Source organism: Microcaecilia unicolor, chromosome 10 (genome assembly GCF_901765095.1).
Source record: "Microcaecilia unicolor chromosome 10, aMicUni1.1, whole genome shotgun sequence".
NCBI lineage: Eukaryota > Metazoa > Chordata > Amphibia > Gymnophiona > Siphonopidae > Microcaecilia > Microcaecilia unicolor.
In genome coordinates, this window is record NC_044040.1 from 4658625 (window position 1) to 4802803 (window position 144179).

The window sequence follows — 144179 nt, forward strand, 5'->3', positions numbered from 1 at the left end:
TAGTGACGTTCTGGGCGGGGCCGATGACGAGGGAGGTGGGGCCGGTGACGGAGGAGGCGGGGCCGATGACGGCAGAGGCGGGGTGATGACGCGGGGTGGGGGTGTCAGGGGCGGGGTTTGAGTTTGGGCGGGTTTTGGGCTGGATTTAGGCTGGTTTGGGTGGGAAAAAAATTTTCCACCTGGCAACCCTGTCCAGAGTTGCCAGGTGGGCGGTTTTACCGCCCAATTGGGCGGTTTTCCGCGACCTGCTGCGGGAAATTTTTGCCCGCGGCGGGTTGCGGTTTTTTGGGCTTCTTTTTTTTTCTTTTGGGTGGTTTTCAGGCGGTTTTTTCGGCCGCGGGGGGTGGGGTTAGTGACGTTTTGGGCAGGGTTAGTGACGTTCTGGGCGGGGCTGATAACGAGGGAGGCGGGGCCAGTGACTGCAGAGGCGGGGTGATGACGCAGGGTGGGGGTGTCAGGGGCGGGGTTTGAGTTTGGGCTGGTTTGGGTGGGAAAAAAATTTTCCACCTGGCAACCCTGTGACCCGCTCTTTTCTTCTTGCTGCTCTTGTGCAGGTTGACGCTCAGTGGTCTTCGCTGCCTGCCCCCTGCTCTTCTTTCTTTTTGCTCCTCCAGGCCCCCTTAGCGGTAATGCACCAGAATGGCTTTGGAAACCCCAGAGTAAATGATGTTACAGTGGTCATTGTGGGACCTAAGGAAGGACTGTGTGTAAGAGAGTGAAACTGGCTCTGAGAGCTGAAAGTCCGGGGTGAAATGGGAGATACTTACTTACCATTACCTGTAACGGTCCCTCAGCGCGCGGACACAAGATGTATAACGCTATTAGTAGTAGTAGTAGCTGGTCGCGCGCCGCGGGGCGGGAAAAGGTTTGTTGACACTAACAGGTAAGTAGTAGTTGCTCCGGCGTCCCGCCCTTCTCTGACGTAACTTCCCGTTTCCGTCGAGGCGGGACGGTCTGAGGAGAGGAGAGGAGAGAGAGAGTCTGTTGCTGCTGAACGCCAGGCTCTGACTGAGCGAGAGACACAGAGAGGAGTTGTGTGTCAGAGGGGACGGGGCACCGGAGAAAGAGAAAAGCTGCGGCGGGAGTGTTGGTGGGGGAACCTCAGGTATGAGTTTGGCCAGCGGTGGGGAGAGGGGAACAGGGTCCTCGGGATGCGCGTGAGGAGAGAGCGAGAGTCCCGGGGATGCGCGTGAGGAGAGCGCGCGAGCGAGAGGTCTGGGTTATCTCTTGTCATAGAAGTGCTGCTACCTGGCGCATCCCGACCACTCCATGCAAAGGATTAAGGCGGTGGCTTTGCTCGGTCTGTTCGCCTTTTAAACCCCAGCCATCGCATCTGGCAAGAAATTCCACAGCTTGCTAAGTTCCTTTCACCATATAAAGGGATAAGGAAAGCCACAGACGAGGGGCCCTGGAGCCCAGTACCCCTAGGTTCCCACAACATTTCTTATTTCCCACATGATTAGACGCAATCATAGCCAAGCCCTTGTATCTAACTTTTGCAAATATATTCTTTATTCAAGAACTCACTAGCAAACCTCACTTTAACATAAGGCTGGGCAATGAATTACACATGATTTGGCTATTCAGTCACAAGATATATAACATCTAATGCAAAGTCTCCAAAACTGTTGGTGTAATCTTGTGTTTTGGTATTAGATGTTGTTAAATCATGGGCTTTCTCATTTCCAGGGATAAACAGTCCACCTGGCTAATAGCTTTTTTTTTTTTTTTTTTTTATGGACTTTTCTCCTTCACTTGCAACATTGGACTAACCCTGCATTTCTTGACATTTGCTCCACTCCTACCCTGGCAGAGATCATAATTAACAATCCATCTGACCTCATGTGCAACTTTCTTTAAATTAGTCACCCTATTGTCTAACTCCTCTTACTCTCTTACCTATCTATATGTTCCATATTTGCTTTACCCTTCACTATCAATTAAAATGACCTGTTATGTATTGTGTTGACATTGTAAGTAGTATACTATGCCATACTTTGTATTGTTATTTGAATATTTGTACTGCTGTAATTGCCTATTGCTCATGTTTGATCTATTCTTACTGTACACTGCCAGTTATTAACCTTTCTCCATCTTCTGCCCCCCCCCCCCCCCCGCACTTCCCTGTGCACCCCTCCTCCTCTGCCCATGGGGTTAGACTTTCACCCTTCACTCTTCTTGTATTCTTTGCAGGGCTCAGGAGATGCCTCTAAATTCCCTACTGCTTGTCCTATTGTTCTGTGAGACCAGACTTCAGTACACTGTGCCTACTGGGTGGGGTTCAGGAGTCCCCTCCCTACTCTCTGCATACCTAATGCCTTGCTGGATTTGGGAGACCTTTCCTTTTAACTCTGTATTTTCCATGTTCCCTGCATTCTCTCCCATCTTACCCCCATGGGAAGGAATAAAACCAGCAACCCCCTCGCCCTAATCCCCCCCATGTGGACTAGCATTTTTCCCTCTCTCTCCCCTTCACCCCAGATATTTTTAGTGCTGAAAACATGAGTAGCCTTGTTCAGATGTTAACAATGCAGTCATATGCTGAAGGCCAATTTTCTGATGGTGAACAGTACAGTAGCTGCGTAGATCATTAGAATGGTGAGACTGGCCACTGTTTAGCCGTTTGCAGCAGTACTGTTGTTTGCTTTATTTTTATCTTCATATACATCATCATAAATAAAAGAATGAACAGAATAATTTATACCAACTATCAGGCCTTTCTTGGAAAGAGAATTTCAAACCCTGTCTGAATAAAGCCAGGCTAGTTCACCTCCTTAATTCAGCAGGACGTCTGTTCCACCACTGTAATACGAAACGCCTTTTCCTTCCATTTCTATTGCTGTGAAGATCTTACTAGTTTACGAGATGCATACCTTTCTTGTTTTTAGCACAGTTAGATTTGGACTGCCAGAGCAGTGGGCTCCAGAGGCCAATCTCTTTCCTTTATAGGTTACAACAGTGCTTCTCAACCCAGTCCTTGGGGCACACCCAGCCAGTCGGGTTTCATGGTAACCCCAGTTAATTGGCATGATAGAGATTTACATGCACTTCTTCCTTGCATGCAAATCTATTTCATTCATATTCATTGTAGATATCCTGAAAACCTGATTGGCTAGGTGTGCTCTGGTTGCAAGATCTTGAAACTAAAAGGAAAAAAGTATGGTATAGATTTGAGACCTGTACAGAAATGGGGATCTTGGGAATCCTGTAGGGATGGAAGAAGTTGCTATGGGATTCCCTGGAGGAGTGTAGTCAAAATCTCTGGCAATTGCAGAAAGAGGTTTGGCAATAGGAGCACTAGAATGAGAGTTGGAATGCACTGAGTGGCAGACGGAATACTAGACTGAGGCATGGAACACTCACTGGTTGAATAGTGAATACTGCCTGAAGAACCATGGGAAGCTGTGTGGGGTCAGGAAGAAATGGAGAGCTGCAGTTAAATAAAAGTGTTGGTTCCTGTGGATACGGGTGGGGATGGAATGGATCTTAGCAAGTGCGGATTAGATTCCGGAGGGGATGGCCAGGGATGGGTAAAATTTCTGTTCCTGTGCTACTGTCTGGTATAGACCAGGGGTTCTCAACTCAGTCGTTGAGACACCCCCAGCTAGTCAGGCTTTCAGGATATCCACAATTAATATGCATGAGATAAATGTACTTGCATGTAGTACCTCCGTTGTATGCAAATCCGTCATGCATATTCATTATAGATATCCTGAAACCCTGATTGGCTAGGTGTGTCCCAAGGACTGGGTTGAAAACTCCTGGTATAGACTTTAAACCGCATTCATTCCCTCCTCCTGCTGGATCTGTGGCAGCAATTAAACACTTTTGCACATGCCCAGGAGCCTTCCCTCTGCTCTGCTGCCTCCCGCTCTTCTGTTTCCAGCAGAGGGGTGGAATGCTCTGGGGCATACAGGGCAAGATTTTCTTGAATTGCTTTTGTGGCTGTTTGAACAGTGGTGGTGGGCCCTGGCCTCTTCAGATTTTAATCCCCAAGTGGTACTGGGCTGCAGTTATCCATGGTGGGTGGGGGGAACAAAGTGGGCTGGAGAAAATGTGTCCTTGGGCTGTTTTTGGCCTGTAGGCCATATTCGGGGACTTCTGTTCTACACAAATATAAAAGGAAAAGAGAAATAAAGTACAACACCATATATAAACTCTTCAAATCTGCGATGTGAGAAAACATTCTAAATTGTCATCTGTGTCTCAACTTTTAAATAATGCCAAATGGAAAGAAAAAAACCTCAGAGCCCAGTCACAACCACATACAACCCTCTGTAGTGTCAAACTTAAGGGCAATTACCTCATAAAAAATCCTTCCAGTTGGTATTCAGATACACACAAAACATTATCAATTATTGGAATTATTTTGAAAAAAACTTATCCGATAACTGCTTAGTTCTCTCTCTCTCTTTTTTTTTTTAATCCCACTGATGATGGCCAGTGTTTTGCCTTTCACTGCGAAGTTAGCCAGTGATGCTTTATCTGTTGGTCCATATCACCCTGATGCAGCGAAAGGCGAAATGCTGGCCATTGTGGGATGAAAAAAGAGGACTAAGCAGTATTTTTTAAATCACAATAATTTATAGTGTTCTGTGTATATTTGAATACCAGCTGGAATGTTTTTTTTTTTTTTTTTTAATTCCTGTGAGGTAATTGCCCTTAGGTTTGACTTTGCAGGGTTGTATGTGGTTGTGACTGAGCTCTGAGGTTTTTTTCCATTCCATTCTGCATTATTTAAAGTTGAGAGACAGTTGTCAATTTAGAATGTTTTCCAATATCACAGAGTAAGTTTGAAGACTTCTGCTCTACACCCTACCTGGCCAGGTTTTGGAAATACTCTGCCCTCTCTCTCTCTACTCTTCTTGTGACAGTAACATGAAGTTTCATGTTCTGTGTGTAGGGTGGAGGGGAGGTATGAGGTACTTGACAGTATGGGGCTTTGTATGTAGGGTGGAGGGGACTGGGTGGGGGAGGGGTTGATGTCAGGGAGAATGCAGGTTGTAATTAGCTGAGGCCAGCAGTTTCTGGGAGGCAGCAAATTGTAGCTGCAGTGAACACAAAATGCTAAATCCCGACCACACAGACTCATCAGTGTGTCATTTTTACCTGCAGGAAGGGTAAGTGGCTCTTGGAAGTTGCCCTCATTAGCTATATATGTGTGATGTGGAACAGTTTTATTTTTAGATGTATGGTGTACAATTGTGTTTTTACAGGATATTCTGGGAACATTTGCCTTGAAGAGGTTATTAATGGTTTTTGTTCTTAATTGTTAAAATCTCAGGGAGGGGGGGTCTGAAAATTAGTGGGGATGGGGTGGTGATTATGATACAGTACAGAAGGTTCTCCTAGGATGTTTATTCCCCATGCACTGGTCCTGGATGAGCCACTTGGCTGCTATGTGCACAGGCCTGTGCACGTGTTGAAATACTGTGGGCTTGGTTAAGCACACACAGTCTGGAACACGTGTTATCTGAGTGTGATTGCCCATGCTGTTTGGTTTTTGAATGTTGGAATTGGGCTGTGGCAGTGGAGGGAGGATGGGCCCCTAAGATTCTTCATGTTTAATGAAATTAGTGAACCTTGTGTTTCCTCGTTACTTATCTCTGTGACTTTGCTTCCTTCTCTTGGTTAATATGGGTGTTTTTTTTTCTGATTCAGTGGTTTGGAGGCCTGTGCTATGATCATACTGAGCCCTGTTTGTTGGGAGAGGGGAGGAGGGTTCAGTGTTACGGAGGCAGGTCTTGTAGTCCTCTTTCTGAATTGGATAAACTTGTGTAAAGGGTGTGTTATATGTGTCTGTCTGATATCTGTCTGTGTGTTTAATGTTCTGCAGCTGGCTAGTGCCTAGTGTGTGGTTTGCCCTAAGACCAAAGAAGGGTGCTGGGTGCAGAGGAAGTAATCTGTGGTCTCCAGGGTCCCTCCCTTGAGAGCCCTGAGCTCTTCACTAGGCCTGTTTAAATTTTTAAAAAGGATTCTAGGGGTGATCCAGGAAATTACAGAGTGGTAAGCCTAACTTCAGTGCCGGGCAAAATAGTGGAAACTATTATAAAGAATAAAACTACAGAACACATAGACAAATATGGTTTAATGGGACAGAATCAGCATGGGTTCAGCCAAGGCAAGTCTTGTCTCACTACTACCTATTTCTATAGCGCTACTAGACGTACGCAGCGCTGTGTATTTGAACATGAAGAGACAGTCCCTGCTCAACAGAACTTACAAATCTAATCAGGACAGACAAACAGGACAAATAAGGGATAAGGGAATCACTAAGGTAGGACTGATAAAACATGGGTACTAAATGAGTGAATAGGGGTTAGGAGTTAAAAGCAGCATCGAAAAGGTGGGCTTTTAGTCTAGATTTGAAGATGGCCGTAGATGGAGCTTTATGAACTGGTTCAGGAGGTCTATTCCAGTCATATGGTGCAGCAAGATAAAAGGAACAGAGTCTGGAGTTGGCAGTGGAGGAGAAGGGCGCAGATAAGAGAGATTTACCCAGTGAATGGTGTTCCCGGGGAGGAATGTAGGGAGAGATGAGAGTGGAGAAGTACTGAGGAGCTGCAGAGTGAATGCACTTGCAAGTCAATTAGAGGAGTTTGAACTGTATGTGGAAATGGATAGGGAGCCAATGAAGTGACATGAGAAGAGGGCTAATATGAGCATAGTGACACTGGCAGAATATAAGTCTTGCAGCAGAATTTTGAACAGACTGAAGGGAAGAGAGATGGTTTAGTGGGAGACCTGTGAGAAGCAAGCTGCAATAGTCTAAGCAAGATTTCTCACCAATTTGCTTCATTTCTTTGAAGGCATAAATACCATATGTGACTTATATTCTGCTATATCTCCATAGGATTCAATGTAGATTACAAGAAAAGAAACATCTCAGAGAGGTGGAAGTACAGAAATATATCAAAACATTTCAGTCAAATGGAATTACAGAAGCATATCAGAACAAATTGGACCTATATTAAATCTATTTCAGAAAACCATAAAGCCTTCAGTTGTTTTCTAAACAAAAGATAAGACCACATAGGTCAGATATTTAGAAAAACAGACAGAATTTTGACCAGCCAAAGTTTTAAATACCATACAAGGTATTTTAAACTTATTTTGAGAATTAGACCAGAAGTCAGTGCAATTTAACAAAGAGAGGAGTCACCCTTCCAAATCTATTAGTTCTCATAATCAGTCTTGGTAGCCGTAATCTTCGCAACAATTTTGATGTTAAACCCCCAATAATCAATGTATGGCAATAGAACTGACTGTGCTATAGTGCAAAAACTCTCCATACTTACACTAGACCTTATTGCTCTCAACTGACACAGTTGAAAATTATTTTTTTTTTTACTATATTTATTTTTGTTACATTTGTACCCCGCGGTTTCCCACTCATGGCAGGCTCAATGCGGCTTACATATACAGGTACTTATTTGTACCTGGGGCAATGGAGGGTTAAGTGACTTGCCCAGAGTCACAAGGAGCTGCCTGTGCCTGAAGTGGGAATCGAACCCAGTTCCCCAGGACCAAAGTCCACCACCCTAACCACTAGGCCACTCCTCCACTATAGTATATGAGTATCAAAAGATAAATTCAAATTTAATATTACATCCAAAACTTTGTTAATATGCAAAGCTTCACCTGTAATCAAATTAAAATTGTTTTGAGGTAAATCATAATTCCCAAACCGAACAACATTTTTTTTGTCTATTTAACTTTTAAGAAATTTGTGCTAGCCCCACGAATCAATCAATGTGGGCACCCAGTCATAATAGCCCTGACAAAACAGCCTTGTAACAAAATAACCCTTTTTTTTGTTACATTTGTACCCCGCGCTTACATATTATATACAGGTACTTATTTGTACCTGGGCAATGGAGGGTTAGGTGACTTGCCCAGAGTCACAAGGAGCTGCCTGTGCCTGCAGTAAGAATCGAACCCAGTTCCCCAGGACCAAAGTCCATCACGCTAACAACTAGGCCACTCCTCCACTCCTTGACATTTCACACCCTAACAAAATGGCCCCTTACAAAACAGCCCCCTCAGAAAAAATATCACAAAAAATATAATAAACTACAACTGAAATCTTCACTCATAAAGACTCCTACCAGCATTCAGTTGCATAAAGCGTATATAAATAAAATTCTATTGCTACAAACTGGTATTCATGATCTGTTCTGCTATTTAAAGAAACTATTCTTCCATCAACATACTATTTAAAAAACAAAACAATATTGTCATCATTTTCATAGTCTTACCAACCTTATCCTGTTTGGCAAGGTAAGATTATTAGGAAAAAAATGCAGTCCCATGTTCTGGGCAGCGTGATCAGGTCCTTTTGTCGTGTGGCTACCCTGTCAAGGGTTATACTGTGGGCAGGCCATTTTGACAGTGGCTGTTATGTCGGGGGCTATTTTGACCAGGTACCATCAATGTGATATTTTCTGCTAACATTGATAGAGTATGTTCAAAAGTATCCATAGCAGGGCATAGTAAAAAGAAATATCTGCATAGGTCCACATTTATAAACTTAAATAAACCTGTGGATAAAGGTGAGCTGGTTGATGTAGTGTATATGGATTTTTAGAAGGCTTTTGACTAAGAGACTCCTGAGAAAATTAAAAAGTAATGGGATAGGAGGCAGTGTCCTTCTGTGGACTACGAATTGGCTATTGGATAGAAAACAGAGGATAAGGTTTAAGTGGCTATTTTTCTTAATGAAGGAGGGTGACTAGTGGAGTACTGCAGGGACCAGTGCTATTTAACATATTTATAAATGATCTGGAAAATGGAACAAGTGAGGTGATTAAATTTGCAGATGACACAAAACTATTCAAAGTTGTCAAAAGCATGCAGATTATGAAAAATTGCAGAAAGACCTTAGGAAGCTGGAAGACTGGGCATCCAAATGGCAGATGAAATTTAACGTGGAGAAATGCAAAATGATTCACATTGGGAAGAATAATCTGAATCATAGTTACCTGATGCTAGGGTCCTCCTTAGGAGTCAGCACTCAAGGAAAGATCTAGGTGTCATTGTAGAGAACACGCTGAAATCTTCTGCTCAGTGTGTGGCGGTGGCCAAAAAAGCAACCAGGATACTAGGAATTAGGAAAATAAAACCAAAATTTTATAATGCCTCTGTATCGCTCCATAGTGTGACCTCATCTTGAGTACTGCATTCAATTCTGGTTGCCGTATCTCAAAAAAGATGTAGTGGAATCGGGAAAAGGCTCAAAGAAGAGCGACCAAAATGATAAAGGGGATGGAACTGCTAAAGAGGTTAGGGCTCTTCAGCTTGGAAAAGAAATGGGGGGGGGGGGGGGAGGTTATGATTGAGGTTTACAAAATCCTGAGTGGTGTGGAACGGGTGGAGGTGAATTGATTTTTCACTCTTTCAAAAAGAGACCAGGGGGACACTCAATGAAATTACATGCAAATACTTTCAAAACAAATAGGAGGAAATATTTTTTCACTCAAAGAATAGTTAAGCGCTGTAACGCGCTACTGGAGGATGTGGTAACAACGGTTAGCGTTTCTGGGTTTAAAAAAGGTGTGGACAAGTTCTTGGATGAAATGTCCATTGTCTATTATTGAGATGGATATGGGGGAAGCCACTGCTTTTCCCGGGATTGGTATCATGGAATGTTGCTACTAATTGGGTTTCTGCCAGGTACTTGTGATACTGGGTTAGATGGATCATTAGTCTGAACCAGTATGGTTATTCTTATGCCCTTAAATTTGCAAGTGAAATTCAGGTTCTCTTGCTGATTGTTCCATCCCTGGGTTTGGTATTGCTCTACCCCCTTAACCTGTCTAGATGAAGCAGAGAGTTCCAGTCTCCTCTTTTCTGTCCTGATCCTGGAACACAGGATACTTCTCGATACCCTGTCCTCACTTGGATTCCAGGGCTCTGTCCTTTCCTGGTTCTCTTCCTACCTCTCCCTCCGCACCTTTAGTGTTCACTCTGGTGGATCCTCTTCTACTTCTATCCCTCTGCCTGTCGGCGTACCTCAGGGTTCTGTTCTTGGTCCCCTCCTCTTTTCTATCTACACTTCTTCCCTTGGTTCATTAATCTCATCCCATGGCTTTTCCTACCATCTCTATGCTGATGACTCCCAAATCTACCTTTCTACCCCTGATATCTCACCTTGCATCCAAACCAAAGTTTCAGCGTGCTTGTCTGACATTGCTGTCTGGATGTCTCAACGCCACCTGAAATTAAATATGACCAAAACCGAGCTTCTCATTTTCCCCCCCAAACCCACCTCCCCGCTCCCCCCGTTTTCTATTTCTGTTGATGGCTCCCTCATTCTCCCTGTCTCCTCAACTCGAAACCTTGGGGTCATCTTTGACTCTTCTCTCTCCTTCTCTGCTCATATCCAGCAGATTGCCAAGACCTGTCGTTTCTTTCTTTACAACATCCGTAAAATCCGCCCCTTTCTTTCCGAGCACTCTACCAAAACCCTCATCCACACCCTTGTCACCTCTCGTTTAGACTACTGCAATCTGCTTCTTGCTGGCCTCCCACTTATTCACCTCTCCCCTCTCCAGTCGGTTCAAAATTCTGCTGCCCGTCTCGTCTTCCGCCAGGGTCGCTTTACTCATACTACCCCTCTCCTCAAGACCCTTCACTGGCTCCCTATCCGTTTTCGCATCCTGTTCAAACTTCTTCTACTAACCTATAAATGTATTCACTCTGCTGCTCCCCAGTATCTCTCCACACTCGTCCTTCCCTACACCCCTTCCCGTGCACTCCGCTCCATGGATAAATCCTTCTTATCTGTTCCCTTCTCCACTACTGCCAACTCCAGACTTCGCGCCTTCTGTCTCGCTGCACCCTATGCCTGGAATAAACTTCCTGAGCCCCTACGTCTTGCCCCATCCTTGGCCACCTTTAAATCTAGACTGAAAGCCCACCTCTTTAACATTGCTTTTGACTCGTAACCACTTGTAACCACTCGCCTCCACCTACCCTCCTCTCCTCCTTCCTGTACACATTAATTGATTTGATTTGCTTACTTTATTTTTTGTCTATTAGATTGTAAGCTCTTTGAGCAGGGACTGTCTTTCTTCTATGTTTGTGCAGCGCTGCGTATGCCTTGTAGCGCTATAGAAATGCTAAAAACACAGCAGAATGCAAGGCTCGTTCACATCGAGAGCCTGGTACGAACAGCACTCGCATGCTCACTCTTTGCTTTTGTCCTTTTGGTTATCCTTGTTCATTGGTCATACGTCTGTATCTTTGGTTATAGTACATCTCCAGGAAATATAGAGTCAAGTGGAACTGATACTGTTTAAAATTACCTTAAGATAATAGTCAGCCACTGATTTAGAATTTTGGCTTAAGACAGGAAACTTGGAACAAGCTTTGTAGTTGGTTTGTACAAGTATGTTGTTGTCTCTTATATAATGGATGTTGTAGGGCATCAGTGGTAAGAGGAAGTGGGGGATCGAGGAGGTGGAGTTTCTGCTACCTGAGAACCTAAGATGTGCCCTGCTGGGTCAGACCAAAGGTCACTTATGTCCAGCATCCTTTCTGTGATCACTAGGAAATATCTGGCACATCCCAAAGAGTTACCTCTGTGCAGGGAAACTCACTCTCGGGTATGAGGGGTAGGAATCCGAGGTTTACTTCACTAATAACCTTAAACACACCCTCTCCAAAAGACATTATACGATGTGATACCCGCAAGCAAGACTTCTCTGGAGTAGCCCCCATACTCTGAAATGCACTCCCCGAAAGGCTCCACGTAACACAAGACTATCTGTACTTCACACACACACACACACACCCCTACCCTACTTTCTTACTCTCTTACCTATCTATATGTTACATCTTTGCTTTACCCTTCACTATCAATTAAAATGAATCCAGGTCACAAATACCTGGCAAGATCCCCCAAAAGTACAAAACATTTTATACTGCTTATCCCAGAAATAGTGGATTTTCCCCAAGTCCATTACATATTGTGTTGACATTGTAAATAGTATACTATGCCATACTTTGTACTATTTGTATATTTTTACTTCTGTAGTTGCCTACTGCTCATGTTTGATCTATTCTTACTGTACACTGCCTTGAGTGAATTCCTTCAAAAAGGCGGTAAATAAAATAACTGTGGAGGAGTAACCTAGTGGTTAGTGCAGTAGGCTTTGATCCTGGTGAACTGGGTTTGATTCCCACTGCAGCTGCTTGTGAGTGGGCAAGTCACTTGACCCTCCCTTGCCCCAGGTACAAAATATATAATATGTAAACTGCTTTGATTGGAACCATAGAAAGGTGATATATCAAGTCCCATCCCCTTTTGTTTTCTAAACTTGTCGAATGCCCCTTAAGCCCAGCTATATCTTGACCACATCCTAGGACAACTTCCACAGCATGACTGAGTGAAATTAGTTTTAATTTGCTACTTGTTAGTTTCATTGAGGGAGTAAACAGCTGTTCCCTATGTATGTGTTTCACCCTGCTCTTGATTTCTTAATCCTCTTATTATATCTCCAGGACCTAAGCTGTCTAACCCTCTCTTCATAAGGGAGGTGCTCTGTCTCTTTTATCATTGACGATAAAAGCATTGGCAATCTCAGTGGTGGGAAGCATTCTTTTATCATTCGGTGCCCTTGTGCCTTTTCAAGTTCCACTATATCCTTTTTCAGATGGGGTTACTAGAACTACACACAGTACTCTGATGTGGTCACACCATGGATCGATACAGAGCCATAGTGATATTTATTTCAATATTTATAAACTGTTCTTCATTCCTTCCAGAATAATTTCTGGTGCTACCCTCTTTATAACACACTAGTGGAGATTGACAATTAATATCAGTTGCATCCTTCCATCCTCTTCTACCTCCCCCCCCCCCCCCCCCCCCCCAAAGTATGTTTTGTGTTTGGGTGGAGCAGTCAGGAAGTGATAAGCTATCTATACAGGATGTGCAGGAACCATGGGCTGTCACACCTCTGACAGGCACAAATGAGCTTTGAAATTCTTGTGCTGCGGTTCTTTGTCTTCCGCTTCAGTTTTGCTGTACATTCCTGTATGTTTATTTATTTATATATTTTGGAGGACCGAAGATAGTTTGATATCTGTGATACAAAGTTCACCTTGCGATGCTTTTATTGATAAGCAATTGGCAGAAGACATTGGGGCTCACTGACTCACTCTGGAACACCTTGGTGTGAACTGGGACTGATTTTTTTGAGAGTTATTTTGTGTTGATCAGAGGGGGGCCCTGTGGGAGCTGATCACACTGCAGTGATTGTTTTACTGTTCTCATGTAATCATAAGAGCAAACTTGTGATCTCCAGTAAGGCATTGAATAACACATGGAAATTTGTGACTAGCCATCACCTACTGACCTCACGTGGTTGCTGTCAGAGGAGAGATGGGCTGCAGCACAGGATCACTAATATTCACACGCAAAATGTCACAATTCACCAAACAGAAAGACACTATGTTTTCTTCATTTGGTTTTGCATAAGTACATGTCTTTATTGAAATCTGTTCTCAGGTGAGAACAGAGTCTGTATCTAAAATCAGGTGTTACAGGTTTGTTGCAATGGAGAGAAGAATGCGTCCATCCCACTTCTTGTGTGGGCTGCGGTGCCAGGCTTCCTCAAGACCCAATCAAGCACAGTTCTCTTGCTAGAGTCCTGGCTCTCAGCACCCTGTGGAATGCTATTGATTGACTTGTTTTTGTGTCTTTCTCGAATCTTTGCTCCACTGTCTGCATTTCCAGGGCCTTCCTGCCAAGATCATGTCAATTTCTTCTTTCCATATGTCTTAACTTTTCCTCCTCTTTTTTGTGATCTTGGCCATCTTCAGCTTTTTCCTAACATCAATCCTGACTGTGTCTTTGGGTTTCCCCAGTCATCCAGCATTGTATCCTCTCACACTTTTTGCTTGCTCTCCCATTCCTGCACTTTAGTACTCCATTCCTTAAATTAGTTCTAGTCTTTTATGCTGTTCCTTTTAACCAGGTTTCGTATGCTTTGGTAGAGTGGTGAGCTATCTGCTTCAGTGGTACAATTTTTGCCAATGGGGTCATAACGCTTTGAGTGGTTGGAGGTACTTGGGTTTAAACTGTTTGCTTGCATTGCTTCTGAGATACACCGATATGTTACGGCTTTCTGCATAATTATAAACCTGACCTCCAGGACATGGTAGATTTTCATGGGGAAGTCAAGCAGGCAGGTCTGTGGAAAATGATGGCGCATGAGAAAGCTGGGCAGCTCTGTGCTTTATACTGAGAATCACCCATGGATACCTGCTGTCAAAGATAAACACTTAAGTTTTTTCATGTTGCTAGTTAACAGGTGAGTCTGTATAATACAAAGACTAGCAGGCATTTGAGAATGGGGAAGTATGAAAGTGATTGTGAGTGCCTGGAGATTGCCAAGTTTAGTCTTTGTCTTTACTGCTAAATTTACAGCAGGCAGTCGGAGGTCTGAAGTGCTTTTTCCTCTGGTTCATGCTCTTCTTTGCAGAGTTCCTGTTCAGTAAATTCTGCCCAGGACTCTGGTTCATGCTCTTCTTTGCAGAGTTCCTGTTCAGTAAATTCTGCCCAGGACTCTCTGGTTCCTGCTCTTCTTTGCAGAGTTACTGTTCAGTAAATTCTGCCCAAGTCTCTCTGAGATCCTGGTCCAGGAGCAACTGTACTGAATAGACTGTGAAATGAACAAACAAACAAAGTTCATTATGTTCTTTTTATCTGATATTACATACTATACTTAGGACCATACCAAGCTATGGTCGCACCCTGTGCAACTTGCTCTCATCCTATCTGCTTCGCCTCTGTGAATGAAAAGAGACCTATTGTGCAGCTCGTGATGCAGTGAAGAATTGAAGGTGGTCAGAAGGAAGAGCAGCCTGGAGATGGGTCAGGTTCGTAAGAAAGAAGTCATTGGTGACAACTCAGTTGGGTTTGGGAACAAGTGCCTGCGTCGGAGATTCTCTGGTTCTCAAAGGAATAAGTAGGTCAGCAAGTGCTCAGCACTGAATATTCTCTCCTCAGAGTGACACCTCACAGTTTGCTAATCTCCATGGTGGGAAGCCTTCAAGTCTAGAATAAACAGTTGTTGATCTAAAGAAGTGATTGTCAGAAGGAAGAGTAGTCACCAATCTTCACTTCCCTGGTGTGCTACATATACTGTGGCGGTTTCTTCCTGTTTCTGCCTGACAGTGCTGGCCATACCAGATACATTCACCATGGCAAGGGTTGCAGCTCTCTAGGAGATTTTGGATTTAGCTTGCACCTTTTTTCAGTAGTAGCTCAGTTACAATTGGAATCTTCCTGTCCCCAGAGAGTTTACAATCTCTTAAATTTGCATCTGAGGTAATGGAGGATTAAGTTAGTTGTCCAAGATCACAAGGGGCATCACTGGGATTTGAACCCTGGTTCTCAGCCCACTACTCCTACTTCTAAATAGAGCAGGAAGGCTGATTGTTAGGAGATTAAAGGAATGATTGTGGTTTTGTGAGACATGCCAAAAAGTTTAAAGTTCTTGCTTTAACATTTAAATGGCTGGATTTAGGGAATCCCAGTTAATCTGGCTAAGTTTGGTCGTGCTGTGTGACCATGTTAGGGCTTTTTATTGTCTCTAACTTCTGTGAAAGTAAATCCTTGGATCCTGTCATCTAATGCTGTTCTATAAACGGTGCCGTTTATAGAATAGCACTTAGCATGAAATTTTATCGGCACCATTTATATTGAACTGAGTCCTATTTGTCCAGAATTAAACATAGGAAAAGGGGGCCAGATGTGGGGTGTTCAGCAGGTGGGGTAGGAGTACCAGTTTAACATAATCTAACTGTGGAAACAGCAGTATTTGGCCATTACACTTTGAAATGATACGTTTAGCCGTGCCACGTGAAGCGTAGGTATACATGGCATATCTACTTTGGACTTCCCCTTATACCCCTACATTCATTAGTGCTTCCTTGGGCGAATCTCTTCATAAAGACAAGTAATAAATCCAAATAAATAAATGTCTATACAGAATTTGAAGCGTCTACATTGGGTGTTACATCCATTCTGCTGAATATTGGATTCAGTTTTATGAAATGAGAAATGCATGAGGTTGGCGTATGTCTAAAGTGATTTATTTTTGTTAACTCTAAACACACAGGGGCTGATGCAGCAGACTTTTCTGCTTTAGCATGGTGATTTGCTTGAGCTTTTCCAGTGCTAGTCTTACCAGCTGATGCCCAGAGACTTCTAGTGCAGACAAATCTCAAGAAAAAACACTGCTGAAGGATAAGCAGTGGACATGCAAACACTGAAACTTGGTACAGCCTGAGATTCTGGAGTTTGAGCTCTCGTGGTCTGCTTGGAGCTTCTGGGAAGCTCTGACAGTGTAATACAGGCAGAATTACAGCTCAGGTCCCTCTTGCATCCCGGCTGAGGTTTAATGCCCTACGATAACCTCTTCTAATGAATCTCTGCTGCTGTGTTTCCTGTGGATTAGAAAGGAGCAAATATCCATTGTTTTTCTTTTTTTTTGCTTGGAATTGGAGACCAGTAGTTTCCAGCTTTCTAGTATCTGATTACGTCTTAGAAAAGCCCCCATGTCCCTGTATCCTCCTCCATCCTCCCCTCCCCTCGCTACCTTACTGCCTGCTTCTAGAAAGTAGCCAGGGGAAGCTTAGTTGTCTTTTTATCACAGTTTCCTCAATGCAGAACTTGGCCCGTTCCCAAGACACACTTTATCTCATGGCCAAGTCACAACAGCATGTAACTGGAAGCCTCCTTTCCTGAAGGAAAATGCAGGACTGGTGGGTAGAGTGTTGGTTTGTTGAAAGGACAAGAAAGTAGCAGGTGGCTCCTTAGTGGAATTAATCTGAGAATCCAGCTAGACAAGGAATTTCTGTCTGTCTCGCATGCACACGGCACAAGAGAAATTCTCTCACTCAGGTAGACTGCTGTTGTCCCGGGTAGAAACTTAGATTGTGAGCCCACTAGGGACAGAGAAAGTACCAGCATATAATGTGTACAGCGCTACGTATGTCTAGTAGCACTACAGAAATGATTAGTAGCAATCAAATAGATTCAAGGAGCTGCTTTTGGACTAATCAAAGCTCAGTAACTTGAGACCTTCCTTGTGCCATGTTCAGTTGATGTCGCAGTCTAGCGTCTCTGACAATAATTTCCAAACTAATGTCCTGCCCAGCTGCAGAAGCCAGCTTATTTCAACACTGCTTGTCATCCATGAAGGGAAGTGTATAGGAATGTGTGTGTCATGGTAAATCTACGCTTAACCAGAATCATATAAAGACATTTTAATTTTTCTTTCTTTTTTTTTAATACTATTTTTCTCATTTGCATCCTGACCTTAAATTTATTTGTGAGAAGGTATCTCTGTTTAGAGGTTTGGAAAGCTGATTTGATTTGGTCATGCTCAGTGTTGAATGGAAATGGACTGTGGTGCCCGAGTCCTTGCGCAGTGGCAACACCTGAAGGCTTGATTAAGGGCCCCTGATTCCAGGGTACTGGGAGGGACTGGGGTCTGACTCCTGGCTGGGGACTTTCGCTGCAATGACTGGACGAGGGTAAGTTGGGAAAGGATATAAAACAGGGAAGAGTTGCAGATAGTTAATAAAGGCCTAGAGTGCTGAATCGCCTGTCCTGGTTCTGATAAAGCTGAAGACCCAAAGACACAGGAGAAAACTGCCTGGCCAATACATAACGATAAGGGGAATATGCTGTACAATTCTTATTTCAGAGGGGCACAAAAAAGGATACACGTTTAGGGATCTAAATAAAATGACATTGTTAATTGTCTAAGCATGTGCACATGGTCCTTGGGTAATACACACGATCAGTCGCTTGAACCCAGACAAAGGAAGAATGTTTAGAAAGATAAGACAGAAGGAAACTAAACCACCAATGCCAAAATAATTGTAAAGGAAATCCTCACTCCTTCCCTTGTATCTGGATGGGAGTGCTGCACCGATTCCCAACCAGCAACCTCTCCGTGCCAGGTCTCAGAAAAGTGAGCAAGCGTGAGGGGCTCTTGAGTTTGGCACATCCAGACCTAAGTCCTGGCATTAAGATTTAGAGAAGGTAGCCAGTGCAGACTGAAAACTGAGCCTCTTACCACAGAGCCTGGCTGTCCTAGAAGTATTCCTTGTACACAAGCTGTGGGCCTGGTATTCAGTGGGGCTTGTTCAAGTGTGACTCAGTGCTGAATATCTGGTTTTAAAAAGACACTGACTGCTATAGGCTAAATATTGGCCCAGGGTTCTTGTGGATTGTGTTTTATTGATGGCCTGGAAATAACAGCTGATTCAATTGTATTAAATAGGTAATGACATCTGAGTGATAAAGGGGGAAAGGGAAATGGGACTTGATATACCACCTTTGGTTTTTACAGCTACATTTAAAGTGGTTTACATAGTATATACAGGTACTTATTTGTACCTATGGTAATGGAGGGTTAAGTGACTTGCCCTGGGTCACAAGCAGCTGCAGTGGGAATCGAACCCCAGGATCCCCTGTTGCACTAACCACTTGGCTACTCATCCACTAGCAACATTCCATGTAGAATCTCAAATATAGAAAAGGAAATGGGACTTGATCTACTGCCTTTCTGTGGTTTTTGCAACTACATTCAAAGAGGTTTACTTAGTATATACAGGCATTTATTTGTACCTGGGGCAATGGAGGGTTAAGTGACTTGCCCAGAGTCACAAGGAGCTACAGTGGGAATCGAACCAAGTTCCCCAGGATCAAGGGCCACTGCACTAACCACTAGTCTCCTCCAGGGAAGCTTAAAAGTCACTTTGTGGCCCATAGATATAAGATCTGACCCACAGTATTTAGCGTGCATTAATGGCCATTAGTGCACACTAAACTTTAGTAAAAGGGCCTCAAAGTGACTTCTAAGCTTCCCTGTCTGCTCTCTGCCTTCAGCCATTCAGAAGAGAATAGCGCAGTTTTGACAAAGGCATTGAATAGCAGAGGGCCTATTTTACTGAACACTGGGATAAGAAGGAAAGGGGCTGTCTTATGTATTTATTAGGATCTATTTACCGCCTTTTTGAAGGAATTCACTCAAGGCTGTGTACAGTAAGAATAGATCAAACATGAGCAATAGGCAATTACAGTGGTAAAAATATTCAAATAATACAAAGTATGGCATAGTATACTACTTACAATGTCAACACAATACATAATAGAATATTTTAATTGATGGTGAAGGGTAAAGCAAAGATGGAACATATAGATAGGTAAGAAGAGTTAGAAAGTAAGGTAACTGATTTATATTTCACCAGACAGATATTTTTGGCAGAGGAAGTTGGAGTTGCCCTAGGGTTGATGGTCTGGTGAGAGCAGAGGCTGTCCCACCGTGTTAATGTGAGAGATGGTGAGCTGTAACCTGCAGAGGCCCATAACATGTTAGGTCAGGTTTTCTATTCCATATATAAATAAAAAGCAGAAGGGTCCCCCAAAGGCACCATAGAAGACAAAACAAAACCCCACAAAAAACATTGGTGTACCCCCATTTTTTAAATCAGGTTTTCTATTCCGCCACAGTTCAGGGCGGATTATAGAGAGAAAACCGAACCAAAACGTTCAGGAATTACATTATGTTAAGAACATAGCGCTCCGTTAGAGTGAAGTCACTTTTTGAGCTCTTGTCAGTATTTTGGCATTTTGTCCTTTTTTACTAAGTTGTTAGTACAAAGTGCCAGCCTCAGGTCTCTCCAACTTTTCATGGCACTTCCTTGTGGTTTTTTTTTTTCACATTAAATTGAATTACATGTTCATATGGTTTTTGGTACAGCCTCATTTAGAATTAACACTGAGACTACTCTCTCTAGCTTCCTGGAATTGTGGATTTTTCCCAAGTCCATTTAGTAGTGGTTTATGGACTTGTCCTTTAGGAAACCGTCTAACCCCCTTTTAAACTCTGCTAAGCTAACTGCCTTCACCACGTTCTCTGGCAACAAATTCCACCCAAGGCATAATTAAACTCTGGAATTCGTTGCCAGAGAATATGGTGAAGGCGGTTAGCTTAGCAGAGTTTAAAAAGGGGTTAGACTGTTTCCTAAAAGACAAGTCCATAAACCACTACTAAATGGACTTGGGAAAAATGCACAATTCCAGGAATAACATGTATAGAATGTTTGTACGTTTGGGAAGCTCACCAGGTGCCCTTGGCCTGGATTGGCTGCTGTCGTGGACAGGATGCTGGGCTCGATGGACCCTTGGTCTTTTCCCAGTGTGGCATTACTTATGTACTTATGTCCTCTACTTGGCTCACTTTTATTACATAGAGCAGTGATTTAACCTATTGTGATGTCATAGTGGCTCATTCCACCAATAAGAGCCAACCTCATTAGTGATGTCACAATGGCTTGATTGTATAGAATGTTTGTACGTTTGGGAAGCTTGCCAGGTGCCCTTGGCCTGGATTGGCCGCTGTCGTGGACAGGATGCTGGGCTCGATGGACCTTTGGACTTTTCCCAGTGTGGCATTACTTACGTAGCTTGGGATATTTTAGGCAAAATCCTCTTGTATACTTTCCTGCTACCATCCTTGAGTTGCTGGCCCCCTTCATCTCCATTTCTCTTAGGGCTGCTGTTTTGGCTTTTCCTGTTTTTCTTGCTTGTGAGCATTTGAATAATCACATGAGCTTTTGAAGATAACCATGTTGTTTTGCTCCTTCCCCACCCCTGTTGTATGACTTGCTGTTTCTTTTTTCTGTATGTGTCTTTGGTCACTTTAAAGAGATTAAAGATAGCAAATTATCTCCATCTACACAGGTTATAGATAAATGCACTTTGAACTATTAGAAATCTAAAACGATTTCCCTGTATTTGTAGATTAATTTTGCAGTCTAAACAATATCAGTTTTTTGACCCAAAACAATTGGAAGACTTCCTTAAAAGCAGAGAAGAGGTCAATGTACAAGTCTAGTCACTTATGCAACGCTGTATAGCAGGCTTTGAGTAACTCACCTGGGAACGTAACTACCTATTTGATTTAAACTTTGTGAAATGTTTATTTAAGCAAAAGGTATTTTCTAAATCTTTCTTGGATCATTTCTATGATTATTGTGGTCGTTATTAAGGAATATCTATATAATGAATATTGTTTCTCTGCATTTGTATGCTTTATTTCTTTTTTTTGTGTATTATCACTCATAAATAATACGTTTGGTAAAAGCTTAAATAAAGAATTAAAGAAATCTAAAACATAAACTGGGAGAATTACTTTTATAGCACTAAATGAAGAGGTAGATATGTAGACATTTAAGACTAGGTGGAAGAAGGATAACAAATGGGATACTGTGATACCAGGGTACAAATTATATCACAACTCGGAGGGTGGCGCCATATGTTAAAAAGAAACTCAGCTAGAAACAGTTTGCAAAATGGAATTTTTATGGAGAAAAATTCTGTGTGAATGACAGATGAAATTAGGGAAGCTATCAAATTTGGCAACACTATAGTAATGAGGGATTTTAGTAAACCTCCGTATTGATTGGATAAATGTCACATTGGGAAATACTGGGGAGGTAAAGTTTTTCTAGATGAAATAAATGCTTCATGGAGCAGCTGGTTCAGGAACCAACAGGGGTAGGGTAGGGGGCAATTCTGTATCTAATCCTTAATGGAATGCAGGATTTAGTGCAAGAGGTAACAGTGTTGGGGCAACTTGGCAATAGTGATCATAACGATCAAATTTGAGTTAATAATTGGAATGAAGACACTAAGGGGCCCTTTTACAAATCCGCGGCAGGTACTATGGCAATGGCACGTGGCAAATCAGCGGAGCCGGTGGTGGGAGGCGGGGCTAGTGCTGGGCAGACTTATATGGTCTGTGCCCTGAAAATGACAGATACAAATCAAGGTAAGGTATACACAAAAAGTAGCACATATGAGTTTATCTTGTTGGGCAGACTGGATGGACCGTGCAGGTCTTTTTCTGCCGTCATCTACTATGTTACCACAGGAGCCCGAAAGTTGTGCTGGTGTGTACCGGGCTCCATTTCCAGCGCTCACAAAATATTTATTTTTTAGTGCTGAGGGCTTACCCAGCAGTAATCAGGTGGTAAGGGCTCCCCTAGGAAATGCCTACACGGTAAGTGCTTAACTTATCACTCGGCCATTTTCATTAAAAAAAAAAAAAAGTCCTTTTACCTGCTGTGGTAAAAAGAGGCCTCAGTACGTGGCAAACCTGTGCACCAATTCCAATGCAGGGGTCCTTTCACCACAGCTTTCCTATTACAATAATCCTTTTTTTCCCCCCCCATTTTGCTCACACCTTTTTCAGTAGTAGCTCAAGGTGAATTACATTCAGGTACTCTGGATATTTCTCTGTCCCAGGAGGGCTCACAATCTTGTTTGTACCTGAGGCAATGGAGGGTTAAGTGACTTGCCCAAGATCAGAAGGAGCAGCAGTGGGATTTGAACCGGCCACCTCTGGATTGCAAGACTGGTGCTCTAGCCACGAGGCCACTCCACCCATACTGCGGGATAGTGGTAATAGGAGAGAAACAGACATTTGGCTGGGCAGTACTACTTGTGTTCTTAAACATAACACTCAATGCCTCAAATAATTGATGTATTGGATTTACATTAACTACAGGTGATTTGGTGACTGTAGATTAGACTGAGGTCCTTTTGGGAGTCACTCCCAGTAGATAGCAGGCTTGTGCTTGCATTCTAATGACCTCTTCTCTCTGGGAGCATCTGCTGAGATTTTGTCAGTCAAGGTTGGAGGAATTCACATGGAGCTTTCTCAGTGCTAGGATTGAAACTGAAGCAAGCTCTAACTTTCTAGAGATTGTTGATGTGATTCCTGGGGGTTTAATTAGAAGACATTTGCTAATTAGAACTGTAGCACTGTTTTGTTGGATTTCAAAACATGGGATCTTGTTTTATATAAACACATCATTTTTTTTTTTTTTAAAGGCCAGTGCTGGTTCAGGTAAGGTAAATGTAATCCGGATTGACTTGGCTGGTTCTGTGTGTTGCTAGTCACAGGAACGAGGAAGTTCAGGTTATGAATTTCTCAGTACCATGCATTCACATTAGGATGTCAGCAAGTTGACTGTCATCTTGAGGCTGCAGATTACCCTGCTCCTCTTTCGGAAGATTTTGTGTGGGTTGGGCTGCACAAATACACTCCTCTGTTCTCTATGGGATCCCTGGATAAGAGGTGCTGTCTAAATCCAACCCCTTACTGTTCAGGATTAATGTTCAAATGCTGCTATCGATTAGTGTACCATGAATACGAGTAGGCTGCATTAATGTCGTCCTGTGGGAACACTTTTCTTTAAAGCTTTTTTTCTTCTGTTTTAACCTTGGCTGCCTTTCTAATGCTATGTCATAATTTTTAAAAATACAAAACTGTAGATTTGTCCCTCTAAACATTTACCCCCTAATTCTGTAAAATAGGGTGCCCTACTTTACGCTTAGTGCGCAAAGTTGTGCATGCAATTTATACATAAGATCAGTTGTGTGTGCAACTTAATAATTGGCTGTTAATTGGAGTTAGCAGCTAATTATGTGTTGCTGCTAATTGGCACCAGTTAGCAGTTGCATGTGCAACTGCCCTTATTCGCTATTCTTGAAGTTGTGTGCGTAGTTTCTGTTTTGTACAACTTCTAGGCAGTGTCGATAAAGGAGGGTCAGGGGTGTGCCTAGTGGTTAGGCATCAGCATTTAAACCATAGCTGCTTGCGTCTAAAGTGTGGCATAGAACTGTGGACTTGCACTCGTATTCCACGTGGAACTGACTTAATTTTTTAAATCTATTTATGTTCCGCTTACACCCAAGCATAAAATTAACAGAGAAATACATCTAACAAACAAGTGCAAAAGTACATAGAAAAGGCGCACTACTGCATACCCAGAATCAGGACTGCTCATTTTGTTTAATCAGGAGAAAAAGCAAGAAGGAATAAATGTGCCTAAAGTTTGGTGCTCTTTCTTAAATCTGCTGTTAAGCAATATTACTAAGTTAATAATTCAAATTCCTTTTCTCTTAAATGTTTTACTGGAGCTTGAATGGCCATCAGCCAGCATGCGACTAATGGAAAATGTGAACTGGTGGCGGCTGAATATTGCCATTGCTCAGATTTTTGCCATCAACGCACTCAAAAAGAAGTTGGAAAAGAGGAGAGAGGTTCAGTTTTTGCACTTCAAAACAAAACTAGAAGAAATTAACCAACTTGTTGACAGGGGATACTTTTTTTTTTTTACTAGCTGGCTGTGGATTTTACTAGCTGTTGGATTATTTATATGCAAAAAAAGAGGAGTGAGGCACCAAAAACACAGATTTGAATGATACGAAATGCAAAAACATTTATTAAGTCTCAATTCCATGTGTTGAGAGGATTTGACACGACCATGTTTCAGCAGTTTTGCCTGCATCAGGAGTCCCAACCTTTATAGTTAAAATATTCTAGTGTATATTGGACAGAGGGAGCTGAACATTTTTATCATTCGAATCCGTATTTTGGTGCCTCAGTCCTCTCTTTTTGCTGTTTGCATACTCGTGAGGCCTGTATCTCTTCTCTTGTTCCATATGAAAATATCCAGGGCTTCCTCCAGGAGAAGATGGAAGGGTAATATTAAACTGGCAGCAGTCAGTGCTTTTTAAACACTTTCTATACCTGAATATTGATCATATTTGGCAGCTGCTGGAAGGTACCCAGATGCCACTCATTTTTCAGAGCTGCTAACCCAGTAGCTACCTGGGCAAGTTAGGACAGCTGCTTCTCTGACCTAACTAGCTTAGTTATCCAAGTACCAATGCTGAATATTTGCGGTGCATTTGCTTTAGCGCTGTCCCAGCAGTACCCGGACAATGCCAGGACGATCAGTCATGATATTCAGCACTATAAACTGGATAATGGCTGGGTCCAGTGAGCATTAGTTTTCCGGCATAACAGGTGCTGCTTCCTGTTTATCTAGCTTTAAATACCAACCCCAGAATCTGTCTTTAGGGAATCAGCTTAAATCTCATTTCTGTGGGGTTGAAACTAGAGACTTTCACAGGAACAGGGTTTGTGGGAATCCCGCGGAATCTGCAGGAATCCCCTCTGGGGCTGCAGGGACAGAAGCAATTCTGCGGGGTTCCCATGTGGACAGAAGCAGCTCTGTGGGGTTCCCACAGGCACGGAAGCAGTTCCTGCAGGGTTCCCATGGAAGTGTAAGCTACACCTGCACCAGCCTCTCATCTACCAAGTCCTTGAGGGCCGTCTTCTCGCTTTAACAAGGCAGATGCAGAAAGTCTTCCATTAATCCTCTCTGCTCCCAGGATGATGCACTGGCCTCAGCTCTGACACGGGCATGAGCATCAGAGGTCACATGACCTACTGGCACGTGCTTATGGCAACCTCTCAGCACACAGTGCCAGCAAATCAGAAACAAGTCTTCCATGTGCGCACTGTAGTGTTCCAAGTTCAAACTTCTGTTCCTTCCTTGCCTGCAGTGCTGCAGCTCAAACCCAAAGAGAGACAGCTGACTGGAATTTTTTTTTCAGGTACCATTAAATTCTTGTGGGGACAGGTGAATTTCTTACGGGCATGGGTGGGAAGGGTTAGATTCCAGCGGGAACGGGTGGGGATGGGTTGGCTTTCTGTCCCCTTGCAACTCTTTAGTTGAAACAGTTCCATTGTTTTGCCGAGTGATAAACCAATGTGCTTTTGGCTTGTTCAGTTTCTTAATTGTACAAACATTAGGGCACTTTTATTCATATTGAGAACAGAGCAGATAACCTGGGTTTTTCTTCTGTGTAAGTTAATGGGGGGTGGGGGAGAGGTAGTTTTTATAAAGAATTCTTCATGCATAAACCCCATTTTTTGTGCATAAAATGCTTCTTATGAAATTACCAGATGTGATGCGTTTGTTTACACTTTCAAACAACAACAAAACCAGGGGACACAAGATGAAGCTAGAATATGGTAGATTTAAAACAAATAGGAGAAAGTTTTTCTTTACTCAGCGTGTAGTTAGACTCTGGAACTCGTTGCCGGAGAATGTAGTGACAGCAGTTGGCCTTATTGAATTTAAAGGGAGTTTGGACAGATTCCTGAGAGAAAAGTCCATTGAACATTATTAATTTTTTTTTTTTTTTTGGGGGGGGGGGGGGGGGGGGGGGGGTTGCCGGGTTCTTGAAGCCTGGATTGGCCGCTGTCTGAGACAGGACGCTGGGCTTGATGGACCCTTGGTCTTTTCCCAGTATGGCGGTGCTTATGTACTCTGTGCGTACTCCGTGCTATGTGTATGAAAATGTGCATGTGGTGACAAGAGGTGCGCGCTTTGAGGACAGTTTTGGGCAGAGTCATGCAGATTTTGATAGGCTATTTCTTAGACTAATGATTCCCAAATCTGTCCTGGGGGAACCCAAGCAAGCCAGGTTTTTAGGATATCCATAATGAATATGCATGAGACTCGCATACATTGCCTCCTTGCTATGCAGATCTATCCATGAATATTCATTGTGGATGTCTTGAAAACAGGACAGGTTTGGGAATCGCTGACTACTGGTGTGCCATAAATTACCTTGCTGATACTGAGCTGTGGTTACCCTGGTTGGGTTTTCCAAATTGCTGGATAATGTAACTTGGCCACTGTGCTTATGTAAATTCCTAGAAGAAATTACAATTTGCTGACAGCCATGAAGAAAAGAGACCTGGGGATCTTATGTTTACTTGTAGTGAAGAATTTGCAGCAGAGTGTGAAAATGGAGTCCTCTTAGCGTTGCCAGAACCTTTGAGCTTTTCTAAATATTGAGAACTTTGCTGGAAAGCCGTTGGATATGTTACGATGAATATTCAGCAACCTCCAGTCGTGTGGCTCCACATTGTTGCCCTTTTAAAACATCTATTTATTTATTAGGATTTATTTACTGCCTTTTTTGAATAAATTTACCCAAGGCAGTAAGTATACGGCAAGAATAACCTGGACAGAAGCGATAACCAACTACAGCAGTAAAAATATTCACATAACAGTACGTATTCTGGCATAATATACTGCTTTCAGCATCAACGCAATACACATGAAAACATAACAGCATAGGGTGTAAGTGGAAGGTAAACATACAGACAGATAAGATAGAGTAACAGGAATTTAGATAAATGATAAGGGTGACTAACTGAAAGATAAATTGTGCATGAAAAGGATCTTGGCTAGAGTATGAGCTACAGTAGCTGCAGCCGATTAGTCCTTGTCTTTGTGACCAGCTGGTTAGCTGTCTTCCTTCTTGTGCAGTATGCTTCAAGAACTCAGCTTAGTCATCAATAGCAAATGAAGAGAGAGGATGCTGGCATCCCAGCTGAGACAGCGGCTGCACATCTGGCATGGATCAGCTAGCTCTGAGCATCCAGTGAGCTCTGATTTCTTAGTGAAAAAAGAGTTTGCTTGAGGTTTTCTTTTGATAAAGAAAAGGCTGAATGCTGAGCTGTGGATTGGGGTATCTGCTGATAGGGTTTAATGCACAGATGAGGTGCAGCCTGGCCCATCTCTATTTCAATCTTCCAGCTGTTCTGGGCTGCTGCTACTTATCCTTTACACATTAAGGGCTTGTCTTGAGGAATTTTCTGTTCTAAAAATCAGCTAAAGGCATCAGATTCCCCTGTGTCTAGATGTTGGATCCTTTGCTGGCTGAGCTGCCATGTTCCAGCATTCTGCTCTTTGCACTTTTACAATTGTTTCTTGTGATTAAAATGTGACCTACAGGACAGGCAGAAACATGTTCCTGTAACTAATAGATAGCATACTTGTGTTGAGGTTATTTTTATTTTTATATTTTAAAGAAAGGAAGGTGTGTGTTTGTGTGTGGGGAGGGGAGGGGGTTGTTTGTGTTTTGCTCTAGGATTTTGAAAGAATCAGTATGGGGTATGTTTGACCTGGTCACTTTTTCCAGCTATTTTTCCTCTGCCAGTTCAATTAGAAGCAGGGCTGGGAATCCGGCACCTTGCATCTTCAGTTGGAACTGTCCAGTGCTGCTTCCCCCTGCATCTCCCACTCCTAATTATATATCCCTACCTTTTCAGCCCACTCATCACAGCAGTCCTCCTCAGCTGGAGGTCATAAACCATGTCTCACAATCTGACTAGGGTGGACTTAAGTCCACTTATTGTCATTTTAGTGATGGCCAGCTCTCCCTCCACAGTGGGGTTGCATTGCCTCGCAGCATCCCCAGGTCTGGCTGGTGAATCCAACCTAGAACTTTTGTTATTGCAGTTCACAGCCTTGCATCTCGAGCCACCAGGCCGGCTCCATCCAAACAGTTTTAGAGAGCTGAGAAGTGAAACAGGCAGCCCCGGGCTAGAGCCGGTGTCAGACTGTGCGCTTTTCACACTGTTGCACACTGCCAAGAACAGACTTCTTCAGCTTTTGGCAACATGAACCTGCTGCTTCCCTTTGTTCTAAATCTAAATATGGAATAAATTAACTCCGAAAAAGGGTTTTGTCATCTTTAGTTCTAGTGCTGACCAGAAAAAATGGAAAACATTTACACAGATTTTTCATATGGTTGTGACTCATATATGTGTTTGGGAAATGAGCCCTGATAAATTACTGGAAAATTGAACATATTGTCCAAGAATGAAAAGTCTTTCCTATAAAGTGTTAAGTTGTGCCTCGTGAGGGAGGGGAAAGAGATGAGCTGGGAGGGGGGAACAGGGCGTGAGGCAATAGAAAGGCTGCCCAGAACCGTGCAGGTTTAGGGCTAAGCCAAAATTTTTGCCTGACCAGAACGCCTATATTACAATAATTGTGTTATTTTATTTTAAAAGTGACTAAAATTAGGAACATAAGATTCTCCGAGGACAAGCAGGCTGCTTGCTCTCACATGTGGGTCGGTGTCCCGGTGGCCCCAGGAACGGAGATTTTCCAGCAAAATCTTCAAAGTCTTTGCGACAGTCCGTAGGACACGGGGCGGACGCACTGCACATGCGCGGTCATCTTCCCACCCGTGCGGGTCCGTTCCCGCCTCAGTTTTTTCTTTTCCGCAGTAGAGAGAGGCTGCGTGTCGGTCGCTCTCTTGCAGGTCCAGGAAAACTTGGGCACCCTTTCGCAGCGTGTATCGCTTTCTTTTTTGTTTTAGGTCGCCCTTTTTCTTCTTTTTTTCCAGTTATCTAAAAAAAAAAACCAGACAAACTGTTTTTCTCTTAGTTTTTTGCCCTGGTAAGTTTACTTTCACTTTTCGTAGTGGCCCTATTGGCCACCCGTCCGCGGTTCCCTTTTTTGTGCCTTTTGTTGGCATGATCGAGCTGTTTGATTTCGCCGCCTTAGGTCACTAGAGGCACACATACATGCCTGGCATCCTCTTCTCCCCATACAGCCAGGAGTGAATATAGAGAAATCTGTTGGCACTTCAGAGCAAAAAAACCCCTTTAAGTTTATTAGCCTTAAGAGTTTCATCGGCTTTAGGTGCCTGGATTTAGCATGGCAAGGACAGGGTACAGGGATATGTGTGGGTTTGGTCTGAAGGCATCTGTAATGTGCCCACCTTGGCAATAATTTATCCCAGTTCAGCTGTGTGCATGGTGGAATTACAGCTGCCATGTGGCTCTGTATGATACATGAACAGCCTGTATTGACGGATTTTGGGTGCATGGAGTTATAGGTATTTTTCCATAGGAGCAGCTTTGATATGTGTTGTGGGATCTGTCTTCTGCAGGCGAGTCCATGTACGTTCCTCTGAATCTTTTTGCTAAAAAGGACATTTTTTTAAGGTCAAAAGATTAACATTTTTCCTGATCTTTCTAGGACTACATAACTTAGGAGGAAGCAGCTTTTCAATTTAAAAATTGTGTTTTAGCTCTATGTGAGACTTCTTTCTCTGTGTTTTTCATACCAAAGAGCCATGTTTTTCTAGATCCTTCTCAAGAGGGAAGCCTTTCTTCTTAATAAATAGTGGCCCTACCTGTTTCTAGGATTTTCTCAGTTTCCTATTTTTTTCCCTCCCTTTTAAGGCAAGATAAAGTTCTTATATTTTCTTTTTGTTTTTGAGCTAGTCCTCCACAATGTTGTCTATACTGATTTGTTTTCCTTGTACTACATATTTCTGCTGTATTGGGTCTTTCGTTAAATGTATGTTTCCCCCTGTTTTTCTTGAAATACTTAATAAAATCACAATTTCTGTCCAATCAGAGAAGAGGAATGGGCTGGTACTGCCTTTGCCAAAAAACAGCTCTGACCTTGATCAACTTTATTGTATTTATTTTTATTAATGCCTTTACGAAGAGACTGACTCTGTCTCTGCCAAGTGGAAATTACTGTAGTTCGGAGGCCAAAACAGAGCCAGTGGAGTCCTTGAAGTGGAAGAGTAGCCTGGTGGTTAGGACTGACAAAGAAGCCTGGTTCAAATCCCACTGCTGTTCCTTGTGATCTTGGGCAGGTCAGTTAACCCTCATTGCCTCATATACAAACTTAGATTGTAAACCCTCCGGTGACAGAAATATCTAGTGTACCTGAATGTGATTCACCATGAGCTAAATCTGATCAGTGAATACATCTTAGTACTGAAGCCATCATTCTGTTTCCTCCAAGTGAAGTTGGAAGAGGCCGGCACTTCACCTATTTTGTAGTGCTGAAGAAGGAAGGCACCTTTCAGCCCATTCTGGATTTGGTATGTCCTGCTCATCTGAAGGTGACCAACACACAGATGCCTTATTTTCAAATGAAGACCTTGTGCTTGGTAGTTGTTGCAGTAAAAAAAGGGGGCACTTTTGTTCTCCATGGATTATCTGAGGTGTATCTCCACATCCTGATAATTAAAGATCATTAGAAGTTCCCATGCTATCCCTCTTGGAACTCACCATACAAGAAATATTCAAATTGTGATTAAATCCACATGAGCAGCGCACACTTTTTCTACTGCCAGACACTTTATTTAAAGCAGATAAGGTTTTGTTTGTATGGAGACTCTATAGGATGCAGAGACCACTAGTTCTGAATATTTTTATTTTGGATGATAAGTCTTTGCCCCAGAGCCGGCTTTCAAACAGGCTAAACACTTTGCAAAATAGCACAGAACCCTACAAAAAGACAAGCCTATACAGGAAAAACTTACCAAACCATAACAGCCCTGACCCACCTATAAATAGTAGACTAGGCCCTAGAGACCAGTATACCTGATACTGAGAAAGTGGAACAAGCTGGATTGTTACACATTCTTACAGACTGTACATGCGAGCAGAATCCTTCACCTCAGTCGCATATCCAGAATATAGACGGACCCTCAACTAAAACAAAAAACATGCAGACAAAAGCTGAAATGGAGAACCTCAAGAAAGCCAGATGTAATAAGCAATGAAAATACTGGTAAAAGGAATAGATTTACATTTTTTCATGTTCTATGATAAATACAAAAATAGAAAAGATGTACATTTCCCAAAGCAGAAAGTACTAGATCCAGTTTCCGGTATCTTGGAAGCCATGGACGTCAACGCTTAAGGCAGTGTGACTTGCCGATAGTTACTTGGCCCCCTGAGGAAGCTAATCACAATAGTGAAACGGTGAGCCCCGTTGGGCGAAGTTGTTAAAGCTAAGTAACATTATTACTCAAGCAATTGCCTAAGATTACCTCAATGGGATACATATAACTCCCATTTAGAGCCTTGACCTGCACGCAAGTGGAGTTTTCAGACCAATGATAAGAACGGAATCAAGTTAATGCTGGCATTGAATATAAGTATTGTATTGTTGCCATGCTTTGATTACTGAGGTTGCTTTCTCCACTTTAAATAAGAGAAAAAAAAGTGCAGTTTATTTTCTTGATATCGCATTTGAATAAGACTGCGATAGTTAAGTATTTTTTCAGCTTATTACTAGCATTTCCCAAAGCAGACACATACCAATCCTTAAACAGTACTAAATAAAATTCATTTATTTCTTTTCCACTGTGGTTGTCTAGGTACTTTTCTAATTGAGTTGATCCCAATCTGATCCACCTTTGTGTCAGCCTTCTAAATTCTTTTCCAGGTTTGCCATTCCGTTTCTTTTCTCTTCTTGTCCTCCTTCCCTTCCTTTTCTATAAATGCCTGGTACTGATCTTTTTTAAATGTTTATTTTTTCACTTTTCTCTTCTATGCTGCTATATCCACCCATATATGATTTTTACCCCTCATTCTCCCTTTCTTTCACCCTCTAGTACTTAGTTGCCTTCTTACCGGTTATCTACCAACTTTCCTCATCTTCCTTTCATTCTATCTTCAGCAATTCCATTGCCCCCCTCTATCTTTCTCCTTCTCCAGTCTTCTAATCCCCCTCTATCGTTCACCTACTCTGTAGTCTCCCGTTTCCATCCTCTGTACTCATCCTCTCAGCCCTCATCTACCCTCTGCTGCTTCTCGTTCCCTCATCAGCCCCAGCTTCATCCCTGTCTCTCCTTCCTTCACTTGTCTCCAGGCCATTCTGTCTCTCACCTTCTACCCCATCTCCTATTCCCTCGCTTTGACATTAACTCCATTTCTACCCTCACTCAACTCCTTGGGACCTATCTCCTTCCTCTCACCCCATTCTGGCCTCGGTCACACATGCAGAACATAGAGAGCCCCTGTTCAAATACAGGATAAGCAACCACAAACTAAGAGTACTAATGTAAACAAAAATTAAACTGAAACCAACACCAGAGAAATAGAAAGAAATGCATTTCCTCCTGTACAATGCAAAATAAAGCTGGCAGATGTAAATTGTCAAAACTGACATAATTCAGTCACTAACTGAAAATAAAATCATTTTTCCTACCTTTGTTGTTTGATTTTATTTTTCTAATCATCTTGTTCAATATATTTGTGAGTGACATTGTGAGTGACATTGCCGAAGGGTTAGAAGGTAAAGTTTGCCTATTTGCGGATGATACTAAGATCTGTAACAGAGTGGACACCCCAGAGGGAGTGGAAAACATGAAAAAGGACCTACGGAAGCTAGAAGAATGGTCTAAGGTTTGGCAATTAAAATTCAGTGCGAAGAAATGCAAAGTGATGCACTTAGGAAGTAGAAATCCACGGGAGACGTATGTGTTAGGCGGGGAGAGTCTGATAGGTACGGGCGGAGAGAGGGATCTTGGGGTGATAGTGTCTGAGGATTTGAAGGCGACGAAACAGTGTGACAAGGCGGTGGCCGTAGCTAGAAGGTTGTTAGGCTGTATAGAGAGAGGTGTGACCAGCAGAAGAAAGGGGGTGTTGATGCTCCTGTATAAGTCGTTGGTGAGGCCCCACCTGGAGTATTGTGTTCAGTTTTGAAGGCCGTATCTTGTTAAGGATGTAAAAAGAATTGAAGCGGTGCAAAGAAAAGCTACGAGAATGGTATGGGATTTGCGTTACAAGACGTATGAGGAGAGACTTGCTGAACTAAACATGTATACTCTGGAGGAAAGGAGAAACAGGGGTGATATGATACAGACGTTCAAATATTTGAAAGGTATTAATCCGCAAACGAACCTTTTCCGGAGATGAGAAGGTGGTAGAACGAGAGGACATGAAATGAGATTGAAGGGGGGCAGACTCAAGAAAAATGTCAGGAAGTATTTTTTCACGGAGAGAGTAGTGGATGCTTGGAATGCCCTCCTGCGGGAGGTGGTGGAAATGAAAACGGTAACGGAATTCAAACATGCGTGGGATAAGCATAAAGGAATCCTGTGCCGAAGGAATGGATCCTCAGGAGCTTAGTCAAGATCGGGAGGCGGGGCTGGTGGTTGGGAGGTGGGGATAGGGCTGGGCAGACTTATACGGTCTGTGCCGGGACTGGTGGTTGGGAGGCGGGGATAGTGCTGGACAGACTTGTACGGTCTGTGCCAGAGCCGGTGGTGGGGAGGTGAGGATAGTGCTGGGCAGACTTATACGGTCTGTGCCTGTGCCAGAGCCGGTGGTTGGGAGGTGGTTGGGATGCGGGGATAGTGCGGGGCAGACTTATACGGTCTGTGCCCTGAAGAGCACAGGTACAAATCAAAGTAGGGTATACACAAAAAGCAGCAAATATGAGTTATCTTGTTGGGCAGACTGGATGGACCGTGCAGGTCTTTTTCTGCCATCATCTACTATGTTAATATGTTCCCAGTCTCTGGTTCTGTTTCCCTACCTCTATGCTCTTAAATATTTTCAAACACCTCCTGGCCATGTGCTATTTCCTTTCTCACCTCCTGCCCTACATCCATCTTTAACACTGATCTTTTAGCTTTCTTCCATTTTTCTGCCTCCTTCCAAATCTTGTTTTCTACCTCTTCACCTCTCTTCATTCCATGTGCAGTATTTCCATCCTCTCGCTGTCCATGGATGGAAGGGAAGAGAAGGATGTCCCTCTTTCCTCTCCCTCCCCTTCTACGTGCTGCATTTTCCCCTCTCCTTTCCCGTCTATTCATGTGCAACATGTCCCCCCTTTCCTCTCCCTTCCCTTTTGTTCATGTGCAGCATGTTCCCCTCTCCACTCCCATCTCTGTGCAGCTTCACTCCTCTCTTTCCTCTTCCCTTCCATCCACGGGCATCCTCTCTCCTTTTCCCTCTGTGGGTCCAGCATCACCTCCTTACTTCCCTGTCTGTCCTCCCTCTCTGAGGGCCCTACAAACTTAGTCTGCCGGTATTGATTACAACAGATTCTCTCCAATGGCTCCAAGGATTTCCCTCCACTACGTCCTTCTCGCGCAGCAACAGGTTACGACAGAAGGAAGGACCCCAGGGCTCACCGGAGAGAGCCTGTTGTAATCGCTGCTGGCAGTGTTGGCAAATTCTGTAAGTTTGTAGGGCCTACAGGGAGGGAGGACAGACATGGAGAAAAGGAGATTATGCCAGATTCGTAGGAGGTGTGCAGATTTTGGGGTTGTAAGGCGCTTTATTTGGGGTAGCAAGTGATGCCTATACATGTCTCTCTCCTGGCATGTAGCAGGTGCTGCTAAATGTCAATTCCAGCTGCAGACCCTGTCATGTTAAAAATAAATTAACAATGGCAAGGTCAGCGTAAACGTTTGCTTATGGTTTATTTTGATGTATTGCCTTTCTGTAATGAAATCTTGAAAAATTAACTTTTGAAACTACACATGAATGAAGATATTGGAAATTAGGATTATTGGACACAGTAGATTACACCCTTTTTTTTTTTTTTTTTTTTTTAAAGTAAATACGTATGTGATGAGTCTTATAGAATTCTGCATCCATGATGATCCATGAACAAACCAGTCAGTTTTTCTGGCTGTTATAATGGTGTTTACACCAGACAGCCTTGAGTACATGGATGGGAGAGAGAAAAGTGACAGGCCCTGAGGACTGTAGCAATGGGTGAGGCAACCAGCAACCCTAATGATTTCCTTTTATGTGACACTATGCAGCGCTTTACATCTGTGAGCTCTGTGTATTTTTAAATATCTCACCTCAGTGTTGGCCGCGATGTGTTCCCAGTCCTCATAATATAAAGCATGTAAATTCCTGTCTTTACCAAAAAGGTGCAAAAGTAATTTTCTTCTATTCCACAAGTGTTTGGATATCTAAAAGGGAGTTGTTTGGAGACGGCAGAGATGAAAGTCCCTGAGTAGAGAAATGACGCTTATCCAGTAGTCACCTTGCACCCTAGCTGCCAAATCATTTTTGTTGCACTCTCTTAAGCTGTATGCAGCCAAGCTTACATGCTGAAATCAAAAGTTACTTACTGAAAATCAAACTACAAGTGTCAGGGAGGAAGAGAAAATGGCTGAGCAGCTTATCTGATACTGGCATTCAAGTTACTGGAAGAGCTTTCATTGCTGGTTCTGCAGACAACCCATGTGTTATGGCCACTGTCCAAGTTCAGGCCACATGTAACAGCCGTTGCCTATGTTCAAGCTCCTTGACTGGAGGCGTAGCCTAATGGTTAGCGCAGTGGTTTGAAAACTAGGGGAATTGGGTTCAGTTTCCACTGCAGGTCCTTGTGACACTGGGAAGTCACTTAACCTTCCATTGCCCCAGGTACAAAATAAGTATGTAAACCATTTTGATTGTAACCACAGAAAGCGATATGTCAAGTCCCATCCCTTTTCCCTTCAATACTTGCCTGTTTATCGCTAGAATTCCCCAGCCGTGGATTCTGCCAGATACTTATGACCTGGATTGGCCACTGTTGGGAACAGGACACTGGGCTAGATAGACTTTGTAAGTCTAAGTGCTTTGAAAATGAGCCCCATAGGCAAAGACCTGCATGGTCCATCCAGTCTGCCCAACAAGGTGGTCAGAGTTGAATCTGGTATTTTGCTCAGGTTCCACATCTTCATGATTAAACACTTACTTAATCTGTATTTTTCCTACCAGTTTTGGTACATAGACCATAGAGGTCTACCCAGCATTGGTCCTTTTTCCCAACTTCTTGATTTTTAAAAAGAGTACCAGGGTGATCTGGGAAATTATAGACTGGTAAGCCTGACTTCAGTGCCAGGCAAAATAGTGGAAGCTATTATGAAGAATAAAATTACAGAACACATAGACAAACATGGTTTAATTGGCCAGAGTCAGCATGGGTTCAGCCAAGGGAAGTCTTGCCTCAACAATTTGCTTCATTTCTTTGAAGGTGTGAATAAATATGACAACAAAGGTTGATGTAGTGTATCTAGATTTTCAGAAAGCTTTTGAAAAAGTTCCTCACGAGAGACTTCTGAGAAAACTAAACTAAAAAGTCATGTTCTATTGTGGATTAGGAATTGGTTATTGGACAGAAAACAGGGTTGGGTTAAATGGCCATTTTTCTCAGTGGAGGAGGGTGAATAATGCAGTGTCACAGGGACCTGTACTGAGATCGATGCTATTTAGCATAATTTTAAATGATCTAGAAATCGGAGCAAGTGAGGTGATTGAGTTTGCAGATGACTCGAAACTATTCAAAGTTGTTAAAACACATGTGGACTGTGAAAAATTGCAGGAAGACCTTAGGAAATTGGAAGACTGGACACCCAAATATCAGATGAAATTTAATGTGGACAAATGCAAAAGTGATGCACTTTGGGAAGAATAATCCAAATCATAGTTACCTGATGCTAGGGTTCACCTTAGGAGTCAGCACCCAAGAAAAAGCTCTAGGTGTCACTATAGATAATATGCTCAAATCTGCTCATTGTGCGGAGGCAGCTAAGAAAGCAAACAGGATGCTAGGAATTATTAGGAAAGGGTAGTAAATAAGAAAGAATACTATAATGCCTCTGTATCACTCTATGGTGCGACCTCACCTTGAGTATTGCGTTCAGTTTTGGCCACGGTATCTCAAATAAGATATAGAGGAGTTAGAAATGGTACAAAGAAGAGCAACCAAAATGATAAACGGGATGGAACTCCTTTCATATGAGGAAAGGCTAAAGAGGTTAGGGCTCTTCAGCTTGGAAAAGAGACGGCTGAGGGGAGATATGATTGAGGTCTACAAAATCCTGAGTGGCGTAGAACAGTTAAAAGTTAATCTTTTTTTTTTTTTATAACCCTTTCAAAAAGTACAAAGACCAGGGGACACTGAATGTTAAGTTACATGGAAATACTTTTAAAACAAATAGGAGGAAATATTTTTTCACGCAACGAATAGTTAAGCTCTGGAACTTGTTGCCATTGGATATGGTAACAGCGGTTAGCATATCTGGGTTTAAAAAAAGATGATTTTTTTGGAGGCAAAGTTCATAGTCTGCTATTGAAATAGACATGGGAAAGCCACTGCTTGCCCTGCAATTGCTAGTATGTTATGTTGCTACTATTTGGTCTGACCCAGTATGACTATTCTTATGTTTTTATGTAACTTCTGGAGTTGCTGTTGAAGCCCACTCCAGCTTTGATCCTGATCTATTTTTGCCACTTACAGGACAAGACCGTAGAAGTCTGTCCAACATTGGTCTGTCTTCCCAACCTTTGAAGCTACTCCAGTTATGATGTTATTTAAGTTTTACTTAATTGAATTGCATCCTTTTTCTGTATAGTTTTCCTCTGTGTTTAATCCCATGCATTCTTGAATTCTGTCACTCTTTTTGTCTTCACAATCACCTGCAGGAGGGCATTCAGAGCATCCATCACCTTTTCTGTGAAAAAGTATTTCCTGACATTGCTCTTAAGTCTTTTACCCTGCAACCTCAACTCATGATCTTATTATTATTATTAGCATTTGTATAGCGCTACCAGATGCATGCAGCGCTGAACACCTCATACAAAGAGACAGTCCCTGCTCAAAAGAGCTTACAATCTAAATAATACAGACAGACAAGACAGTTACAGGTGAGGGAATTAATGGGAGCTAAAAAGCAGCAATGAAAAGGTGGGTTTTCAGCATAGATTTGAAAATAGGTAGAGCTGGAGCTAAACGTATAGGTCTAGGAAGTCTATTCCAGGCATAAGGTGCCGCGAGAGAAAAAGAGCGAAGCCTGGAGTTAGCAGTGGAGGAGAAGGGGAACGACAAGAGAGATTTGTCCAGCCAGCGGAGTTCACGGGGAGGAATGTAGGGAGAGATGAGTGGAGGGGTAATGGGGGGCTGCAGAGTGGATGCATTTAAAGGTCAGTACGAGAAGTTTAAACTGAATGCGGAAACGGACAGGGAGCCAGTGAAGTGACTTGAGGAGCGGGCTAGTGTGGGTATAATGATTCTGGCGGAAAATAAGTCATGCCGCAGAATTTTGGACATTGGCGAGGAGAGAGATGGCTGAGCGGAAGACCAGTGAGAAGTAAATCGCAATAGTCCAAGCGAGAGGTGACACGAGTGTGGATAAGGGTTCTAGCAGCATATTCAGAAAGGAAGGGGCGAATTTTGCTAATATTGTCGACAGGTTTTGGCAATCTGTTTAATATGTGCAAAGAAGGAGAGAGAGGAATCAAAGATGACTCCAAGGTTACGAGCCGAGGAGACAGGGAGGATGTGAGAGCCATTAACAGAGATAGAGAAAGGAGGAAGAGGGGAGGTGGGTTTAGGGGGAAAAACGAGAAGTTCAGTTTTGGACATGTTGAGCTTTAGATGGTGTTGAGACATCCAAGCAGCAATGTTGGACAAGCAGACTGAGATTTTGTCCTGGATCGAGGTTGAGATGTAGATCTGAGAGTCATCAGCGTAAAGATGGTATTGAAAGCCATGGAATGAAATCAGGGTACCAAGGGAAGAGGTATAGATGGAGAAAAGGAGGGGTCCAAGTACAGAACCCTGAGGCACACCAACAGAAAGTGGGATGGAAGTTGAAGAGGATCCACCACCAGAGTGAACACTGAAAGAACGAAGTGAGAGGTAAGAGGAGAACCAGGGAAGAACAGGGCCCTGGAATCCAAGCGAGGACAGCGTATCCAGAAGTATAGTGTGGTCAACAGTGTCGAAAGCAGCAGATAGGTCAAGAAGGATAAGGATAGAATAGAGACCTCTGGATTTAGCCAGCAGCAAGTCATTTGAGGGGGTAAGCAAACATGTGGACAATGGGGAGCCGGTTGATATTGTATATCTGGATTTTCAGAAGGCGTTTGACAAAGTGCCGCACGAAAGACTCCTGAAGAAATTGCAGAGTCATGGAATCGGAGGTAGGGTATTATTATGGATTAAGAACTGGTTGAAAGATAGGAAGCAGAGAGTAGGATTGCGTGGCCAGTATTCTCAGTGGAGGAGGGTAGTTAGTGGGGTCCCGCAGGGGTCTGTGCTGGGTCCGTTGCTTTTTAATGTATTTATAAATGACCTAGAGATGGGAATAACTAGTGAGGTAATTAAATTCGCCGATGACACAAAATTATTCAGGGTCGTCAAGTCGCAGGAGGAATGTGAACGATTACAGGAGGACCTTGCGAGACTGGGAGAATGGGCGTGCAAGTGGCAGATGAAGTTCAATGTTGACAAGTGCAAAGTGATGCATGTGGGTAAGAGGAACCCGAATTATAGCTACGTCTTGCAAGGTTCCGCGTTAGGAGTTACGGATCAAGAAAGGGATCTGGGTGTCGTCGTCGATGATACGCTGAAACCTTCTGCTCAGTGTGCTGCTGCGGCTAGGAAAGCGAATAGAATGTTGGGTGTTATTAAGAAGGGTATGGAGTCCAGGTGTGCGGATGTTATAATGCCGTTGTATCGCTCCATGGTGCGACCGCACCTGGAGTATTGTGTTCAGTACTGGTCTCCGTATCTCAAAAAAGATATAGTAGAATTGGAAAAGGTACAGCGAAGGGCGACGAAAATGATAGTGGGGATGGGACGACTTTCCTATGAAGAGAGGCTGAGAAGGCTAGGGCTTTTCAGCTTGGAGAAGAGACGGCTGAGGGGAGATATGATAGAAGTGTATAAAATAATGAGTGGAATGGATCGGGTGGATGTGAAGCGACTGTTCACGCTATCCAAAAATACTAGGACTAGAGGGCATGAGTTGAAGCTACAGTGTGGTAAATTTAAAACGAATCGGAGAAAATTTTTCTTCACCCAACGTGTAATTAGACTCTGGAATTCATTGCCGGAGAACGTGGTACGGGCGGTTAGCTTGACGGAGTTTAAAAAGGGGTTAGATAGATTCCTAAAGGACAAGTCCATAGACCGCTATTAAATGGACTGGAAAAATTCCTCATTTTTAGGTATAACTTGTCTGGAATGTTTTTACGTTTGGGGAGCGTGCCAGGTGCCCTTGACCTGGATTGGCCACTGTCGGTGACAGGATGCTGGGCTAGATGGACCTTTGGTCTTTCCCAGTATGGCACTACTTATGTACTTATGTACTTATGTAGTAGAGTGAAGAGGGCGAAAACCAGATTAGAGTGGGTGAAGAATAGGTTGTGTAGAAAGAAAGTCAAGACAACGGTGGTGAACGACACTTTCAAGTAATTTGGAGAGAGAAGTGAGATGGGGGCGATAGTTGGAGGGACAGGTAGGGTCAAGTGAGGGTTTTTTAAGGAGTGGAGTGACAACAGCATGTTTGAAAGCCATAGGAACAGTTGCAGTGGAGACTGAAAGATTAAGGATGTGACAGATGACTGGGATGATAGTAGGAGAGATAGTGTTAAGTAGATAAGTGGGGATGGGATCAGAGGAACAGGTAGTACATTTAGAGGAGGAAAGAAGAAGGGCAGTTTCCGCAGTAGAAACTTCTGAGGAGGAGGAAAAGGAAGGAGAGTAGGGGGTGAGGACTAAGGGAGAGAGAAGTGGGGAGGGTTTGGATGAAAATTCAAGGTTAATCTTACGGATTTTATCGTGGAAGTGCTCAGCTAGGGTCTGAGGAGAAAGAGATGGGGGAATTGGGGATGGAGGCACCTTGGGAAGAGAGTTCAGTGTGACGAAGAGTTGTCAAGGGTTGGAGCCAAGGGAATTTGTCAATTGGGTGAAGTAATCCTGTTTGGCAAGTGAAAGGGCAGACTGGAAGGAGTTAAGCATGAATTTGAAATGAATGAAGTTGGCAAGGGTGCGGGATTTAAGCCAAGAACGTTCAGCAGAGTGGGCACAGGAACGAAAGTAGCGGATTTTAGAGGTCAGCCAAGGTTTGGGTTTGGTACACCTAGTAGGACGGGGCATGGGAGAGGCAAGAGTGTCCAGTGCAGAGGAGGAAACAGCTTCATTGACAGACTTAGATACTGAGTGGTGGTAGAGAAAAGGTTAGAGACATAAGAGGATAGAATAAGGGGGTCAATAGCCTGAAGATTTCTAGATGTGGGGATTGAGATTGGGTGGGATCGGGGAGGAGGGTGCTTAAGTGTGAAGGTTAATAGGTGATGGTCAGAAAGGGGGAGATCTGAGGAACAGAAGCTGGAGGGAAAGCAGTTAGAGGAGAGGATAAGGTCGAGACAGTGACCATTTTGGTGAGTGGGTGCAGAGGAACACAACTGAAGATTGAATGAGGATGTTAAGGCAAGGAATTGGGAAGCATAAGAATCAGAGGAATCATCAGCGTGGATATTGAAGTCACCAAGAATGAGGGACGGAGATGAAGGTTCAAGAAAAATGGAGAGCCAGGTATCGAAGTCAGTGAGGAAAGAAGAAAGGGACTTATCGGGGGGTCGGTAAATGACTGCAACTCGGAGTGGCAGCGGGTTGAATGATCTCTAGTTCTATCACTTCCCTGCCTCTGAAAAAGATTAGTTTGCATAATACATACATACATAGTAACATAGTAGATGACGGCAGAAAAAGACCTGCACGGTCCCTTTTAAGAATTTAAATGGCTGTGTCATATCCTCCTCTATCCCTCCTTTCCTCTAGGTATACATATTGAGGTCTTCAAGTCTCTTCCCATAGGTCTTCTGGTACAAACCACATATCATTTTTGTCTCCTCCCATATTTTGATGTCTTTAGTGAGATACTGCCTCTACATTACTCCAAATGGGGCCTCACCAAGGATTTGTACAGGGGCATTAACACCTTTCTTCTACTGGATATACCTCTCATGTAGCCTAGCGTCCTTCTGGCTGTGTTACCTTGTCACATTGTTTTGTTGCCTTAAGGTCCCTTTCCCAGTCTGTACTTTATCAGCCTCTCACCCCCTAGCAAATACAACTCTTTTGGGTTTCTACACCCCATGTGCATCACTCTACACTTCTTCGCATTAAATTTTAACGGTGAAACATTAAACCACTCTTCTAATCTTACTACTCACCTTTCTTTCCTCCAGATGAATTCCAGTCTTTACCATCCTTTGATGTCTGTCAGTCAACCAGTTCTAATTCAGTTCACCACTTTGGGTCTGTTCAATTTGTGCACAAGCCTCCTATAACTGTGTCGAAGACTTTGCTGAAGCTCAAATGGACCTCATCTACTGTACGCCCTCGGTCCAGTTCTCTGGTCACCCAGTCAAAGAAATCAATTGGATTCATTTGACATGACTTTCCTTTCTCAAAAAACCATGTTGCCTCTGATCTTATACATTCAAATTATAGCTGTACCAAATAGCACATTTTACTATTTGGCCGAATATGAATAATGGGCACCGAGCGGAGGAGTAGCCTAGTGGTTAGTGCAGTGGACTTTGATCCTGGGGAACTGAGTTTGATTTCCACTGCAGCTCCTTGTGACTCTGGGCAAGTCACTTAACCCTCCATTGCCCCTGGTACAAAATAACTACCTGAATATATGTAAACCGCTTTGAATGTAGCTGCAAAATACCACAGAAAGGCGGTATATCAGGTCCCATTTCCCTTTCCCTAACTTAAATTATAAAAGGAGCAAGTGAAATCAGAGATCACTTGTTTATTTCAGTGGGGTTTAGCAGAATTTTGATATCTGAAGGCACCATCTTAACAAGTAACTAATGAAGTATCCATGTGAATGTAGATTGGATTTAGGAAGGTATTGAACATTTGGCAAGTTTCCTTTCAAAAAACTAAATGTTCCAAATTCTCATGGATCAAACAAGTATTTTATGTGTTAAGCATTTGTTGCCTGGAGAGAGGGAGAGAATTTTGATTGTCATGCCTTTTCAGCAGTAGCTCAAGGTGCATTTCATTTAGGTACAGTAGTGCTTTAACTCCTGTTAGAATGGAAAAGTAGTAGCATTTTAAAAACAATAGCACCATTCAGAATTGAAACCAAACATTCACATGCTCACTTTCCCAAACAGATGCAGTTCCCCTGTTCCCTGACCTCCACCTTTAGTTCCTTCCTCTCACCTGCTCAACCAGTCACGCTGCACAGTTTGTTTTTACATTAAAACTGCTGCACTGGCGCTTACTGTCGGCTCTCTGTCAACTCAGAATTTAAAGTTGCTCCAGGCAGCCCACCCACCTGATTTCAGATTGCAGGGGGCAGGGCTTATCCAGCTGTATTTCGCCTGTGCCCAATCAGACATTAGGACTGCTGGTGACATCACCGTGGAGGCTGGCTTTCAACTATGCCCAATCAGACACAGGGACTTCTGCAGACATCACTGTGGAGGTTGGTTTTCAACTCCTGTGCCCAATCGGACAGAAAGACTGCTGCCAACATCACTTTAGAGGCTGGCTTTTAACTCCTGTGCCCAATCAGACAGTGGGACTGCTGTGACGTCGCTGCAGGGGCTGGCTCTGCTTCCTGCAATGCTTCCAGTCCCTGGGGCTGGGCTTCCCCAGACTGTCACTGATTCTGCTGGACTTTTTTCAACAAAGAGGCTGGGCTGAACAGGCAATCCCCGCTGGCTGTGGTTGAGCAGGTGAGTGGGGAGGAACTAAAAGGGGTTTTGTGGGAGGGAGAGTGTGCACAGTAGAGCCCTGAATTATTTGCATTCGAATTTAAATCACTGTTCAGCCAAATACAAATAATGTATTCAGGGCACTGTTTGGGGCCAATTCAGTACGGCTCTAATTCAGATACGGTGAGGTTTTTTTTGGAGGGAAAAGAAGGCGGCTGGCTTTGAGTATGCACAGATGCTCAAGTCCCCATTCCAGTCAGCCACTCAGTACCGCTTATGCAGCTAATAGTGACCACCCTGGGGGAGCGAAGAAAGGGAATAAACACCTCACTACGAGAGAGACCAGGAATAAAAAGACCTGTGGTGGGTCCCCCCATTCTGATGCTTATGGCCTATTCTTAACACTGACCAAGCTTGGGATCCACCAGGTTTTCTCCGTTGTCGTGATGAACACACAGCCACTGCTTTCCTGGGCAACCTTTTGCTTTCTCTTTAAACAGCCACCAGTACAGCTGGAAACATTTCACCATAGTACCATGCTGAAACATTGGCACCAGATGCTTCAGATTACAAACAGAATTAGTGCCGAAATTGGTATTTCAGTGTTTTGGGCTGCACCTAGATTTCAAGTTTGTGCTGCACCACTATATGTAGAACTTGCTATTAAACAAATGAATAAGGGGTTAAGATTTAAAAGCAACCTCAAAAAGGTGGGCTTTTAGCCTGGATTTGAATAGGACCAGAGATGGAGCATGTCTATTAGTGGAGAAGGGTACAGATAGGTGTGACTTTATCTGATGAACAGAGTTCCTGGGGCAAGGCATAGGGAGAGATGAGGAGCTGCAGAATGAATGCACTTATAAGTCAGCAAGAAGAGTTTGAACTGTATTCAGAAATGGATAGGGAGCCAATGAAGACTTGAAAAGAGGGGGTTATATGAGTGTAGTGACACTGGTGGAAGATAAGTCACGCAGCAGAATTTTGAACAGATTGAAAGGGAAGATAGGTGGTTCAGTGGGAGATATGTAAAGAGCAGCTTGCAGTATCTAAGCGGGAGGTGATGAGAGGATAAGGGTTTTTTAGTGTGTTCAGAATGAAAGGGATATCTTAGAGAAAGAAATGGCAGGTTTTAGCAGTTTGGATATGCGCAGAGAGAGGAGTCAAAAGATAGCCACAGTTAATGAGCTGAGGAGAAGGAGGATGAAAACGTTATTCGCAGAAATAAAAAAATGAGCAAAAAGGAGATGTGGGTTTAGGGGGAAGGATAAAGAAAACTCAGTCTTAGCCATGTATGAGTTTATCTTGTTTGGCGGACTGGATGGACTGTGCAGGTGTTTTTCTGCCATCATCTCTACTATGTTACTATATTCAGTTTCAAATGGTGGCGGGACATACAGGCAGCAATGTTAGACATGCGGGTTAACGCACCTGGATTCTTGGTAGGAGTTGTTTTTGTAAAGATGATACTGAAAACTGTCAACATTTTCAAAAGCAGGAGATAAATGTTCTGATTTTCATTTTGTGGATACTCATGCACACGCTTTCTCAGTTGCTGTGGTAAGTATGTGGAAAAACCTCCCAGGACACTTGAGATTTGTCCAAACAAACAGCAGTTCAAGAAGCACTTAAAGACTCATTGCTTTTTGATGGTGTTTCTGCTGGAATGACCTCTGATCTGCCTTTGATAATTTTGTTTTTGGAAAGTAAGGGGGTCCTTTACTAAGCCCTGGTAGATATCAGCTGGCCCATAGGAATATAATTGGCATCTCAGTGTTTACTGCCAGCTGATTTGAACAGCATTCTAAAAACGCTATCGCGGCTGGCCCCCTTAGATAAAAAACTGGAAATGTTATGTGATTGTTTTAATGTTGATTTAATGTATGTATTATTGTGCCCTACTTTGGAGTTAAAGCGGGCTATACGTTTTTGAAAATAAATAAATTGAGAAGGATAAAGGTTGAGTAAAAGCCCTTGGATCTGTCCAGGAACAGGTCACTGGAGCTTTTGGCAAGGGCTGCATCTGTGGAATGTAGAGTGTAAAAATCATATTACCATTACATTACTACTACTACTACTTATCATTTCTATAGCGCTACTAGATGGCTACTAGATGTACGCAGCGCTGTACACTTGAACATGAAGAAACAGTCTCTGCTCGACAGAGCTTACAATCTAATTAGGACAAACAGGACAAACGAGATAAGGGAATATTAAGGTGAGGATGATAAAATAAGGGTTCTGAACAAGTGAATAAGGGATAGGAGTTAAAAGCAGCTTCAAAAAGGTGGGCTTTTAGCTTAGATTTGAAGACTGCCAGAGATGGAGCTTGGCATACCGGCTCAGGAAGTCTATTATAGGCATATGGTGCAGCAGGATAAAAGGAACAGAGTTTGGAGTTAGCGGTGGAGGAAAAGGGTGCAGATAAGAGAGATTTATCCAGTGAACGGAGTTCCCGGCAGGAATGTAGGGAGAGACGAGAGTGGAGAAGTACTGAGGAGCTGTAGAGTGAATGCACTTATAGGTCAATAAGAGGAGTTTGAACTGTATGCGGAAACGGATAGGAAGCCAGTGAAGTGACTTGAGGAGAGGGCTAATATGAGCATAACGTCCCTGGCGGAATATTAGTCGTGCAGCAGAATTTTGAACAGATTGAAGAGGAGAGAGATGGCTAAGTGGGAGACCTGTGAGAAGCAAGTTGCAGTAGTCTAAGCGAGAGGTGATAAGAGTGTGGATGAGAGTTCTGGTAGTGTGCTCAGAAAGGAAAGGGTGAATTTTGCTGATATTATAGAGAAAGAAACAACAGGTTTTAGCAATCTGCTGAATATGTGCAGAGAAGGAGAGGGAGGAGTCGAAGATGACCCCAAGGTTAAGAGCTGATGAGACAGGAAGGATGAGAGTGTTATCCACAGAAATAGAGAATGGGGGAGGAGGAATAGAGAAGGGGGGGGGGGGATCAAGAACTTCTCCAGATGAAAGAAAGTGAAGACAGAAGTGGTGAACAGGATGTTCAAGTAGCTTGGATGAGAAAGGGATCAGAAGAACTGGCATTTGTCAGCATTACACACTATTGTCCAGGGCCTGAAAGCTATTGAAGCTGTGTACATTCATGTTGGCTTGGTCTGACCCCTGTTGATATCAGTATAGGTTTCCAAAGCATTTACCTTGTGATTTACATGTTACAGGACTGGATCCAAACGTTTTGCTGGAAAGAAAACTGTAATTGCTTCGGGTATAAAGATAGACTCAGAAGGACAAAAACATGCTGACACTTAGATATTTACACACACAACTCCTCAGCTACACACAGAACAAAAGCATCAGACCCATACTTGGACACGCATAGATTTGTAACAAGCTTATGTCTAGATAAACATTTTCCCTGTGTATTATTTTGCTACCCCCTCCCCCACCACCATTGCCTCTTTAGAGTTGAACCTGGGACTAGAAAAGAAGATAATGTCAGAAGATTAGAGCAGTGAGTTTAGAGGAAGAGAGATGATGTGATTTTAGAAAGGGAGGAAAAGGTGGCAGGGTTTGAAGGAAGTTTGAGAATGAAAGGTGGGGAGGGGGTGACCTGGCAGAGACCTGCACCGTATGCCTAGACTACGTTTCCTGAGCTGGTACATCAAGCTCCATCTCTGGCCATCTTCAAATCTAGGCCAAAAGCCCACCTTTTTTGATGCTGCTTTTAACTCTTAACCCTTACCCATGTTTTATCATTCCCATCTTAGTAATTAGATTGTAAGCTCTGTGTATGTCTAGTAGCACTATAGAAATAAGTAGTAGTGGTAGAGAAATGAAAATTAACCTTGTGGTTTTCTTTATATAAACTTCGTCTCCTTTATGTGGACTTTAAGATTAATATGTGTCTTTCTTTTTGCATTTTATTTTTGCCTTGTAATAAGTAAAATCTTTAAAAAAAAAAAAACAACAACCCAAAACTAACCTTGTGAACCTGGTCAAGGATGTACTCAACCATAGTCTATGCAGAAAGTGGAAGGGTTGGAGCTGGAGACACTTAACGTGGCAAAGAGATGATGAGGGTCAGCAAGAGTTTGTCAAGTGGACATTGTTTTCTTGTCTGACATTGGCAGAGCAGACTGGAAGGAGGGTCAGCAGGGGATTTAAAATGTTTGAAGTAATCATAGCTGAAGAATTGTAGCCAAAGGTGCTCTGCAGAGTGGGCACTGGAATATAGGTAGCGGATTCTGGAAGTCAGCCAGCATTGGGGTTACTCTTACATAACAGGGAATGGGAAAAGCAAGAGTGTCCAGAACAGAGGAGAGTGTAGTTCTAGGAAGAGACTGCTTCATTGACAGCCTTTGATAACATAGTGGATGAGAGGAGAGATGAGTTCTTGATGAAGAAAGAACAAGGGTCAGTAGCCTGAAGGTTCCTACATGTGTTGGTGGTGATTGGATGAGACTGTGGAAGAGAGAAATTAAGTACAAGCACTCTACACACCACTATATGAAAAAAATGCAAGAATGCTGCCTCTGCAATATATGCCACTCCTCAACAGCTCGAGAACAGAAACGGAGCTTGGAAATTGAACCCAGGTTGAAATTGAAACTGAACATGTCCAAGACCGAGCTTATCGTCTTTCCACCAAAACCCACTTCTCCTCTTCCTCCACTTTCTATCTCAGTTGATAACACCCTCATCCTCCCCGTCTCATCTGCCCGCAACCTCGGAGTCATCTTTGACTCCTCTCTCTCCTTCTCTGCGCATATCCAGCAGATAGCCAAGACCTGTCGCTTCTTCCTCTTTAACATCAGCAAAATTCGCCCTTTCCTGTCTGAACACACCACCCGAACTCTCGTCCACGCTCTCATTACCTCTCGCCTGGACTACTGCAACTTACTCCTCACCGGCCTCCCACTTAGCCATCTATTCCCCCTTCAATCTGTTCAGAACTCTGCTGCACGTCTCATATTCCGCCAGAACCGATATACTCATATCACCCCTCTCCTCAAGTCAGTTCACTGGCTTCCGATCAGATACCGCATTCAATTCAAGCTTCTCCTTCTTACCTACAAATGCACTCAGTCTGCTGCCCCTCACTATCTTTCTACCCTCATCTCCCCTTACGTTCCCGCTCGTAACCTCCGTTCACAGGATAAATCCCTCCTCTCAGTACCCTTCTCCACCACCGCCAACTCCAGGCTCCGCTCATTCTGCCTCGCCTCACTCTATGCTTGGAACAACCTTCCTGAACCCTTACGCCAAGCCCCCTCCATGCCCGTCTTCAAGTCTTTGCTTAAAGCCCACCTCTTCAATGCTGCGTTCGGCACCTAACCCTTACCGTTCAGTGAATCCAGACTGCCCCAATTTGACTGCCCCTATCGGACCGACCGTTCACTTGTCTATTAGATTGTAAGCTCTTTGAGCAGGGACTGTCTCTCTTTGTTAAATTGTACAGCGCTGCGTAACCCTAGTAGCACTCTAGAAATGTTAAGTAGTAGTAGTAGGTTGTCTGCATTGCAATGTGCAGTACTGGCATTGAGCCACCAGCCTGACCACATACAAGAAATTTTAAAATTCCTTCTGTTTTAGATTAACTGTTGTAATTCAGAGGATACACTTAGGAAGAAAGGCATATAGGAATCTTACGCCCACACCTTCCTCTGCCGTCTGGGTGATGGCAGCTCCTAGAGTAGGGGTGAGGGGGGGGGGGGAGTTTGGTTTGAGGTCACTGAGGGCTTTTCAAGTACAGGGATCAGAAGATTTAAACTAGATGTGCAGGATTTTGATAATCTACTTCTGAGTGAGTGGATTTTCATTGGTTCAAGGCACAGTCCAATAGGACTGAGATAAAGTGGTGTCTTCAGTCCCAGTTGGGGGTCTAGAGCAGAAAGAGGCCAAAGTGTCTAGCAAGAGGGCTGGAGGGGAGGAGAGAGAGAATTTCCCTGGGCATGGGCTGGAGTGGATGGAGAGGGCAGGAAGAAGGCTGCATGGGGAGAGTGTGGAGGGCTGTATGGTGGGGTGCAGGAAAGAGAAGCACCTGAGGAGACCATGGGAAGTATGCACAAAAGTCATTACTAGATTCTTTGCAATTTTAAATACTATATTTCGCAAATATTTTCAGCATATCCACACTAGCGGTTTTCCCGTCATTTTTAGTTAAATTTTTATCACAAAAAGTCTGTGGGGGTTCTGTATGTTTCTGGTTCCAGTATTATGAATCATTGCAGCGTACTAGGAATACTACTAACGTTCATGTGGTCCTCAGTGTGTAAAGATTGCGGCCCCCCCCCAGTGGTCATAAAGGAATTTTCAAATCCTTTTCAATAAGAATTTTTTTATAATTGCATTTTAAATTGATAGTTTCACAAAAATCCCTCTAGTATTTTGCCATTGATAGACTCAGAATTTTCTGTACATTAAATATTGACGTCTGTCCCTCCTTTGTTGCCTCTGCACCCAGCCTCTCCTTGTATTTTTGTTTCTCAGTTTGAGGGTGGGGCTGAGTAAGTGCCATCCGGGGACCCTCTGGGCACAGAAAGAAACGCTTGGGTATTTTTGTCAGTTGAACCACAAGTGACATTAGAAGTTTTCGTTATATTGTCCAACCACAGGATTTGAGGTAAGAGAGTTCATCATGTGGAAAAAGGACTGTTAGGTAAGTGCACGAACAGACTGGAAGGAAATCAGCAAGAATTTTGAAGTGTATGAAGGGGCCTGGCACGTGAGATGTGAAGACCCTTTCCTCTTTTTGATTAGACGTTTGCTTGTCCTCCTCTGTTATAAGGCATTCAGGGTGCACACGAGGAGAGCTTTGTTAGCGCAACCGTTGCTAAATAATCAGATTTTTCTATTTTCTTGTCAGGAAAATCTAGTTACTTATTTGCAGACCTAACCCCCTCACTGCTGGTAACTCTTTGGCCAGTATGTGGAACATGCGATGGGAAGAGCCTGAATATTGCAGTGGGTCAGTGAGAATGAGTAGCCTAGTGGTTAGTGCAGTGGCCTGAGAACCAGGTTTAATTCTTACTGCATTCCCTTGCAACACTGGGCAAGCCACTTAACCCTCCATTGCCCCAGGTACAAAATAAATACCTGTATATAATATGTAAACTGCTTTGTTTGTAACCACAGAAAGGCAATGTATCAAATCTCATCCTCTTTCCCTAATATAACTGCAGCACACATTGGCCATGCTCAAAATCTTCTTCTTAAATCGACTTCAGCAGTTCTGTGCATCTGTCACTAATGCTCAATGCAGAGGATTTGCCTAATACAGTCTTTCCCCTTTTGTGTTACTTGACTTGTGCCTTGTATTCAGCTGGTTAATTGGCACAGCAGATGCAATTCAGGTTCAGCTTTGAGAGTATCAGTGGAGCCTCCAGGTATTTGGCACAGCTCTTGCCCATGGTTGAGATCAATGTAGAAAAATTCCTGTGCCTCTTATCTCTGTGCAGGCAGTGACTCGGAGTGAGTTATGGATGGCAGCTGACCACTGTCTTTGCAGGAGTTCACTTCTAGGTGACCCTTGAGTGGCTTCACTCTCTGCAGGATTATGAGCAACCTTTGTTTCTTTGACTGTTTCAACACTTAGAGCAGGATATAATTAGTGTTGTTTTTAAATGTTTCACTATTTACTACTACTACTACTTATCATTTCTAAATCGCTACTAGACGTACGCAGCGCTGTACACTTGAATGTAGGGAGAGACGAGAGTGGAGAAGTACTGAGGAGCTGTAGAGTGAATGCACTTATAGGTCAATAAGAGGAGTTTGAACTGTATGCGGAAACGGATAGGAAGCCAGTGAAGTGACAGAGCTTACAATCTATTTAACATTCTTGTGCCTATTCCTCAGTCATGTGGTAACATAGCAAATCCCCCCCCCCCCTGTACAGTTCCCACCTAGGACTATTTTCCACCCTGCAGAGTTTTTTCTTACCGGGATGTAGTGTTTGGTGGTCTTTTATCTGCGTTGGCCGTTTTCTTTTTATGCATTGGAATTTGCATAAACGGCGCTGTTGCGTGGAGATGAAGCTGCGTGTCATTGACAATTATCCAGGTTTGTGGGAAAAATGCAGTTTTCATAGCAGAGTCAGGTGAAATTGTCCAGTTTTTGACTTCTGAAGGTTTGTAGGAATGGTAATTGGGTTTGAGAAAGTTGGTGAATGTGTTTGGAATCGGGTTGTAATGATTTTTTAAAAGTATTTTTGTGTGTGTGTGTTGCGGGTTGTAGTTTGTGCTCTTTTTTTGTGTGGTGTATGCAGAAAGTTATGTTTGGGAGGGGAAGTGATACGGGTGTTTGGGGTGCATTGCCCCCCCCCCCCCCAAAAAAAAAGCTGCATGTCTGGAAGGGGAAAGGGAAGGAAGGAAATAGATGCCACATCTTGTTCCATTATGATTGTAAAAGATTGGAATTTTCCTCCCTGGAGCAGTGGGAATTGGTTGGGTGGGAACTGACTTAGGTGTTAATTTTCCAGATGGGAATTGGTGGGTGGGAATTGTCCAGGTAAGATCTGACCTAGAACCAAATAGCTGCTTCAAAAAGGATCTTTTATCCCTAAATGGCTTGGGGAGGGCAGTCATTAGAGGGTGGCTACTGATCTGTGCAGGGATCTAATTGCTTTTGACTGTGGAGACCTTGGGGGAAGTGAGACCTGCTGCTTCCAGTGCATCTCAGAGACAGCCCCACAGGCAGAACAGCACTTCACTGCTCTCTGGTATGCCACCATTAGTCAAACTCCTGTCACAAAATTATTATCAGGTCAGTATTCAGCTGGTGTGGTGAGTAGCTTTTTGAAATACCAGTGGTGTCATTAAAAAAATATTCAGTACTACTTGTAATCAGAGCTAGGTGAAATGCCCCAGTGCTATCCAGGTAATGTGTGGTCTAAAACTTTTCTGTATAGTGGAGCTGAAAATTCATGAATGGGACACATGTCTGTATAATGGAATCCACAATATAGATATGTACTTTTGAATATTAGCTCTGTATACATACTTTGCCCTCCTTCAGAGAAGTGGTTCACTTTATCTAACTCGTTTCTATTCTACTTTGTTGTTGGGGTTTCCATCTGTTAGGAAAATTCGTTATAAAAGAATCCATGATGATTCTTTTTCTTTTCAGCCTAGTAAGTTGTGGAATTTCATACCTGAACAGGTTTGTGTGATTTCTAGTTATTTACAATTCTGCAAAGGGTCTAAAAACTTATCTTTTTGATAAATATTTGAATGACTGATTTTTGTGAGCTTTCCTAACTTTCCAATTTGTTTTATATTCATGTAACTCGCTTAGACTCTTTACTGATTTTAGTGGGATATAAATACCCTGAATAGAATAGAATCATAATATAATAAAATGAAAATGTTATAAAATGTCAGCTAACAGTTTAATATACTTGAAAGACCACCCTTCAGAGACCGACCAGAGTGGTTTACAATACAAGTCAAATTTAAAAGAAAAGAGCTCCATTCTTGATAGGAAAGGACATTCAAAAAGAGCAAACACCATAAACCTCCAACAACAGACACCTCTACAGGCTTTCTACAAATAAACCCCTGACACACACACATGCTTTAACCCCAGTCCTGTCACTTTTAGAGGCAGAGGCTAATGGAAGGTTCTGCTATCAGTTCTACCCCAAACAAATTACCATATTTTCACGCATATAACTCTCATGTAATATGTGTTTTTATAAACCATCGATATATTTTTACTAAGACACACTAATTGCAAAATTAGCGCATTTGTTTTTAAGGCTTTTTCTTTTTAGGTTTTTGCAGGTTTGTGCAGTAGTAATGCCTACAAGAACCTAAAAAGAAAATCCCTTAAAACAAATGCATTCGTTGGCAATTGGCGCAGCTTTGAAAAATGGTATAGCACTCATTCTCCGAGGACAAGCAGGCTGCTTGTTCTCACTGATGGGTGACGTCCACGGCAGCCCCTCCAATCGGAAACTTCACTAGCAAAGTCCTTTGCTAGCCCTCGTGCGCCCGCGCGCACCGCGCATGCGCGGCCGTCTTCCCGCCCGAAACCGGCTCGAGCCGGCCAGTCTTCTTTTGTCCGCACTCGGTACGGTCGTGTTTTCGCCGTGTCGAGCCCCGGAAAGTCGACCTCGCGCGTCCAATTTGTTTTGAACGTGTTTTTTTCCTTCGGGAAAGCTTTGTCCTAGTCGGGAAGTGCTCCGGAAACCCCCCGCCGGGTTTCGTGTAAATCCTCCCCGTACTTCCAGCTTTTTTGCCCCGGTAAGTTTTCTTTCGTCGTCGGGGTAGGCCTCTTTTCGGCCTCGGTCGAGATTTTTTCTCCCTCTAAATTTGGTGCTTCAAATTTCGCCATTTCGGCTTTTGATTTCGCCGGCGTGATTTTTCCGCCCATGACATCGAAGCCTTCCAGCGGCTTCAAGAAGTGCACCCAGTGCGCCCGGGTTATCTCGCTCACTGATCGACACTCGTCGTGTCTTCAGTGTCTGGGGGCCGAGCACCGCCCTCAGAACTGCAGTCTGTGTTCCCTGCTTCAAAGGCGGACTCAGGTAGCGAGACTAGCCCAGTGGAACGTGTTGTTCTCGGGCTCTTCGTCGGCATCGGCACCGGGATCTTCGAGTGCATCGACGTCGTCAGCGTCCAGACCATCTTCCTCGGCCGCCCCTGCATCGAGTGCATCGAGGCATCGGGCCTCTGCATCGGCGCCGAGACATCGGATAGCTGCATCGACGTCGGTGGTACCAGGACCTCGTCTGCTGATGTCGTCGGACGGTGGTGCATCGGGTGGAGTGCAGGTGAGGGCTGTCCATTCCCCTGCTGGTGGCGGTGAGCCCTCGGGTGGGTCTCCGCCTACCCTGAGGGCTCCTGCGGTACAGCCCCCCCGAGATCGACCTTCTTCAGTCTCGGCCCCGAGGAAGCGACGGATGGATTCGACGTCCTCCTCGTCGGTGCCGGGGAGCTCCGGTGACATGCTTCGGAAGAAATCGAAGAAGCATCGACACCGGTCTCCTCCCCGTGTCGGCACCGAGAGCTCTGGGTCGCCGAGGGATTCGGCACCCAGCAGGCATCGGCACCGAGAGGACCGCTCACCCTCTGTTCAGGAGGTGTCGATGCGCTCCGCTCTGGACAGCCCGGAACAGCCTCCACGCCCGGAACAGGTACTGACGTCGACGCCTGCATCGACCTCTCAGCCTTTCTCTGCAGCCGCTCTAAACGAGAGCCTCCGGGCCGTTCTCCCAGAGATTCTGGGAGAGCTGTTGCGCCCTACCCCTCCGGTACCGGCGGTGCTTGCGCCACCGGTACCGTCGAGCGTGGCGCCGGCTGGCCCATCGCCCAGGTTGAGGTCCCCGACGTCGGTACCGACCGCGGCCACCTCCCAGGAAGGCTCCCCGACTACGTCGGCGGAGGGAGCTTCGCCGATGCGGGCGAGGGAGTCTACCTCTCGACGCCCCCATCGTGGACGGGGTTCCACGGAGTCGAGCAGGGCGAGGTTGCAGACACAGGTCCGTGAACTTGTGTCTGACACCGAGGGTGAGGCCTCGTGGGAGGAAGAGGAAGATCCCAGATATTTCTCTGACGAGGAGTCTGAGGGTCTTCCGTCTGATCCCACTCCCTCTCCTGAGAGACAGCTTTCTCCTCCCGAGAGTCTGTCTTTTGCCTCCTTTGTCCGGGAGATGTCTACGGCCATCCCCTTCCCGGTGGTTGTGGAGGACGAGCCCAGGGCTGAAATGTTTGAGCTCCTGGACTATCCTTCTCCACCTAAGGAAGCGTCCACTGTTCCCTTGCACCATGTCCTGAAGAAGACATTGCTTGCGAACTGGACCAAGCCATTAACTAATCCCCACATTCCCAAGAAGATCGAGTCCCAGTACCGGATCCATGGGGACCCAGAGCTGATGCGCACTCAGTTGCCTCATGACTCTGGAGTTGTGGATTTGGCCCTAAAGAAGGCTAAGAGTTCTAGGGAACATGCTTCGGCGCCCCCGGGCAAGGACGCTAGAACCTTAGACTCCTTTGGGAGGAAGGCCTACCATTCCTCTATGCTCGTGTCCAAGATCCAGTCTTACCAGCTCTACACGAGCATACACATGCGGAATAATGTGCGGCAGTTGGCGGGCTTGGTTGATGCTCTTCCCCCTGAGCAAGCCAAGCCTTTTCAGGAGGTGGTCAGGCAGCTGAAGGCGTGCAGAAAATTCCTGGCCAGAGGAGTTTATGACACTTTTGATGTTGCGTCCAGGGCCGCTGCTCAAGGTGTGGTGATGCGCAGGCTCTCATGGCTGCGTGCCGCCGACCTGGAGAATAGAATCCAGCAGCGGATTGCGGACTCGCCTTGCCGTGCGGATAACATTTTTGGCGAAAAAGTCGAGCAGGTGGTAGAGTCTCTCCACCAGCGGGACACCGCATTCGACAAGTTCGCCCGCCGGCAGCCTTCAGCTTCTACCTCTACAGGTAGACGATTTTTCGGGGGAAGGAAGACTGTTCCCTATACTTCTGGCAAGCGTAGGTACAATCCTCCTTCCCGACAGCCTGCGGCCCAGGCTAAGCCCCAGCGCGCTCGCTCTCGTCAGCAGCGTGCGAATCAGCAAGGCCCCGCGGCTCCCCAGCAAAAGCAAGGGGCGAGCTTTTGACTGGCTCCAGCAGAGCATAGCCGACATCCAAGTGTCAGTGCCGGGCGACCTGCCTGTCGGAGGGAGGTTGAAAGCTTTTCACCAAAGGTGGCCTCTCATAACCTCCGATCAGTGGGTTCTCCAAATAGTCCGGCAAGGATACACCCTCAATTTGGCCTCACAACCTCCAAATTGTCCACCGGGAGCTCAGTCCTACAGCTTCCAGCACAAGCAGGTACTTGCAGAGGAACTCTCCGCCCTTCTCAGCGCCAATGCGGTCGAGCCCGTGCCATCCGGGCAAGAAGGGCTGGGGTTCTATTCCAGGTACTTCCTTGTGGAAAAGAAAACAGGGGGGATGCGTCCCATCCTAGACCTAAGGGCCCTGAACAAATATCTCGTAAAAGAAAAGTTCAGGATGCTTTCCCTGGGCACCCTTCTCCCCATGATTCAGCAAAACGATTGGCTATGCTCTCTGGACTTGAAGGATGCCTACACACACATCCCGATACTGCCAGCTCACAGACAGTATCTGCGATTTCAGCTGGGCGCACGCCACTTCCAGTACTGTGTGCTACCCTTTGGGCTCGCCTCTGCGCCCAGGGTGTTCACAAAGTGCCTAGCTGTGGTAGCAGCGGCGCTTCGCAGGCTGGGGGTGCACGTGTTCCCATATCTCGACGATTGGCTGGTGAAGAACACATCCGAGGCAGGAGCCCTGCAGTCCATGCAGATGACTATTCGCCTCCTGGAGCTACTGGGGTTTGTGATAAATTACCCAAAGTCCCATCTTCTCCCAGTGCAGAAACTCGAATTCATCGGAGCCCTGCTGGATTCTCGGACGGCTCGCGCCTATCTCCCAGAGGCGAGGGCCAACAACTTGTTGTCCCTCGTCTCGCGGGTGCGAGCGTCCCAGCAGATCACAGCTCGGCAGATGTTGAGATTGCTGGGCCACATGGCTTCCACAGTTCATGTGACTCCCATGGCCCGCCTTCACATGAGATCTGCTCAATGGACCCTAGTCTCCCAGTGGTATCAGGCCGCCGGGGGTCTAGAGGACGTGATCCACCTGTCCACGAGTTTTCTCGAATCCCTGTATTGGTGGACGATTTGCTCCAATTTGACTCTGGGACGTCCCTTCCAAATTCCTCAGCCTCAAAAAGTGCTGACCACGGATGCGTCTCTCCTGGGATGGGGAGCTCATGTCGATGGGCTTCACACCCAAGGAAGGTGGTCCCTCCAAGAAAGCGATCTACAGATCAATCTTCTGGAGTTGCGAGCGATCTGGAACGCTCTGAAGGCTTTCAGAGATCGGCTGTCCCACCAAATTATCCAAATTCAGACAGACAATCAGGTTGCCATGTACTATGTCAACAAGCAGGGGGGCACCGGATCTCGCCCCCTGTGTCAGGAAGCCGTCAGCATGTGGCTCTGGGCTCGCCGTCAAGGCATGGTGCTCCAAGCCACATATCTGGCAGGCGTAAACAACAGTCTGGCCGACAGGTTGAGCAGGATTATGCAACCTCACGAGTGGTCGCTCAATTCCCGTGTGGTGCGACAGATCTTCCAGGCGTGGGGCACCCCCCTGGTGGATCTCTTCGCATCTCAAGTGAACCACAAGGTCCCTCAGTTCTGTTCCAGGCTTCAGGCCCACGGCAGACTGGCGTCGGATGCCTTCCTCCTGGATTGGGGGGAAGGTCTGCTGTATGCTTATCCTCCCATTCCTCTGGTGGGGAAGACTTTGTTGAAACTCAAGCAAGACCGAGGCACCATGATTCTGATTGCTCCCTTTTGGCCGCGTCAGATCTGGTTCCCTCTTCTTCTGGAGTTATCCTCCGAAGAACCGTGGAGATTGGAGTGTTTTCCGACCCTCATCACGCAGGACGAAGGGGCTCTTCTGCATCCCAACCTCCAGTCCCTGGCTCTCACGGCCTGGATGTTGAGGGCGTAGACTTTGCCTCTTTGGGTCTGCCAGAGGGTGTCTCCCGCATCTTGCTTGCTTCCAGGAAAGACTCCACTAAGAGAAGTTACTTCTTTCATTGGAGGAGGTTTGCCGTCTGGTGTGACAGCAAGGCCCTAGATCCTCGCTCTTGTCCTACACAGACCCTGCTTGAATACCTTCTCCACTTGTCTGAGTCTGGTCTGAAGACCAACTCCGTAAGGGTTCACCTTAGTGCAATCAGTGCATACCATTACCAAGTGGAAGGTAAGCCGATCTCAGGACAGCCTTTAGTTGTTCGCTTCATGAGAGGTTTGCTTTTGTCAAAGCCCCCTGTCAAGCCTCCTACAGTGTCATGGGATCTCAATGTCGTTCTCACCCAGCTGATGAAACCTCCTTTCGAGCCACTGAATTCCTGCCATCCGAAGTACTTGACCTGGAAGGTCATTTTCTTGGTGGCAGTTACCTCGGCTCGTAGAGTCAGTGAGCTTCAGGCCCTGGTAGCCCAGGCCCCTTACACCAAATTTCATCACAACAGAGTAGTCCTCCGCACTCACCCTAAGTTTCTGCCAAAGGTTGTGTCGGAGTTCCATCTGAACCAGTCAATTGTCTTGCCAACATTCTTTCCCCGTCCTCATTCCTGCCCTGCTGAACGTCAGCTGCACACATTGGACTGCAAGAGAGCATTGGCCTTCTATCTGGAGCGGACACAGCCCCACAGACAGTCCGCCCAATTGTTTGTTTCTTTTGATCCCAACAAGAGGGGAGTGGCTGTAGGGAAACGCACCATATCCAATTGGCTAGCAGATTGCATTTCCTTCACTTACGCCCAGGCTGGGCTGGCTCTTGAGGGTCATGTCACGGCTCATAATGTTAGAGCCATGGCAGCGTCGGTAGCCCACTTGAAGTCAGCCACCATGGAGGAAATTTGCAAAGCTGCGACGTGGTCATCTGTCCACACATTCACATCTCATTACTGCCTGCAGCAGGATACCCGACGTGACAGTCGGTTCGGGCAGTCAGTTCTTCAGAACCTGTTTGGGCTTTAGGATCCAACTCCACCCCCCGAGGGCCCTGTTTGTTCTGTTCCAGGCTACACTCTCAGTTAGTTGGTAAATTTTTTAGGTCAATCTCAGTTATGTCCTCGCCGTTGCGAGGCCCAATTGACCAATGTTGTTGTTTTGAGTGAGCCTGGGGGCTAGGGATACCCCATCAGTGAGAACAAGCAGCCTGCTTGTCCTCGGAGAAAGCGAATGCTACATACCTGTAGAAGGTATTCTCCGAGGACAGCAGGCTGATTGTTCTCACAAACCCGCCCGCCTCCCCTTTGGAGTTGTGTCTTCCCTTGAAGTGTATTGTCTTGCTACATACTGGACTGGCCGGCTCGAGCCGGTTTCGGGCGGGAAGACGGCCGCGCATGCGCGGTGCGCGCGGGCGCGCGAGGGCTAGCAAAGGACTTTGCTAGTGAAGTTTCCGATTGGAGGGGCTGCCGTGGACGTCACCCATCAGTGAGAACAATCAGCCTGCTGTCCTCGGAGAATACCTTCTACAGGTATGTAGCATTCGCTTTATATACATGGGCACGTTATACCAGTTTATTTTTACATAGACTTACAATTTTTACATGGTATATATGTAAAGGTACAGTAATAGAAATGTTCCCAGTCACTCCCAAAAGAATTCCAAAGGGGTCTGCCCCCTTTGGTGGTACCCCGCTAGTTGTACCCTGTAACTTGTAATGGGCCATAGCTTATCCAGTTTCTTAATAACATCAAAAGGAAAGAGTAGAGCTGCAGGTAAACACCGGAAGCAGGACTGCAGCAGCTTGGATAGTCCTGGAGTAGGAAAGTTTTACATCCTCCAGTAGCAGAAAGGGGCCTGGGATTGATGCCATTCTCCAGCTCAGATAGGTCTTGCTGTCTCCTGAGATTCCTTTGCACTTGGATTCTGGAAGGGGGAAGTGTATGCAAATGATCAAATATGCACATGACAAAGGAAAGAGAAGGAAGCAAGAATACAAAAGATCCCATGGAGGTTCAGCAAGCAGGGCTTCCCGTGTTCAAAGTTCATGTCCTTTGTGGCTGCGGTGTTTGTGTCTGTGCACTATCCATCCCTCTGCAGAGAACTGATAAATTTATAACCTGTCATAGCATTGGAAGGGAGTGGTGGCCAGGATCTTGCTTTATAAATGTTGATATGGTTTGGGCTGATAAGTTTCCCTTTTGCTCCTATTTTGAGTTCCCAGCTCATTTGGAGTCTGCCTTTGTTAGGGTACAGTGCTGCAAGCTTTTATTTCCATATCCCATCCACCCCTTCCCTTCCCGGTATCCAGACATGACAGTGACCAGGGCCGTTAAACCACAGCACCTCCTAAGACCCAGCCAATGTGGATCCTAACTCTGACCAGTAGGTATCACAGTTGAATAATAGCTGAGGTTCCCTTTCTCTCCTTATACCATGCCTCCCCCCAGACATACATGTAGGCAGATGTTGTGAGTGCCGCCCCTGTCTTTTGTAGCATGCTTTTAGTATGAACTTTCCAAGGGAAGGGAGTTAGCAATTTGGGCTAACATTAAGGCATGTTTTACCACTAGCTCTGTTACAGGTCCCATTTTATGCAGTGAGAACTAGTTATTAATTTTTGGGGTTAACAGTAAAATAATAGCATCTTAAAAGTAGCCCACGTTGATAACCTCCCCCCTTAGTCTCTCTTTGACAGTCTGAGATTTGCTGATGGTGTAGATAACATGAACAGGAATCTAGTGAAGCTTGAAGCCTGGTCTAGAATTTGGCAGCTAAGATTTATTGCTAATAAAATGCAGAGTGATATGGTATAGGAGATGAAGTACTTCTATGCGCAGAAGTGGCCTGAGGGTGATCCTATCTGATGTTCTCAAAGTGGCTAAATAGGTTAAAAAAAAAAAAGGTGACGGCACAAGCCGGAAGATGCTTGGGTGCATAGGGAGAGGAATGGCCAGCACGAAAAGGAGACAAAAGTGTCTCTGTATAAGACTGGTGAGTCCTCATTTACAGTACTGTGTACAGTTCTGGAGACTTCACCTTCTAAAAGATATAAACAGGACGGAGTCGGTCTAGAGGGAGGCTACTAAAATGATCAGTGGTCTTTGTCAAAAAGTGTATGAAGACAGACTTAAAGATCTCAATATGTATACTTTGGAAGAAAGACAGGAGAGGGAAGATATGGTAGAGACATTTAAATACATCTGTGGCATAAATGCACAGGATGTCCAAAGGAGAAACAGGAAGCAGCCTCTACGGGGATAGAAGGAAAAACGAAGAGAGTAGATGATGACACGACGACTTCCAAACCAGGAGTAGAGCTGAAAGATTCTTAATTGAAGCACCAGAATAAGACTCAACACGGGGCCGTGTTTTGGCAGGGATGGCCGCCTACCTCAGGGTCACGTCAAAATCGCCACCTCAGTTGGGAAAAAAGAAGCGGTGGTGATTTTGGTGTTTGTTTTAGTTCTACGCACTACGTATTAGTGAGCAGTGCCCTGTTGATCTTTTGTGAAAAATTCAGCATTTGCACCAGATACCACACACAGTGCTTTAGTGTCTAGAGTGTGTGCTGTGATCCCTGAGGCAGGCAGCTGTCCCCGCTGAAACACTGCCCTGTGTTGAGTCTTATAAATGCACAGGAAGCAAGTCTATTTCAATTGAAAGGAAGTTCTGTAATGAGGAAACATAGAGTGAAGGTGAAAGGGGACAGGCTCTGGAGTAACCTAAGGAAATATTTCTTTATGGAAAGGGTGGTGGATGTGTGGTGCGACCTCCTGCTGGAGATGAACGTAGTATCTGCATTCAAGAAAGTCTGGACAAATTCCTAGGACCTCTAAGGGAGACTGGGCAGACTGGATAGGCCGTATGGTCTTTGATCTGCCATCGTTTTCTGTTTCTATGTTTGTCTTTCCTTCTGGACCCTGGTAAATATGTACACAGAGTGCGTTGTGTGATGGATGTCTCGCCTTTCTCCTGGGTGCTGTGAGTGCTGCCTCCACAGCATCTTGGAACCAGTTGGGCCCAGGAATTGAACAAACCCAGACTGTGGTGCAAACTGAGAGAATTTACGGGACCCTATACAGACAGATACGTAAAAGACTTCCTCCTCTGTATAACCTTAAAGACCCCACGTTATTTATTAACTTTACAAAGGGCCATGTAGTGAAAAGTGTTCAGTTGTAACCTGCTTTGAATTTCAGAAATAACTGACTGGACAATTTTTAAATAAATAGTGTGTAAGGAATATATATATATATATATAATTTTTTTTTGCAAGGATTTCTTGGACGTGAAAGAAAAGGACACCCAAAGATAAGACAGCTCGAACAGGTTATCATCAGCGTCAAACAGCATGACAGACAAGCTGTTAAATATATTTTCCTACAGAGTCAAGATAGCAGGCGTCCCTGAGGACCACGTGTATCTCATAAACTAACATTTGAGTCTCACACAGATGGATGGGAGGTGTGGAATTATTTGACCTGCTGGGGTTATAGTTTCATACATTATCATCTCTGTAATGGAAAGAAAAGAATTACTGCATTGGTAAAATGGAAACACATTTCAGAGTTGTTTGTTTTTAAGTGAAAAGATGTGATTTCTTTGCTCTGCTGTCTGCTGGATAAAGTAAACACATTCCTTTGGTTGGAGAAAACAGAATTTACTTCAACAGATTAAGAATAATTTCCCCTGTAATATGTCATTCCAATGGTAACCACCTTGTAAAGAGGTAATTTTAATTTTGTGGACTTGAAAAAAGGAAAAACAGTTTCACAACATGTTGGATGGAGTTCCCTTCAAATAGCCTGTTTTGAGCACCAGTCGAGGTCGTGGAAAGTGAACTATGAAGACATTGGAGCTTGGACCCTACAGAGGATGGCCATAACTCTTCTGATTAAACGGAAGCGCTCCTCTTCGGTGCCGATTCCAAGCTGCTGGTTTGTCCAGTGCTAACTCTACTACCACTGGCTGTCCGAGATAACAAGCAGAAGAAGAGGAAAGTTGGCTGCACTTTGGGTTGTGTCCTGCTCCTCTGCGGCTTTGGCACGGAATGCAACATTTGAAACCTGTGGTTCATTTTGCATTCTACACCAGGTGGCAGAAGAGGAGGATGTGGTCTGATGCACACCTGCGCTTTCTTTTTTTTTTTCCCTGCTTGCGATCAGCGCAGGATGGAGGACTGGAGAGGGTGAATGCATACAGCGTATCAGAGGGAGCCAGAATGGGGAAGAGGGGTGGAAGAATAGAACCTGTTGCTGATGCTAAATACTTTCTGAGGCACCAGCGGAGCTGCCCCGTGTTCATTTTTTAAGTTGCCATGGTGACTTCGCACCTGGGGTTGTCGAACCCTGACATAAGGATATGTGGAGTATTTTTTTTAATCCATTATATTTTTCTGAAAATCTGTGATTGGATTTACTTGTTTAAGTAATCAACTCACAGCTAAATCTGTAATTTAAGTCAACAAATGCAGAAGCATCCGCGGAAGATCCCAAATGAACAGTGGTCTGTAGTTCATAAACTTCAGAAAACTATATGCAGGGATAAATCTCCCCATTGCAGAGCCAAATAGCTCTGAGTCATGTTTTCTGCAGTGTGAGGAAAAAAATGGCACAGCCCAAGAATTTTGCAGAATAAAAGCCAAAGTTATTAATGTCAGAAACTAGTCTTTTGAAGAGTCGCTGCAGAAAGGCCTGGATGTGGTACATCTTCATTGCTGCAGGGAAATCTTGCATTCTTAGGTCAGTGGTTGCAACATTCAAACCAGCTTCACAAAAAAAAAAAAGTGTTTGCAGTTGAAGATCACTGCTGTCTGGTGACTTAGAGTAAGCGCTGAGGTCTTCATCTGATATCAGCAAAGGTGGGTTTATCAAGCCATTCAGAAGAAGCCAGTCCAGTTCCACAGGACTGCAGGGTTTTCAGGAGTTATTTCCTTTCTTGAATAATTTGTTAGAAAGTGGAAGGCAAAACACACTGTTGTACAACCTGTTATCAACATACCCCTTGGGAAATTGTGTGACCCCTGATGCAGGCTTTCATGCTGAAACCCAGCTGAGTTGGGTCATCCTTCAAATAGACTCTTCGTGATATCTCTTGAGTTGTCCGTCTTTCCTTTTGGCTCCCCTCTGCTGGTTTGGTGTGCAGCGGGTTTCTTCCTGTTGTATTACTTCTTTCCCTGTGATTCACACCAAAAGAGCACTCTTCTGTCACACGGCTATGTGCGCCTCTTTTATTTTGCTTTAATTTTCTTTTTGAAGCCATTATTCTTAGTTGTTTAATCCTGGAGTCACTCTCCCATCCCCATATCTTTTTTTTTTCGGGGGGGGGGGGAGGGGGGGGTTGCTATTCTTCTCCCATACCATATTGTTCTGTTTCCAGGGTAAGAGCTCCATATCTTATTGAGGTGGCTCATCTGTGATGGCTTCTGGTGCTGCCGTTCCACAATTACCATCTTTTAATGCTCCCTTGTCAGAAGACTCATTTAGTTCATGATGATCTTATCACCATCGGTTTTGCATTTTAGGTCTGACACTTGGCTTTCTGATTTGAATCTCTACTATCTCCGATAGGCTTTTCACTGGGCTGCAAATGTTTCTTTTCAAATCAGTAGTAGTAGTAGTAGTAGATTTTAAACGTGATAAGAGGGGTGGTGACTGTTTTCATCTACATTGGATATTCATCTTGTTTGCTCCTACTTCTCAATCTTAGAAGGTTAGCTTTCTGCATATTAATGCCACATCTTATTATTTTTTTTTATGTATCTGTTTTTGGATATATATGTTTCCACCTGTGTCTCAAATCCATTAGGCTACTCCTCGTCCTCCTTGCTCTGTTGATATTTCTCTGATATTTCTGATAAATTAGGTCTGCTTATTGAAAGGCTTATGATCAATGGATCAAATCTAAATATTTCTAAATGTTTCCCCTGATCCTCTACTTTATCTTGTCTACCAAAGGCTGTACACACTGCCTTGAGTGAATGCCTTCAAAAAAGGTGGTAAATACATCCTAATGAATAAATAAACTATTCAGGGAATTCAAATTCTTCTGAAGGACTCAGTTAACAGGCTGCCCACTCCCTTCTGAATATTCAATCACTCGATATACTTATTAATTCTTTAGCGCTATTGTGATTGGACTATTGTAACTCCCTCTTGCAGGGCTTACCTCAGTACTAGGATAGAAGGTTATAATTATTATTATTATTATTTATTGCATTTGTATCCCACATTTTCCCACCTCTTTGCAGGCTCAATGTGGCTTACAATGTATCGTTATTGGTAGATAATAGATTGGAAGAAAAACAATTAGTGTTACATAAAGAATAAGGTAATCGAAATTTAAACAAGCAGATATAAACAAAAGTAGAGCTGATAGTTAAGGTGGAGGTGTATTACATTTATAGTTGTTGACCTTATTGGTATGCCTTGTTGAAGAGGTGAGTCTTCAGAGGTTTACGAAAGTTAGTTAGCTCATAAATAGTTGCAGAAATGCTTTTGTTTAATTGCATTATGGGCCAAGAAACCTGATCACATTACACTGCTGCTTGTAGAGGAACATTGGCTTCCCATTGTCCTTTCATATTTCTTTTAAAATTCTTATTCTGGTTCACCAAGTGTTGTCCACAGGCGTTGCTCTTTTCTCTTTAGTTCTCATCCCTCTTATGTTACAACCCACTTATTGAGATGATTGCAAAAAATCTGTTGGTTGTCGCTTCTCATTTGCACATCTGACGAGACAATCTTCCTCTGGATATTGCAATGAGTCTTCTTCATTTGTGAATTTAAAGCTGCCTTAAAAACCTATGACTTCATGCAGACTTTCTCTTCTGTGTGTGTTTAGCTGTTTCTTTGCTTGATGGGCGGTGGTTGGCCATGTTCACCACTACAGCAATTCCCTTTTATTTTACAGTTTTATGTTTTCTGTGTTTTCTCCCCTCTTTTTGTGTCTTATGATAACTACTTATTATTCGAATTTTGTTGTAATATAGACCTTCTTATGTGTCATCCATTCTTATTCCCTTTTCTTATATTTATTTTCATTGAAAACCGCTTAGACAACCATGTTTTATTCACAGTATACCAAATAAAATGCAGTCTGGGAGCATCATTTTTCCATAGGTATGATGTGCACAGCACTTCTGTCAGGCCAGATTTCCCATCAATTCAGAGTTTTTTTTGTTTTTTATTTTTGTTACATTTGTACCCCGCGCTTTCCCACTCATGGCAGGCTCAATGCGGCTTACATGGGGCAATGGAGGGTTAAGTGACTTGCCCAGAGTCACAAGGAGCTGCCTGTGCCTGAAATGGGAATCAAACTCAGTTCCTCAGTTCCCCAGGACCAAAGTCCACCACCCTAATCACTAGGCTACTCCTCCACTGTTGCTACTATTCCAGATTCTACATGGAATGTTGCTATTCCACTAGCAACATTCCATGTAGAAGTTGGCCCTTGCAGATCACCAATGTGGCCACGCAGGCTTCTGCTTCTGTGAGTCTGACGTGCAGGACGTCAGACTCACAGAAACAGAAGCCTGCGCAGCCTTCTATATGGGAATAGCAACATTCCATGTAGAATGTCCAATAGTAGCAACATTCCATGTAGAATCTCCAATAGTATCTATTTTATTTTTGTTACATTTGTACCCTGCGCTTTCCCACTCATGGCAGGCTCAATGCGGCTTACATGGGGCAATGGAGGGTTAAGTGACTTGCCCAGAGTCACAAGGAGCTGCCTGTGCCTGAAGTGGGAATCAAACTCAGTTTCTCAGTTCCCCAGGACCAAAGTCCACCACCCTAACCACTAGGCCACTCCTCCATCTCTCCCAGCACAAATTGTTGGTTTTTATCCTTAAAAACTTGAAATATTTTAGTTCCAAGAGCAGCAGTAAATTTATAAACTAGGAAACACGAGACTTAGACTTGTACAGTAATATTTATTTAATTACCTTGCTCATAGTGGTTAAGCCACACTGTGGGAACATTTACTGGTGGTAGCCAGGAAACCTCTTGAGACGTAGTTCAATCTTAGCTGAAATAGCTTTAGGCTGTAAACATTTATCAGTAGAAAGAAATGATAAAGGTAGAAGTGACTGTCTGCTGTCTATTAACCTCCCAATTCTGTTGGCACGGTGCACTGTTCAAACCTTCATCTTCTGGGTAGTGACATCATTAGACCTTCCCAAACTCATTTATGAACTTTGCTGATCTGAATGCTATCCATCTTCAATATTTTGTATTTAATTTCTTTGGGTGATGAATGTCTCATGGCAACTGCTAATTGCATTGCAATCCCTCTCCAGGGAGGAATAGCAAAAATGTCTGCCTTGCAGGATAAAGAACTACGTTTTCTTGCCTGTTCAGTCTATTGATTTTTTTTCTCCATTTAATTGCTCTTATCTGATTAAGCTGCAGTAAAGATTATGGTGGTGGTTCATGATTCATACCCTGTATTTTTCTTTATACACTATAATTTATGGATTGCCTGATTTTTCAGAAGGAACACCAGGACATCTCAACACATTGAACAGCACACCAAATGCAGAGTGAAATAAATGGTCAGAGACCCTCATGTAGTATAATATTTTATTGTTCCAAGAAAAGCTGTTGCTGCTTAACATTTTGTCCAGGAGCAGTATGGCAGTTTGTCCATGGTAAATGTCAAAAGGAAGTTGTTGACTAGATCAGGGGTTTTCAACCTTGGCCCTCGCCAGGTTGGGGTTTTCAGGATTTCCCCAATGAATATGCCTAGATCAGGGGTTTTCAACCTTGGCCCTCGCCAGGTTGGGGTTTTCAGGATTTCCCCAATGAATATGCCTAGATCAGGGGTTTTCAACCTTGGCCCTCGCCAGGTTGGGATTTTCAGGATTTCCCCAATGAATATGCCTAGATCCAGGGGTTTTCAACTTTGGCCCTCGCCAAGTTGGGGTTTTCAGGATTTCCCCAATGAATATGCCTAGATCCAGGGGTTTTCAACCTTGGCCCTCGCCAGGTTGTGGTTTTCAGGATTTCCCCAATGAATATGCCTAAATCCAGGGGTTTTCAACCTTGGCCCTCTCCAGGTTGGGGTTTTCAGGATTTCCCCAATGAATATGCCTAGATCAGGGGTTTTCAACCTTGGCCCTCGCCAGGTTGGGGTTTTCAGGAATTCCCCAATGAATATGCCTAGATCAGGGGTTTTCAACCTTGGCCCTCGCCAGGTTGGGGTTTTCAGGAATTCCCCAATGAATATGCCTAGATCAGGGGTTTTCAACCTTGGCCCTCGCCAGGTTGGGGTTTTCAGGAATTCCCCAATGAATATGCCTAGATCAGGGGTTTTCAACCTTGGCCCTCGCCAGGTTGGGGTTTTCAGGAATTCCCCAATGAATATGCCTAGATCAGGGGTTTTCAACCTTGGCCCTCGCCAGGTTGGGGTTTTCAGGAATTCCCCAATGAATATGCCTAGATCAGGGGTTTTCAACCTTGGCCCTCGCCAGGTTGGGGTTTTCAGGAATTCCCCAATGAATATGCCTAGATCAGGGGTTTTCAACCTTGGCCCTCGCCAGGTTGGGGTTTTCAGGAATTCCCCAATGAATATGCCTAGATCAGGGGTTTTCAACCTTGGCCCTCGCCAGGTTGGGGTTTTCAGGATTTCCCCAATGAATATTCCTAGATCAGGGGTTTTCAACCTTGGCCCTCGCCAGGTTGGGGTTTTCAGGAATTCCCCAATGAATATGCCTAGATCAGGGGTTTTCAACCTTGGCCCTCGCCAGGTTTTGGTTTTCAGGAATTCCCCAATGAATATGCCTAGATCAGGGGTTTTCAACCTTGGCCCTCGCCAGGTTGGGGTTTTCAGGATTTCCCCAATGAATATGCCTAGATCAGGGGTTTTCAACCTTGGCCCTCGCCAGGTTGGGGTTTTCAGGATTTCCCCAATGAATATGCCTAGATCAGGGGTTTTCAACCTTGGCCCTCGCCAGGTTGGGGTTTTCAGGATTTGCCCAATGAATATGCCTAGATCAGGGGTTTTCAACCTTGGCCCTCGCCAGGTTGGGGTTTTCAGGATTTCCCCAATGAATATGCCTAGATCAGGGGTTTTAAACCTTGGCCCTCGCCAGGTTGGGGTTTTCAGGATTTCCCCAATGAATATGCCTAGATCAGGGGTTTTCAACCTTGGCCCTCGCCAGGTTGGGGTTTTCAGGATTTGCCCAATGAATATGCCTAGATCAGGGGTTTTCAACCTTGGCCCTCGCCAGGTTGGGGTTTTCAGGATTTCCCCAATGAATATGCCTAGATCAGGGGTTTTAAACCTTGGCCCTCGCCAGGTTGGGGTTTTCAGGATTTCCCCAATGAATATGCCTGAGATCTATTTGCATACAGTGGAAGCAGTGCATGCAAATAGATCTCGTGCATATTCATTGGGGAAGTCGTGAAAACCCGACACTCTTGCAGCCCTCAAGGACCAAGGTTGAACAGCCCTGGATTAGATGTATCATTGCTGCATTATGGAAAATTTATCTATGAGGGCATTGCATTAATGATATTTATTTATTTATTATATTTGTATCCCGCACTTTCCCACTAAAAGCAGGCTCAATGCGGCTTACATAGTAATAGTCCACTAGTAAGCTGGGCTCGTTAACATGTGTAGGGATAAAGTAGAACAAGCGTGAATTCCATAGAAGGTATGACTCATACACACTTAGAAAAGATGAGTTGCCTTTATTCCACTCAAGGTTCACCACCCAAGAAAAAGATCCAGGCGTCGTCTTGGACGATATGTTGAAATCTTCTGTTTACTGTTCGGTGACAACTGCAAAAAGGCCAACAATGTTGGGCATTATTATAAAAGGAATAGAAAATAAAACAAAGAATGTTATGATGCCTTTATCACTCCATGATGCAACTCACCTTGAGTACTGTGTGCCGTTCTGGTTGCTGTGGATTCTTTTGGATTCATATTAGGTGAATGAGATGTTTGCAGTAATTTATTACGATGTTCCTTTTTTGTTGCTGATACATCCTAGAAATGTCTAGTGTATCTTGTTTGTAATCCACATTGACTTATCGTTAAATAGCAGATACATATTATTAGTTTAGAACACAATATAACATATATAAGTTGTGCAGTGTTCCTCAGTTTCCATATTACACCCCACCTCATGGTGCAGTTCCTACCTATGGCCCCCTTAATCATGGTGCAAGACTTTCCAGCCTGAACTGAAATGAAGGGAGCCCCATATTCGAACAGGAACTACATGAGAGGTTGTTTATGCTTAGTCTCTGAGAGGAAACTGGAAAACAGTATCTCTGGTCATGAAACACACACGCTCCCTTGCCCCCTCTGCTCTGTTGACTTTGCATAAACCATTCTGCTCTTTTGGTTTATTGGTAATTGTATATGTCAGCTGTAAAGGTGGAGGCTGGAGGAAAGAGCAGTGCAGAAGTTTCCTGAGGAAAGTTTATATCCTGTCTGTCTCCCCTCTTCCCCCCCACCCCCAAAAGAAAAAAAAACAGGGTCTTGACAGCTGTCACATTCCATTTCCTGTTTGCTTTCCAGCATTTTCAAGGCTGTTCTTCATTTTGTGGTGTGTAGAGAAACATGACCTTTTATTAACTTTGATGCAAAGGTGAAAGTAGAGAGAGGTTTGTAGTTAGGCCTCTTCTCTAACAAGTCACCTCTTCTCTTCTTGTCTTTTTATTTCTTGCCCAAATTGTTTGGGCTTTAGTTTGCACACAGAGATACGGTGTGAAGCCCATTTCTGGCAGACAGTTTTCAGCAGATGGTTGGATTAGCAGATGTTCATTATTGATTTGATTGAAGAAGTTGAGTGTCAATCTGGGTGCTAGGACCACCCACACCTGGAAGAAAATGACAACTGTCGTGGTCCTAGTAAGCCCCCTAGCCTGCATGTAGGAGACGGAAGGGAAGAGAGAGGTATTAACGTACAAACATCTTTTTCAGAGATGGGGATGTGGGAGAACTAGAGAACATGAATTGAGTTTTCAGGATGGTAGACTTAAGAGCAACATCAGGAAATACTTTTTTCACGGAGAGGGTGGTGGATGCCTGGAATAGTCTCCTGGTGGAGGTGGTGGAGACAAAAAGAGTGATGAAATTCAAAAATGTGTGGGATAAACAGAGGATCCTTCTATAGAAAGATGATGAAATGAAAACAGAACTTAAGTGATCTCATGGCTCATGTATTTTGATAGGCAGAAGTGGTGCTTAGGCAGCTACTTCAGTAGTTAGGAAGTAGGGCCAGTGCCAGGCAGACTTCTACAGTCTGCCTTGAAAATGGCAGAGACAGGTCAGGATCCCTACCCATCTTCAAATCATTGCTCAAAGCCCACCTCTTCAATGTCACCTTCGGCACCTAATCACTACACCTCTTCTCAGGAAATCTTAACTACCCCAACTTGACATTTCGTCCTTTAGATTGTAAGCTCTTCTGAGCAGGGACTGCCCTTGTTAATTTGTACAGCGCTGCGTAACCCTAGTAGCACTCTAGAAATGTTAAGTAGTAGTAGATCAAGTATGTGCATTTATTTTATATCACATGCTATGAGTGTGGGTGTTGTGTATCTCTGTGGAGGAAGGGAAGACATCTTAAGGTTGAGATACAGAGTAAAATGTTTTTCATTAGCAATATGGATGGATTGTTGGTTTAATCGTTACCATAATGAACATGGTGATGCTGAGGCTGTAATAATAAAACCAGACTATTGGCATGGCAGTGTGATATTGCAGCATTGTATATGTGCCTATATGTGATAGGTATGGAACTACCCTGGTTGTGATGCTAGTGTCAAGTGATGAGTGTAACCTGCACAGAGGAGTGGGTGTGGCTCTGGCCATCTTGTTGGGCAGACTGGGTGAACTGTTCAGTTCTTTATCTGCCATCATTTACAGTGTTACTGTGTGAAAGAAAAACAAAACTGAGTGAAAAAACACAGAAAGGAACATGAAATGAAAAGAGATGCATGATGGGGGGTGGGGCAAGTACATACCAAAAAAAAGAAGCATTTTTCAGAGCTTAGTGTACTCTTTATGGAATTAGAATGAAGCAGGTGAATCCCCTTCCCCAGTGGCGTAGTTACAGGTGGGCACAGGCCCACCCAATCTTGGCTCAGGCCCACCCAGCTGCAGCACCACACTGCTCACTTCCCCCCTCTTCTCTGTGGCATCCTGGCATCTGCACTTCGGTCTCTGAACCCTTTCCCTCCCCAGTGTCAGTACAGGTGTTCTCAGCACCTGTAGCGATTTATTCTCGCTGCTTGTGCTGGTTCCACAGGCTTCCATTTGCCGTGTTCTGCCAGACAGGAAACAGGCAATGACATCAGCAAGGGCGGGACATGGCAGATGGAAGCCTGCGGGGCTGGCGCAAGCAGTGAGAATGAATCGCTGCAGGCACCGAGTACGCCTGTACTGACATTGGGGAGGGACAGAGTTCAGAAACAGGAGCGCAGATGCCAGGACGCCACAGAGCAGAGAGAGAAGATGTGGGGTAGATGAAAAAAAAAAAAAAGCTCTTATGTTCTTAAAGAAATATCTCCGGGAAGATATTAGTGGTGTGTGGTTGGAGGGGGAGGGGGCATATGCGCGTGGAAGGGCCCATCCAATTTACCTCTGGGCCCATCCAAAATACTGAGTCTGGTTATGCCTCTGCCCTCCCCTCACTATCCCCGACTTCCAGATGCGCAGAGGCTGCGGTCCATATGTGTGGAGGTTATTTTGCACAGAGGTAAAATAAGGTCATTCATTATTTAAATGATTATATTATGGCTTGAATACTGTGAATACTCTGACCATCCCCAGCAGCCCTCACTGGTTCACGTTCAAACAGTCAAACTTGATTTTTCGTCTTTGGCCAACCAGGTGATGGAGTTTTGGCTGCAGTTTTGGTTTCTTCTGAAAGCTCGACAGTTTTGGTGGCAGTTTGATTTTGGCCGAAACTGAAAAAAGCGGTTTTGGGTGGCCTCTAGTCCTCGCAGTAAGGGCTGTTTAATAAAGGGTACTCAACCTGGAGCCCCCTTATAGAATAGCTGTTAACATGGGTTTTTCCCAACGCCTAAATTTCAACACCGTTCACTGAATTTGGCCATATAAGCTTAGTAAATAGGCCTCATGGACAGTAATAGGACTTGTGTTAAATGACGTGTTAAATCACATTAATGTGTGTTAGCATGTTAACACATTTATAAATGGGCCCTAAATTTTAAGGAATGTACGTACTGGACAGAATTGTTTTCTCAGTAGGGAATTAACCAGAATTTTTTTAAAAAATGCAATAATTTTTGTGTTGCCTTACAGAGAGAAGCTTCTTTAAAGCACAACATAATACTTATCTTCCAGGAAGAGAGGGTATTGAGAGAGGCAAGCTGTTACCGAGTGGTGGGCGTGTTTTTCAGAGTCTGCCTTATTAGTTGAGCAACTTTTTTTGTTTAAATAAAAAGGCAACTGTTCAGGCAGTTAAACCAGGGCGGAATGAAGCAATTACCTTACATAGTATTGTGAAAGGTTTTGCTTTCCTCATCCATCTTCAGAATGCCAGTTCTGTGCGCCATGCAGAGAGCCAAAGTAGCTGAAGGTGTGTCCAGCTGGTAAGGCTACTGAGCAGTGAACGGTTGGAAAGGTCAGAAAGGTTTTGGTATAGGGTAAGTGGTTTCTTATAGAATGGTGGTAATTGTTTTAATCCTCTTTAGATATATGAAAACAACTGTCATGAAATAGTCTGCAGGTTTTGGAACAGAAGATTCTGATGCTCTAATGTATAAAGGTCTTGTCCTGTAGTCAAGGAATCTTTTCTAGGTGGTGCACACTCATTCTGCTAATTTTTTTTTCCCCCACTCCAGTTCCCTTCTTGCTTACTTAGAAAAAACTTCAGACCATACTAGGTAGCAGATATGGGCAGCACTGCCCTTCTTGTGAAGAGGAGATCAAAGGTTTGAAAGACATGTGTATAATTCCAGGAGCAAAGCTTATCAGAGTAAACTGGGAAAAGACAGGTGTGAGGAAACTGCCCTGCATTGTAGCAGGTCGCATCCTGCTTGATATTTTTTACTGTCATTTTTTTCAGTGTTCCCCTTATAAATTATGAATATAATTTTGCCTTTTCTGGTACTTGTGAGATTACAGTGAATTTGCTTAGCAGAGGTGCATCTGTTTAACAGAGTATGTTAATAGCAGATAAAGACTAGGGGACACTCAATGACATTTCATGGAAATACTTTAAAAACAAATAGGAGGAAATATGTTTTTACTCATCGAATAGTTAAGCTCTGGAACTCATTGCCAGAGGATGTGGTAACAACTGTTAGTGTATCTGGATTTAAAAAAAGGTTTAGACAAGTTCCTGGAGGAAAAGTCCATAGTCTATTATTGAGATGGACTTGGGGGAAACCACTGCTTGCCCTGGGATTGGTAGCTTGGAATGTTGCTACTATTTAGGATTCTGCCAGGTATTTGTGACCTGAATTGGCCACTGTTGGAAGGTGGCTAGATGGACCATCGGTCTGACCTAGAATGTCTATTCGTATGTTTTTATGTAAAGCAATGTGATACAGTGTCCTTAGAAGTGATATTGTGTACAGTATTGTAGGTGTACACGCTTGTGCATGTTTTTTTCAGTGGAGAACAGTGCTAGAGTCCTAGACACATTGGGGGAAATTCTATAAATGGTGCTCAAAACTGGGCACTGAAAAGACAGGTACTAAGCGCTGATCTGTAAACAACAACACACCCTTTATAGAATATAGTATATAGCGCCGATTTCCATGTCTAACTTTAGGCACTGGACTTACGTCTGTTGAAACCTATTGTAAATGCTGGTGCCCAGGTTAGGCGTGCTGAGGCAGTATTCTGTAACTACACCTGCAACTTTTCAGAACGCCCTGACACACATGGCCGTATCCCCTTTTGAGTTACACACTAGTAGAGTTAAGCCATGCTTTATAGCATAATGCACAGCCAGATGCGCGTGCACAAATTTTAATGAGTGCAAATTCACATCAATTGGTTATTAGCACCCAATTATTTGTAGTTAAGGGCTCGCTATTCAATTAATTTGCTTGCGTATCTCAGATGCACGCAAAGATTTGGGCACCATGTATATATATATAGAATCTTGGTAGATATATATGACCCATCCACACTGTGTGTTTAAATGTTTTCCTCACTTCTATCTGATTTTGGAGGCGCAAAAAGTTGAAGACCCCCCATTTCTAGCAGCATTTGTGGGAGAGAACAGCAAGATCAGCAGATGAGAGATTTTTTTTTCTCTGTTATATTCATCAATGTGAACAAGATTTTAATGGATATATTCATTAGAAATTTGTAAGTTATTCAGCAATGCTGTGCCATAATGTGTAGTAACCGTCTGGACAGCATGTGCCGCAAAACTTCTTCAGCTTCATTTTATGAGGTGCTTAATGTTGCCTTCATGGAACCAGATTGCAACTCTGTTTTTGGATTTTAGATATAGTTCTGAGCTCAAAGTGAGTTACATTCAGGGCACATAATTTTTTTTGAGGGAGGAAGACACATTTTTAGATTTAGATTTTTGTTTAAGGCCCGTATATGGTGTAAAATTAACAGCGGTTTGTGTTATGATTCTGATCAATTGAATTGATTATTTAATGACTTGACCGTACTCTGGAAATTAGAATATCTATTTAGAGAAAAGCTAAACAGGTTAGGCTGTTATGTTGGAGAGAAGATGAGTTGTATAGACTAAGTTAATAGGGGCAGTTATTTAATCTTTTAAATAGCACTTGGACTAGGAGATGTTCCAAGAAACTAATTGATAGTGGATTTAAAACTCATTTATTTGTTTGTTGTCCCTCTTAAACTGACTAAGCAGGGCAAAGCGGTTTACAAGCCAAATCACACGGAAAAAAAGGAACTATAAATTGGTGAAATAGCAAACAGTATGCAATTATACCAACACAAGAGGACAAACCAGGTTCAGGGAACATGACCAGATCAACCCAAAGACCAGCCTGATTCATCATGTGCTGTAGGCCTGATGGAAAAGCCAGGATTTGACTGCCAGCTTAAAACATTTTAAGGATAATTCTCCATGGATCATAAGAGGTAGGGAATCCATAAGGCCGGAGCCATATAATAAAATTCAGAATGCTACTCTCTAGCTGGGCCACTTGAAGGTCCAGGTAGAATCATACAATGATTGATGGTGTAGAGAGAATGATGATGCAAGATAAATAAGAGGGAACATCCATTTGAAAGGCCCTAAAGGCTAATAATAGAACATTAAAACTTACTCTATAGTTGACAGAGAGCCAGTGGTGTTGCTTCAAAACAGAGGTAACATGGTCCATCTTACGTAAGTTAGAGGAGACGAATAGCTGTGTTTTGAACCCTTTGTAATTTTTTAAGAATTGATTTAGTGGCTTCCATGTAGATGATATTAGAGTAGTCAATCCTAATAGTCAGTCCTCTTGATAACCAGAAATAGAATTGAATGAATGAAATGTCTCATGATCAGAGAGAGAACAGATGGACCTCCATTTTTGCAATATGAAAAAGCTAGATTTACAAACAGAAGAAACATGTGGAGCAAATGAGAGCTGAGAATCAAAAATAACCCCAAGAAACTGTTTTTTCTTTCAACTTACAGCTAAGACCTGGAGTTTATTCCTGGAAGATTTGATCAAAGCTGAAGGCAGAGCTGGGCTTAAAAGGGAAAGGGATTTTGGATTTAGTTCACATCCTCTTCAGTTGCAGCTCAAGGCATGTTATATTCAGGCACCTTCCCCCCTGAGGGTTTCGAGTCTAAGGGGCCCTTTTACTAAGGCGTGTAGGCGCCTATGAGCGTCCAATGCGCGTCAGATTAGAACTATTGCCCGGCTACTGCGTGTCCCGGGTGGTAATTCTATTTTTGACGCATGTACCAAATGCGCAGCAGAAAATATTTTCTATTTTATACCGCATGACGCTACTGGGCAGTAATTGGAAGTTAACGCGCGCTGACAATTACTGCCTGGTTAACGCGGGAGACCTTACTGCTAAGTCAATGGATTGCGGTAAGGTCTGAGGCCCAAAATGGACATGCGCTCCTTTTAATTTTGCCGCATGTCCATTTTCAGCCACAAAAAAAGGCCTTTTTTGCAGGCGCGCTGAAAAATGGACATATGCACCTACACCAGCGCAGGCCATTTTTCGGTGCACCTTCCTAAAAGGACCCCTAAGTTTGCACCTGAAGCAGTAAAGGGTTTAGTGACATCCAAAGTCACAAGGAATGTTGTCAGTAGGATTTGAACCCTGGTTTCTTTGGTTCTCAGCCCACTGTGCTAACCATGAGGCTGCTGCTCAAGTCTGTGACTGTTAGCAAAGCAGGAACATGGATTCTCATATTTACTGCATCTAGAACTAAACAGCAGGGAAGACGTCTTTCAAGCATTTTCAAGTCATTTGGATTAGCCACTGATACAGGGGACTGGGTTAAATGGACTGCTGGTCTGACCCAAGATGGAGCTTAGCTGCTGTGTCAAACTGGTTGCCTACTCACCATCTACTAGTCAACCTATCTAAAACGGTAGGCTGTCGACTAACTGGTTCCTTTCTACAGCCGGCGTTAGTTCCCTCCCTTTGTGGAGCTCCCATTGCTCTGATAGATCCATTTCAAGAACTTAGGAGTCATTAGATCAGCATCATACGGTTGACCATCAGGTTAGTTCACTGATGAGGACTTCTTTCTTGGCTCTGAGATGGTTCTGCTTGGTCAGATACCATTTGGATATTCCCTCTCAGCTGACCATTGTATGCTCTAAATGTATCAATGGTATCAATCTTTCTTCGCTTAAGCGCTTACAGATAGTCCAGAATACAGCCATACATCTTCTCTGTCATGGTACAGCTCTTCTTTGCCACCACTGGCTCCTTATGACTTTTAGCATATCTTTTAAAATCCTTGTTGTGGCACATAAGGCGTTATACGCAGGCCTGCATGCCCATTGAAGGCCATACATGAACATGTCCTTATTATCCCTACAGTTTCCAGGGCCTGATTGGACTCTACTCATCAACGGATCCTCTCTGTGGTGTTCCTTTCCATTTCCCGTTTATCTTCGTTGTAAACAGCTTTGTTGGGTTACCTAAAAGCCAAGTGTATTAAACCTAATAAACATAGTGCCTGAGAAGAAAGAGGACATTGCTCTGCTACCTGCTGATCTTTCTGGCATCAATAGGGCTTGGGGGGTCAGAGGGCTCATTGAGCTGCCGACTGCTCTTCCCTGCTTCACTCTGAAAACTGCCATTTTGTTTTCTTTAATTTTAGTATGTTCTCTGGCTGATTTAGAAGCATTTCTTTTAAATATCCTCATTTATAAAACTGCTGATGTGAAGGGCTATGCACCAAAGCTAGCCAGAGAAATGCCTTAATGTTGCGTTTGGAGCTAGAAGCAGTTAATGTTCTCAACACATGTGTTTGTATACTTACAGAGCCGTGGGTTTCAGATTTATTTTGAGCACTTCTGAAGACCACTTGAAATAAAATGTTGTAGCTCTAGCCTGTTATTTGCAGGCTAATTGTGTGCCTGCTTGTCCTTTTAAGGAGCATGATGAGAGTACCTCGCCTGCTCCACCTTAAATTTGGTGAAAACCCAACAAACCTTGCAGAGTTCTTTACATACATCAATAAGGCGTGCTTGGTAATCAGCTACAAAAATTAATCTTATACTGTCATGTGATGTTTCATTTGTTTAGATCACGGCAGTACATTTTTGAAACGTTTGGATAATACTCAAAGCAGTTACCCAGGTGTATAATTCTGTTCAGGAGTGTGGTAGCCGTGTTAGTCCACTCTTAAGGTTATCAATAGAAATCAAACAAAATAAAACATGGAAAAGAAAATAAGATGATACCTTTTTTTATTGGACATAACTTAATACATTTCTTGATTAGCTTTCGAAGGTTGCCCTTCTTCGTCAGATCGGAAATAAGCAAATGTGCTAACTGACAGTGTATATAAGTGAAAACATTCAAGCATTACTATGACAGTCTGACAGGGTGGGAGGATGGGGGTGGGTCGGAGGTATGCATGGGGACATCAAAGCATATCATTGATATTCTAACAGGATGGGTGTGGATAGGTGAGGGGTGGGGTGATCAATAGAGAAATACAGCTTTATGGTTTATAATGGGTTAGGAACCCCAGATCCTTGTTAAGTCCTTCCTTTCGAAGGGCAACCTTCGAAAGCTAATCAAGAAATGTATTAAGTTATGTCCAATAAAAAAAGGTATCATCTTATTTTCTTTTCCATGTTTTATTTTGTTTGATTTCTATTGATAATTCTGTTCAAAAACTGTTCTCCGCTGCGTAGCTAAAATAAGCTCAGGCTCTTGCAATTATATTTAAAAGGAGGCATTCTCGGAGAAGAAACCTGAGATTTTCAAAAGTACAGGTGCTACTTTGCCTCCTTTACAAATAACAAGTGGAAAGAACATGGACTCTTACTGTAGACACTTTGCAGCTGCCGACTCCCAAAGGCAGACGACGTGGGTGGTTTCCTTTTGTACACAGGCTAAAAATTAGAAACATGGGATATTGAAAATAGTTGTCTTAGTATTTAAGTATGGTTTCTTTGTGTCTCTCTAAAATATAGTAGTTATAATTTATGACTGTACCAACAGTGTGGGCAGCCCTGTATGAGATCAGTCTCATGGTTACAAAACTGTTGCACAAGTTATAATTCTGATGCAGTGGGAGGTTAAGTGACCAGCCTGGAGTTGCATAGTAGGAGGTAGCTCAGCAAAGTAAACCTGGATCTCCAGGTCTCAAATCCCATGCTCTGGCTGATAAACACAGAGAAGCCCTAAGTGACAAGAAGCTGACAAGGGGAAAAAGTTAAACACAATATCGTTCAGTAAATTTTACTGTTTTGAAAATAATAAAAAAGTGAATGTGGCAGGTGCTAAAGTGTGGATACCCTTCCAATTGATTTATTAGTACTTTTTAAAAACGTTGTTAAGAAGGACCAAAAAGTTTAGTGACTTTTCAGGCCTTCAGTTAGGTGAATTAATTTTATAGTTCAATAAATACTCTTATCCTTCTAGACTCTTTATGATTGTTCTGTCTATTTTCTACATATGTGAGTTTCTCTAGATGTCTGAGGGTTTTTTCCCCCCCCTAAACACTCTATAGTGCCCGTCTGACATCAACAGTGCCTTGTGTCCTCTCCCTTCACTCATGTGATGTAGTTAAGTCCCAGCAGTTAACAATCGGTACCATTTCACAAGGGACTGGTACGTTGAGCTCCTTTAATATTTTTTAAACTTTTTTGCTTTAAGTGTTTCGGTTTGTTATCAGATGGTCAGTTCACTGTTATTTGGTTTATTAAATACATAGTGATAGCTGTGCTCTCTAGCATTACTTATGTATTTGGTGTTCTCTGTTCCCTATTACAGCTAAAATACTTACCATATTTTTCAGACTATAAGACGCACCGGACCATAAGACTCACCTAGGTTTTAGAGGAGGGAAATAGGAAAAAAAAAATTTTCCTTTTTCCCTCCTCTAAAACCTAGGTGCTCCGGTGCATCTTGTCCGAGTTCGGGATCGCCCTCCCCCCGGCTCTGTCACCATTTCTCCCTACTCACGTCACGCGATCTTCCCTGGTGGTCTAGTGACGTCGGGGCAGGAAAGAGCCCCCTCTTTCCTGCCCAGCGCGCTGCTCTCCGTCCTCGTGTATGCTGCCTGACGGTCTCGGCGAGATTCAAAATGGCCGCCGAGAATTGAAGTCTCGGCGGCCATTTTGAATCTTGCCGAGACAGTCAGGCAGCATACACGAGGACGGAGAGCAGCGCGCTGGGCAGGAAAGAGGGGGCTCTTTCCTGCCCCGACGTCACTAGACCACCAGGGAAGATCGCGTGACGTGAGGAGGGAGAAGTGGTGATAGGGCCGGGGGGAGGGTGATCCCGAACTCGGGGGGAGGGCGGGAGAGAGGGAAATCGCTACCATCGGACTATAAGACACACCCCCCATTTTCCTCCCAAATTTTGGGGGAAAAAAGTGCGTCTTATAGTCCGAAAAATACGGTAAGTGTTTATGAACATCCTTTCGAGGTACTTTGTTTCTTGTTATAACACTTTTGCTTAATCTTTGTCTATTAAGATTAAATATATGATGAATTTACTATAAACTGTAGTAACTCAACTAATTATATTGATCGTACATTACTGTGTAAGTTAATTACAGTTTCTTTGGGTGGTTTTTATATTATAATTTTTTTCTCTTCTGATATGACAAATAGTTATATTTTCTATTTGTTTTATTTTTCATCTTTCTTATTTTATATTTGTTATATTTTTTAGTTTATTTAATTCATTGTATGTTATGTTAATTATTTTTTAGATTCCTGATACAAGCCAGGTAGCCAAAACACAGCCCGTGTTGAGTCTTGGATTCTAATAAACATTTGAATTTTAAGAGCATTGTTTACTCATTCTTTGAGTCCCCTTCGCTGTGTGTGTGTGTGTCTGCCTTAGGACTGCGGAGGTCTGTTCTTTGTGTTTCTTCTGACCATTGAAATGGAAACATGTTGTGATACAGCCTGTATTGAAATATTCCTCTCTAGATCCATCAGTGGTTGAATCTTTTTTTTTTCCATTTAAAATAACAGAAAAAGTGGGTATGAACCAATAAGGAGTGGAGGAGTGGCCTAGTGGTTAGGGTAGTGGACTCTGGTCCTGGGGAACTGAGTTCAATTCCCACTTCAGGCACAGGCAGCTCCTTGTGACTCTGGCAAGTCACTTAACCCTCCATTGCCCCAGGTACAAATAAGTACCTGTATATGTAAGCCGCATTGAGCCTGCCATGAGTGGGAAAGTACATAAGTACATAAGTACATAAGTAGTGCCATACTGGGAAAGACCAAAGGTCCATCTAGCCCAGCATCCTGTCACCGACAGTGGCCAATCCAGGTCAAGGGCACCTGGCACGCTCCCCAAATGTAACAAAAAAAAAAAACTTAATACATTTGTGTTACCCAAAAAGCTGTTGCATCCATGACAGTCTGTTTTCTATGTGGGGTACAGAATGGAGATAGGTAAATTCTGTTATCTATTCAGGACATACTGTGTTGATTATCGTTAGATCTTGCGTTGGAGAATTTGTACTGTTGGTATAGGAGGGGTAGTATTAGCATGGTTCCAGGCGTTTTTTACGGGGTTAAAAATAGATCTAAGATACCTCCTCTGAGTTGTGGGCTGCCCCAGGGATCTGCTGTATTGCCTATTCTTTTTAATATCTTTTTAAACCCTTCACTGACCATTATTCAAGATGAAGGCATTAGTACCTGTATATATGCTGATACCCTAGCAATCAATAAAATGTTATCTCCACTCACTCTGACCTTATCTTGTTGTAGGACTGTTTTGAATTAATGTCAAAGCGGCTTGTGGATAAACATTTGGTAATTAATGTAGCAAAAATTATTTCATGTTGGATTAGAGAAAATACCGCTCTTCCAGATTTGATAACCACTTTTTGTGGAGAGTTGGTAGTAGTTGATTGTTTTAGGTACCTGGGAGTAGTAGTTGATTACCAATTGAATTTCTCACAACAGATTTCGAATGTAGCAAGGAAAGGGATTCATTGTTTTACGGAAGTTGTGCTTCTGATAGCTTTATTGGAAGAGGACACAGGCTTGTATGTACCAGGGCAGACATACAAAGCAAGATATTCTGTGCTGCTCATTAGGGTCATCAGATCATGATAGAACAAAGGGCTCCTAAATAAACTTCCTGAATGTACTTCATTACTACAGTTGTTACGTAGGTAGAGAGACTTTGTAGTATGCAAACTAGTTCTACCACTATCACCAAAATCCTCCCATGTGACATTGCTTCTTGTGTTAACTTTCCTTTATCTTGTCTCCGTTTGTCCTGTTTTGGAGAAACCTACCATTTTTCTGAGCTCTGGTCTCTGTGTTGTGCAATAATGAGGTCAGCCATTAATTTAGGGAGTTCCAGTGGCTTCCGTTCTCCAAAAGAATGCAATTTTTAGATTGTAATGTATTTCAGTGAACAGATATACCAGTAAGTATCCAGAGATGTACTATTACTACTTATTTCTGTAGAGCTACTAGGTATGATTGTTTAGGGTCTGATTTGTGTAGGTTTCTGTTAGAGAATGACACGGGGACAAAGTTTGTCCCCTGTCCCCATGGGTTCTGTCCCCTGTCCCCATGGGTTCTGTCCCCGTCCCGTCCCCGCAAGTTCTGTCACCGTCCCCGCTCCTTCCCCATGGGCTCTGTGCTCATCTGCAGAAGCCTCGATTATAATTTTAGATTTAAATCTTTTTATTAAAATACTAGTGAGTATGAAAATGGACCATATCTGGTATGCAATAAATTGACACGTTTTGGGAGTTTGAGAAATGCAGGGTATCAAAATCTAGAAATTCATACAATAGTTTGAAAGTTAGAGTGGTGATATAACTTAATCTTTTGTGCATAATGGCTTGCCTGTAAGAAGCCAGTCATAGCCTAGCTTTTTTTTTTTTGTTACATTTGTACCCCGCACTTTCCCACTCATGGCAGGCTCAATGCGGCAGGCAATGGAGGGTTAAGTGACTTGCCCAGAGTCACAAGGAGCTGCCTGTGCCAGGAATCGAACTCAGTTCCTCAGTTCCCCAGGACCAAAGTCCACCACCCTAACCACTAGGCCACTCCTCCACTGCCATTCTCGAAGGTTCTGAGACTTTAGTCACCTTTTTCCCCAGAGATGGTCACATTTTTGTCGTCATTTCCATATCAAGCTGCTAAAGGTGGGGGGGGGGGGATGGGATTTGATATATACTGCCTTTCTTAGGTTAAAATCAAAGTGGTTTACCTTTGCTCTTTTGGAACTTATTTTGTACCTGGGACACTGGAGAGTTAAGTGATTTGCTCAGAGTCATAAGGCGCTGAAGCTGGAATTGAACCTGGTTCCTCTGGTTGTCGGACCACTTCCAGGAGTAGTCCAACAGAGCAGCAGGCTGAGAACTAGGAAAGCCAGGGTTCAAATCCTGCCAATGCTCCTTCTGATCTTGGCTAAGTGACTTAACCTTCAATTATCTCGTCCAAAACTAGATTGTGTGCCATCTGGGGACAGAGAAATACCTACTGTACTTGAATGTAACTCACCTTAAGCTACCAATGAAAAGCATGAGCTAAATATAAATAAAAAATCTCTAGATATAAAAGTCTGTATATTGAGCTTAAATGAGGCCAACTGAAATGTTGGCATACTCTTTGTATTTTTACAACGGAGAAGCAGAGAATGTGTTGAGGATTACAAACCTAATCTAATCTGTCTATTTTTACATGGTATTGAGGATTCTTTTTTTTTCTAGTTCTGTGTATGCTTTTGCATCAGTAAAGATCCTTGATGTATGTTTCCGTGAATATCGGTATCCCATACCATCATCACTGGGAGACTCTCTTCCATAGGTCTGCTGTCCTTTTGCAAAGAACCACCTCATTGTGTTTCTCCTTGGTGCATCACCTTCCATATTTTGGTTCAGTGACATTCTCTGTAATGGCTCAGACAGAGACTGAGCACTCATTTCCAGGATTCTGCTCTTAATACATATAAAATATGTCTCGTGGACCCCACAAGAATGCATAATGCAATTTTTTTGTTGATTATACAAATGAAGTTAAAATTGGGAGAAGAATGGCACTGGTGGCTTCAGTACAGCCTCTATTAAGGAAGCAAATTTGCATCATGAATCTAGCATTGTATTGATAAGATTAGTAATTGGGTGTTTAAAAATGGGTGTATTTTAAATCTATCCAAAACGGAAGACATGATTGTAGGGAGATCTATGGAGGAAGAATGGCCAGATTATATTGATGATAATGATGTACAATTTCCATTTCTGAAAGAGATGAAATTATTAGGTGTGTTGATTTGAAATGCACTATGAAAGATCAAATTGTTAGGGTTATCCAATCTTCTTTTTCACAGTTCCACCTTTTGTACAAGTTAAAACCTGTTGTCATGAAACACCTAGCCACCTGCCTGGGGCTACCCAGTGGCCATTTAGAGAGTCTATCCCTAGCACAGCTCAGGTCTGCCTGCACCTGCTGCTTGTGCTCTACACTAGCACCCTCCCAACTGCCTCTGGGTAAGTCTCCCACTCTTAAATTATCCCCAGTGATTTCTAGGTTACTGGGGGCCAACTTCCCAGTGGTCCCCCAGTTCCCAGAATGCATTCACAGACCCAACACACAAACCACCAGGATTCTTAGTCAGTCCAGACAAGCAAAGTCAATAAACTAAAAATGTTCATTGTCATGGAACATTAGAACAATGAACAGAAAAGGTGCAAACAGTAACAAATAACTGAATATGGATCAATTATAAAACTAAACATTTGTTTACTATCTAAATAGTACTTGGGGAGATCAGGACATATAACTGCTCACAGATTATCAAATATAACTGTTCACAGGGCCTCAGCAAAGAGATCCTTCTCTCTTTTCTCCTTGGCTAAGACTGGGGCAAAAACCAGTACATCCTAGATGAATTGAACTCCTGGACTAATCAGAGCCAAAAAGTTTTAAAAGTAGTTGGCCTCATCACTGCTGGCTACCTCTTATCTGGGTTAACTAAAGAAGAAAGTCAGTTCTCTGTAAAAGCTGTAAACATAAACATGCACCACCTGCTGGCCAAACTAGAGAAATACACCAAGAATTAAGGCAGTTTTACAGTCTTAAAACCCCACTGTTTTGTCACACCTATGTTATTAGTGTTTGATTTTCAGCGTGGTGGAGAATGTTTGGTTTTTTTTTTTTGTCAAAATTGGATTATTGCATCTGGGAATATCAAATTCCCGGAACGAGGCGCTACAAATTGTTCAGAATGCAGGAGCTATATTAGTTGCTGGTGGTTAGGGTGGTAGACTTTGGTCCTGGGGAACTGAGGAACTGAGTTCGATTCCCACTTCAGGCACAGGCAGCTCCTTGTGACTGGGCAAGTCACTTAACCCTCCATTGCCCCATGTAAGCCGCATTGAGCCTGCCATGAGTGGGAAAGCGCAGGGTACAAATGTAACAAAAATAAAATAGATACTATTGGAGATTCTACATGGAATGTTGCTACTATTGGACATTCTACATGGAATGTTGCTATTCCCATATAGAAGGCTGCGCAGGCTTCTGTTTCTGTGAGTCTGACGTCCTGCACGTACGTGCAGGACGTCAGACTCACAGAAGCAGAAGCCTGCGTGGCCACATTGGTGATCTGCAAGGGCCGACTTCTACATGGAATGTTGCTAGTGGAATAGCAACATTCCATGTAGAATCTGGAATAGTAGCAACAGTGGAGGAGTAGCCTAGTGATTAGGGTGGTGGACTTTGGTCCTGGGGAACTGAGGAACTGAGTTTGATTCCCATTTCAGGCACAGGCAGCTCCTTGTGACTCTGGGCAAGTCACTTAACCCTCCATTGCCCCATGTAAGCCGCATTGAGCCTGCCATGAGTGGGAAAGCGCGGGGTACAAATGTAACAACAACAACAACAAAAAAAAGTCACCGGTTTTAAAACAACTTCACTGGTTACCTGTGAATTATCAGTTGTACCATCAGGCTTTGTATTCATCTGCACCATTATATATTAAGAATGCTGTATGTGTTTGTTGCTTGAAAAGAGTGTTGAGATTCAAATCAGGTTTTATATACTGTTAAAATCCTTGGTTTCAGTGCGGTTTACATCAATTAGTTTACATTAGGGAGATTCAAAAACATAAGAAAAACAAGCGGAGCACAGTGATTGGGTAAGTGAGATCAGAGAATGCCATGTGGCTCTCATTGGCAAGGACACATTATGCTGAAACCAGAGACTCAACTTTCTCAGTGGCAGGAGCTTTGATGTGGAATGCGTTTCCAGGTCGGGTACCTCTTGTGTGCTAGTGTGTCTCAGTCTAAAAAACTTTTGAAGACACAGCTTTTTGTAAAAGTTTTTTTTTTTTAATGACTATGTTTGGATCTAGGAAGAAGGAGCAGTATTGATTTATTTTACATGTGAATGTATTTTTGCTGTTTTTGATTTTATTGTTTTTATTGTGTATGTTGACTTGGAAACTGCCTGGGAGGTAGGCAGTGTATAAATTTAAAAAATAAATAAGTTCTGTGCCCTGCTACAGCAAGGACAGCTTGGGCTTAATGATTGACCAGGGTTTTTTTTTTTATGGTATGTCATTAAATAAGAGAAGGTTTTTCCTGGGGTGATGGGCACAGGTGATAGTTGCTCTGCACTGTAGTGAGGCCTGAGAGCCTTTGGTTAAACAGTCACAGAGAAATGTCTGCCACGTTCTGGTACACGTTTACTGGAGCCTCAACCGGTATGGGCTTTTAAATGTTGCAGTGACATTTGTCCTTCTTTCTGTTAGATTTTTGTGGTTTGTAGCTTTGTTAATGATTGCGTTATTTTTTTGTAAACTTTTATGCAGTTCATGACAGGGGCGTATCTGCGTGGGGCCACAGGGGCCTGGGCCCCCGCAGATTTCGCCCTGGCCCCCCTCCCCGCCGTCAACCTTCCCCCGCTGCTTACTTTTGCTGGCGGGGGGCCCCAACCCCCGCCAGCCGAGGTCCGACCCGCAATCTCCATATTTCGTCTTCCTCCGTGGCCATGTGCTTCAAGGAAGTAACGCTGCAGTGCTGATTGGTTGAATCCAGTTCGGCGTCTGCAGCGTTACTTCCTTGAAGCACATGGCCACGGAGGAAGACGAAATATGGAGATTGCGGGTCGGACCTCGGCTGGCGGGGGTTGGGGCCCCCCGCCAGCAAAAGTAAGCAACGGGGGAGGGTTGACGGCGGGGAGGGGGTGGAGAGAGGCGGCGGCGGGGGGGGGGGGGAGGGAGGGAGGCAAAAATGTGCCCCCCCTCTCTGGCTCTGGCCCCCCCTACCGCCGGATTCCAGATACGCCCCTGGTTCATGAACCTTGATAGTTATAAAAGGTACTAGCAAAACATGGAGGCGGAGGGAGAGGCAGGTTTGTGAAAAGCTTGAAGATTGATTTAAACAATCTCTTTCTGTTTTAGACTTATATACTGCCCTTCTTCCCCCAAAAGGGGGTTGCAAAGCAATTTTTTATGTTCATATCAATTTTATTGACTTAAGATATGCATACACTTATGAAACAATAACAAAGGCATGAACTAGAAATAACAAGAAACATGAATGTCGATGTATCGGTGTCATAACAATCATAGTACAGAAACAGGAGCTGTTAAAATCAGCAAAGGTTATGAAGAATCAGTACCATCAGATTGCCAAAATAATTTAGAAGGTTTCCAGACTTTATTTTGATCATCTGTGTGGTTCAGTTTCTCATCAAATTTTCTTTTGTATTTATAAACAGATGGATTTCCACCAAAACAAAAATGTACATTATGGTTGTCTTTCCATTCAGAGGGAATTATTTTTTAAACGGCCGCTTTAAGAATATGAAATAGTTTTAATTTTTGATGGGTAGGTGGGTAGACTTACAAAGGGGCCCTTTTGCTAAAGGATTGCTGCGTGGCAACCTGGAACTACCACTGGCCCAATGTGGGTGCCGGTGGTAATTCTACCCCCAACGCATGCCGTTTCTGGCGCTAGCAGTAATACTTAAAAAATATTTCTGTACGGGGTTACCTGGCAGTAATTGGGTGGCGGTAGGTGCTCCTCCTCACCCCTCCCCAAAATGGCTACGCAACAAGCGCGAACTTACTTCACGGCCATTTCTTTTTTTGGCCTTTTTACCCGCTGCAGTAAAAGGGACCCTGGCAAGCGGCAAATCCACGCACTGCCCCTTTTATCGCAGCGTAATGAAAGGGCTCCAAGGTTGTAGATATTTCTATATAACTTTGTATGTGTATGTGCTTTGAAGATGAGAGAGATTCCCGACCAAAAGCAGTGTAAATTTGTAGAGGAGAAAACCATAAGTTCAAGCGTACCTATGTTCATTTTGCATTGTCTGATGATTGGAAAATGTGTTATTTACCTTATGCTATTTAACAGGGGTCCACAGTGCTTTATGCATCATAAGATATAAGGTCCCAAAGCAATTTATGTTTAGAAACAAAGCAGTATAAAAAAACAAAAAAAAATGAAAAGCTTTGTGTTAAACAGAGGGGGAAAAGTTTAATGCAGTTTTACAGATCTTAACAAGGTGGTGTTTGTGCGTCCTGTTTTACAGATAGCGCAGAGGTGGATTCTGATCACAGCAGTCTGTATCTCACGGCGAAGAGTACTATGGCAGAGCCAGATTACATAGAGGCAGACAACCCAGAGCTAATTAGGCCGAAAAAAATGATTAATCCAGTAAAAACGTCCCGGAACCACCAGGACCTTCATCGAGAGCTGCTAATGAACCAGAAAAGGTACATATAATGTGGAAGAGGGGTTTCCAAACTGTGCACTTGATTTGCAGAGCACTATGATCTGATATTATGTGCACTCATTCCACGAGGACAGGACTTCGTGCAGGTGGTTCAGGCACACACAGTACTCAGCCAGCTGCTAAACTATTGCTCTGCTTACGATGGTTTCTGAATGCACAGAGGCTAAATTCAGTCGTGTAACAGTGCATTCCTGGTGGAAAACAAACCAGCAGATCGGTATAATATCCAAAAAAACTTTATCGAAGATACCGTATGTAAGATAATTGCCCGACACAGGCCATGTTTCGCCCAACAATAGGCCTGCGTCAGCGGCTACAATACAACAAGAATATCAAATTATAAAACTGAAATAATTATAAAAAAATATATATATGTCTCCATAAAATATATCTCATATCAATATGAATAATAGTGTACATTTAAAACATAGACATGAATTGTAAACATATAGTCTTTTCAGAAATAATATAAATATTGCAAAATATGTTAAAATCAACATATAGAAACACATTCAACATTAAAATACATGTAGATTGCATAAAATATATAAATATGTAAAAATAAACTCTGCATTATAAATGAAGAACAAAAAAATTGCAAGTTAAGAACATATATATATATTGCAAAATACCAGCAAAACAAGATACTAAAAATAAAAGTTAAAACCATATATATAGCAAAATACCAGCAAAGAAAGGGCACAGACACAAAACATAAAGATTTAGTTCATAAAATGAGTTATAAAACCATTAGGCAACATAGAATCGAAAGCACATACCTAATCTGTATCTTTCTTAAATAAGAACAGCTGAAAGAAGAACAAAAAATATGTGAAACATGCTTGATTACTTTAAAAATAAAAATAAATATAAAAAATACAAGTAATGACTAAAAAAATAATAATGATAATGACAAGATAAATAAAGATTAAAAAATATAAAAAATAAAAAGATTGAAAACAATGCAAATCAATTAAGTATATAATACTTATAAATTGCATGTCAGGACAAGGATAAAAGGAATTCTCTTTACAAAAAACCAGCATGAGCAGCACAAAACAGCAAAACCCTAAATAAGAAAAAAAATTTAATGACAAAAATCAATTAAAAAAATAATAAAATAATAATATATATATATATATATATATATATAAAAAACAAATAATATGTATATAAGAAAAAATCAAATAGATAATGAATGATGGTAAAAATGCAGATGATGAAGTGGAGGAGTGGCCTAGTGGTTAGAGTGGTGGACTTTGGTCCTGGGGAACTGAGTTCAATTCCCACTTCAGGCACAGGCAGCTCCTTGTGACTCTGGGCAAGTCACTTAACCCTCCATTGCCCCATGTAAGCCGCATTGAGCCTGCCATGAGTGGGAAAGCGCAGAGTACAAATGTAACAAAAATAAAATAAAAAAAGTGAATCATCAAAAACAAATATATAAGCATATGGAACATCTTTATTTTAAAAAAGTGTGTTAAATGCCAAGACCTAGTGTGCTATAAACTAAATGGTGATGCCTTGTTGTTTTCTGGGACCCACAGTGCATTCCTGTACGTACCAGGATATGGGAGGGGTGTAGGGGGCGTCAATATTCAAAATGATTTAATCAGGCAGACATGGCTCCTGGCTAGTTAAACTGCTTGTTCAGGGCCAACTAGTCATATTCAGTGCCACTTAACCAGATAGTGCCCAATGCAAAACCAGCTATTTTGGAGCCATTCCAAGGGCAGAGTCAGTACTCGGCCAGTTACGTGCTGATATTCACCACTTAACTAGCCAAGGTGACTGCAGTCAGTCCTATCTTTATGTGGTTCGCCATAGCCGGTTAAATGCCGAATATCACACTGGCTCCCTATACCCGGAAATTAAATGCTGGAACTTGGATGTGGCCCAGCATTGAATTTCCAGGGTTAACACCAGCATCGGTCATCAAAATGCTGATTGTCACCAGCTGCATATTGGGCCCCAGATGTACATGTAGGAGAAGAAGTCATCAAACTGGCCATGTTTTGACAATTGGGGTTTGCTGATTATAAAGCAACTCCATAGGATAGTTTTCCTTTATTTACCCAACACAAATACCCACATGAATTTGCACAATAAGGTAAAACTACCTTTGTACCCCTCCCCATAGTACACCTACAACAGAGAACTTATTTAAAGTTCTTTGCTTTTCACTACAGGAAGAGGAAGTGACATAGTCCTGCCACTGCCAGTCCTTGTGACCTTGGGCAAGTCACCTTATCTCCCACTGCCTTAAGTACCCACTTAGATAGTGAGGCTCTGCGGGGCAGGGACCTGGTGTATGTGAGTCCTTATCAGCATTGTATGACGCTGTCTATATTCAGTAGTGCTACAAAAATAAGTATTATTGTTAGAGGAACAGGTCACTCAAAAGCGGAGTGTTCACAATACTTGTGCTTAATGTTTGTTGTGAATTTGTGATGAGCCAGCTCAAGGACACCTTTGCACTCTTTCTCACTCTGCTTTTATTTGTGACCATCTCTGGGAAAAGGCAGCTAAAGCAGCAGATCCCAAATGTTGAAAATGGCTGATTTTTCATGTCATGGGTCCATAAACAGCCTGAAAAAGTTACATGTTGAATTCCTGTAACTTTTTTTTGAAATTTTCACATAAAATGGGGTTTGGACTGTTGTATGATATAAAACCTCATTTTTTTTTCTGGTAACTTTTAGTTACTTTTTCCTCAAGTCACTTCACTGGCTCCCTGTCCACTTCCACATTCAGTTTAAACTTCTCGTTCTGACCTTTAAATGCATCCACTCTGCAGCCCCCCCATTACCTCTCCGCTCTCATCTCTCCCTACATTCCTCCCCGTGAACTCCGCTCACTGGACAAGTCCCTCTTGTCGTCCTCCTTCTCCTCCACTGCTAACTCCAGGCTTTGCTCCTTTTCTCTGGTGGCACCTTATGCCTGGAATAGACTTCCTGGACCTATACGTTTAGCTCCGTCTCTACCTGTTTTCAAATCTATGCTGGAAACCCACCTTTTCACTGCTGCTTTTAGCTCCTAGCCACTACTCATTTGCCCTGCCCTTGTCCCTTCCTTCCTTCTCAATTATTACTTCCCTCACCCGTAACTGTCTTGTCTGTCTGTATTATTTAGATTGTAAGCTCTTTTGAGCAGGGACTGTCTCTTTGTATCAGGTGTTCTCCGAGGACAAGCAGGCTGCTTGTTCTCACTGATGGGTGACGTCCACGGCAGCCCCTCCAATCGGAAACTTCACTAGCAAAGTCCTTTGCTAGCCCTCGCGCGCCCGCGCGCACCGCGCATGCGCGGCCGTCTTCCCGCCCGAAACCGGCTCGAGCCGGCCAGTCTTCTTTTGTCCGCACTCGGTACGGTCGTGTTTTCGCCGTGTCGAGCCCCGGAAAGTCGACCTCGCGCGTCCAATTTGTTTTGAACGTGTTTTTTCCTTCGGGAAAGCTTTGTCCTAGTCGGGAAGTGCTCCGGAAACCCCTCGCCGGGTTTCGTGTAAATCCTCCCCGTACTTCTAGTTTTTTTGCCCCGGTAAGTTTTCTTTCGTCGTCGGGGTAGGCCTCTTTTCGGCCTCGGTCGAGATTTTTTCTCCCTCTAAATTTTGGTGCTCCGAATTTCGCCATTTCGGCTTTTGATTTCGCCGGCGTGATTTTTCCGCCCATGACATCGAAGCCTTCCAGCGGCTTCAAGAAGTGCACCCAGTGCGCCCGGGTTATCTCGCTCACTGATCGACACTCGTCGTGTCTTCAGTGTCTGGGGGCCGAGCACCGCCCTCAGAACTGTAGTCTGTGTTCCCTGCTTCAAAGGCGGACTCAGGTAGCGAGACTAGCCCAGTGGAACGTGTTGTTCTCGGGCTCTTCGTCGGCATCGGCACCGGGATCTTCGAGTGCATCGACGTCGTCAGCGTCCAGACCATCTTCCTCGGCCGCCCCTGCATCGAGTGCATCGAGGCATCGGGCCTCTGCATCGGCGCCGAGACATCGGATAGCTGCATCGACGTCGGTGGTACCAGGACCTCGTCTGCTGATGTCGTCGGACGGTGGTGCATCGGGTGGAGTGCAGGTGAGGGCTGTCCATTCCCCTGCTGGTGGCGGTGAGCCCTCGGGTGGGTCTCCTCCTGCCCCGAGGGCTCCTGCGGTACAGCCCCCCCGAGATCGACCTTCTTCAGTCTCGGCCCCGAGGAAGCGACGGGTGGATTCGACGTCCTCCTCGTCGGTGCCGGGGAGCTCCGGTGACATGCTTCGGAAGAAATCGAAGAAGCATCGACACCGGTCTCCTCCCCGTGTCGGCACCGAGAGCTCTGGGTCGCCGAGGGATTCGGCACCCAGCAGGCATCGGCACCGAGAGGACCGCTCACCCTCTGTTCAGGAGGTGTCGATGCGCTCCGCTCTGGACAGCCCGGAACAGCCTCCACGCCCGGAACAGGTTCTGACGTCGACGCCTGCATCAACCTCTCAGCCTTTCTCCGCAGCCACTCTAAACGAGAGCCTCCGGGCCGTTCTCCCAGAGATTCTGGGAGAGCTGTTGCGCCCTACCCCTCCGGTACCGGCGGTGCTTGCGCCTCCGGTACCGTCGAGCGTGGCGCCGGCTGGCCCATCGCCCAGGTTGAGGTCCCCGACGTCGGTACCGCGTGCGGTGCCGACCGCGGCCACCTCCCAGGAAGGCTCCCCGACTACGTCGGCGGAGGGAGCTTCGCCGATGCGGGCCAGGGAGTCTACCTCTCGACGCCCCCATCGTGGACGTGGCTCCACAGAGTCGAGCAGGGCGAGGTTGCAGACACAGGTCCGTGAACTTGTGTCTGACACCGAGGGTGAGGCCTCGTGGGAGGAAGAGGAAGATCCCAGATATTTCTCTGACGAGGAGTCTGAGGGTCTTCCGTCTGATCCCACTCCCTCTCCTGAGAGACAGCTTTCTCCTCCCGAGAGTCTGTCTTTTGCCTCCTTTGTCCGGGAGATGTCTACGGCCATCCCCTTCCCGGTGGTTGTGGAGGACGAGCCCAGGGCTGAAATGTTTGAGCTCCTGGACTATCCTTCTCCACCTAAGGAAGCGTCCACTGTTCCCTTGCACCATGTCCTGAAAAAGACATTGCTTGCGAACTGGACCAAGCCATTAAGTAATCCCCACATCCCCAAGAAGATTGAGTCCCAGTACCGGATCCATGGGGACCCAGAGCTGATGCGCACGCAGTTGCCTCATGATTCTGGAGTTGTGGATCTGGCCCTAAAGAAGGCTAAGAGTTCTAGGGAACATGCTTCGGCGCCCCCGGGCAAAGACGCTAGAACCTTAGACTCCTTTGGGAGGAAGGCCTACCATTCCTCTATGCTCGTGTCCAAGATCCAGTCTTACCAGCTCTACACGAGCATCCACATGCGGAACAATGTGCGGCAGTTGGCGGGCTTGGTTGATGCTCTTCCCCCTGAGCAAGCCAAGCCTTTTCAGGAGGTGGTCAGGCAGCTGAAGGCGTGCAGAAAATTCCTGGCCAGAGGAGTTTATGACACTTTTGATGTTGCGTCCAGGGCCGCTGCTCAAGGTGTGGTGATGCGCAGGCTCTCATGGCTGCGTGCCGCCGACATGGAGAATAGACTCCAGCAGCGGATTGCGGACTCGCCTTGCCGTGCGGACAACATTTTTGGCGAAAAAGTCGAACAGGTGGTAGAGTCTCTCCACCAGCGGGACACCGCATTCGACAAGTTCGCCCGCCGGCAGCCTTCAGCTTCTACCTCTACAGGTAGACGATTTTTCGGGGGAAGGAAGACTGTTCCCTATACTTCTGGCAAGCGTAGGTACAATCCTCCTTCCCGACAGCCTGTGGCCCAGGCTAAGCCCCAGCGCGCTCGCTCTCGTCAGCAGCGTGCGCCTCAGCAAGGCCCCGCGGCTCCCCAGCAAAAGCAAGGGGCGAGCTTTTGACTGGCTCCAGCAGAGCATAGCCGACATCCAAGTGTCCGTGCCGGGCGACCTGCCAGTCGGGGGGAGGTTGAAAGCTTTTCACCAAAGGTGGCCTCTCATAACCTCCGATCAGTGGGTTCTGCAAATAGTCCGGCAGGGATACACCCTCAATTTGGCCTCAAAACCTCCAAATTGTCCACCGGGAGCTCAATCTTACAGCTTCCAGCACAAGAAGGTACTTGCAGAGGAACTCTCCGCCCTTCTCAGCGCCAATGCGGTCGAGCCCGTGCCATCCGGGCAAGAAGGGCTGGGATTCTATTCCAGGTACTTCCTTGTGGAAAAGAAAACAGGGGGGATGCGTCCCATCCTAGACCTAAGGGCCCTGAACAAATATCTCGTAAAAGAAAAGTTCAGGATGCTTTCCCTGGGCACCCTTCTCCCCATGATTCAGCAAAATGATTGGCTATGCTCTCTGGACTTGAAGGATGCCTACACACACATCCCGATACTGCCAGCTCACAGACAGTATCTGCGATTTCAGCTGGGCACACGCCACTTCCAGTACTGTGTGCTACCCTTTGGGCTCGCCTCTGCGCCCAGGGTGTTCACAAAGTGCCTAGCTGTGGTAGCAGCGGCGCTTCGCAGGCTGGGGGTGCACGTGTTCCCATATCTCGACGATTGGCTGGTGAAGAACACATCCGAGGCAGGAGCCCTGCAGTCCATGCAGATGACTATTCGCCTCCTGGAGCTACTGGGGTTTGTGATAAATTACCCAAAGTCCCATCTTCTCCCAGTGCAGAAACTCGAATTCATCGGAGCCCTGCTGGATTCTCGGACGGCTCGCGCCTATCTCCCAGAGGCGAGGGCCAACAACTTGTTGTCCCTCGTCTCGCGGGTGCGAGCGTCCCAGCAGATCACAGCTCGGCAGATGTTGAGATTGCTGGGCCACATGGCCTCCACAGTTCATGTGACTCCCATGGCCCGCCTTCACATGAGATCTGCTCAATGGACCCTAGCCTCCCAGTGGTATCAGGCCGCTGGGGGTCTAGAGGACGTGATCCACCTGTCCACGAGTTTTCTCGAATCCCTGTATTGGTGGACAATTTGCTCCAATTTGACTCTGGGACGTCCCTTCCAAATTCCTCAGCCACAAAAAGTGCTGACCACGGATGCGTCCCTCCTGGGATGGGGAGCTCATGTCGATGGGCTTCACACCCAAGGAAGGTGGTCCCTCCAAGAAAGCGATCTACAGATCAATCTTCTGGAGTTGCGAGCGATCTGGAACGCTCTGAAGGCTTTCAGAGATCGGCTGTCCCACCAAATTATCCAAATTCAGACAGACAATCAGGTTGCCATGTACTATGTCAACAAGCAGGGGGGCACCGGATCTCGCCCCCTGTGTCAGGAAGCCGTCAGCATGTGGCTCTGGGCTCGCCGTCAAGGCATGGTGCTCCAAGCCACATATCTGGCAGGCGTAAACAACAGTCTGGCCGACAGGTTGAGCAGGATTATGCAACCTCACGAGTGGTCGCTCAATTCCCGTGTGATGCGGCAGATCTTCCAGGCGTGGGGCACCCCCCTGGTGGATCTCTTCGCATCTCAAGTGAACCACAAGGTCCCTCAGTTCTGTTCCAGGCTTCAGGCCCACGGCAGACTGGCATCGGATGCCTTCCTCCTGGACTGGGGGGAGGGCCTGTTGTATGCTTATCCTCCCATTCCTCTGGTGGGGAAGACTTTGTTGAAACTCAAGCAAGACCGAGGCACCATGATTCTGATTGCTCCCTTTTGGCCGCGTCAGATCTGGTTCCCTCTTCTTCTGGAGTTATCCTCCGAAGAACCGTGGAGATTGGAGTGTTTTCCGACCCTCATCACGCAGGACGAAGGAGCTCTTCTGCATCCCAACCTCCAGTCCCTGGCTCTCACGGCCTGGATGTTGAGGGCGTAGACTTTGCCTCTTTGGGTCTGCCAGAGGGTGTCTCCCGCATCTTGCTTGCTTCCAGGAAAGACTCCACTAAGAGAAGTTACTTCTTTCATTGGAGGAGGTTTGCCGTCTGGTGTGACAGCAAGGCCCTAGATCCTCGCTCTTGTCCTACACAGACCCTGCTTGAATACCTTCTGCACTTGTCTGAGTCTGGTCTGAAGACCAACTCCGTAAGGGTTCACCTTAGTGCGATCAGTGCATACCATTACCAAGTGGAAGGTAAGCCGACCTCAGGACAGCCTTTAGTTGTTCGCTTCATGAGAGGTTTGCTTTTGTCAAAGCCCCCTGTCAAGCCTCCTACAGTGTCATGGGATCTCAATGTCGTTCTCACCCAGCTGATGAAACCTCCTTTCGAGCCACTGAATTCCTGCCATCCGAAGTACTTGACCTGGAAGATCGTTTTCTTGGTGGCAGTTACCTCGGCTCGTAGAGTCAGTGAGCTTCAGGCCCTGGTAGCCCAGGCCCCTTACACCAAATTTCATCACAACAGAGTAGTCCTCCGCACTCACCCTAAGTTTCTGCCAAAGGTTGTGTCGGAGTTCCATCTGAACCAGTCAATTGTCTTGCCAACATTCTTTCCCCGTCCTCATTCCTGCCCTGCTGAACGTCAGCTGCACACATTGGACTGCAAGAGAGCATTGGCCTTCTATCTGGAGCGGACACAGCCCCACAGACAGTCCGCCCAATTGTTTGTTTCTTTTGATCCCAACAAGAGGGGAGTGGCTGTAGGGAAACGCACCATATCCAATTGGCTAGCAGATTGCATTTCCTTCACTTACGCCCAGGCTGGGCTGGCTCTTGAGGGTCATGTCACGGCTCATAATGTTAGAGCCATGGCTGCGTCGGTAGCCCACTTGAAGTCAGCCACCATGGAGGAAATTTGCAAAGCTGCGACGTGGTCATCTGTCCACACATTCACATCTCATTACTGCCTGCAGCAGGATACCCGACGTGACAGTCGGTTCGGGCAGTCAGTTCTTCAGAACCTGTTTGGGCTTTAGGATCCAACTCCACCCCCCGAGGGCCCTGTTTGTTCTGTTCCAGGCTACACTCTCAGTTAGTTGGTAAATTTTTTAGGTCAATCTCAGTTATGTCCTCGCCGTTGCGAGGCCCAATTGACCAATGTTGTTGTTTTGAGTGAGCCTGGGGGCTAGGGATACCCCATCAGTGAGAACAAGCAGCCTGCTTGTCCTCGGAGAAAGCGAATGCTACATACCTGTAGAAGGTATTCTCCGAGGACAGCAGGCTGATTGTTCTCACAAACCCGCCCGCCTCCCCTTTGGAGTTGTGTCTTCCCTTGAAGTGTATTGTCTTGCTACATACTGGACTGGCCGGCTCGAGCCGGTTTCGGGCGGGAAGACGGCCGCGCATGCGCGGTGCGCGCGGGCGCGCGAGGGCTAGCAAAGGACTTTGCTAGTGAAGTTTCCGATTGGAGGGGCTGCCGTGGACGTCACCCATCAGTGAGAACAATCAGCCTGCTGTCCTCGGAGAATACCTTCTACAGGTATGTAGCATTCGCTTTCAGCGCTGTGTGCGTCTGGTAGCGTTATACAAATGCTAATAATAATAATGATCACATTTATTAACACACTGGCCCTTTTACTAAAGTCTGATAGGTTTTGCACTTACCCCAGCGGGCGTGCCCTGTGTCTGCTCAGAATTTACTGCATAGGGCACCCAGTTAGCTCATGATTAGCACTGCGTTACATGCCGTGCCAATTAGCATGGAGTCTGTCCAGAGGACGGCTACTAAAATGGTTAGTGTTCTTTGTCATAAAGCATATGAGGACAGACTTAAAGATCTCAATATGTATACTTTGGAAGAAAGGCGGGAGAGGGGGAGATATGATAGATTATTTAAACACCTATGTGGCATAAATGCACAGGAACCAAGTCTTTCAATTGAAAGGAAGCTCTGGAACGAGGGGGCATAGGATGAAGGTGAAAGAGGGTAGACTCAGAAGTAACCTGAGGAAATACTTCTTCACGGAAAGGGTGGTGAATTCATGGAACAGCCTCCCGGTGGAGATGAAAACTGTATCTGAATTCGAGAAAGCTTGAGACAAGTATGTGGGATCTCTAATGGAGAATACATAAGATGGATGGGCAGAAGGTGTTTTTACATACCAAACAAAGCATTGGTCTTTCGACATACATATATGCTGATGATGTCACCATTTATATCCCATTCCCTATTAGTTGACATAACTCACATGATTAGTCTAGGGATAAAACTTATGGAATCATGGGCTTCTAATTTCAAACTAAAACTTAACACAGATAAAACTAAGTTCCTAATAATAACTAACTCTCACCATCCTATGAATTTTAGCAACTTTACTATTAAGAACAAAGCCTTGAGTCATCAATGAAAATCTTAGGAGTCACAATAGATCATTTCCTCACCTTTGAAAACCAAGTCTCTAAGTTGATCTCGTGTGTCTTTCACTCATTTTGGAAGCTAAAGAGATTGAGGCTATTTTTCTCTAATCTTGTCCTTTTTTTTTTCCCATCTAGTCCTGCCTAATTATGCTGTCACCTATCCACCTTTAATTATTTGTCCTTGAGAGAGTCTAAATCCCCGGTTACTTACTGCACAAACTTCTTGACGTTGTAATTTGTGTTATGTTCTGTACATTATTATGCTTTATTCACTTATTGTTTGTTTGTAAGCCACATTGAACTTGAGTCTATTTCGAGCTAATGTGGGGTATAAATGTCATGAATAAATAAATACCACATTTTCTGTGTTTGTCTGTAACACACAGACTGCATCCTTTAATCCAAACAACGAGATGAGAACCTGGCACAGATGGTCACTGCTACTTATGTGACTTGTAAAATCCTGTTTACTATCCTGGCCCTCGCACTCGAGGGAGGTGGGGTCACTTAATGCCAGGGGCACTGGTTGTGATTGGCCTGTGCTGGGCTGCTAAGAATAGTTTCTTTCTGTGCTGAAGTAATGAAGCTCAGCCCATATCAGTCCCAGGCACAGAATGAGAAGAGCTGTTGTACTGTGTCCCTCTGTGACATGTAATATAAATTTAAACGTGATCAATAGAAATCAAACAAAATAAAACCTGGAAAAGAAAATAAGATGATACCTTTTTTATTGGACATAACTTAATACATTTCTTGATTAGCTTTCGAAGGTTGCCCTTCTTCCTCAGATCGGAAATAAGCAAATGTGCTAGCTGACAGTGTATATAAGTGAAAACATTCAAGCATTACTATGACAGTAAAATAGATACTATTGGAGATTCTACATGGAATGTTGCTACTATTGGAGATTCTACATGGAATGTTGCTATTCCACTAGCAACATTCCATGTAGAAGGCTGCGCAGGCTTCTGCTTCTGTGAGTCTGACGTCCTGCACGTACGTGCAGGACGTCAGACTCACAGAAGCAGAAGCCTGCGCGGCCACGTTGGTGATCTACAAGGGCCGACTTCTACATGGAATGTTGCTAGTGGAATAGCAACATTCCATGTAGAATCTATAGAAATCAAACAAAATAAAACATGGAAAAGAAAATAAGATGATACCTTTTTTATTGGACATAACTTAATACATTTCTTGATTAGCTTTCGAAGGTTGCCCTTCTTCGTCAGATCAGAAATAAGCAAATGTGGTAGATGACAGTATATATAAGTAAAACATCCAAGCATTTAAACGTGAAAATCTCTTCTCTTGCCCTGAATATCTTTAAGTGGGGCATCAACTCCTTGCTCTTGATCCATCCCTTAGAAGCTTCTTCAAAAACTAAATTAATCTCCAGTACACAAAATCATTAACATTTTCTTTAGCACGCTCCTTAAGAAGTGATGCAGAAAGATTCCGTATGGTCACAGAGAAAGAAAGCTGAGGACACAGTCCTGCTGTTCTTATGCATCTGCTGAATGGCCTGATATTAAACTGAACATGCTTTATTCTGTGGTGGCTGAAGAAACCCTGGTGCATGGGGATTGCTTATAAGCAGTTTTCCCCTTTCCCCTAAAATCTTGGTGCATCACTGTTTCCTCTCTCACCTCCCATGTTCCTATGTCACATCTCCATTTTTCTCTTTCCAGTGCTCGATCTTCTGTATCCTGGGTCCTCTTTCCTGTATCACCTTTCCTTATCCAGAGTACTTTCTTTTTTCTTCCTCTCCTTACATCTGTCTTACATACTCTTTGTCCACAATCTTCTCCTTCACCCCCCATTCTCTCTCTGTTTCTTCTACCCCCCCCCCCCCAGTACCTCCTGACCCTCTAAGTCTGGTCAACCTTTTTACAACCCCCACTTCAAGATTCCTAGTATTGTTTAGCCAACCCCCCCTCCCCCCCCCCCAAAAAAAGGCCCAATTTGTCATTCTGATCTGATTCACTCCCTCCCCACAAGCCGGTCTCGTGGGGCAGTGCCTCCCAGTGGGTAAGTTTTGCACATACCATGATAGTAATGAACCTCACTTCTCCCATCCAAGTAGTAACCAGGCCCTTAGCTTCCAATAGACGAGACCAGTTGCACTCAGGATGGTGTGGCCATAGGCTGAACCTCACTCTTAAAGCCAGGGGATGTGGAATAGGATCTTGAAGGGATCTTGGGGTGACTGTTCCCCTTTGGTACCAGCTGAGTCCCAAGTCCCTGCAGCACAGACATCTAGAACCTGGGCTGGTGTCTGCTCCAAGCAAACAGAATACAGCAGAGGAGAGTCCTGTTTTCCAGGCAATAGGTTAGTGGGGGATTGCGGGGGAGGGGTGCTGGAGCCAGAAACAGCTTGTTTTAACCCTTCCTCTACCCAGAGTGACAGAAGCAGGGTGTGTCTGGAGGAGTAAGCAGGAGGTTAGGGATGCTGCATTAACTGGTGTGGAGTAGGGGAGGGGATGGAACATGCTAGGATTTCCAGTACTGCATCAGATAGGGCTTCTCCAGGGCACGCCAGTTGAGATGGACTGAAATAGAAGATATGACAATTCTACAGCATCCTCTCCTTGCTGGGACCAGTACAGAGAGCAGATAATGAATGCTTTGAGACCGATATTCAGACCGCAGGAGGTAGCCGGGCTGACTCCTGTAATTGGCGCTGAGCCCAGATATTCAATGCCGGGCTGTTTCCAGTGACTAGCATTGAATATCCGGTTCATTTTTGCCCGGTTTCAACTTAACTGGCCAAGTTAATCTTCAGCGCTGGCCAGTTAAGTTGAAACTGGCCAAAGATATTCCAGGTATTTCGGTGACCTAATTTGGCCAATAAACTTAGCTGAATATTGGCATATAGTTGGTTATATTGTGCAATATAACCGGTTATCCGCTGAGTGCTAACCGGTAATATTCGGTGTGAGATAATCGGCCATCTTCTGCTGAATATTGCCAGATAGCTGGTTAAGTGCCGTCTAACTGGCCAGGAGCCTGTCCTGGCTGGTAAAATGTTTTTTAATATCAAGAGGGGGGTGGAAGGGGTTGTTTTTTCACCTTGCAAGAGCTTGTCCTTTTCTTAACCCAAACCTTGGGACATTCCCAGCCAGTCAGGTTTTCTGGGTACCCACAATAAATATGCATGACATAAATTTGTGTGCACTGCCTCCATTATATACAAATATCTCATGTATATTCATTGTGGATATCCTGAAAACCTGACTTGGCTACAGGTGTCCCAAGGACTGGGATGAGACCCCCTGCTCTAGACCAAAGCTGAGGTAGATCTTGAGGGCAGCATGGCAAAGCCTTTCCACACTTGCCCTTGGGAGTAAATAGATGACTTGGTTTCCAGTGCCTTTAATACATGATCTTCCGTGAGCACTAGGTTTCCCCATTTTACATGAATTGTTTTTTTTTTTAACATGGAGACTGCTCATAAGGCTTTTTTTCTAGTTCTCTCTTGCCCTGTTTTCTTTCAGAGGCCTTGCTCCTCAAAACAAACCCGAGCTGCAGAAGGTGATGGAGAAGCGGAAACGGGATCAGGTTATCAAACAGAAAGAAGAAGAGGCCCAGAAGAAGAAATCTGACCTGGAAATAGAGCTACAGAAACGTCAACAGAAGCTGGAGCAGGTGAAGAGGAGATTATGTTGAGATGGGGTGGGGAAGAGGAAGCAATGCAGGTCTCAAGACCAGGGTCCTATTTGGTTGATCTCTTTGACTGTGAAAGAGGCTACCCTGCTTTTAGTGACATCTAGTGCAGTATCCAGTGAGGAAGAGTAGGAGTGGGGGCATTTATTCTTGCATAGCGTTGAATTGTTATGAATTGTTTAGTAGACAAGTCTTTTCTCCAATGTATTTGTGGAGATCAGTGATTTCTTTGCCCAGTCCTCAACCCACACCCAACCCACATGATTTTCAAGATATCAAAAATGAATATGCATGAGATAAATATACATGCATTCATTCCACTGAAAAAAACCCCAAATGGCTAGGGTCTATCCCTACTGAGAGTGTTTCTTTTTGTACCGAGCTTGTACGAATCTAGGATGTCCGAACTGTGTGCATCAGATAAAAGGCATGGTAGGTCAAGACTAATGGTGACAATCTTTAGAACAAGAGGTCATTTGGGGTGATGTCTCTAAATGGATTAACTAGGCCCATACCATGTCAGGCATAGACTTCAGTCCTATGCCAGGATATGTTGATAGATCTCTCCAATTCACTGCTAATGCACATGTCAACACTCTCCAAACTCCCTCTGGAGTTCATAATGGGTGGCATATAAAGGCTAAACAATGTCGTATCACTGGAGCATATTGTTGTTTTACAGTTAGGACAAGATGTGTGTTTGATGATCCTTGTTTTCAATGATCTTACTGTTTTTCCAATATAAAATTTTTGACATTGTATTATGTACACTACATAATCACACAGAAGGTAGTGTCGTGTTTCAACAAATATATTCTTTGATCAACGGGATTCTGAAATTGAAATTGAATGATTTCTTCCGTAATATCACAGACAGAGCAATTACCACGTTTAGAATTGCGGCCATTAAACTCAACAACCCCATAAAATTAATCTAATGATGGACATAGAAGCTTTTTTAGATTTCGTCCTTTGACAAAAGCCATTCTTAAATCCATGTTATTAAAAATTGGATGGCTTCAAACTATATCCCAATATTTGTGAAGTTCAATACATTGTCTATTTCCTGAATTATATTGCAATACACAAGTTTGGCGAGAGTCAACTAGTTCTCGTCTACTGTCATTTATCAGAAGGTCTCTATTGTATTTTGCACGCTTATATGCCCCTTTCAGTATATGGGGAGATTATCCCCTATCTTTCAAATCATTTATTAAAGATTTAGATCGTCTTAAAATTCTTAGCATTTGAACATACTCTCCAACATATAAAGGCAGCATAGCAAGATATACTTGGAATTTTGTTTCTAATTAGGCTGGTGGTGACAATTTGTGTCTTTCCTTCACATTTTCTTGGTCTTTGATTGCATTTGTTGGTACAGACGAATCACTTGGCACAGAGACTTCTGTTAGCAGTGCTAGTCTTGTACTCTTTTTTTTTTTTTTTTTCACTACAATAGCCAGTTTCTTTCAAGCTTTCATCTTAAGTAGAGAGGTGTGGTAGCCGTGTTAGTCCACTCTTAAAGGTTATAAATAGAAATCAAATAAAAGAAAACATGGAAAAGAAAATAAGATGATACCTTTTTTATTGGACATAACTTAATACATTTCTTGATTAGCTTTCGAAGGTTGCCCTTCTTCCTCAGATCTGAAATAAGCAAATGTAGTATATATCATTCAGTGTAAAAAATGTAACGAAGGATACTATATTGGAGAAACAGGCCAGATGCTTAAGACAAGATTCAATCTGCACAGACATCACATGAAGATAGCCGGTGCTGGGCCAACACTTCACAAGACCAGAACACTGCACCAGTGATTTCACAGTAAGAATACTGAAAAGTAATTTTAAAACAATACAGGAACGTAAGACCTTTGAAATAAGAATGATTGAATATTTTGACACCCAACAAACAGGACTTAACCCATTATAAACCATAAAATTGTATTTCTCTGTTTATCACCCTCCTCTCACCTACCCACACCCATCCTGTTAGAATATCAATGAAATGCTTTGATGTCCCCATGCATACCTCCTACCCACCCCCACCCTCCCACCCTGTCAGACTGTCAAAGTAATATATATACTATCTGCTACCACATTTGCTTATTTCCGATCTGACGAAGAAGGGCAACCTTCGAAAGCTAATCAAGAAATGTATAAAGTTATGTCCAATAAAAAAGGTATCATCTTATTTTCTTTTCCGTGTTTTATTTTGTTTGATTTCTATTGATAAATTTCAAACTTTCCAAAGCTGGAAATTAGATTGTCCCAGGTTATCATAATTTCTTCATTCTCTAAGTTGTGATCCTAGTCTTATTCTGGCACAGCAGAGTTTTAAAAGAAATAAATTCACGCCTGCGGGTAGGTGCCAAATACCTGCGTATGTTTCAGAGTACTAGCATGTACTTGGGTAAGAGGTGGCTCTAATTGGCACTTATCCACGCATGTGATTGGTGCTGTTCTGTAACATACATGGGGTATTGCCATTCCCACATTTGTGCAAGGGGGGGGGGGGTGTATACATGGGCGGGCAGAGGGTGGGATTGCCAGATTTCAGGGTGTGACTTACAGAATGGTGTAAGTTACATGTGAAAATGGGGTCAGATAGCCGCAAACACGTGACATGGCGTAAGTGATTGCGACTATGTAATGGCGCGTATCTCCCACCTTATTCCCATATTCTATATTGCACATATCTGTGTACTTGGCACTATCATTTCTGGAGCTCATTTCTTGGCACCCTTTATAGAATTGCCTCCCTAGTGTTTCATAGTTTCGAGTGGATGAGACATGCTATTACTTGTGCCTTTTCGTAAACGTTTTTTTATGAAATCATTGATGAGAGCTGTGACTGTTTCCAGCTGACCACTACAGAATCTGTATTTGTCTGCTTGGGGTTCCCCCCTCCCCCCCATACTGCCCATCAACCTGTGCCACAGTTATCATTCTCTTGTGCTTTTAAATTCACTTATCCTTAGTAATTCCTGTGTCAGAGTTTGATCTACGTGTGATTTCTAAAGTAACTTGGTATGGGGGTCCAAGGGATCAGACTCCACAGTGAGATCTGAAAATATTTTGCGGACAGGGTGGTGGGTGCAAGACCAGTGACTGAATCCCAAGAAACCAGAGGTAAAGCGAGATGCCTGGCACTGAACCCCTGAGCACCTTATTTGCTGCTGTAGAAAAAAAGCATTTATGGTAGAGCAGTCCTGGAGCCCCCTGTAGACACTATAGTTTTCAGGATATCTACAGTGAATGATTTGTGTATGCCTGTGTATCTCATGCATATTCATTGTAGATATCCTGGCTGAAGGAGGCTCTAGGACTGGAATTTCTAATCCCCTTGGTATAGGATGCAAGTATGAGAAAGAACTCTCATTGAGCTTGTTATAATTTTCAAAATATGGTTCTCTATTTTACATAGTACCTATCAAAAACATATTTTTCAACCAATAAAATCTAAGACTCTTATATTTGTTATTTACGATATGTATCACTGTAATTTGGGACCACAGTCCCATTTTATGCAGTGGGACCCATTTAGTACTAATGTGGATTAATGGAGGCATATTTTCAAAGCACTTAGCCTTCCAAAGTTCCATGGGTGTTCATGGTGTTACCGTGAGCTAAGGTGATAGTAGTGCACATCAGTAAATCTAGCTTTTAATGCATTGTATCTACAGCACAAAGTGTGGTGCATGGGGGAGTTTGAAGGTCACAGAATAATGTAAAAGAACTGGTTCCTCAGCATGAATTAAAATGGGCAAATGCAGCAGAGTGGTTTGTGCATCAGTGGGAAAGAGTCATGAGCACGACAGATAAATCAGCACTGGCAGATTTCCAGGAGGTGGGTCACCCAGGCATCTAAAACTCAAAAAAGGAGTTGGTTAAACAAAAAAAAAACTTTAAAAAAGGCAAACACAACATCAGCAAAAATAACAATTACAAGAATTGAGAAAAAATGTCCTTGGCTCTTCATAATGTTTTAACTGGCATATAGTGATTCTTACTGCCTGGTACACAAAGTAATTTAAACGGCCAGGAGAGGCTCCTGGCCATTTATTTATTTGTTTCGAAAGGCTTGATAGACTGCTATTCACAGGAAAGTAGCAAGGCAGAGAAATTCAAATTAAAAACTAAATATGAAAGGAGGAGAATAGAAGAAAAAAAAACAAAAAAGAAGGAAGAAATTGTAGTTTTAGGGAGTGCATATCTGTTGAAAAGGCCAGGTTTTCAAGTGCTTTTTGAAACAGGCTCAGTGCTAAGTTCCAGTGGTAATTTTTATTTATTTATTAGGATTTATTTACCACCTTTTTGAAGGAATTCACTAATGTATTCCAGAGTTTTGGGGCTTCATATGAAAGTGTTGTGTCTCTGGTAGTGTCTAGTCATATAACAGAGAGGAGGGAGACACAATAGTGATCGCTGAGAAAAACGGAGCGGGTGTGATGGATGATATGCTTGGATTAAATTGGAGAAGAAGGTTGCAGACCTTTTGTATACTAGGGTTAATGGTTTAAATGGAATACATACAGAAACAAGTAGCCAATGTTCAGTTTTAAGGAGGAATGTCACATGATCAAACCTATGTGAATTATCTAGACGTTGCAGTTGACTGAACAAGTTGAAACCATTTAAGAAACGTTAGTGGGAGACCTGTGAAAAGAGAGTTACAGAAATCTGAGTGATGACCTGGGACAAGATAAGTGAGCGAATACAAGAACAGGGGAGATAAGGTTTTCCTGACTGGATGCCTGGAAGGGCGAAAAAGGAAGATTGAAGAACTTTATTGGTGTGTTCCTTAAAAGTTAGTTTATGAGCAAAAAGGAGTCCAGATCACTTCCTAAATGTAAATCAGTACTGCAACCGCCACCAGAAGACAATTGTAATGTAGACCAGAATGTAAATTGGAAGCCACTTTGAACTGAAACTTGTTTTTGGAAAATAGTGGACTACAAGAATGCGTAAGTAAATAAAAAAATTTAAAAAAAAAACCTGCTCCTTAAGGATAAGGGACTAACCTTGGGGAACGGGGGTGGGGGGAGATACAGAGGATTAGAAAATATGATGGAATTGCTTACTCGTGGCTAACCGTGAATATTCAGCGGCACTTAACTGGCTAACTTGTGGGTGTTCCAGGGGCAGAGTTGGTACATATGTGGTTAAGTGCCAATGTTCAGTCCTTGCCGCATAAGATAATCGCATAAAAAGCAGCCCTATCTTATGCGGTTAAAGGCTGAATATTGCACTTAACCACATAAATTTAGCAACCAACATACAACCGGATATTGTATGCTTGGACATGGCCCGAGATTGAATATCCTTGAATATAGCCACTGGTGAACATAAAAACGCTGACCTCTGCTGTTTGAATATATTCCATCTGCTATTTGTTCTCTTGATGTCTCATACTCTTGGATCAAAAGTAACAGCCATGAAAGTTGGAAGGAGGGAGGATCAGAGGAGGTATGAGGAAATCCTTAACTGAGAAGGTGGTGGAAATAGTATTCTAGCAGGACAGGATTTACAGTATGTTGTCTTGGGACGCGTACAGAGGGAAGTGGTAAGAGCAGGCGAAGGAACAGAAGGGGAAAGAAATTGGGTGGGGGGCTCCGGGAGCCGGACTAATTATGAAAACCTTTATGCTCCATGACATGGAGCAATTCAGAGCCAAAACAAAGCTCTGGTGGTGTGGCTGCATCAAGCTTCCAGGAAGAAGAGATAAGGTCATCCCATATGAGCCAGCAACAAGGGCTCTGGGTCATTTGTAGGCGTTGTGTATTGTTTATTTATTTATACACACAGCTTGCTATACCACAAGTTTGCCAATATTGGCATCTACACAGTTAACAATCATCAATGTTAAAATGCTATGTTATGCAGGGCTTATTGTCTGCAAATACCAATATTTAGTTCATTGTGGATCACAAATCAAAAGCACTGAGAGATAACCTCAGGAAGGTGCATGCTATCACAGATAAACCAACACGATCAAAATTATAAGTACAAATCATTATCCCAAATATTCATAAAACAGAAACGTTTTAAGAACTGTATGAAATATTTGATAATTCCTAAGCATACACATCTGTAAAGGTAGAGAATTCCATAATGAAGCAGTTTGGTAGTGAAGAGAAGAATTGAACAGTTTCTTAGATCTTATTGATCGGACTGCTGGAAAATTTAGCAACATGCAATCACGGGTTTTCCTATTATTAATAGGATTATCCTGTAAGAGCTGCACAAGCTCGTGTAGATAAAATGGTGCAACACTGTAAATAATCTTAAACGTGACTAAGCTTAGCCCTGGCCTCAACCGGGAGCCAGAACAGTCTCGCAGGCAATGGAGTGGCTGAAAGAAAATCAGCCATGCCGCCGTATTTTGGATAAGTTGAAATCTTTTTCCAAGTGTCTTTGAGAAACTATTACAATAATCGAATCTAGATAGGGTTAGAGCCTGAACCAATAATGTAAACTTGTCAGAATCGAAGTAATTTCGAACTGTTCTAAGTTTTCTTAATATATGAAAAGATTTCTTAATTAAAGATTTTATATGTTTGGAAAATGTTAATAAGCTATCTATCCCACACCCAAAATAGATACAAAAGGGAAAAAAAAAACCCCCAGAGAAGGCATAGAAAGCGTAAAAGCTAAGGTGAGAAATGGTATGAAGCTGTTTGGCCGAAGGCCTCAGAGAAAAAGTGTATTTTTGATTGTATTTATTATGATTGTTTACAACTTTGAATGAATATATATATTTTAAAATTGAGTCATTTCAGAGATAAGGTACGTTTCTTCAGTTATGGAGAAAGAACTATAACCTGCAGGCAGTCAAACTTGCACAACAGCCAGCTGGGAGAGATCCTTCGTGAGAGCAGTGTAGAATGGACAACCAAGCAGACTGGGTGGGCCAAACGGTCCTCCTGCTGATATCTACCTTGTTACATTAATATGTTCATTTCTTTGGATAATCGCTGTATTTTAATTATTCTTCTAGCTCGATCTCGACAAGCAAAAGAGTGAGGAGGAGCGGGAAAATGCCCCTGAATTTGTTAAGGTCAAAGGCAACCTGCGACGAACAAACCAAGAGGCACCCGATGCTGAGGATTCATAGGTGTCGAACCTTACAGAGACTTCAGGATTTCATGATTTACCAGAGGAGGGAGGGAGGGGAGGGGGAGGTTTGATGACATTTTGCAGCTGGAATGTGTTCTTGGAAGCTGTGTGGGACCAATGGCTGCAGCCTGTGAGAACCACCTCATCAGGAGAGGCACTTAAGGGTGGGCTGGTGCGTGAAGCAACACCGTTTCCATCCAGCACACAGACCTTTCGAAAACTTATTCAGGGACTGAAAACCTGGGCCACTGGAGAGAGGTCTTAGGCACCGGACAGCTTGGCTTCTTCCAGTCCAAGTCTGGTGTGGTGTCCAAGCCAATCTTTTAAAAAATAATTTTATGTTGATAACGTTTTAAGGAGGTTCACTGTGTATTAACATTCTTCACCTCGGGTTCTTTATTGTACCTAAATCCTGGGAACAAAGCAGGAAGTTTTGAAGTGAACTGTGCCGAGTGCTTAAGCCTGTTAGAATAATTTCTCGATGGCAGGACGAAAGGTGAAACAGACAGTTGACCTTGGGTAGCTTTGACCCCTGACAGCTTCTTCTGTTTGAGAATGCTGAGTTTGGTTATAAACTTAGGTGAATGTGTGGGCTTTGCCTGTATTGCCCCCCTACACAGAGCAAAAGTCTGTCAGCTGTTCCTAAATGCTGCTGCTGGAAAGTAAAATGGCAGCAGCTGGTTTTTTTGTACTATGGGCCCTAATCACTGGGAACTCCAGTCAGAGAGACAAACCTGTCGCCTCAGGGAGACATTAGGATGCAGCTATGGGGACTAGGGGGAGGGTGGGGTGCAAAAAGTTATTTTACCTATGCAGAGAATAGGATGATACTTTTTTGTAAGGTCATTAGCTGATTTGCCTTCATGGTGTGTATCTTTTCTTTGTTAGCCCTGGGCTTAAAAGCCCTCAGTAGGAAGCACCATTCATGGATTGCAGCTGTGAGATGTGCTTGCAACATGCAGCACATATCTCTGTCTGAGTTCAGTGAGACAAAGGGGCCCTAATAGCGGGAGGTGGAGGTGGCTCAGGTGCCCTCAGACAGCTCTACCCTTTGATCCTGCTGCCTATGCCCTGTACATCTCAATAGCTGGGTCATTGATAAGATTTTTAGGAGCCTTTAATAATTTGTACACTTGATTCACCCCATAGGAAAACTAAAGAGCAGAGCTGGTCCACCTTAATGTAGCATAATTGAACTGAAATAGAAAGGTTGGGGGGGGGGGGGGGTAGATAAAGTGAAACCACTGAAAGGGGCCTTATGGTTATAATTTGTAAAAGCTAAATGTGTGTTAACAACAAACGATTTGTTAAATGTTTAAATTTGCACCAAGGTTCACCAGACCTGCAATCCAGAAGCTGCAAACCGCCAGAATTACTTTGAAGGTCTGGGCCGTTCTGAAATGATTGTCGTGGTGAAGAAACCCATCATTTTAAGATGGCAAGAAGGCAGCCTGAAAGATGTAAGGGAAAGGGCTGGATTTGGTGTGGGGGGAAAGAGTCACGGTTGCATGTTTTGGTTACACCGGCTGGTTTTACCTGGAGATGCCTGGTCTAGTTTCCAGTGGTGATGAGTAACTTTCTGGCTGGAGAAGCTGATGGATCTGTGTTTTATCTGTGTGTAGAAAACCCTGCAGACTTGAATATTTAGTTTCTTAGGTTATGCTGTTGACAATGTGCAGATCATCATCTTTAAGATGTAAATATTACATGTGATTAGCAAATACATCTCGGATTTTTTTTCCAGTGCCATAAAGCCATTTATAACAAATTCCCCTCCCAACTGGAATATAACTAAGCTTGGTCACAAGACTCTGCAAACCTATTGGATAAACTGATTTATTCCACTGAACGATGGAGCAAAAATCCACCTCGTGTGTAAACCATGCTGGATAGTTCAGACCTGGTGCTCAAGGACTGGCCTTTGTTCTCTGTGAACAGCCTGTGAGATGTTTCTGATAGGAATGTTTGTTTTCTTTGCTTTATAAATTCAATCCAATGATTTAGTAGGGGATTGGGTGCAGTTTTACTAATCAAGACAGCTTAGTTGTCAAAGTTTGAGTGGTGGTGGAAGAGTTCTGGTTTTACCAGCTCTGGGGATTGAGGGGGAGGGTGGGGGCTGTCAGACCCCATCTCTTTGCTATTTCCTCATTACACTCTCAAGTTAGTTTTTGTTTTATCAATGAGCCTTGTCCCTGCATAAACTGGACTAGTGAGAGAAGGTGAGTCCCACGTGGAGCAGGTGAAAGTGTGAAGGCACCAGCTCATCTCTAGTGCTCTGCATTATTGCTGGAGATCAGTCCTTCTACAAAGAGCATTGGTTGTAATTTTTACACACAGACTCTGTGAGCTGCTGAGGTAGCCCTCATTCTCTCTCTCTCTCTCCTTGCTCAGAGTGGCAAGGAAGGAACTTGTTCTAAAAGCAGCCTAGAGTTAATTCATTCACATGAGGATTCTCTGTCGACCTCTGCTGGGGATTCTTACTGTGTGCCTCGCTGCCATAACCAGCCAGTTTTTATTTATACTTTTCCACACTGCCTCAACTCATCACCTGCGGATTTCCTTTCTCTCCATTTCTTCCTAACTTTGTCTGGCAGTCCTAGTTGTAAAATACAGCAGCGATGGTTTGTCCTGTCAGGTGAGGCTGGTATCATATTCCTAAAGGTAAGCTGTTCCTGTTTCTAGTTCTGTCATGTGTAGACACAAACATGCATTGATCATGAAACACGTCATTTTCAGTGATGTTTGAATTCTGGCGGATTTTGTCTGGAAACTGAAAGTGATTATAATTTTGAAAATGGCGGGCAAAGTCTAGTTGTATCTTTGATAATTTGGATGTTGGAGTATTTTCAATCTGTTTATGTGCAAAAGATCTCATGTCATGTGACATGTTTTGTCCACTAAATGTTTGTTCTGTAAATCCTCACATTGATAGAATGATAGAAACTTGTTTTTTTTTTCTTTGTAGCTGTTAGAGGATTTTGACTTTATAGTCTTCAAGTTTGACTATGTTAATACAAAGGGAGCCTTAATGGAGTTGTTTTTGTAATTTAATACTTTTTGTATTTGGTCTTATATAATTGTTTTTAACTAAAGGTATTAAATAAGGATGGAGTACTTGGAACCAAAGTTACACTTAATAAACTTCTTGCTAGAAATGTGCACTTTTCTTTTTGTGTAAGAAAGGAAGTTCTCACTATTCAAACGTTTAGTGAGACGCCCAGCCTGCTCTTTCAAACGTCACGTTCCCTGGATTCCTTCTGCATGTCTACTCACTGTTGCCTTCAGTTCTGCTTTAGACTCAGTCACTTAGGTCCCCTTTTACCAAGGTGCGACAAAAGGGGAACAGCGCTGGCATCAGCGTGTGTTTTATACGAGTGCCAAGGCCCCCTTTTACTGCAGTGGGTAAAAGGGAAGTCTCGCTTTCCTACAGGAAATAGCCAGGTGGCAATTAAAGCACTTGCTGTGTGGCCATTTCGGGGGGGGTGGGGGCGGCCTTGGCTCCCGCATTAACCCTGTGGTAACTGGGCAGCGCGCAGCACTTCCCGATTACTGCTGGGTACACTCCGGTGCTACAAAAAATTTTTGTAGCGCCGGAAATGATGGCGCACTAGGGGTGGGAAGTACCGCTGGGCTTCTGTGGTAGCTCGGTGGTACTTCCTGTATAGCGAGCGGTAAGCTCGCGTTGGACTTACCGCCGCTTAGTAAAAAGGGCCCTTAAGTGCTAAAGAACCAGACCTAGAACTGGAAACCACTTTACGCAGGCTCTGAGCCTGTTTTATACCGGCACCGACGTGTAATTTCTGTTCTAGAATACTAGCATAAGTTGATATTGGTGCGTCTACATTTAGACGCGCCCACTTAATGCCAGGTCTGCACCTAAATGCAACATGTATGTGTGTAATATATGGTATTGTATAAAGGTTACACCCCACATGCCCCTCCCTGTTTAGCTCCCCCTTGCATTTACACGCTAAGCAATTTGCACACTTAAATTATTGAATAGTGTCGCGTGCTCTGCTTATGCTGATGCAAGTAAGTATACATTTCATTTGTGTAAGTGTGACAGAATGAGGGGATAAATGTTTATTCTCAGGTAGTCTCTTTTTTTAATTTTTTAAAATTAATAAAATCTCGCCTACTGCTAATTCGGGCAATAGTCATTCAAAGCAGTTAACAAAACAATCTAGTCAAAATTCAAAGCGATTTAATCAGCCAGGAGAGACTCCCTGCCGGTTAAATCGCATGCACGGGCCTATCTGCTGATATGCAGTGGCATTTAACTGGTTAATGCTGCTGAAATCGCCACTGACCACGAAACTGAGAGCTGACTTTTTAGTGAGTAGTCCGGGGCAGAGTTGGCACTTAGCCACCTAAATCAACTATACAAGTCAGATAACATAAAACACGGTCCTTTGTTTATGCGGTGTCACTTGGACATTTTAAGTGCTTAACATTAGACTTAACTGGATAAGGGATACCCAGCTGAATAAACCCAGATATTAAATGTCGGTGTCTGGATCTGGCCAGCATTGAATATCCAGGGATAACAGCAAGAGTGGCTAACCCCACCCCCCTACTGCCAGATCAATATCTACCCCAATCAGTTTAACCATACAAATTTATCCATCACACTTTCATCCGATAGTCCTCTGACACTGCCCCCACTTTCATGGGTGCTTCTACAGTGCTCTGCAATCCAGAAACAACTCTATCCTGTGCTGATTATATGTATTAAAACACCACAAAGAAACAAATGCATAATATAAAAACAATAATAGCCATCAAGGTAAGACAGCACATATCAACATAATGTAAATTCATTATTCAAAAAGAAATTAACTAATTCAACAAGCAAAAACCTAACGTGAAATATGCTTTCATTGTGCCAGTTAGAAAACATATATCAGACACAAATTGTGAGAGAGAAAATCTTTAGAAACTTAGGCCTCCTTCACAGACAGAAGAAATGGATAAGGATTTAATAGAAGGCATTTAAAATATAGCTGTGATGGGGAAGTACTACTAATACAGTAATACAAATACAGAGTGCACCTGAATGTAACTCACCTTGAGCTACTACTGAAAAAGGTGTCGGCAAAATCCAAATAAATAATAGGTAATTTTAAGGTGGCCAAACAGGTAGAAAAGGTGATGGCAAATGCTAGAAGGATGCTTGGGTGCATAGGGAGAGGAATGGCCAGTAGAAAAAAAGGGTGGTGATGTTGCTACTGTATAAAACTTTGGTGAGACCTCATTTAGAATATTGTGTACAATTCTGGAGATCAAACCTTCTAAAAGATAGAAACAGGATGGAGTTGGTCCAGAGGGCGGCTACTAAAATCGTCAGTGGTCTTCGTCATAAAGTGTATGGGGACAGACTTAAAGATTTCAATATGCATTCTTTGGAAGAAAGATGAGAGGGGGGGAGATATGAATGAGATGTTTAAATGCTTACATGGCATAAATGCATAGGAGGCGAGTCTCAATTGAAATAAATCTCTGGAATGAGGGGCTATAGGATGAAGTTGAAAAGGATAGACTCAGAATTAATCTGAGGAAATAGTTCTTCACGGAAAGGGTGGTGAATTCATGGAACAACCTCCTGGTTGAAGTGGTGCAAACAAAAGCTGCGAATTCAAGAAAGTTTGGGACAAGTCCATAGGATCTCTAAGGAAGTGAAAGGGAGAGTAGATGGCATGGATGACCAGACTGGACAGGCCATATGGTCTTTTTCTGCCTTCCGTTTTCTATAGATATAAGCACATAAGCACCGCCATGCTGGGAAAAGACCCAAGGTCCATCAAGCCCAGCACTCCGTCTCCGACAGCGGCCAATCCAGGCCCCAAGAACCTGGCAAAAACCCCAAATTTAATAACGATCAATGGACTTTTCTTCAAGAATCTATCCAGACCCCCTTTAAACTCAGCAAGGCCAGCTGCTTGTCACTACCTTCTCCAGCAATGAGTTCCTCCGGCACTGAGATGGCACATAACACTTTTCAGGAGGGGCTATGCAGGGATTTAAATTTAACCCTCCACAAAATTGGGAGCTAGTGCAACTTTTGCAATACAGATCTGCTTTTGATAACTACAACCAGTTGGATGACTCCTAGAAAAGAAAAAGGTATCCCTAGCAGAGAGCATTGCAAATAACCTTCTGCTCAGTGTGCTGCTGGGGCTAAGAAAGCAAATAGAATGCTAGGTATTAGGAAAGGAATGGAAAACAAAAATGAGGACGTTATAATGCCTTTGTATCGCTCCATGGTGTGACCACACCTCGAATATTGTGTTCAATTCTGGTTGCCGCATCTCAAAAAAGATATAGTGGAGTGGAGGAGTGGCCTAGTGGTTAGAGCACCGGTCTTGCAATCCAGAGGTGGCCGGTTCAAATCCCACTGCTGCTCCTTGTGATCTTGGGTAAGTCGCTTAACCCTCTATTGCCTCAGGTACAAACTTAGATCGTGAGCCCTCCTGGGACAGAGAAATATCCAGAGTACCTGAATGTAATTCACCTTGAGCTACTACTGAAAAAGGTGTGAGCAAAATCTAAATAAAATAATGGAATTAGAAAAGGTACAGAGAAGGGCAACGAAAAGGATAATGGGGATAGGACCCTTTTCAGGTGAAGAACTTAAAGCACCTTGTATTAATATTTTGAAAATCTTTATAATCTGCTGCAACACCCCAATCTAAGGGACCCATTTCGCCATAAAAATGGTTTCTTCAAGGTCGTCGGGTGTTCTGAACAGGCACACAAATCTGCAAATAACATCAGAGCAAAATTAATAACTCCCTAATTCCACAGTTCTTAAAGCAAGATAAAAATTAACAAGTGCTTAGTATACTTTTGCAAATCGCAACTGGTTCAAGAATGGCACTGTAGTAATAAAATAGAAATGCATGTGCTTTAAATTCTCTAAATCAATATCTAACTTTATTAAATTGTCTGCAATAGTTACAAGCCTTATATACTACCACATAGTAAAATCTTAATATTTATTTTTATAAAATGATTCACTTAATTTAAAACAATACTTATTAAACCTTATTTTCCCATGACATATAAAGAAAACAGTGTTAACCTCCAGTGAATCATATTCTCATTATTTGCTTGGTATATATATATATATATATATATATATATATATATTTCTCCGAGGACAAGCAGGCTGCTTGTTCTCACTGATGGGTGACGTCCACGGCAGCCCCTCCAATCGGAAACTTCACTAGCAAAGTCCTTTGCTAGCCCTCGCGCGCCCGCGCGCACCGCGCATGCGCGGCCGTCTTCCCGCCCGAAACCGGCTCGAGCCGGCCAGTCTTCTTTTGTCCGCACTCGGTACGGTCGTGTTTTCGCCGTGTCGAGCCCCGGAAAGTCGACCTCGCGCGTCCAATTTGTTTTGAACGTGTTTTTTCCTTCGGGAAAGCTTTGTCCTAGTCGGGAAGTGCTCCGGAAACCCCTCGCCGGGTTTCGTGTAAATCCTCCCCGTACTTCTAGTTTTTTGCCCCGGTAAGTTTTCTTTCGTCGTCGGGGTAGGCCTCTTTTCGGCCTCGGTCGAGATTTTTTCTCCCTCTAAATTTTGGTGCTCCGAATTTCGCCATTTCGGCTTTTGATTTCGCCGGCGTGATTTTTCCGCCCATGACATCGAAGCCTTCCAGCGGCTTCAAGAAGTGCACCCAGTGCGCCCGGGTTATCTCGCTCACTGATCGACACTCGTCGTGTCTTCAGTGTCTGGGGGCCGAGCACCGCCCTCAGAACTGTAGTCTGTGTTCCCTGCTTCAAAGGCGGACTCAGGTAGCGAGACTAGCCCAGTGGAACGTGTTGTTCTCGGGCTCTTCGTCGGCATCGGCACCGGGATCTTCGAGTGCATCGACGTCGTCAGCGTCCAGACCATCTTCCTCGGCCGCCCCTGCATCGAGTGCATCGAGGCATCGGGCCTCTGCATCGGCGCCGAGACATCGGATAGCTGCATCGACGTCGGTGGTACCAGGACCTCGTCTGCTGATGTCGTCGGACGGTGGTGCATCGGGTGGAGTGCAGGTGAGGGCTGTCCATTCCCCTGCTGGTGGCGGTGAGCCCTCGGGTGGGTCTCCTCCTGCCCCGAGGGCTCCTGCGGTACAGCCCCCCCGAGATCGACCTTCTTCAGTCTCGGCCCCGAGGAAGCGACGGGTGGATTCGACGTCCTCCTCGTCGGTGCCGGGGAGCTCCGGTGACATGCTTCGGAAGAAATCGAAGAAGCATCGACACCGGTCTCCTCCCCGTGTCGGCACCGAGAGCTCTGGGTCGCCGAGGGATTCGGCACCCAGCAGGCATCGGCACCGAGAGGACCGCTCACCCTCTGTTCAGGAGGTGTCGATGCGCTCCGCTCTGGACAGCCCGGAACAGCCTCCACGCCCGGAACAGGTTCTGACGTCGACGCCTGCATCGACCTCTCAGCCTTTCTCCGCAGCCACTCTAAACGAGAGCCTCCGGGCCGTTCTCCCAGAGATTCTGGGAGAGCTGTTGCGCCCTACCCCTCCGGTACCGGCGGTGCTTGCGCCTCCGGTACCGTCGAGCGTGGCGCCGGCTGGCCCATCGCCCAGGTTGAGGTCCCCGACGTCGGTACCGCGTGCGGTGCCGACCGCGGCCACCTCCCAGGAAGGCTCCCCGACTACGTCGGCGGAGGGAGCTTCGCCGATGCGGGCCAGGGAGTCTACCTCTCGACGCCCCCCATCGTGGACGTGGCTCCACAGAGTCGAGCAGGGCGAGGTTGCAGACACAGGTCCGTGAACTTGTGTCTGACACCGAGGGTGAGGCCTCGTGGGAGGAAGAGGAAGATCCCAGATATTTCTCTGACGAGGAGTCTGAGGGTCTTCCATCTGATCCCACTCCCTCTCCTGAGAGACAGCTTTCTCCTCCCGAGAGTCTGTCTTTTGCCTCCTTTGTCCGGGAGATGTCTACGGCCATCCCCTTCCCGGTGGTTGTGGAGGACGAGCCCAGGGCTGAAATGTTTGAGCTCCTGGACTATCCTTCTCCACCTAAGGAAGCGTCCACTGTTCCCTTGCACCATGTCCTGAAAAGACATTGCTTGCGAACTGGACCAAGCCATTAAGTAATCCCCACATCCCCAAGAAGATTGAGTCCCAGTACCGGATCCATGGGGACCCAGAGCTGATGCGCACGCAGTTGCCTCATGATTCTGGAGTTGTGGATCTGGCCCTAAAGAAGGCTAAGAGTTCTAGGGAACATGCTTCGGCGCCCCCGGGCAAAGACGCTAGAACCTTAGACTCCTTTGGGAGGAAGGCCTACCATTCCTCTATGCTCGTGTCCAAGATCCAGTCTTACCAGCTCTACACGAGCATCCACATGCGGAACAATGTGCGGCAGTTGGCGGGCTTGGTTGATGCTCTTCCCCCTGAGCAAGCCAAGCCTTTTCAGGAGGTGGTCAGGCAGCTGAAGGCGTGCAGAAAATTCCTGGCCAGAGGAGTTTATGACACTTTTGATGTTGCGTCCAGGGCCGCTGCTCAAGGTGTGGTGATGCGCAGGCTCTCATGGCTGCGTGCCGCCGACATGGAGAATAGACTCCAGCAGCGGATTGCGGACTCGCCTTGCCGTGCGGACAACATTTTTGGCGAAAAAGTCGAACAGGTGGTAGAGTCTCTCCACCAGCGGGACACCGCATTCGACAAGTTCGCCCGCCGGCAGCCTTCAGCTTCTACCTCTACAGGTAGACGATTTTTTCGGGGGAAGGAAGACTGTTCCCTATACTTCTGGCAAGCGTAGGTACAATCCTCCTTCCCGACAGCCTGTGGCCCAGGCTAAGCCCCAGCGCGCTCGCTCTCGTCAGCAGCGTGCGCCTCAGCAAGGCCCCGCGGCTCCCCAGCAAAAGCAAGGGGCGAGCTTTTGACTGGCTCCAGCAGAGCATAGCCGACATCCAAGTGTCCGTGCCGGGCGACCTGCCAGTCGGGGGGAGGTTGAAAGCTTTTCACCAAAGGTGGCCTCTCATAACCTCCGATCAGTGGTTCTGCAAATAGTCCGGCAGGGATACACCCTCAATTTGGCCTCAAAACCTCCAAATTGTCCACCGGGAGCTCAATCTTACAGCTTCCAGCACAAGAAGGTACTTGCAGAGGAACTCTCCGCCCTTCTCAGCGCCAATGCGGTCGAGCCCGTGCCATCCGGGCAAGAAGGGCTGGGATTCTATTCCAGGTACTTCCTTGTGGAAAAGAAACAGGGGGGATGCGTCCCATCCTAGACCTAAGGGCCCTGAACAATATCTCGTAAAAGAAAAGTTCAGGATGCTTTCCCTGGGCACCCTTCTCCCCATGATTCAGCAAAACGATTGGCTATGCTCTCTGGACTTGAAGGATGCCTACACACACATCCCGATACTGCCAGCTCACAGACAGTATCTGCGATTTCAGCTGGGCACACGCCACTTCCAGTACTGTGTGCTACCCTTTGGGCTCGCCTCTGCGCCCAGGGTGTTCACAAAGTGCCTAGCTGTGGTAGCAGCGGCGCTTCGCAGGCTGGGGGTGCACGTGTTCCCATATCTCGACGATTGGCTGGTGAAGAACACATCCGAGGCAGGAGCCCTGCAGTCCATGCAGATGACTATTCGCCTCCTGGAGCTACTGGGGTTTGTGATAAATTACCCAAAGTCCCATCTTCTCCCAGTGCAGAAACTCGAATTCATCGGAGCCCTGCTGGATTCTCGGACGGCTCGCGCCTATCTCCCAGAGGCGAGGGCCAACAACTTGTTGTCCCTCGTCTCGCGGGTGCGAGCGTCCCAGCAGATCACAGCTCGGCAGATGTTGAGATTGCTGGGCCACATGGCCTCCACAGTTCATGTGACTCCCATGGCCCGCCTTCACATGAGATCTGCTCAATGGACCCTAGCCTCCCAGTGGTATCAGGCCGCTGGGGGTCTAGAGGACGTGATCCACCTGTCCACGAGTTTTCTCGAATCCCTGTATTGGTGGACGATTTGCTCCAATTTGACTCTGGGACGTCCCTTCCAAATTCCTCAGCCACAAAAAGTGCTGACCACGGATGCGTCCCTCCTGGGATGGGGAGCTCATGTCGATGGGCTTCACACCCAAGGAAGGTGGTCCCTCCAAGAAAGCGATCTACAGATCAATCTTCTGGAGTTGCGAGCGATCTGGAACGCTCTGAAGGCTTTCAGAGATCGGCTGTCCCACCAAATTATCCAAATTCAGACAGACAATCAGGTTGCCATGTACTATGTCAACAAGCAGGGGGGCACCGGATCTCGCCCCCTGTGTCAGGAAGCCGTCAGCATGTGGCTCTGGGCTCGCCGTCAAGGCATGGTGCTCCAAGCCACATATCTGGCAGGCGTAAACAACAGTCTGGCCGACAGGTTGAGCAGGATTATGCAACCTCACGAGTGGTCGCTCAATTCCCGTGTGATGCGGCAGATCTTCCAGGCGTGGGGCACCCCCCTGGTGGATCTCTTCGCATCTCAAGTGAACCACAAGGTCCCTCAGTTCTGTTCCAGGCTTCAGGCCCACGGCAGACTGGCATCGGATGCCTTCCTCCTGGACTGGGGGGAGGGCCTGTTGTATGCTTATCCTCCCATTCCTCTGGTGGGGAAGACTTTGTTGAAACTCAAGCAAGACCGAGGCACCATGATTCTGATTGCTCCCTTTTGGCCGCGTCAGATCTGGTTCCCTCTTCTTCTGGAGTTATCCTCCGAAGAACCGTGGAGATTGGAGTGTTTTCCGACCCTCATCACGCAGGACGAAGGGGCTCTTCTGCATCCCAACCTCCAGTCCCTGGCTCTCACGGCCTGGATGTTGAGGGCGTAGACTTTGCCTCTTTGGGTCTGCCAGAGGGTGTCTCCCGCATCTTGCTTGCTTCCAGGAAAGACTCCACTAAGAGAAGTTACTTCTTTCATTGGAGGAGGTTTGCCGTCTGGTGTGACAGCAAGGCCCTAGATCCTCGCTCTTGTCCTACACAGACCCTGCTTGAATACCTTCTGCACTTGTCTGAGTCTGGTCTGAAGACCAACTCCGTAAGGGTTCACCTTAGTGCGATCAGTGCATACCATTACCAAGTGGAAGGTAAGCCGATCTCAGGACAGCCTTTAGTTGTTCGCTTCATGAGAGGTTTGCTTTTGTCAAAGCCCCCTGTCAAGCCTCCTACAGTGTCATGGGATCTCAATGTCGTTCTCACCCAGCTGATGAAACCTCCTTTCGAGCCACTGAATTCCTGCCATCCGAAGTACTTGACCTGGAAGGTCGTTTTCTTGGTGGCAGTTACCTCGGCTCGTAGAGTCAGTGAGCTTCAGGCCCTGGTAGCCCAGGCCCCTTACACCAAATTTCATCACAACAGAGTAGTCCTCCGCACTCACCCTAAGTTTCTGCCAAAGGTTGTGTCGGAGTTCCATCTGAACCAGTCAATTGTCTTGCCAACATTCTTTCCCCGTCCTCATTCCTGCCCTGCTGAACGTCAGCTGCACACATTGGACTGCAAGAGAGCATTGGCCTTCTATCTGGAGCGGACACAGCCCCACAGACAGTCCACCCAATTGTTTGTTTCTTTTGATCCCAACAAGAGGGGAGTGGCTGTAGGGAAACGCACCATATCCAATTGGCTAGCAGATTGCATTTCCTTCACTTACGCCCAGGCTGGGCTGGCTCTTGAGGGTCATGTCACGGCTCATAATGTTAGAGCCATGGCTGCGTCGGTAGCCCACTTGAAGTCAGCCACCATGGAGGAAATTTGCAAAGCTGCGACGTGGTCATCTGTCCACACATTCACATCTCATTACTGCCTGCAGCAGGATACCCGACGTGACAGTCGGTTCGGGCAGTCAGTTCTTCAGAACCTGTTTGGGCTTTAGGATCCAACTCCACCCCCCGAGGGCCCTGTTTGTTCTGTTCCAGGCTACACTCTCAGTTAGTTGGTAAATTTTTTAGGTCAATCTCAGTTATGTCCTCGCCGTTGCGAGGCCCAATTGACCAATGTTGTTGTTTTGAGTGAGCCTGGGGGCTAGGGATACCCCATCAGTGAGAACAAGCAGCCTGCTTGTCCTCGGAGAAAGCGAATGCTACATACCTGTAGAAGGTATTCTCCGAGGACAGCAGGCTGATTGTTCTCACAAACCCGCCCGCCTCCCCTTTGGAGTTGTGTCTTCCCTTGAAGTGTATTGTCTTGCTACATACTGGACTGGCCGGCTCGAGCCGGTTTCGGGCGGGAAGACGGCCGCGCATGCGCGGTGCGCGCGGGCGCGCGAGGGCTAGCAAAGGACTTTGCTAGTGAAGTTTCCGATTGGAGGGGCTGCCGTGGACGTCACCCATCAGTGAGAACAATCAGCCTGCTGTCCTCGGAGAATACCTTCTACAGGTATGTAGCATTCGCTATACAAAGATACTCAGTGCCATCTGGTAGATAAATATTTCTATTGTTATATGCAACTATTCAACTTTCAGATGCTAAAAATCTTCAAAAAGGTCATGAATAATAAACTATCCAACTTCATGTTCATTTCAAATATTTCTAAAACCTTTATATCTAATCTCTGCCATTTATTTAAATCCAGTATTTAGTAAACTGTATGTACATAGCACCCTCTGGTGGACAAAATAATTACTGGTTGGCTAGTTCATTTCCAATTTTTAAACTACATATTCTTAAACTTAATTTGTTTATAGAAATATGGATCAGTCCCTTGATTTGTAATGTAATATAGCTCTTGTTATCGCACTAACTCCCACAAAAGTGGTTCAAAGCAAGTAACAATTAAGAGAAATAATACAACAAAATTAGCCTAAGAATTTCTTGAACAGATATGTTTTCAAGTTTTTACAAAAAGAATAATAAGAATCCAGAGAACGCAAAACAGATGAAAGGGATAACCAAAAATGAGGAACTTGATAAATGAAAGAATCCTCAAAATTCCGTTTATACCTAACTCCTGAAAAAGAAGGCAAGAACAAACAAAATGGATCTCTAGTTCTGTTAATACTGTTAGCTGTAGGAAATTAAAAATATAAGCCAGAACAAAGCCATCAAACATTTTGAATATTATACAAGCCAATTTAAACAAGCCACGGGCATCAAATGGCAGCCAATGAAGAGAAATAAGAGCAGAAGAAACACTATCTGATCTTTTGAGTCTCAATATAAGTTTGGCTGCTGTATTTTGCAAAATTTGTAACTTTGAACAAAGTTAAGAATATAAGCGCTGCCATACTGGGACAGACCGAAGGCCCATCAAGCACAGTATCCTCTAACAGTGGCCAATCCAGGTCACAAGTACCTGGCAAGATCCCAGAACAGTAAAACAGTTTTTATGGTGCTTATCCTAGAAATAAGCAGTAGATTTCCCCAAGTCCATCTTAATAATGGCCTATGGACTTTTAAGAAATTATCCAAACCTTTTTTAAACCCTGCTAAGCTAACTGCTTTTACCATGTTGAGTGAAGAATTATTTTCTCTGATTTGTTTTAAATTTACTATTTAGAAGCTTCATTGAGTACCCCATAATCCTAGTGTTTTTTAAACAGTAAATAAGCGATTCACATCTACCTGTTCCACTCCACTCAGTGTTTTATAAACCTTTATCATATCTCCCGTCAGTCATCTCTTCTCCAAGCTGAAGAGCCCAAGCCACTTTAGCCTTTCCTCATAGGGAAGTTGTCCCATCCCCGTCATCATTTTGTCGCCCTTCTCTGTACCTTTTCTAATGCAACTATATCTTTTTTGAGATACGGTGACCAGAATTACATACAGTATTTGCAGTGCGGCCGCACCATGGAGTGATACAAAGTCATTATAACATCCTCATTTTTGTTTTCCATTCCTTTCCTAATACCACCTAACATTCTATTTGCTTTCTTAGCCACCGTAGCACAATGAGCAGAGGGTTTCAAAGTATCATCAACGATGACACCTTGATCCCTTTCCTGGTTGTTGACTCCTAATGTGGAACCTTGTATCCAGAGGCGGAGCCAGACCTCACGGTGGGAGGAGTCCAGAGCCCAAAGTGGGGGGGGGCACATTTTGGTCTGCCACCCCCCCTCCCCCCAGCTGCCCTGCTGCTCCCCACCCACTGCCACCGTTATATAACATATTTTGGCTGGTGGGGATCGCCAACCTGCACCAGCTGAAGCACCGCTGCCACAAATACCTTGGCTGGCGAGGGTCCCCAACCCCTGCCAGCTGAAGCCTCCATCTGGCATTCTGGTCTTAATGAAATTGAGCATGCGCACATGATCAGTTTCACTAAAAGGAGCACGCTGGCCCGTGAGGGGAAGAGGGCAGGCAATTCGGCGCCAGAGACCAGTGCTGGACGAAGCTGGTGGGGGTTGGGGACCCTCGCCAGCCAAACCAGGGGCCCAGAGCAAATTTGGAGGGCCTAGGCCCTCATGGCCCCAAGTAGCTACACCACTGCTTGCATCACATAGCTATAGTTTGGGTTCCTCTCCCACATGCATCACTTTGCACTTGCATTAAACATCATCTGCCATTTGTTACAGTAATCAAAATGAGTTAAAATGATAGCTTGCACCAGAACAGTAAAATGCTAAACATGAAAAAATGACAAATTCCGTGTAACTGTTGAAATTTAAAAAACACAACTTGTGTGATATGATTTACCTGAGGATCAAAAGAGAGAGTGGAATCAAAAGAGAGAGTGGAGGAGTGGCCTAGTGGTTAGGGTGGTGGACTTTAGACTGAGGAACTGAGTTCGATTCCCACTTCAGGCACAGGCAGCTCCTTGTGACTCTGGGCAAGTCACTTAACCCTCCATTGCCCCAGGTACAAATAAGTACCTGTATATAATATGTAAGCCGCATTGAGCCTGCCATGAGTGGGAAAGCGCGGGGTACAAATATAACAAATAAAAATAAAATAAAGAACACCAAGAACCTTAGAAGTTCTTCCCACCTTTAAAGAAAGACTATTGGAAATAATTAGAAAGTCTGGAACAGAATCAGTATTTCTTTTTTTTATTATTTATTCATTTAAACAATATATACAATAAACATCTTGTGTGGAAAAGTGTCTGTATCAAATAAACTTGTACATTGGAAAAAGGAAAAAGAGAAAATAAAATTACATTCTCAAGGGATAAATGACACTCAAGTCCATAAATTGAGATCCAAGATTTTAGGAAATCAAAGGGAGAAATATATAGATAGGAAAATAATACGGGATTCCCATCTCTGTTAAGTGGAGTTATTCCTCTCTTTAATGCTTCTCCATTTTTACTGAGGTTATAAGTGTCGATACATGTGCAGGTTCTGTAAATACATATTTCTTCTCCCTAAGCCTTACTATGCACTTGCAGGGGTATCTTAAAAAAAAGGTGCCCCCCAAGTGCAAAATTTCTGGCCTAAGGAGCAAAAATTGTTTCCTCCATCGTCTTGTCTCCTTAGAGACATCAGGAAATAACAGTACTTTGAAACTTAAAAAGGTTTTATCCTTATTTCGAAAAAACAAACGGAAAATCCAATCTTTGTCAGGCAATAGCGCAACTGTTGCCACCAAAGTGGCGGCTGTTGCTAGTTCAGTGTCAGAAGTCTCAAGCAAAAGAGAAACATCTATAGGATTTTCAACTACTTGATTCAGGTTTTTCCCTGGGATATAATATACTTGGGAAAACGGTGGTAGATTCTGTTCTGGTATATTCAAACCTTCCCGAAGGTAACGCTTTAACATTTCAAGAGGAGCAACATTTTATATTTTGGGAAAATTAACAAATCTCAGGTTATGGTTTTTAGTATAATTATCGAAAATCTCCATTTTTTGCCTGAGGGTTGTCAAATCTTTTATCATTGTAGGTTGTAATGTTTCAAAGTTCTTGATCTTATGATCCATTTTTTCAACTTTATCATTTAAAACCTTGATTTCTTCCTCTTTTTTTTGTAAGTCAATTTCTAAAGTCTTTATTTTTGGTGAAACATCATTAATCTGCTTCAAGAAGGTCTGTCCCAGGTTAGACACTAAATCCCATAAGGCGTCTAAAGTCACTTCTTTTGGTTTGGCTACCAACTCTTTGGGAAGTACAAACCTTTCAGAAGACTGCTCATGGCTCGCACTTTGTCCCTCAGCTCCTCTCCCCTCATTCCACGGCGGTTCTATGGGCAAACTGCCCTCCAGTCCCTCCTCAGATGTAATTGAAGCTTCTCCACGACGTTCTTCTGGGCCCATAACACCTTCCAAGGGGGACCCCGTCGATTCAGAGAGGAAGGAACTTGCACCAATTGGCTGGGGAGGCGGAGTGCATGCAGCGGGGCTCAGAGTGGTTTCAAAGCCCGGGGGAAGCCGAAATCTCCCGGTCGCCGGCATTCCCTACCGGCGGCGTTCTGCCTTCATGAACAGCTCCTTGTGGTTGCAGATATCGATCCATTGGACCAGGTAAGGAGGGAGGTAGCGGGGAAGCTCTGACCGCTGTTCTCCCTCGTCGTTTCAGCATTTCTTTAACAACAGGAGAAACACGACCCACAGCGTCTTAACAGAGCGCGGCCATCTTGGATCTAGTCAGAATCAGTATTTCTATCTAACCAAAGTAATTTAGTCTTGTCGGCGTTCAGTTTAAATCCATGGATAAACAATCATAGCGGAAATATCACTCAATCCATTCTCAACTGGAATTAACAATAGCATGTCATCTACGTAAGAACAATATTTCACACTTAAAGAAGAAAAGCCCAAATCCATCAATGTCATGTAGACATTAAACAAAATGGGCGACAGTGGAGAACCCTGTGGGACTCTGCATGGTGGATATCAAGATTCTGAGAGCACCTCTTTCATTTTAACCTGTAATGTCTATTAGAAAATCTTTAAACCACTGTAATAATACATTATCTGAAATACCAACAGAATTCAGCTTAAAATTATTTCTAACCTTGGCCCCTCTTTCCTCTCCTGCACATGATCTGTGATTCCTGGGCTCTTCCCCTCTTCCCTCTCCAGTGCAGGATCTATGACTTCCTGCCTTAGGGGACCTCTCACCTCCCTAGCACAGGATCTCCTTTCAGCTGGAATAAACAGTACTTCATTAACTGATTCTGCTAATTGGTACTCCTTGGTGTCCTCTACACCTGTTTTACCCTGACACCTCACCCAGCTCTGTGGAATACAGTCCAGTTTATGTGAATTTCTCAGGAGCACAGAGCAGACAATACATAACGCCTCTACTTTTCACTCCTGAGGCTCTCTTAAAGTCTGCATGTGCTAAAAATAGAGGGGGGAAATTAACATTAATAATGATGCAGTGTTTCACTTGTGTGCCACGGCTGAATATAGAGGCTAAAAAATAAAGTGTATCCGGGTACAAAACAAGGTCAGACATGATGGTACCTGATCTCCCCTTGGAGCTGCACCTTATCCAATAATTAGGAGGCCTGTGAAAATAACACTTTTTTTTTTTTTTTAAATCAAAGTGCAGGGTGGAAACAAGTCCGACAACTCAGGTGGGGAGGAGTGAGCTCTGTGGGCGGCTTTGAAGATTTGATCCTCTGGCTGGTTCTTTACAACATTTTTGTAAGCGATTATTGCTATCGGGTAAGGTTTGCCTCTTTGTGGATGATACCAAAATCTGCAATGGGGAAGTCACCCCTGATGGTGTGGATAAAATGAGGAAGGACTTGGTGAAGCTAAAGGAATGGTCTGGAATTTGGCAGCTTAGATTTAAGGCTAAAAAATGCAGGGTCATGCATTTGGGCTGCAAAAATCCAAGGGAACAATACAGTGTAGGGGTGAAGAACGTTTGTGCACAAAAGAGGAGTGGGTCTTGGGTATAATCGTATGTGATGATCTTAAGGTGGCCAAACAGGTAGAAAAGGTGACGGCGAAAGCTAGAAGGATGCTTGGGTGTATAGGGAAAGGAATGGCCAGTATGAAAAAGGAGGTGATGATGCCCCTGTATAAGATTCTGGTGAGACCTCATTCAGAACATTGTGTAGAATTCTGGAGATGCACCTTCAAAAAGATATAAACAGGATGGAGTCGGTCCAGAGGGTGTCTACTAAAATGGTCAGTGTTCTTTGTTAAAAAGCTTATGTGGAAAGGCTTAAAGATTTCAGTATGTATATATTGGAAGAAAGAGGAGAGACACTGTATGGTAGAGACATTTAAATATTTCTGTAGTATAAATGCACAGGAAGCAAATCTCTTTCAATTGAAAGGAAGCTCTGGAATGAGGGGGCATAGGATGAAGGTGAAAGGGGCTAGATTTAGAAGTAACCTAAGGAAATACTTCTTAATAGAAAGGGTGGTGAATTTATGGAACGGCCTCCTGGTGGAAACGGTGGAGATGAAAACAGTATCTGAATTCAACAAAGCTTGGGACGAATACACAGGATCTCTAAGGGAGTGATAGGGAGAATAGATGGCATGGATGGGCCATATTGTCTATCTGCCTACATTTTTCTATGTTTCTAGGATTTTGCAAGTCCCACCAGCCACCACAAATGAAATGGTGGGAGTGGGGTGGATATGCGGTTAGAAAGTTAAGATTCTGGCAATGTAAGTAGTATAATATTTCCTGGAAATTCAGGGGTGTAGCCAGATCTGTCATTTTGGGTGGGTCCAGAGTTTGGATGGATGGGCCTTCTAAAATTCCACCACCCCTTTGTCCTGCATTTATCTCCCTTTCCTCCCCCACCCTCTCTGAAACAAACCTCCATACCTTGGTATTTTTGCTGGCAGCAGGAATGTACATCCACGGTTTGTGTCAGCCCCACAGGCTTCTCTCTGCTGCGTCCTGCCATAGAAGAGGAAACAAGAAGTGATATCAGCAAGGGCAGCATGTGGTAAAGGGAAGCCTTGCGGGTTCAGTGCAGGCAGTGGGTGTGCAATGCTGCCGCAGCTAGGGAAGGTACTGTGGTAGAACGGGTGGGGGGGAAAATGCCAGATCAAGGGGTGGAGAAGAGTGAGAGGCGAGTGAGGCGGCTGCAGCTGAACTGTTTTGGAGGCCAGATAAGGGTGGGCCTGTGCCCATCCGTAGTTATGCCACTGCCTGGAATAGGTTTAAGTGTTGATGGAGTTCTGTTTGATTCCATGTAAATTCTATGCTTTATCCTAGTAAGGTAGGGGGGAGGGTCTGTTTTAGTAATATGTAATTTATTTATTTGCTTTCTGATTCTTTTCTAGTAGTACCCAGTGGTGAACAGAATTGGGATGTAGATCGGACCGGGGTGAGAAGGGAGAAAGAAGCAGTGACCTCCAGCGAGAGTTTAAAGTCATTCACTCTTACTGCCATTCATACTGTATCTGCAGCAGGGGGTCTCAGAAGATGATCACACATGGCATTTCCTTTAATATCTGTGTTAAAGGGAGATTTGTACCAATATTAGTGAATTGCTGGTTTTTCTCTCCCTTCCACCAGTCCAGTCTCTCCTCCGACTTTACCGGTGACTCTGACCCAGTTAGTGTGGCTTGGGGCCCTTCTGGTGGCACCACAGCAGGTACGGGCATTGGAAACTTTTTTGTTTGAAGAGGCAACAAACTAAGGACGTCTTTTACTAAGACGCGCTCACGTTTTTCGCACATGCTAAAATTGTGGGCATGCTAAACGTTAGAAACGCCAATGCATTCCTACGGGTGTCTCTAACGTTTAGCGTGCCCACAATTTTAGTATGCGCTAAAAACGTGAGCGCGCCTTAGTAAAAGACACCCTAAACTCACACCACCATGTGACATATACCCCACTCCATCTCCCTAAACACCCATCCAGCACTCCCTGAGACTCCCCAAACTCCACCCCTCAGAGAAACACTAACTCTATTACTCTGTTAGTTACCTCCACACTGCTACTCAAACCTTCACTGGTGCAAAGTGATACCCCTGTAGGGTAGGGAGCATTTTCCAGATCAGACCCCTGCATCAATGACCTTTAAAAGCAGGAGCCTAAAAAGAAACTTTTAAACCAGTCGGAACATAGTTTCTGTCAAGGTTGTGAAATGTTGACTTTACAGTAGGGCCTCCCAGACAGAGTGAGAATTATCAGGCCAGAATTAGATTTAATCTGGGTTAAGCTGCTGCGAATGTGCATGTGATTTAAATTAGGAGGTTTGATGATCATTTAATTATGTTAATACAGTTCTACCCTCAGCATGCATTTCTCCTTAATTAACCAACCCCCTCCCTATGCTTTATGTTAACTTTAAATATTAAAAGAATGAGTCTGCCTAGTGGGAAATCCACAGGGTCATATCCAAGGATAAATATGCGAGGATAGTCCCTCATGTGTGGCAAAGTCCTGAATCCACTGATAAACTCTTAGCTCTAGAGTACCCTGAGCAGCTCAGACTGCAGAGTTAAAGACACAGAGGTATTAAAATAGAGTGAGCGGAGTCGGCTTTGTTTTTCCTCTTCCTATGCTACTGAGTTTATAATTTTGTTTAAAAGCCATTTGTCATACATATGATTCTAGCGTTAATGAAGTTTCTGGTGACCAGCTGTGCTGACTGGAAAAGGAAAAGCCATGTGGAAATCAGTTTCCTCCATTTCAATGTCTTCTGTGTAGAGTGGGAGACGGTTTATGGCCCAGAGATGCAAATGTACCTTTAAATGGTCAAGAAATGCAAATGTACCTTATCCCAGGTCCTTTTCTTCAAGGGTGACAGCAAAGCTGAAAGAACACATCTGAAGAAGGAACTGGCTTGTTTTCAGAGGCTCCTGGACCATGTGTGCAGGATCTGGTACTTCATAATGAACTAAAGGAAGAATTGCTTGCAACATGAGGAGAGATCTGTGGAACAGATAATCAATTGTTTGCTTCTTTAAAAATTTCAGAGACTACAGGACACTCTATGGAGTTCCTAAGCAGTAAGTTTAAAACAAATCAGAGAAAATATTTTTCATTCCATGCATAGTTAAGCTCTGGAATTTGTTGCCAGAGGATGCAGTAAAAACGGTTAGCGTAGATGGGTTTAAAAAAAGTTTGGATGTGTTCTTGGAAGGAAAGTCCATAAACCATTATTAAGGCAGACCTTGAGAAAGGTGTTACTTACGCCTGGGGTTGGTAGCATGTAACCTTACTACATTTTGGGATTATGCCTGGTGGAAACAGGGTATTGAGCTTGATGGACCTTTGGTTGGACCCAGTATGGCAAGTGTTATATTTTTGTAATTCAGGTTTTCTCTAGCTGGTGCAACTTCTCAGACCTCGGAATCATGAACCACCAAAGGCAGCCCAGTCCAGTGATACTCGAATCCCGAATCTTTTTTTTTTGTGCTCCAGCAAAGTAATGTCCCCAAGTGTATTCTTCTGGAAGATCAAGCAAGTAGCAATTATTTGCCAAATGCTGGCAAAACCACCAATCTTTCTGTGGAAACTATGTGAAAATGTTTCCAATTGCCACAGACTTGACTTTTCTACAGAAATGATTTGTCTGAGACACTATCCTGCTTATAATCGAAATAGAAAAATGCCTATATTGTGACCCAAATCGGGAGATAGACGTTTATCTCACAAAAACGAATAAAGCGGTATAATCGAAAGCCGAATTTGGACGTTTTCAACTGCACTCCGTCGCGGATGCGGACAAAGTTGATGGGGGCGTGTCGAAGGTGTGGTGAAGGCGGAACTGGGGCGTGGTTATCAGCCGATCAGAGGTGGGCGCCTTTTGCCGATAATGGAAAAAAAATATGCGTTTGTAGCGAGAATTTAGGGCACTTTTCCTGGACCCTGTTTTTCCACGAATAAGGCCCCAATAAGTGCCCTAAATGACCAGATGACCACTGGAGGGAATCGGGGATGACCTCCCCTGACTCCCCCAGTGGTCACAAACCCCCTCCCACCACAAAATATGCCGTTTCACAACTTTTTATGTTCACCCTCAAATGTCATACCCACTTCCCTGGCAGCAGTATGCAGGTCACTGGAGCAGTTATTAGGGGGTGCAGTGGACTTCAGGCAGGTGCACCCAGGCCCATCCCCCCCCCACCTGTTACACTTGTGCTGGTAAATGGGAGCCCTCCAAACCGCCCCCCAAACCCACTGTACCCACATGTAGGTGCCCCCTTCACCCCTTAGGGCTATAGTAATGGTGTGGACTTGTGGGCAGTGGGTTTTGAGGGGGATTTGGGGGGGCTCAACACACAAGGGAAGGGTGCTATGCACCTGGGAGCTCTTTTACCTTTTTTTTTTTTGTTTTTGTAGAAGTGCCCCCTAGGGTGCCCGGTTGGTGTCCTGGCATGTGAGGGGGACCAGTGCACTACGAATCTTGGCCCCTCCCACGAACAAATGCCTTGGATTTATTCGTTTTTGAGCTGGGCGCTTTCATTTTTCCAGCTCACAAATTGTCGAATAAAACATGGACGTCTATTTTTTGTGAAAATACGGTTCGGTCCGCCCCTTCACGGACCCGTTCTCGGAGATAAACGCCCATGGAGATAGACGTTTCCGTTCGATTATGCCCCTTCATGTGTCTTTGGTGTAACAGATTATATCAGAGAATTTATTTTGCTAATCCCCCATATACTGTACAACATAACGGACATTGAATCGATATAGCTTGAGAGTTTTCATGTCTGTGCTGCTGTGAGATGCCCATTGGTGGCAAAGGATGAGAGTGTAACAAAGCAGCTGCTTGAGAGTCAGGGTTGAGATGAATGGATTCTCTACCAGACAATGAACGCTAGAGGTCCCTCCTGCCCAGGCCATCTGTGCACAGCTCAGTCTGAGGCCTCTTTTAGCAAGGATGATTCTCATAGTTTTTTCTTCTTTCTTGACAGCCATGTTTTAATCCGCTGTTCATTATTTCAGACACAGAGATAACAGGACTGCTGTAGTTAAATAACAAATGTGGTATGATATTTTCAGGCGGTAGAATTAATTCCTGCTAGACAAATATTTTGCTGCAGATGGTGAATCTGCCTACTGCTGGTGTCTATCGTCTAACCTCATCATAGTCCTAGTTAGAGGGTGCTGTGCCAATAGAGCACCACAGCACGAGGATGCTGAAAACCAGAGAGCATGCAGAAAGATTCCACTGCTTACACAAAGCTAGCCAAGAGACTATGTTCAAAGACAAAAGGACTTAGGGGCCAATTCTCAAAGCTGGACACTAAAACCCACAATGCAAAAATAGCTCAGAACTGCTCGAAGGCACCAGCCTGCAAATGATAGGCATGCTTAATTTGCACTTGTAAACCAAAAGTAGGGGGAGGAACATGCCTGGCACATGCACACAAAAGATTTTGTGGTAAGCACAGCCCTTATGCACATGCCCAGAAAAAAAACAGAAGTGCACATCGGTGCTGTTCTTCTGTGCTTTTAGGTACGAGGCTTTCAAAATTGTTTTCACTTAAAATGTTGAAAAGTTCATATTTAAGGGAAGAACAATAGGCACCAATGTGTGCTTTCACTTTCGCTCAGATTTGCGCACATGCTCGTTTCCCCATTTCAGCGCTTAAAAAGCTGCATGGGCTTGTTTCCACTTGTGGCAAATTAATGAGAAATCTCCTGAAAATCTTTAACGCTACCCCTGAGCTGGTGGTATGTTTTTGGCGTTAAAGGCCATCATTTGCTTCAATGCATTGCAGTGCTGCTGTCTGAACATTGGGGAGGAATACTGATTGACCTCATTTGCATCCATTTAAATGCATTGCAATACAATTTGCAGCTATGTTTAGTGCACATCTTAATACCCCTGCCCCAGTCCTTTGAGCGTTAAGTTGGGCGCTAACCCCTTTTACCGCTGGCATTAGGCTTTGGGCATCTCTTCCTCTGTGTATCATGGCTTAGTGTCATTCAGTGATTATCAATACCAAAAGTCAAGCACGAGGGGAGGCTGGATAATTAATCCCTACATGAAGCATACATTGGGGATGTGGACCAAGGTAAAGAGGGAGCGATGGAGGCAATAAGATTTCTTCACTTGTTGGGACTTTAAGCCTGGAAGGTAGGGAGGAATATTCAAAAGATGGAGAACCTAGGATTACATAGATTTAGTTCATAGTACTACTACTACTAATTATTTCTATAGCGCTACAAGGTGCAAACAGCGCTGTACATCATACACAAAAGACAGTCCCTGCTCAAAGAGCTTACAATCGAGAGCTGCAAATGCTACTACTACTACTATTTAGCATTTCTATAGCGCTACAAGGCGTACACAGTACTGCACAAACATAGAAGAAAGACAGTCCCTGCTCAAAGAGCTATGTAATAAAAGTGAGCCAAGTATAGGACAATCAAGCCATTGTGACATCACTGATGAGGTTGGCTCTTATTGGTGGCCTGAGGCATTATGACATCACACTATTAGCTCTGGTTACAAGAGACTACTACTACTACTATTTAGCATTTCTATAGCGCTACAAGGCGTACGCAGCGCTGCACAAACATAGAAGAAAGACAGTCCCTGCTCAAAGAGCTTACAATCTAATAGACAAAAATAAAGTAAGCAAATCAAATCAATTAATGTGTACAGGAAGGAGGACAGGAGGGTAGGTGGAGGCGAGTGGTTACAAGTGGTTACGAGTCAAAAGCAATGTTAAAGAGGTGTTCTTTTAATTTTGAAGAATTAAAAGAACAATATGAGGTGAGAAGCACCTGATTATAATCAATATCTCCGCGTATTCTCCTAGATAACAGGGCCCAAGAAACTAATGTTTATGCACCCTTGAAAATAATCTATGCTGGAAGCACACATTCCAAAAGGTTAATTTCTGTACTATGTAGAAGAGGAGTGTGGTAGCCGTGTTAGTCCACTCTTAAGGTTATCAATAGAAATCAAACAAAATAAAACATGGAAAAGAAAATAAGATGATACCTTTTTTTTATTGGACATAATACATTTCTTGATTAGCTTTCGAAGGTTGCCCTTCTTCGTCAGATCGGAAATAAGCAAATGTGCTACCGGACAGTGTATATAAGTGAAAACATTCAAGCATTACTATGACAGTCTGACAGGGTGGGAGGATGGGAGTGGGTAGGAGGTATGCATGGGGACATCAAAGCATATCATTGATATTCTAACAGGATGGGTGTGGATAGGTGAGGGGTGGGGTGATCAACAGAGACATACAGCTTTATGGTTTATAATGGGCTAGGAACCCCAGATCCTTGTTAAGTCCTTTCTGTTGGGTGTTAAAATATTCAATCATTCTGACTTCAAAGGTCTTACGTTCTTGTATGGTTTTAAAGTTACCTTTCAGGATTCTCACTGTGAAGTCACTGGTACAGTGTCCTGGTCCTGTAAAATGCTGACCAACAGGCCTGGGAGCCCTACTGGCACCAGTATTGTTCATGTGATGTCTATGTAAATTGAATCTTGTCTTAAGCATCTGGCCTGTTTCTCCAATATAGCATCCTTCGTTACATTTTTTACACTGAATGATATATACCACATTGGAAGATGAGCAAGTACTATGTAGAATAATGCTGGGCACTGTGTTTGAGAAATATGGATACATGGCTGAAAGGGAGATAGACTTCATTGGGTGGGGGGGGGGGGGGGGGGGGGGGGGGGGAATTATCAGAAAAACAATGGGAAAAACATGGGATAACGTTAGCACTGCATCCATGTCAGTTATAACCAAAGCAAATGGCTGTGAAGTACTGAAGTGGTATCTTTAGACCTACAAGACAGCATAAGATGTTTTGCACAGAAAAGGCTGGAGGCAATATTGCAAAGTCTGCTCCCTTTTTCATATTCAGTGGACCTGCCTAAAAGTAAAATAATTCTGAGTGAGCAGCTAGCAAGCTGTTCTGAAGATTTTTTTTTTTCTGAAGTCCCTTTGACAGAGGAACTTAAATTATTTTTGCTAGGTTTGTGGCCAACAGGGAGTCCTAAAAATATAGGAAGGCAACAGCCGTATGTTTGGTTGTAGCCAGGTGTGAAGTAGCTTTTTGCTGGAAGGGGACCCTAAGCTCTCAAATAAGGTGCAGTGGATAAATGTACTGAGAGGTATGAGATGTAATCCCTATTACTATGTAAGCCGCATTGAACCTACTTTGAGTGGGAAAGCGCGGGGTACAAATGTAATAATAAATAAATAAATAATGGAAACGTTAACAGCTGTAACACAGGTCTCTGAAAATTTTCAACAGAATGGTGTGCTTTGATTAAATAGTTAAAGGAGAAGTGAATATGATCAACTCAAAGGATAGTGGAAGGGAGTGGGTAGGGGGATTTGGGGTGTGGGAAAAAACAAATGTACAACAGAAAAACAAATTTGTGTATCACTATTTGGGTCATTGTATATGGACATCACCTGTGAAGGTGCTAGAACTGCCTGTGGTCGGTAGATTGAAATGGGAGGGTGTGGGGCAAGATTGACTTTGGCCACTATGACCAAGAAGAGGGCTAGTCCTAACTCATGTAGGGCCCTGTTTACTAAGCAGTGTTATAGGTGCATTAGCATTTTTAATGCGTGTTAACCATGTACGTTAATTGTAGGCGTGTTAAAAGCGCTAACATGCCTTAGTAAACAGGGCCCGTAATGTTTTAACTATGAGCATGAAAACCTTAAATTTCAAATCGGATCAAATCATTCTTGTATAGCGCTAATATCCCCTTTCAGGGTTTCAGTGCGGTTTACATTCTAGGTGAGACAAAAGTCGATAATGTTAGTGTGAGGTATGAGCACAATTAGAGACCATTATTCAATGGGGAGCCAATAAAATTTCTTACCCATTGATAACACATGTCCCTAGCACATCCCCCCCCCCCCCCCCCCCCCCACACACACACACATTCCTTGCTGCTGTATTTCTTTATCATTTGCAGTCTTTTTAACAATACTCAACTCCCAATGCCTTGATTCAGTAGCAGGTGCAGAGCATGCATCTCCACTCGTCAAGAACCACAAACTTATTTGCTTTCTAGCATATCTCAAATGAATATTCATGGAATATATTTGCATACATTTGGTCTAAAGAATTTGGTTCATTTGCATCTTTTTTGCAATGCTCAAAGGCCAGCATTATCTACACCTGTGATATATAAGAATGAACACAAATGAACTAGGAAAGGGAAACTCAAAAATGATCTTATTTTCATGAGGATCTCAGTAGTTCAGGCAATATAATCAACCTAACCCTGTCCTGAAAATGCCATTGCCCATAAAGGTTTCACATTAGAGAGAGAATATATACACATTTACCTCTTATTCATGCTGCAAATTCTGAAAACCCAATTAGCTATTGGGTCACTAAGACAGATTTGGGAAGCCCAGCAAAAAAAGGGGAAGCTCAGGGCCATAAAGAGAATGGATGGGTGGCAAACGTCTAACCATGCAGCAGTGGTCCAGCTAGTAAAGTAGATGGACTTCCCTCTTCTAGAGGAAAACACTTGGCACTAAGTGATGGAGGCCTTAGGTAGGCCTAATCTTCAAGTCAGTTTTTTGCACAGATGTAATTGGTCCATCTTCTACCCAAGGTTTCAACTTTCTGCAAGTAAAAACCTTGGACAGAACTTGCAGGAATCTTTGTCAAAGCTACAAACCTATTTCTATGGCATTGGCTCTTACTTTATAACTACCACGCACTTGCCAACTAGCGCAGGATAGCATGGGAGCCCTTACTGCTCCCTAAATAGGGCTCCCCCAGTAATGGCCACATGCTAATGGGGAAATTAGCGCGTGGCCATTACAAGAAAATATGGCAAGAAGGCCATTTTACTGCGATGCTAAAAGTGACCACAGCACGTGGAAAACCCCCACACTGACACCAACGCCAGCCAATTTTTAGCGTGGCTTGATTAAAAGGACCCCTTGATGAAAATCTCAAGGTAACAGGACCAAATTTCTGGAATGCCCTCTGACTGAAAAAGATTATTTGCAATTTCACAAAAAGGTTAGAGATTACCTAGTCCTAGTCTCACTGGTTCGCTGTCAGCAGTGGGGCTAAGAACCACTTTGGTTATAGTTTTATGAAAACAAGGTTTCATTCAGTAGTTTAATTTCTAGACTTCTGTAGGGTACAAATATTTTGTGTGAAATATTACTGATTTTATGAATGTAACTTGTTGAGCATTCAATCCTTAGAGAGGTGCATTGGAAAAGTTTTCATTTCCTTCTTTTCTGAGATACACAGTTCCTTTTGATTTGACCTGAGACTTTGGGGTTTTTTTTTAAACATTTGTACCCCACGCTTTCCCACTCATGGCAGGCTCAATGTGGATGTGGCTTACATGGGGCAATGGAGGGTTAAGTGACTTGCCCAGAGTCACAAGGAGCTGCCTGGGCCTGAAGTGGGAATCGAACTCAGTTCCTCAGTTCCCCAGGACCAAAGTCCACCACCCTAACCACTAGGCCACTCCTTTTTTTTTTTTTTTTTTGTTTACAAGAGGACATTACAAGACTGGGAGTGGGCATCCAAATGGCAGATGGTATTTAAGTTAGTGCAAAATGATGCATGTGGGAAACAGGAGACCAAACCATAGCTACATGATGCAAGGTTCTACATTAGGAGTCACCAGCCAGGAAAAGGATCTAGGTATCATCGTTGATGATTTGTTGAAACTGTCCACTCAGTGTGCAGTGGCATCTAAAAAAGCAAATAGAATGTTAGAAATTATTAGGAAGGAATGGAAAACAAAAATGAGAATCTTATAATGCCTTTGTATCGTTCCTTGGTGCAACCTCACCTCAAATATTTATATGCATTTCTGGTCACCACATCTCAAAAAAGATGTGGAGGGGCATTTTCAATATGACGTCTAAGTCAGACTTTGGATATATTCTGTTAAATGTCCCAAATCCGAATAGGAAATATAGCCATTTTCAAAACAGCAAAATATCTATTTTTTTCCCCAAAACGGCAACATGGTAGATGATTTTGTTCTCTGTGTGTTTATCTTTTTGGTCCATTTTCCAAAAAAAACCCCCATCCATGTGCAAAATGCACAAAATCAAGCCATTGGGATGTAGAAGGATCCAGCAATCTTAGTAGATAGCCACACCAGTGGCTTAGCTACGTGGGGCCTGGGGGTGCCTGGGCCCCTGTAGATTTTGTCCTGGACCCCCCCTCCCAATGACCCTCCCAATTTCTCCCCCCCACCGCGAACCCTCCCCCGCTGCCTACCTTCGCTTTTGCTGGCGGGGTACTACAATCCCCGCCAACCGACGTCCTCTTCGTGCTGCAGTCAGTGCAAAAAAGTCTTCGTTCTGTTGCATGCTGACGTCCTGCATGTTGTACGTGCAGGATGTCAGACTCAGAGAACAGAAGTGCCCCCAACATGCCCCTGAAATGCCCCCAACATGCCCTCTTGTGATTTGGATGCACTGCAAACGAATTGCATAGATAAACATTTGTCCAAATGTTGCTTTGACACTTTTTACACATTTTTCTCTTTTGAAAATGAGCCCCATAGTTAGGGTTACTATATGGCTCCAGAAAAAGGAGGGCGGATTGAGCCAGCCGGGTTTTACTTCCATTGCTTTCCATGGAAAGCAATTGCGCCAGCCGGGTTTTACTTCCATTGCTTTCAATGGAAAGCAATGGAAGTAAAACCCGGCTGGCTCAATCCGTCCTCCTTTTTCTGGAGCCATATGGTAACCCTACCCATAGTGGAATTAGAAAAGGTATAGAGAAGAGTAATGAAAATAATAAAAGGAATTAGATGACATCCTTCTGAAGAAAGGCTAAAGAGGCTAGGGCTCTTTAGCTTGGAGAGGAGACAGCTGGAGGTGGGGGGGGGGGGGAGATATGATAGAGGTCTTTAAAATACTGAGTTGAGTAGAAGGTAGATGTGAATCACTTGTTTACACTTTCCAAAAATATTAGGACTTGGGGGCATGCAATGAAGCTACTATGCAGTAAATTTAAAACAAGTCTAAGAAAATATTTCTTCACTCACCCCCCCCCCCCCAAATTCTATATAAAGATATGCTAAGTTGTGTGTGTTGAATTGGGTGTGTGCCCAATTTACATGTGCACCTTAATTGAGTAACGAGCCAATCAGTGAGGATAATTAGTAGATAACCAATTATCAACACTAATTGGCAATAATTGAAATTTACATGTGCTTGTTTTTAGACATTCTAAAAAGAGGTGTGTATAAATTCTAATGTATGTAGCTGAAAGGGGGCGTGGCCATGGGAGGAGTGTCGGCATGTTGGGGATGTTCTTCAAATTTATGCGCATGTTTATAGAATTTTAGAGAATGCGCCTATGTTTAGGTGCGGGTATTTACACCAGGCCTGTGGGCTTTGTGGGGATGGCCCTGATTGCTGGTATCTTACATAAAGCAAAATTACAGAATGGCTCAAAAATGCGCTAAAAACTCTGGGGACAATTTTCAAGAGAACTTACAAGTTTACTGGTGGCCAATAAAAATGTGCCTTGTATCCACTACTATTTAGCACTGATATGGCACTAACATGATAGGGCTGGAGTGGAGATAAGTTGGTTTGAGGACCATATTGGACAGCGAGTCACTACCAGCCAGCCAGGTTTTCAGGACACCCAGAATGAATATGCATGAGAGAGATTTACATACAATGGAGGGAATAAATGCAAATCGAACTCATGAATATTAATTATGGCTAACCTGAGAACTGGATTGAGGACCCTTGACATAAGATGATTATGGTCTGGTTTCCAATCAAGCAAAATCACTGTAAATAAATAATCTAGGTGTCTACTTTAGACCTGCTTCAGTGCTAAAGTAAATCACCAGATATTGCCACTGTACGAATAGTGGCTGGTGGTCAGCAATGAATATGAATATTCACTGTTGCTCGATATATGGGTTTCTTTTTTTTAATTTTTAGATATTGCTGCCAGAATTTAAAAAAAAATTGCTGATAGTCACCGTTGAAAACTGATTCTAAGGTCCCTGTTTACTAAACTGCCCTATAGGCAGGCTAGCGTTTTTAGCACTCGCTAAATGCTAGACACACCCATAGAAAATATATGGGTGTCTCTAGCGTCTAGCACACACTGATTATTAGCACATGCTAAAAACACTAGCACAGCTTAGTAAACAGGACAAGTATTACAGAAATCCTATTGATGGCTACTTTTTGACTTGCTTTTAAGAGATTCATTTAATGTTTGTTCATGCAGCATATTTGGCAAAATGTAGACATCTAGGCATTAAAAACCATTTCAAAGAATATGAAAAAATAAACCCAGATCAAAGCTTTAAACACTTAAGCTCCCAGCTGTTACAGTTCTTCTTGTGATTTAAAAAGTGGAAAATCCTGGTTTTGTAAAATAGTTTCTTCAAATAACTTTAAATGTCTCCCAGACACAAGGAAAGTAGAAGATGAAAGCAACACTATATTTTCAACAATCCCATCAGTTATAAAGGACTTTGTGCTCTTGTTTTGCCTTAAGCACATCTTGTTGTCATCCTGCTATTTCTAGACTTCTCTGGAAAGCACCATCATCTCCTTTTGCAACGAATTAACACTAAGAGCAGCCACTTTGCATGGCCAACTCGACAATGACTAATTTATTCTGCACTAGAAGCAAGAGGAAAAACTACAAACAAACAGAAGGCAGAAGAATGCAGAGAGAAGTCCAAGCCTTGAAGCTGACTGTAAAATTGCCTCTTCCCAGCTTCCCTCTCACACTGGTTCAGAAGTCTGAGATGGAAATTCTTTATTTTATGACTCCTGGCTCGGGGTGATTTCTCATTCAGATTTTCTTGCTAATGTAAATTTTTTTTAATGCTCTGTAACAAATGATGCAAGATTCAGTATTATTGAGACTGTTGGAGCATCGGTGGGTTCATTTTTGGTCTTCCTCCCATTGTAGTGACTGTTGGATCACAAGTAACAAGCGTAAGTAATTACATGACATCATATAAATGAAGCACATTGTTTTTGCACAAACACTTTTTCAGGTAAACAATATAAGTCACAAATGGTTAAGTCCACTTATATTAAACTTAGTGTTATGGCATTATTTATTTATTTATTTGTGGTACCCCATATTTACTCACTAGCATGAGCACAATGCGGCTTACAATGTTACAGAAGGTTACAAAGCAATGAGGGTAATGACAGGACAAGTCAGAAAGATGGGAAAGAACAGTAGGGTTTATACAAGGATGCTTGAATAGGTTGGAGTAGTAAACGAGTATAGACAATTAGAGATAGTCGGGGAGTAAGCGTTAATTGGTAGGATAAGCTTTCTCGAATAAAAATGTTTTTAATGATTTCTTGAATAGCTGGTGATCTTCAATCTCCTTTAGATGCCTTGGTAGAACATTCCAGGACTTTGGGCTGACGTAGGAGAAAGATGAAGAAAATATTAAAAAAAAAAAAAAAAAAAGAGCCAATGACTGTTATACTGAATATACTGAATAACAAAACCATTCAGGCACCTGCATTGAGTCCCAAGCAAGGTTATCAACAG

The 144179-nt window shown here is 44.1% G+C and overlaps 1 protein-coding gene across 5 annotated transcripts; it reads left to right on the plus strand.

Annotated features, from left to right (window-relative positions):
• The first annotated feature begins 935 nt into the window (after positions 1-935).
• On the plus strand, positions 936-112127 carry FAM107B (family with sequence similarity 107 member B). Of its 5 annotated transcripts, none has more exons than XM_030216151.1 (4): positions 936-1105; positions 89665-89848; positions 103615-103765; positions 110784-112127. In XM_030216151.1, exons 2-4 carry the CDS (start codon positions 89721-89723, stop codon positions 110898-110900), a joined length of 396 nt encoding a protein of 131 aa, XP_030072011.1. In that variant the 5' UTR covers positions 936-1105; positions 89665-89720; the 3' UTR covers positions 110901-112127. The 5 variants fall into 5 exon arrangements, with proteins under 5 accessions (XP_030072011.1, XP_030072013.1, XP_030072014.1 ...); XM_030216153.1 differs by lacking the exon at positions 936-1105 and adding an exon at positions 43910-44015; XM_030216154.1 differs by lacking the exon at positions 936-1105 and adding an exon at positions 50556-50580.
• The last annotated feature ends 32052 nt before the right edge of the window (positions 112128-144179 follow it).

What these genes read in the sequence shown, in the direction of transcription:
- FAM107B (XM_030216151.1), top strand. Translation starts at nt 89,721, where the DNA reads ATGGCAGAGCCAGATTACATAGAGGCAGACAACCCAGAGCTAATTAGG. An exon ending in CTGCTAATGAACCAGAAAAG is followed by an intron (nt 89,849 to 103,614) that starts GTACATATAATG and finishes GTTTTCTTTCAG; the next exon opens with AGGCCTTGCTCCTCAAAACA. An exon ending in GTCAACAGAAGCTGGAGCAG is followed by an intron (nt 103,766 to 110,783) that starts GTGAAGAGGAGA and finishes TTATTCTTCTAG; the next exon opens with CTCGATCTCGACAAGCAAAA.